General features: G+C 40.0%; 6 protein-coding genes and 1 long non-coding RNA gene across 8 annotated transcripts; 4 read left to right on the top strand and 3 right to left on the bottom strand.

Annotated features, from left to right (window-relative positions):
• The first annotated feature begins 360 nt into the window (after nt 1–360).
• On the top strand, nt 361–2,247 carry LOC113159778. Its single transcript, XR_003298641.1, has 3 exons — nt 361–553; nt 1,024–1,094; nt 2,105–2,247. It is a non-coding gene; the product is annotated as an uncharacterized LOC113159778 (long non-coding RNA).
• Nucleotides 2,248–3,944: 1,697 nt separating this feature from the next.
• Nucleotides 3,945–37,511, top strand: LOC113158347 (ras and Rab interactor 2-like). Its single transcript, XM_026354205.1, has 12 exons — nt 3,945–4,175; nt 12,402–12,481; nt 14,613–14,713; nt 15,821–16,031; nt 17,557–17,668; nt 21,455–21,527; nt 22,096–22,187; nt 27,729–29,351; nt 33,911–34,219; nt 34,336–34,467; nt 34,610–34,773; nt 34,883–37,511. The coding sequence occupies exons 2-12, from the start codon at nt 12,425–12,427 to the stop codon at nt 35,357–35,359; spliced, it is 3,351 nt and encodes a 1,116-aa protein (XP_026209990.1). The 5' UTR covers nt 3,945–4,175; nt 12,402–12,424; the 3' UTR covers nt 35,360–37,511.
• Nucleotides 37,512–44,910: 7,399 nt separating this feature from the next.
• Nucleotides 44,911–55,127, bottom strand: pcca (propionyl-CoA carboxylase subunit alpha). Its single transcript, XM_026356406.1, has 23 exons — nt 55,030–55,127; nt 54,068–54,145; nt 53,869–53,916; nt 53,621–53,689; nt 53,373–53,486; nt 53,226–53,279; nt 52,616–52,747; nt 52,279–52,315; nt 52,070–52,148; nt 51,711–51,813; nt 51,324–51,418; nt 50,978–51,128; nt 50,484–50,627; nt 50,109–50,183; nt 49,873–49,941; nt 49,638–49,713; nt 49,126–49,339; nt 47,971–48,073; nt 47,493–47,591; nt 47,305–47,358; nt 46,907–47,047; nt 46,170–46,247; nt 44,911–45,956 (listed from the first exon to the last, which is right to left on the bottom strand). Exons 1-23 carry the CDS (start codon nt 55,081–55,083, stop codon nt 45,888–45,890), a joined length of 2,136 nt encoding a protein of 711 aa, XP_026212191.1. The 5' UTR covers nt 55,084–55,127; the 3' UTR covers nt 44,911–45,887.
• Nucleotides 55,128–58,522: 3,395 nt separating this feature from the next.
• Nucleotides 58,523–63,501, bottom strand: LOC113159679 (zinc finger protein ZIC 4-like). Its single transcript, XM_026356509.1, has 2 exons — nt 62,743–63,501; nt 58,523–61,182 (listed from the first exon to the last, which is right to left on the bottom strand). Exons 1-2 carry the CDS (start codon nt 63,263–63,265, stop codon nt 60,551–60,553), a joined length of 1,155 nt encoding a protein of 384 aa, XP_026212294.1. The 5' UTR covers nt 63,266–63,501; the 3' UTR covers nt 58,523–60,550.
• A 2,251-nt stretch (nt 63,502–65,752) lies between these two features.
• On the top strand, nt 65,753–112,491 carry vps8 (VPS8 subunit of CORVET complex). Of its 2 annotated transcripts, none has more exons than XM_026355186.1 (45): nt 65,753–65,864; nt 69,919–69,987; nt 71,219–71,349; nt 73,387–73,483; nt 73,803–73,835; nt 77,738–77,792; nt 87,039–87,163; nt 88,842–88,928; nt 89,027–89,094; nt 89,659–89,812; nt 89,908–89,967; nt 90,193–90,300; nt 90,655–90,735; nt 91,030–91,131; nt 91,488–91,562; nt 91,735–91,770; nt 92,548–92,638; nt 93,352–93,398; nt 93,495–93,584; nt 94,641–94,687; nt 95,003–95,225; nt 95,381–95,470; nt 95,790–95,841; nt 95,941–95,983; nt 96,177–96,249; nt 96,917–97,036; nt 97,187–97,258; nt 97,685–97,804; nt 98,327–98,383; nt 98,593–98,675; nt 98,974–99,058; nt 99,167–99,265; nt 100,482–100,571; nt 102,106–102,152; nt 102,266–102,410; nt 103,002–103,091; nt 103,181–103,363; nt 103,739–103,820; nt 103,929–104,011; nt 104,175–104,255; nt 105,891–106,060; nt 107,438–107,606; nt 110,213–110,266; nt 110,467–110,547; nt 111,315–112,491. In XM_026355186.1, exons 1-45 carry the CDS (start codon nt 65,793–65,795, stop codon nt 111,438–111,440), a joined length of 4,146 nt encoding a protein of 1,381 aa, XP_026210971.1. In that variant the 5' UTR covers nt 65,753–65,792; the 3' UTR covers nt 111,441–112,491. The 2 variants fall into 2 exon arrangements, with proteins under 2 accessions (XP_026210971.1, XP_026210969.1); XM_026355184.1 differs by having other exon boundaries at nt 91,030–91,200.
• LOC113158883 (DELTA-sagatoxin-Srs1a-like) lies at nt 82,323–85,558 on the bottom strand. The gene is made up of 3 exons (XM_026355187.1): nt 85,375–85,558; nt 83,577–83,688; nt 82,323–82,942 (listed from the first exon to the last, which is right to left on the bottom strand). The coding sequence occupies exons 2-3, from the start codon at nt 83,642–83,644 to the stop codon at nt 82,516–82,518; spliced, it is 495 nt and encodes a 164-aa protein (XP_026210972.1). The 5' UTR covers nt 83,645–83,688; nt 85,375–85,558; the 3' UTR covers nt 82,323–82,515.
• A 3,283-nt stretch (nt 112,492–115,774) lies between the features above and the next one.
• Nucleotides 115,775–118,130, top strand: LOC113158106 (heme-binding protein 2-like). Its single transcript, XM_026353802.1, has 4 exons — nt 115,775–115,932; nt 116,009–116,135; nt 116,938–117,094; nt 117,443–118,130. The coding sequence occupies exons 1-4, from the start codon at nt 115,777–115,779 to the stop codon at nt 117,612–117,614; spliced, it is 612 nt and encodes a 203-aa protein (XP_026209587.1). The 5' UTR covers nt 115,775–115,776; the 3' UTR covers nt 117,615–118,130.
• Nucleotides 118,131–121,896: the final 3,766 nt, after the last annotated feature.

The raw sequence follows: 121,896 nt of genomic DNA, 5'->3' as shown, positions 1-121,896 counted from the left end.
ATGGAGCTCGCCATCTGGGCCGGGGGGGTGGTTGGGGGTCCAGGCAGTCGCAGCGAGCATGGAGGTCGTGGTCTAGAATGAAGGCGGTTTTGCACCCTGGGCACAGAGTCCGAGGCTCCTCACAAGACGGTAGGACCATGGAGCGAACCTGTGCAGAACCAGGAGGGGAGCCAACAATGGAGGGAGCCGAGTCAGGGGACTCTTGCCCTGCATGGAGCTCGCCCTCTGGGCCGGGCGGGTGGGTGGGGATCCAGGCAGTCGATAGCCTCTCCCATGTGGAAGCTAATTGGCTTAGCCCAGCTGTCGTCTTCGTCGTCCTCCCGGAGCACCACAAAGGCGTCCACTCGTCGCTGCTTCTCCTTCAGGGACAGACGTGCACAATATGGGCACGTGGCCCGAGGAGTGAGGGCTAGCTCGGCATGTTCGGGGCCGAGGCAGATTTCGCAGCGAGCATGGAGGTCGTGGTCTAGGATGAAGGCGGTTTTGCACCCTGGGCACAGCCGGACCCCGCCTGTGGAACGTAGAGTAGAACACATCTTCTTATCTACACAAGGTAACTGCATAGCACGCTGAAGTAAAAAGGGGAGCAGTCCTCAGGTTACACAGGGCTTTTATACGTTGTGGGCGGACCTGAGTGAGGTAGCCCTGTGCTGGCACAGGGCGCGAAAGAATTCTTCACGACTGCGCATGCGCGCAGGAATAAACCCAATAGCGACAGCTCTTAGAGGGCGAAGCCTATACGAAATAGAATGAAAGCTGAAATGTTGATCCTTTGTCTCATATTCATCTTTTGTTGTGAAACCCGAATGTTTGCAGTCTACAGCCTCACGTATTTAAGTATTAAGTAGTAAAGGGGGTAAATATGCCAGTCACACTGGTTTCTTACTGTTTTGACTGTGATGTTTTTTATTTTTTACAATAATCACATGACATTTTTCAGGCAACTTTCAAACAGATATGACATGCCTTCTTCACTTACCTAACATCAACTAACACTAGTTTTTTCTATCTCTTCTACTCCAGAGAGTGCTGCTCAGCAAAAAATGGACAGAAGAGGAGCTTCAGGAACACTTGCCTCCAAGGGGTCCTCTTCCGTAAGTAGTCATGCTACATGTAGTCAACTGTGTAATGTCCATATTATACAAAATTCCCTTTTTTGTAGTTCATTTTTGCACTGATCCATGTAGACACACACTAAGTATGTTAGAAGTGCACTCTGACTGTCTGTGACCTAAACCTGATGATGCATTCATGCAAATGAATGACAGGAAAGGATCCACCATCATTTTTCCTCTTTTGCTTAGCCAGGCAGAACATTGCAGCTTCAGATCTACAAAGGATCAGATCATGTTTCATTGCATTTTGCATTTCCTTTGGCAGTTCAGCTGAAAACTTTGTATTGCAGTAACAAATATTTTATAATTTGATAGCTTTTTGTTTCGGTGCACTGATTTTCTTTGTAGTGTTGTGAAATTTTAGTGAAATTACCTAGAGTATCAAACATGTTCTGTGTTAACATGCACTAGTGTAAATAGTCCACAACCAATGTTAAACCATGTGAAAACCGTTTCTAAGAAATTTTTAGAAGATTCTGTATAAATGGAAGCTGCGCACCACACACGATGTTGGGAAAGCAGAATTTACTGACACTGTTGGGTCTTGTGTTTGTATGGACTTCCTTAACAATGAGAAAAACTGGAATATTGCACTTTGTTCCAGATTCCAGAGTGTACGTCACTTATTGACAATAAGTACAATAGCATCTGAAAGTATTATAGTATAGTATAGTATAGTATAGTATAGTATAGTATAGTATAGTATAGTGTAGTATAGTATAGTAGTATAATAGTGAGGCCAATACATTTGTCTTTGCTGTTCACAAGAAATCGACATGGATGGACAATTTCAGCTCTAAGTTGTTGAAATGTGATGTGTGAATCTTTTGTCTTATATTCATATTTTGATGTCAAACCCAAATGTTTTCAGTCTACAGCAAAAATCAAAGAACTGGCCTCGTTTTTCCAATACTTTGTGAGAGGAGTGTATATTTTGATTTTGATTTGCTGTACAAATGATAAACTCAAGCCTTACTTATCACTCTTAGGTGCTCTGAAACAAACACCAGTGGGAAGGGAGGCCACGCATCACCAGTACCTTGACGTGGTGAAGAAATGGCTGCGATTTGCCCCATTCAGACAGGGAGGCACCGGCCGTCGCTGCTGCAAATCTCCTATAGAATTTCCAGATTCCAAAGAAACCAACAATTTTAACCAAAGCTGCTCCGACTGACTTTGACCTCAGTTATTAGTTACATAAAGCTACATAAACATGGGGGGTTTCATTCCAAGATCCCAGCATGCATGAAAATGTTGCTGTTATGGTAGCAATATTATTGTTTTTTTAATGCAACAGTATAATTTTTTAAATTTTAATTTCTCTAAAGTGATATATATTGCAAACATGTTCCTTCAAATGAGTAACATGAGGGTTTATCTTCTCTGTTTTAGTGAGATGTATTGGGAAAGGAGAACTGACAACAGAGTGCCTTTAGAATCCTAAAAAGCATTTCATTAGGAGAAAGTCTTTCCTTTTTAGTAAAGTGCACATTTGGCTCACTTGTTTGTTGTGTATATATAGTAACTGTTTTCAATTTTTGTAGGCTAAAGTTCTTATGGGCTGAAAGAACTAATTAGCTTAAAACAAGATAAAAATGTGTATTAGGGAAAATGGTTCTTTAGAACATCAATGACTTTAGAAAGTATCGAGACTCCTTCAGTCTTTTTGCACTTTGTTATAGATTTAATTTAAAATGGATGAAATTGCCACAATACTGTCCATTAGTCTACATGCAAACACATTCAATAAAGTGAAAAATATTACTTCATATATACAAAACTTGTGTTCAAGTGTATTCTGTTACTACGATTATACTGGAGATGAGCATAGAACATGACTTGAGTCCACATTTGCCAAATCGAATTGAGTGGACATACTTTAGAAAGGCACACACCCGTGTATACAATCCTGGTCCCATCAAGTTGTAGGAGTTCTGTAGAACTACACAATAACATTTTGTGGCAAGGTATAGATGAGGACAAGTGTCTAAAGCTTTAATTGTTGTCAGGAGCACAGTGGCCTCAATAGTTAAAACAATCAGGACCCTTTTTTTTTTTTTTAGTTGGTCATCCAGCCAATCAAGTGCTCTGCAGATATGGAAGAACCTGCCAGAAGGATGAGGATCTTAACAGCACTCCATCAGTAAGGCTTTATGGAAGGACACTGGGGGAGTATGACAATGACCTGGACGAGACAGGAGTGGCTTCAGGAGTTAGTATTAGTAGGGCAAGTTCTGCTCAGAAACTTTTAGAAGGGATGTCTCTGCACTCTGGATCACAGATGAATGATCATAGCTGTTGAATGTTTTTATATTAACATTCTTTGTACAAAATATTTTAACGCTTAGGTTTGTTAGTCATTATGATGGCCCTTAAATGTATTTCGTGATATTCTACGAGTAATAGCATGTCAATATTGTTACTAATCTGAGGTGGAGGTAAAGACATAAATGTTACAGGGGAACCCATAACATTCTGAGTGTCGGGACACGTGATCAGAAAGTTCATTTTGACTGGGTTTTTAGTTTTCTTGCTGTGGAGGAAGAATCGGCCTCTGTCCAACAGTTAGGAGGAAAGAAACATGCCGGAAGTAGTGCGGCTTGAGATGCGTTTAAATTAAAAGCATGATCTTTGCTGTCCGTCCAGCTCGCAACAGTGTGAAGACTAAAAATATAGCAATGCCTTCCGTGTTATTATAAATAGTGTGCTGTACGGTACAGATCTGCGAATCGATTATCCTACTAAAGAAGTTTTTCTATTTTATTTTGAAAAATAAACGAAAACGGAAATGTGTTGTTTTGCGGTGTGTTTTACAAACCACAGAAAACTAGAGTCCGAGGCTCCTCACAAGACGGTAGGACCATGGAGCGAACCGGCGCAGGATTTGTTCTACTCATTTGTTTTCCTCACACACAACTCTAAGAAACAACTGTTAATGAACGTTATGACAACCTAAACTGGGGTCGACATGGAGGTAGAAATATGTGAACTTTGTCAGCATTGCGTCGGAGCGGTGGAGTTGTCTGTTGCCTAACTGGACTCGAACTCATCCCGTTTTAGGTAAGTTTGTTCTCAAGTCAGTCTCGGTGAGCTTCGCTGTCCTTTGTGTTCACACGCTGCACTGGTGAAACAGTCGTTTGGGTTGTGTTGATAACTTTTAAAGTCAAAGGGAGCTCCGTGCTTGACAAAGCAGCCCCCTCCCCCTCCCGTCCCCCTCCCGTCCCCCGCCGCCACAGGCTCTGTGTTTCTTGTTGTGTCGAACTGTGGGAGGAATCCTGCGGGACGAGGGTTGGAGTGGTCGCCACCTGTCGCCCAGAATTATCATTCTAGTATTATACTGTAGTATTGTACTGTAGTATTATACTGTAGTATTATACTGTAGTATTATACTGTAGTATTGTGCTGTAGTATTGTGCTGTAGTATTATACTGTAGTATTGTGCTGTAGTATTGTACTGTAGTATTCCCGATGAAAGCGAACCCGCGTACATAAAATTTGTCATTTGCAGACGTGCGTTGTCTGTGAACCTCTTGGAGCAGATTTACTATTCGGCAACACAACAAGTACAGAATAGGTAGAAATGTGCACATGGAAATTTATCTCAACAGTCCAAAATATTACATTTAGTCTGGGTTGAGGCATTTGAGCACAGTCTCTGCATATTTATAGTATATTATGACATAATGTTTTTCCTGTAGCGCAAATGAGTTCTGCTACCAGAACTTAAACTTTGTTTAGCAGTCAGACTGTTTATTAACCACTGGAATGGTTGACGGTCTTTAAACATAACACCAGTTCACCCTTACAGTCCTACTACACAAACTGTTAAGTCCATGCTGAGTTTAGTTTAATGTCCAGAAGTAATCCTTTTGCTAGAGCCACTGCTGAAATGCACTGTAGATATGGACAGCCACCTCAATAAGAATAAACTACAGTTGACAAATGTATTATGATCAGAGTAAGATCTGTTCCCCAGAACTCTCATAGCCTGGAGCATGTGTTTATATACTGTATGTAGGGTATCATATTTCACCTCAGTCTGCCAATACACTTGTTTGCAGTGTTGTTTTTGCAGTTGCTGACTCAAATCTCAGCTTTTCCTCTGGCCCCTGAATGTTTTCACATCACAGGTTGGTGTGTCATCTATTGTTTGCATGGTAATTAGACTGCTGTTTAAAAACTGCTGCCTGCCATTTGCAGACTTCTCCTGCCAGAGCTTTACCTATCATTACCAGCTGCTCACATCATATCATCTCTAGTCAGACTATGTTTTGTGGTGGGGAAAGCATGAAAAGGAGCCAAAGTATTTCCTTTTACCGACCAAAATCCTAGTTTTCCAGTTTCCTGAAAAATCCATTAGTGCTCAGTACCTGGGCCAAAGCAGATGCCTGCTGTTGTCAATTCCCCTCTCCAGTGATCCCTGGAGAGCTAACATAGGCAATTTCAGTTATTATCACCAGCTACAAGCATAAGAACTAAACTCAAACCTAACATGCAGGATCAAGGCTGAAGTACAGCAAGATATTTGTTACAGCGTACAGATGTGCTTACTATCACAGTTTTATAGGGGCCAGCATGGCTTGGTTTTGGCATTACAGAGTGAACAGAGTTACTGTAACTCTAATAGATAGTAGTGGCAACTTTCTAGACTTTTGATACCTCTTTCATACTGACACAATGAACAAAGTTGCTGTGTCAATCAATTTGGGTAATATGCATGAACCACCCCTTCCTCCTGATCAGGGTCGAATGCAGGTCAGGTATTTTTATTATAGGAAAAACTGAAAAGATGATATTGGCATCACTCATTTCGTGACTAATTAAAATGTAGAGAGTAAGATGACATACAAGGTACAACAGATAATAGGTGAGGAATGAATCTTAAACTTTTATTTTATAGTTCTGTGGTGTAATCCAGTGGACTATCAGTGTATGGTACTTGATGAGAACAAAGTAAACATTGGTTAAGTCAAACAGCACTTGAGGATAAATCTGTATCCTCCAGCCAACTTTCCTGAGACTGGAAATGACATAGGCTGAACAAGGTGCTCGGAGTAGTAGTTAAAGATTTCAAACCAAAAAGAAAGAATCCCAGTTGGCATGACTCAACTGGATAACTGATAACCCTTACCAACATAAAAAATTCTGTGAGCAATGCTGCTTTCTGTCAAATCTTTCAGTAAATACTAGTGATCCATGAGTGTAATCAGTTGGACCTGTGCCTTTCCTGCTGTAACATAGCTAAAACACATGCTATTAAAAACATCTAATAGCCCTTCTTGTTATCTTATAACTAGTATTTTGCACTCCTTAGACCTTCTATTTTCCCATAATCTAGTAGTTAAATTTACCATTCCTTCATTCCCAATCCATCAATGAGGAATGTCGCTGTTACTGTCAGGGATGCTGTCTATAGAACCCACATGTTGAGTGTTACCATAAGTTTCAATGTTATTGTATCGTGGTTCCAGATTTTTAAAATAAAGTACATTTGAAGTGCTTGCAAAATTGCATGTAATTCTAAAGATGTAAATAGAATCAATTTCGGCTTCTCCCTTCTCCTATACTCTACTTTGAGTCAGTTAATACTGTTAACATTCAAACCTTTTTATATCTTGTCACAGAATACGGTATAATAGCAGCATTAGGCTGAGCCATAGCACTCGTCCATCTTAAATGCAAGTTCCAAGATTACCGTCTTAACCAAGATGGTAAACAATACCTTACCAAGGTATTGTTTTAAAAGCTAAAACTAAACAGACAAACAACAGTGTATGAAACATTCTACAAGGGTTGCAGAGCTTAACTGGTTATCCTACCAACTTAGAACCAGAGCTAAGTGTGACCAGCTATCCGAACTCATGCTAAAAAGCACTGGATGTTAATGAACAAAGGAGGGAAAACCACACAAGCAAAATCACTGTTCACTCACTGATGCAGTGGGAGTAGTTTCGTTGTGTGTATAAATACAGTGTGCACACGAGTGATGTTATCAGACACCTGAAAACCAATTATAGTTGTGAAATTCTGAATTCAAAGAAGTAAAGGTGAGTCATGGGTGAGTTTTGGAAAGACCAGTCACACCTATGAAACCAAGCCTGCTACAGTAGCCCCTAGAATGGGAAGTTAGTAGTGTATAGTGTAACACAGCTGCCTTGTTATTGGTTAATACACAACCAATATTTGACAATTACGTTTACAATTACAATTTAAAATTACAGGAATGGCAGAAGATTTATTTCTAAATTGCAAATCTTTGTATTTTTGAATGTTGGCCACATTAAATAAGTAATATAAATATACGGGAAAACTATAGCCAACATTTATCGATTAATCGAGAAAATAACTGGTAGTGTAAAAAAACGCTTAGGATTTCAGAATGTACCCCCTTCCTTGTTCCGTGTGTGTTGGGGTAGCAGTACTAGAACTGCTTAGAACTACTCACAATTATGTAAGACGTCATTTGGGAAGCCATCAGTTAAAATTTAGGTATTACAGTATGTAGCCTGTAGATTAATAGTAAGACTGACTAGAGAATGACAGTCTGGCTCTCACTCTGGTACCATTTGCCAAACAAAATATAATATAATGTATATAAAATGTAAAATAATATAATTTGGTATATAATGTAATACCATGCGATGTATTTCTTAAAAATTATTAATACAGTCCCTTAACAGTTCTGATATATTATTTAAAGCCAAATATATGTCTTGTGATACATTTATACATTTAATCTGTAGTTGGTTGGATTTTTTATTTATTTTCCTTGTTTTCTCTATAAAGTTCTGCAATGCACAATTTTAATAAAAATGTTCTAGTCCTTTAATTATTTGGATTCAAATACCCCCTTAACATACTTGTGCACAAAGATGTGCAGTTTCTACTGTGAGTATGAATTGTAAAGGGAATTAGGGCTATAAGTTAGAGGATATGAGTCACCTCAGAACCTCCTGTCATGCCACTCTCACCCTTGTAGACTCTGGCATGGTCTGGTGGGTGTTACTCAACACACTCACAAAAGTTCCAATGAAAGCACAGGTTTTTGTTAGGAAGAGGATTATTTGTTGACATCTCTCATGTGTTAGGTTTCTACAGAATTATGTTGTTAAAAACTGTAGAGCCACATGCAAGTCACCTGTACTGAACCTATAATCACTGTGAATTAGAATTAGTCAACAACTTAATCATTTGAAAAAAAAAAACCCTGACAAAATCATAAGACGTTGATATTGTTGCTTTCTGACTGGTAGCTGTTTCCCAATATTGTGTTCTGTTAGACCATCAAACAGAAATGCTGAAGAGCTGAAGTGAAACCGGATTTCTGGCTTCTGTTCCAGAAGTAAGGAGACCTTAAAATCCCAGTGACATTTAAAACTTTGCTTAATATCAAATCAATGTTAACTTTACTTTAAAGTTTTTCTCCTTTAGCTGTTACACTCTTAATTCAACCCAGAGATCAAGATTGTAATATAAACTGGTAGATAGGTAAATTAAGAGCACCTCCTTCGTCTTTGTCTCAACTCCTTCAACAATTCCATTTGGCACCCTTATTGCAGCTGATGCCTCAAAAACTGCCTGTTGATCCCATTCTCCTTCTAACCCTCTGTCATGAACAACACTCTGAGAAACTCAAACTCCTTTCACTGGTGAAGTGTGCTTTGGCCTTATCCCCTGTTTCCAGCAGAGTTCCATTCAGTAAAGGTGCTAATTCTCTTTTTAGCCACATTCTTAGTGGATATTGTACTGTGCCAATGTTGAGTCTTTTCTTCTGTGTTTGTAATTTGCCAGAGTCTCTGGAAGCAGGATTGCATCTTTGCTTATGCAGATGTTGTGAATGTGATGGCTTCATCAGACTGACCGCCAGCATGAACAAGGACAGTTTGTAGCTGAGTTTGAGGTTGCTCATAATTTGTAGGCAAATTGATATACTACAGGACCCAACCATACCATAAACCTTTGCATTTAATACCTGGTGTGACTTCTTTTTACATCTTCAACTGGATGTTTGATGAGATTTGGATGGATTTTAGCACATTCCTCCTGAAAGAACAGCTTCAACTCAGGGATGTTAGTTTGTTGGTTCCTTGCATGAGCTCCTTGCTTCAGGTCCTTCTACTGCTACTACTGACTGACTATTAAGGTCAGGATTTTGACTACACCTTTTCAGCATTTATTTCGCTTTAACCAATCCTTTGTAGAATGAGTTATGTGTTTAGGGTTGTTCAAATGGCCCTCTTGACGTTTTCTTCTAGAACGTTCTTGTACTACTCAGAATTTATAGTTCCATCAATGGTGGCCAGCTCTCCTGATCCAGAGGCAGCAAAGCAGATTCAAACCATGATACTGCCACCATCACGTTTGACAGATGGTGTATGCCACATGAAGATTTTGCTTGTTGCCAAACATAACACAACATAAGATTCCATAAAAACATTAAAAAAAAATCTATAGCACTTTAATGTTTTTTTTCCCTGACTTGACTCACTTAAGTTGTCTGCCAAATGACTAAATGTAAATGTAAATACTTGAGCTGCTTTCACACATGCACTGACAACCTAAACTTTTCCAGACTTAATTCTTGTGAGCTGCATGTGAGAAGTGAGAATGCAAATGTCCGAGCTGTTCACCTCAGAGATTACCTGGACTTTATGCTGCGAGCCACCCTGAGCCTGGTTCTGCTGGAGGTTTCTTCCTCTAAAGGGAGTTTTTCCTCCCCACTGTTGCCTAATGCTTGCTCAAATGGGATTGTTTTTTTTTTATATAATTATACTCTGTCCTTAAACCTTACACTGTAAAGTGCATTGAGATGACGTGTTGTGATTTAGAGCTATACAAATAAAATAATAATAATTGAATAAATTGAATTAAATTGAGTGAGGGGGGTGTTTCTTTTCAGCTAATCTACACAGTATAACACCAGAAAGTATAGGAGTTAAAAAACAGGCTTTCTGTTGTTGGATTGTGCTTCTTTCCTTCAGGAACTTGGTGTTATATACATAAAGCATAATCATGTGACTTCGAAATCAAACAGACTATTTCTCCAAATGAGAATTTATGTCACTTGGACTTTTTCCTGTTGTGTGCTGCGTGTTTGAACGCACAACTCTGCACAATTTGTGCTCCAGAGGTAGTCTGAAGTGCATATGTGAAAACAGCTTCTCTGCGTGAACTTTATTGGTCGACCACTCCTCGGGAGTGTAACAGTGGTATGAACGTGGTGGTGTATATGTTTTCCATTTTTAAATTGATTTTACTGTCACTTGACTGGTGGGTTTAAAAGTTAACCTCTTCCAGTCTGGTGAGCATCAACAACTCTTCAGCCTCTTCAAGCCTTCAGAAATCTCCTTGGGTCAAGCCATGACACTCTTCTACAAACCCGTGTGCAAAGATCAGACTTAAATTGTCTTTAGAGGTTCATCAGTGGTCACAAGATTCATGTTTTCACAACAATCTCGTGTCCAAGCTTTCTTTACGTGTGTTTTTCTTAAAAAGAGGGCAGGGATGTGTTTGCATGCCTCAAAACAGCTGGCTCATATCAGCTGTTGTAATAGGATCCACCATTTGCACTAATTGTGTATGTGTACATGCATTCTGCTCCTGTTCAGGCAAAATATGTTTATATTTTTTAGCTTTTAGTCAGAATAATTGGAATTTAGGAATTAGAAATAATATTAAAAGAAAAGCCAAAGATGATGGAAGAGGGAGACAGAGGCAGGCAAAATATAGAAATCCTAGTTGTAGCCATAGTTGTGTCCTCAGGGTGTGGTCAGTAACTCTGACATCACTGTCAAGTGTGATTACAGGTTGTGCACGTCTGACTAGACCCAAAAGTCATGCTGGTCTGTTTAAACCAAATGTTTAAGACTTAACTGGATTATTGATACCCTCTTCAACCACACTAACTAGTGGGAAATGACAGATGCACTGGTTAGTCAGGTTGAAATCACCAGAGCTGTATAAATCACTGGCAACTAAGTGCAGTAAAAACAACGATTGGAGATCCAGAAGTTTTCTGCTGGAGTGGATAATGTGTTTGGAACGAAGGGATGTCACATTGTTTGTGTAAATTACCAACCTATAGAGGGCTGAATTCAAAGATACCCTGAAAATCAAAGTGATAAAATTATACGGCAAGTTAGTCCATTTTGCTGAAATTTCATTGCAACAACTCAAAATTGTACTCACATGGTTGTATGCATGCCTGACTACATCAGTGGCTCCTAATGAGACAATGGATAGTGTCTCAAGATCTGGACCGGGGCATCACTGAACTCCTAGACAGTCTGAGGTGCAACCCGGCAGCACTGGGTGGATCAAAACACAATGTCCTAGGAGGTGTTCTATTGGATTTAAGTCAGGTGAGCGTGGGGGCCAGTCAATGGTATCAATTCCTTTATCCTCCAGGAACTGCCTGCAGGACCCACTGCACCAGTGTAGGGTCTGTCAAGGAGTCCAAAGATTTCATCCTGATACGTATTTGCACTCAAGGTGCTATTGTCTGGCCTGTAGAGGTCTGTGACTCTCTTCATTGATATGCCTCTACAGACCGTTACTGACCCACCACCAAACTGCTCATGTTGAACGATGTAACAGGCAGCATAATGTTTTCCCCTGCTTCTCCAGCCTCTTTCATGTCTGTCACATGTGTATAGGTGAACCCACTCTCATCTGTGAAAAGCACAGGGATCGCAGATATGCCAGTTCTAGTGTTCTATGACAAATGCAAATCGAATCCATGGTGCCAGGCAGTGAGCAAAGGGCCCACTAGAGGACATTCACACCAGTTGCCTGCTAGATGTCATGTAGGGCTCTACAGTGCTCATCTTATTGATCCATGCACAAAGGAGCAGATAAGGTCCTATTTATAGGTTAAGGATCTTCTATAGCTCTATCTATCTATTCTGTTAATTGCCTGTCTCCTGGAATCTTCTCTGTTCTCTTGAGACTGTGCTGGGAGACATAGCAAACCTTCTGACAAAGGTATGTATTGCTGTGCCATCCTGGAGCAGATGGACTGTGCAGGGTCCAGGTATCACCTCCTACTACCAGTAGTGACACTGACCCTAGCCAAATGCGAAACTAGTGAAAAAACTGTGGAGGGAAAAATGTGGCATCCACCTGTAAAACCATTCCTGTTTTGGGGGTTGTTTCAAAAAGAGGAAAAGGTTGAACATAAAAAAAGTAATTATTTAAAGTTGAACAGAACATAACATGGACGTCACTAGGGTGACCTGCTCTGTTTTGCGTGTCTTTCTTATGTGAAGCATGTTTTTTTCTTCACAGACAGAGAAAACCCTACAGACAACATGTCAACCAGTGTTAGTCATCCCTGCAAGCAGGAGCGGGAAGGCAGTTTTTTCAAGGTACGTGTAACTCAGAATAATTTTACAAACACATTCTTTGTGTTTGGCATCACCATCATTACATGGAACTGACAATATTTTGTAACCAGTTTAGTTTCCATAAAGACTTTGGTAAATGCTGACACTAGGTGGGGAATGCAACTTTCCTTCTAGCTACAGGTTAGATGCTGGTAAAGATCAAAGAAGAGGTTTGCTTTCCTGACAAGATTTCCCTTTCAGTTTGTTCTTGTAGAGATCAGTTTCTCCTGGATTACTTAACAGAGATTTTATAAGGAATTTGTAGCAATGAGCATCATATCCACTAGATAATGAGAAATTGGGCACTTACCAAACACAACAAATTAAAGAAATTAGGTGTAACAGATAACTTTACATAGGTTATGACTGTACCTGTAGTATGCTTTAAGGACAGCTGAGAAAATGTATCCATCTTTTTTTCTTATTAAAAAAATATTTTAATTGAAATGAAATTAAGATCCCAAATCACCAACCTATGATACAATCACTGGTTCCCCGCTGCTTAAATAGTGGTTCACTGATCACTCAGCTGGGGATCAGAATTTGCCTGTTTTAAGCAGCTTGATTGGCCAGTGCTAGGACAAAATCAGATTCAGCTCAGGTGAAGTGATCATGATATTGTATATTCAGTAATTGGAGCAGCACCTTGCAACTTCAGATTCAGATTGACATTTTGACTAGCTGAGAAGATACCTCTGCATTGCTTTTCCTGTTATTTCTGTACTAACACAACTGCTCTAGGACATATAAAACAATATTAATGGAAATTAATTGAACAAATACTACTATTATTATTTTTTTTATTATTATTATTATTTAATTTTATTAGGAACAAAGATATTACTAACATAATCACATGGTATAGTTCTGGCAAAAGACACATTTTGAATTGAATTTGGCAAATACTTTTACCACTGATTCCAATTAGTATCTTGCACTGGAGTTTCTTTTCTTCCTTTTAGTCTGTAATCAGAGTTTGTGAACTGTGCGATTCTGGCTAACCAAATTAGTCAGAATCCTTTGAAACAGCAGAGTTACTAGTTTCTTCACCCTGCTTAAGTGGTTATGTTACTCAACTGAAACATTTCCAAACTAGACAAATTAATGGGAAATGAAACAAATGACGCCAGTGCCAACCTGAAAATAAATGGGTCAATCTAAATTCCAGGAAAAAATTATTGCAAATAGTATTCCTATGAGAAAAAACTACCACAGGTTAGCACTGACCTGGGATAAATCCATTGTCAGTTCTTTTGTTAAATCATGTAGAAGTAAAACTAAACAAACAAACAAACAAAATCAATCATATGAGCTTAAATGTAACTTGTTGTGGTTAGTGTTGGATAAACCATTTATCCTGGTTTTACTACTATGTGTGAAGAACCATCTTTGTGTGTACACATTGTCTTATGAGTGATCATGTGAGTAGCTGGTTGGATCAAATGTTGAGTCAGGTTTGTAGTGTACAAAAGTATACAGCACCGGACTACAATATGTAGTCTTGACTTTTCAGTTTCTCAGTTTTCACAGTGGCCGTGCAGTTTTAATTTTGATGTTTTATATCATAACATTTGTGAAGCAGATTACAATCTTAAAAATAATCTAGAGATACAGAAGACAGACAGGAGAGAGGGAGAGATACAGACGACAGAGAGGAGAGAGGGAGAGATACAAACGACAGAGAGGAGAGAGGGAGAGATACAGACGACAGAGAGGAGAGAGGGAGAGATACAGACGACAGAGAGGAGCGAGGGAGAGATACAGACGATGATGTTATTTATGTGTCCTGGGAAAGACTTTTTTGTACATGTAGGTTCATTCACAGACAGACTTTTATGAATTGTTTCCTATCAGTGTTCCTCTTTTTAATCTGTGGCCAGTCAGCGGGAAGTGGTTTGGATGGGGGTAGAGTGTGTGTGTCTGTGTTATATATACTCTTTGTATATGCAGATACAACTTTAAGCTTGCAGAAAATACAGCCAGTTCACACCACTAGAGAAATAGTAGGAGCCCCCAAGCACAGTCTTTGAGGCTGATATGTGGTTAAACCAGAGTGATATCTCATCTATTTTTTCCTTAAAATCACTGAGCCATTCTGTTCATGTCTTTGCAGCTGATTAACTCATTTGCCTGGGAAATTGGCACATTGAAGAAAGAAATGAGGAGGAAGAATGAGCCCTCAGAAGGAAACCCAAAAACAGATACACTCATTGGGTGAGCGAGTCAGCATTGCTGTTTAAATCAATGGATTGTAATTCCCTGTGACAACCAGCAGAGAGCACTCTTGACAGGTCTTTGTTATTGTGTTGTGCAACACTTTGTGATGTGCAATAACCAGATATTCATATATACTGTAGCAAATCACATGACAAGCTTGCCAGGTTACCAGGAAGTAAATGGTCTGCATTTATATAGTGCTTTTCTACCTAATTGGTACTTTTACATTGCATCTCATTCACACACACTATGAAATGCATACACACACACACACACACTCACTCACACACCGATGCTATGCAGCTGATCTGACTCACCAGGGGCAACTTGGGGTTTGTTGCGAAGTGAGTGCAGACTCCTTCCCAAGTTTTTTTTTTGTTTAATTCTTTAACAAGGAAATGTATATCTTAAACTTGCAGATTCCAAACAAACCACTGACAATGACAATATTTGTGTCAGCATTGGAAAAAAAAAAGTCTTAATATACTCTAGTTTTACTATGTGTATAATTTCAAGTTGAGTTCACTTGATCACTTCCTCTTCTGAAGCACAGTTTCTGTAGAATTCAGAAAGTACCAGTAAAGTGTTGAGGAAGTATAAGGAAGGCTGGGTGGCTTCGTGAGATGCACTGAATTCCAGTTACTTATCTGTTTTGGAATTTTTGAAGTCACCAAATTAGTCACGTATCTGTTTTTTTTAGCTCATGTTAGCTATTCTTACTGTCTTAACAGTATCATACTCTACCTACACATTTTAAACTTTGTGCTTGTGTGTGTGTTGGAGGGGGAAAAGTGTGACTCTTACTAGTAGTAGTGCATTGGTAAAAACAGTGGTGAAAAGTAAGTGTAAACTATGAAATGCATACATGCCACTAGGTGTTTTTTAAATAAGGATTTTACAGTATATAAAACAAAAAATCACAGGTTGTCAACTGAAAGGATTCATTTAATTGTTAAGAAGTTAACATTTGTAAAAGCCAAAAAAGTCAGCTTTTCTTATAAAAACAAAAACATTTCTAAGTGACTCCAAACTTTTTAATGGAACTGTAGTTGCAGGTGTATTACCAGAAATATGTTATACCTGTTATACCTATACAATTTTCAGGCTAGGAGAAGAGGTAGGAGGTCTCTTCCTGCAGGCTTCACCCTGTGCTGGGATCAGAGCGGGATTACCTGGAGCAAGAGATTCGGGTTATGACTCTCTCCATCGACGGCTCAGTGTACTGGACAAACTGGTGCATACACATACCGTTTGGTTACAGCTGGGCCTCAGACACCAGGATGCCACACACATACTGATGGATCAACCAACTGGGGTGAGCCAACGCACAAAGCATAACACTAGTTTAAAAATGTACTAAACACTCAGGTGTGGAAAGCATAATGTGGAATCCCTACAGGTAGCAAAAGCTGCAGATAACTCTTCTGTCCTTATTCTATTAGACCTATCTGCAGCCTTTGACACTGTGAACCATCAGATTCTTATGACTGCACTCTCAGACTTGGGCATCTCTGGATCAGCTCTAACCTGGCTTCGGTCATACTTGTCCGAACGAACCTTCAAGGTATCCTGGCAGGGGCGTGATTCCGACTCTCATAACCTCTCCACCGGTGTACCGCAGGGCTCAGTCCTTGGTCCTTTTTTCCATCTATACTTCTTCTCTAGGCTCTATCATCACATCACACACAGCTCTTCCTGTCCTCTCTGCCGGATGACTCTACTGTCTCGTCTCGCATCTCTGCCTGTCTCTCTGACATCTCTGCCTGGATGAGAGAAAGACACCTTCAACTTAACATTCCCAAGACTGAAGTCCTATTTTTCCCTGCCAGACCTTCAACACAACACAACACAACATCAGCATTAACATTGGATCTGCGGTGATTGTCCCCGCTAAGACGGCCAGAAACCTGGGGGTCATCATTGATGATCAACTGACCTTCACGGAACACATTGCCACTGTCTCTAGGTCGTGTAGATATGCCCTCCACAACATCAGAAAGTTCAGACCCTACCTGGCGGAGTACACGACCCAGCTCATTTTACAGGTGTTGATCATATCTCGTCTCGACTACTGCAATGAACTGCTGATGGGGTTACCGGCATCCACAACCAAACCCTTACAGGTGATCCAAAATGCAGCAGCACGCCTCATCTTCAATCAACCAAAAAGGTCTCATGTCACACCGCTCTTCAGATCTTTGCATTGGCTTCCTGTGGCTGCAAGGATCAAGTTCAGAGCCCTGTCTCTTGCCTACAGAGTGGTCAACTCCACAGCTCCATCTTATCTCAGTTCAATCATTCTGGTCTACACCCCTTGTTCCTCAACTTGTAAGTCGCTTTGGATAAAAGCGTCTGCTAAATGACGAATGAAGTTGGTTAGGATGCCGATGTACGTTTTCTCTTTAGCTCACAGTAAACCCAAACAAATGTCTTCCACTGTCTTTTTTGTTTCCAATTATACATATGAAGCACATACATTCAGGGGAAAAACAATTTGAACCCCAGATTTTGATGAGTGATTTTGTAAGTTTGTCCACTAACAAAGAAATGATCAGTCAATAATTTCGTTTTGCAAAAGAATCAAATGCTTATTTCATTCATGAAAATGCAAATTCAATTCAACTTTTTGAAATGCATTTTTCTGGATTTTTTTTGTTATTGTTGTGTCTCTCACTGTTCAATAAACCTACCATTGAAATTATAGACTTATAGACTGATCATTTCTTTGTTAGTGGGTAAACTTACAAAATCAGCTGGGGTTCAAATAATTCTTCCCTGACTGTAAATAAAATAATGCGTAAATTGTGTTGTGATTGGTTGTTTTCTTCCCTGGCCTGCAGACATTCTTGGTGAGGAAATCAGCCGCCTTGCAGAGGAAAGTCATATCTCTCCGTATGGACAAAGACTCTGCAGTACCTGTCAAAGACTTCTCTGTGAAAGAGAGCCAGTACAGTAAGCATCTGAGGACACTTTATATGTTTGTTTTTGAATTGCTTTCCACTTAGCAATGCCTGAGCCTGGTCATCAGGTTTCCCCCTCCAGCAATTTCATAAAGAAGCTCTTAGAAAGTGGAATTGCATGAGAGAGTTATTAGGCGAATTACGACATTTGCAGTGGTGAAAGTCTCTCCGCCCCTCATAGGCAGCAGGAAAAAAAATACGCACACTACAAAAACTAGAGCTGTAATTATGTGGCATAGTTTTTAGTATTCATAGTTGTTATGTTGACTGTGCACAGAAGACTACAATCATCATACAAGCCTGATCATACATACAGTGTAGTATACAGGATATACATATGTACCGGAGCCTCATGACCATATGTAAGGAGGAGATGTGACTAAATAAACTAACTAATACTACAACTAAATATGGTGGCTCACAGCAATAGAGCCATGGATCAGGTCACTAGCAGTGACAGATTTTCTTCCAAACTGGAAATGCTCGAAATTGAAAGAACTCAAAATACCTTGTACATGAAGAACATGACTTGTTTTCACTCAAGATTTTATTGGAATGATGAAAAATATTACGTATTGTCTGTCTGGAGAGATAGAGGGGGACAAAGAGAACACTGTGGGGTTCTTCAAATTAATACAAGAAAACAAAGTAATAACAATATAAATGGCATTCATTTCAGATTTGACTGGCTTAATTATGTTGTCTTGTTCAGATTAGTTCAAATGTTCTACATTGGAAACTTTGCTATTAGGACGCACAGTGGTTTCATGCAATCCTCGCTGTAATAGCAACTCAGTTGCCTGCATTTTGCTGTAACTGAAGCAAAAGCAGCATCAGGAGTAACACCATATCTCCTGATGCCATAAGATGGGGTTTATATCTGACAATACAAACATGATGCTGGAACAAAGCTAAACTTCAAACCACAGAGATTTATTTTAAGTTGTAGAAATATACCTACACTGTGTTGTGAGAACAAAGTGATGCTGCTTGATACAGCTTAAAGCTGACCGACTCAGTCCTGTGAAAACTGTAGCAGGCTTCTTCCTATAGACACCAAAATATGTGTGCCTGAGTGAGACCACCAGAAAAAAATGTACCCTCTGTTGCTAGTACACTGTGATCCTTGTGCACCACATTTAATGTATCACAGATTTCAGTATATTGTATTTTTATATCTGTGTCTTCTTAGAGGATTCGTTGTTTAATCTTTTTCATCATCTTTTATCTAAATAAGTAAAGAACAAAGTGCACTGTTTTTATCCTCTTTGATTGATTTTATTTTTAGTTACCTGAAAAACATGGATTTTCCCAAAGGTCATTGAACATCGCACTAATCTATGTGTCCTCTTCTCAGCACTCGTGTGCTGTTATTTGTCTGCCTGTCCCAGACTGGAATTTCCAAATGCTTACCTAATGGAAGTATGTTCTGCCAGAAAATTACCACCCACTGGAGCCGGTGTTGCATTCTAGAGTTTTTTGCTGATTACTAGAATAAGGTGTATACTGAAAAGCCGGTAACTTCTCTCTTTTAACCTGAGGAGAAACAATAACAATGAATACAAATGGACCGTTTTGGTCCAAAAAAGATTGTAACTGCAATTTTTGCCTGCAATTTCTTTTTTGTCTCTTTAACACAGAAAGACTTTTCAAGAACCTGACTTATATGTCCACTTTAGCCTTAAGGTTTGTGAGCATGTGCATAGAGAAACTGTGAAATGTTACTTAATGTAACACTATGTTACATTTGAAATGTAACATTGTACATACACACCTGATCTAATACATATTTTTGAGACTGTGTTTAACCCAACAGCTGCATTGTGTGAAAAAACTGAGACCTCATTCATTTGCTGTGTTGACACACCAGAGGTGCCAATGGAGAGGTGATCCAGGAAAAAGTTGAACCCAACTCAACCAAATGCCATATCATCTTGTAGGGCGCTGTGCTGGCTGATCATATACATATAAACACACCAACTCCTTTTTTTACTGAAGCAAAATTTGCATTTATACAGGGCTGGGTTTTATTCAGAACAACCAGTATAACTAATGTAGCTCATGTGAACTTATTCCAGAACTGAGAATAATGTGAGGGCAATTAGATTACCTTGAATAATGTAGATAGTGCAGCAAGTTCAAAGAAAACTAGAAAACCTGTTCCCATCAATCAAGTTCAGCAATGCATTCTTGTAGCAGTGCCAGCAAGTACAGAAGTAAACTTTGCTAGTGTAGACATACTCCGCAAGCCTTGTATTAACATTTAGTGCCTTGTTTTAATTGTGCATGTACAACATCAAGTGCAAAAAGTTGGTCTTAGGCTCACCAGCTGTTTAGGTTTGTGGGGGTGAGAACTGGCTAAATGAAAATATATATTGGACAGTGGTGAATAAATACATGCTCAGCCAGTCACATCACTGAATTGAGAGAGCTGTGCCAAGCACAATACATGACGGCAACACCTTAACAAATGAATAGAATCTTGGACAGGAAATCATACTTTTTCCTGGATGGTGTATAGAGCTCAACAGAAACACACCTCAAATCTACTGTAAGAGAAGAAACAAAAGATAACAATGACCCATAAACCCTATGCTGTTTGAAGGAAAGGACCGCCTTTAGCTTTGAGCATGCATTCATCATGGCTTTGTTTCGATCTGCACTGTCACAACATTTTTTCCCATCCAGAGCTGTATTAATTTTTTGCCAAGATCTTGTATCGATGATGGGAGAGTCGGACTGCTGAGAAAAGTCTTCTCCAGCACATCCCAAAAGTTCTCAATGGTGTTGAGGTCTGGACTCTGTGGTGGCCAACCCATGTTAGAAAATGATGTGTCATGCTCCCTGATCCATTCTTTCACAATTTGAGCCCAATTAATTCTGACATTGTCATCTTGGAATATGCCTGTGCCATCAGGGAAGAAAATCCGTTGATGGAATAACACATCACATGACCTTCTTCCATTGGACAGTTCTTAACCCAGTTTTAGTAGTTACATCAATCTCCTAGATGTTTATTTGCTTGATGCATGCCAATAATTTGAGCTGTCTGAAACAGATTAACATCTTTTCCACGACCACAGGATTTGTTTCCCGACATGATTGTTTAAGAAATGAGAAGCTACTCACTGCATTAGTTAAATAAAATGTTGCCAGCTGCAAATCCATGCAGAAATTATCTAAAAGGAGGCTCTTATTTATTTGCTTGTTTAAATCCAGGTGGTGACTTCTTTTTTGGACGAGCAGTGTACCTTCCAACCCGTGTGCTGTACTTTTGACATGATATGACAGACAGTAAAGCAACTCGGAGGGTTAGGAATATTACAATAAAATGAGCAATGTGAAGGGGTCCAAACACATTTTGAAGGCTCTGTCTTGGTCATGATCTTGATCATGTTTGTTTTAGTGGCAGAAGCCTTGGGTGGTATTACTCTGTGCCAGGTTCAGAATAAACAAGTTCTTCTTCTGCTGTGTATTACAGGTTTCAGCCTAGTGAACACATTACAATAATGAATTTAAACACTCATTTGTATGCATTATTTTAAAGCTTTGCCCTGGTTTGTGTGCTAGTGCCTGTCCTCTTTGCCAGTACAAGAAATTCAGGCATGATGCAGTACATAAAGTAGTTGAGTCAGTACAGTATTGTATTTTAAGCATTCACATTTCTCTGATTCATGTGAGTGAAAAGACCAAAATGAGCAACTTTTTCCAGTTCTTCTCCTCTAACAGGTTTCTGTAGTTTGCTGTGTCATTATCATGTTGTCCGATATCCCCACAGCTTTCTCTTTGGAAGGATCCAGCCTGAGCTTTGCAGACCTCTTTCGTCTAGTGGCTTTCTGCTGCATCAGTAGGTGAGTTCATTTTTCACAAGTAGTCATGATTGCACAAAGAAATGCAAACCACACTCGTGTGATCTCTGTTGGCTGTATGGACATTATAAACAAAGCCACAGGGGCATTTGGTAGATTGGTTGCCCCCTGACTTTTCTTGGCCCTATGTCAGAGTGACCCTGGACAAAACACTGAAGTCAACAGTTGCTTTAGATTCAGATTATTTTTAATACAATATCGTATAGTACAGTAATTATTTATTCCAATAAATACTTTTACAATACAACTCAAATCCAATTTCAGATCTTTGTCTACACAATTTGTAGGCCACTTTTTGAGTGCCTAGTATTTCCAGTGAGATCCAAGAACTGCAGGGTATCCATGAGTGAAACTATGTAAAAGCTTTTGAAGGTCTTGTAAAAAAAGCTACAGCAAAAAGATCAGCAAGCACCCTCTAGCTAGCCACTCATGCCAAGCCACGCTCCTCTTAGTGCAGTGACTCACATCTTTTAGGGGTAGGCTTTCAATCCCACCCTTGTTCACTCGCCTAGTTTTTCAAAATTTTCTCAACCTTTTCTCTTTTACTTAGAGATGTGTTGCCTTTCACTCTGAAGCTTCCAGAGGCTATCGCTTCAGCCAGAACATCTGCAGATCTTGAGGAGGTTGCTAAACTTGGAGCAGGTTGGTTGTCTCACTTGTGTATTTTGGGGTCCACTGGGCAGGATTGGGGGCTGATGCCAAGCTGCAAGTGAAATATGGAGAAATTAGTTGTATATATTAACAGGAGAAAAGTACTGCTGATCACATTATTAATATAGTAAATATGTAGCACATAAGGGAGACATGCTGAGAACATTGAAGAACTGTCTCTGGACCGACAAGAGCTGGGCACCTCTCCAACTCTGTTCTTTGCTCCAGCTGCACAGGGGCCTTGGCTTGTTTATACCACTGAAAACTGAATTTAAAACATTTTTATATTAATGTCTGTCTTCACACAATCATAACTTACAATTTATTATGTATTTTCTCTCTAATTTAGTGCAGTAGGAGATGGTGGACTAAATATCCCTTTTCATAAACCACACAGTGAACTTCAATTTAATTCAATTCAGTTTTATTTGTATAGCACCAATTCACAACAGAAGTCATCTCAAGGCAATTTACACTGTAAAGTTTAAGACCTTACAGAGTATAATTATGCTAACAATGATATAGAAACCCCAACAATCCCATTTGAGCAAGCTTTAGGCAACAGTGGAGAGGAAAAACTCCCTTTAGAGGAAGAAAACTCCAGCAGAACCAGACTCATAGTGGGCGGCCATCTGCCTCGACCAGTTGGGGTGAGTGGAAAGAGGAGAGAGAAAAGAACAGCAGGCAACAAAAACAACAACAAGCAGCAAAAACATTGAGCAGGTCAACTGGATTCTGGAGATATACAGCTCCAGACCTGAACTGGGAGCTGGTTCCACAGGAGAGGAGCTTGATGGCTAAAGGCTCTGACTCCCATTCTACATTTAGAAACTCTAGGAACCACAAGTAAACCTGCAGTCTGAGAACGTAAAGTTCTGCTTGGAAGATATGGAACAATGAGGTCTGTTCATTCAGGCTCTGCTGCAGTGATTCAGCTGAGAGCTATCCCGTGCACCCTGGCCTGACTCTGTTCGACTTCCCATTTAATTAATTAATTAATTTTTAACCATGCCCTGTCCAGCAGCATAGCATGCAATATAGATTGCATGTCAACAAAACAGTCAGAGTGTCAGGAATTAGTAGGACCAATAATAAGGCTGAAGCAATCTACTCAGTTCAGTGCCTTTATTGCGGCACACAAACAAAACTACAGCGCAAGCATCAGCTGAGCTATCTTTTCTTTAGAAAAAACACAAAAGGAGTCAATATTAATACCTGGTGAAATCAAAGTCCTTGAAACATAGATAATCCAAACCAGTAGCTCCAATAGGAAATCCAAAATAATCCAAAAGATAATCCAACGGAAAACACCGGCATTCAACAAAACACAAACCGGGAAAAAGTATCACAGTCCATACAACAAAGCAATAATCCATGTAGCAGAATCCTCAGCCATCGAGTACTTTAAGTCCTCCACACTAGTTTGTCATGAGTTTGTCTGGTGCACAACAGGTGCAATCAATCGGCTTAACGAATGTCAAGCTGCTCCATGAACACCATTCCGCCCGGAAACGGGACCTTCAAAATAAGAGGTCAGCCTGAAAGGTATTCGGCGGATCCTCACACAGAGAGGTCGGTCAAACTTTCTTAATAGGTTGCCATCATGCCTTTCAGTTCAAGTGATAAATGAATAACAATAAGTTGTGACAAAGGCAGCTAAAAAGTATTATAGTATTGTTCTTAAAAATTTATCAGAGTGAGAGTTGTGTATTTTAGTTGATCTTTGTTAAGATAATTAGTTGCAGAGTGAGTGCTCTTTCCACTCTCTGTTCAATAGTACAGCTTTGACGTATTTTCTCCGTTGGTAAATTAAGCTAGTTTCCACAGTAAAAGGAACTGGTTCATGTCTATGCTGAGTGTGCTTTATACGTTTGTGCCTTGGAAAGCATTTGTCTTTGTAAATATTAACATGTTTATTGTCATTAGAAGTTTGTTAGTTGTTACCTGTTACATGTGATAAATGACGTGTGCCTGTTATTGTAATTAGCTTCATTCAAGTCAAGCTAGCGAGTGCGAGTGTAACATACGAAATGTGTAACGATGTGTATTATTTGTTAATTTAGTTTCTTTCAGTTACATAAAGAAAAGATAGGAGTTTGTCCTCCAACAGTAGCCATCTCGCTCTGTTCTCTCGGAAACTCTGTTTAGTCTTCTTTACTTAGCCATCTTGTTGCTGCCTCCACTTCAGCACCATTGATTCGTTAATGTTAAACGTCTATTCCCGTGTTCTACTGCGTGACTGACTCAATATTGATCCTTATATAAGGCGCACCGGATTATAAGGCGCACTGTCGGCTTTTGAGAAAATTGAAGACTTTTAGGTGTGCCTTATAGTGCGGAAAATACGGTAATAATAACATAATGATAGTAATGATATTAAGAGTATCAACAACGATAACATTAACAATAACAGTATTAATGCTGATATTAAGCAAAGCACAGTGTAAACTTACGAGGAATACCAACCAAACATGACCGCACATCCCACTATCACGTTATTGGTGCAGCAACTCTGCTGGACTTCTAGCATTCCTCAGCCGGAAAGGCTCTTAAAAAGTTCAGGGTGACACAAAATGATTTGATGAAATTCTCCCTTTAATGTGGTCTTGAATGCCGGCAGACATACAGTGCATTCCATGTGAGTTATTTCTCAGTGTCTCCTTCTTTCATTCTAAAAGGACTGTTTAGTAAGGTGAGACAGTGGTGGGTTTTGTGTCTGTAAAGGTAATTGAGTGACAGTGAATAGCTGATCTCAAAGGCAGTGCTGACGTAGATATGAATAACAACATTGTGTGTGTGTCTGTGTTTTGCCTAAACCATTGAGTGCAATATGGCTGAAAAGCTGAGAAAAGAATACTGTTAGTTCATCAGGTGTCATATTACTTGAAAGACAGTTTGTCATCTTTTGTGTTGCTTCACTGAACTGACTGGCCTAATTTAGGTCTGCCTAAATGCAGGTGTGAAAGTATTGGAGCATGGTAGAAGTTACGTAGCATGACAATCAAAGCCTTAAATACAAAAAAAATTACTTCAGTCCAGTTGGCAATTGGCAGTTGGCTTTGGGAGAGGTGTTTGACTTGTTGACTTGATGTTTCTCTGCATAGTGTCTTAGTTTTGTCTATTTCTGGCTGCATTTCAGCTGCTTATCTCTCTCTGTTCTTACATCAACCTCACCAGTCCACATTCCACTGGGCTTGCAGTTCCAGGTGTTGTACTACAGTGCTGTTCTTTGCTTGTACTTGTGTGAACATGTTGGCATCTTAACTGATTAATTATTAGTTCTGTGAAATTGGAAGAAAAACTGTGAAGTTATGAAAACTATCTAAAGATATTTCTATAACAAGTGTAAAAAGTATTGCCAGTAAAGCATGTAAGAAAAAAGACATTAATCACAGTAAGAGTAGAGCTGGGTGGGTAAGAAAAAAAAAAATGTGTGTCAGAGAGAGAGAGCAACTAAGAGACTTTGCCTGAGAGAGGCGGGAATCTAGTGTGAATAGTCCGCCCACACTCACGCACACTCATGAGTGAGTCATACCAGAACGAGCCAGAGAAGCCAATTGAGCGTCAGCTTGTGCAGACACAGCAGTGAGTTTTTCCTGCTGCTTCAGAGCAGTTCAGTGAATTTAGAGCAAGTGTGAGTTCAGCAGCTCGTCAACGGGATCACAGTAGGTAATGTTGCTCTCCCTTTTCTGCTCCGTAGTTGTGTGAAGGAGTTGCTCTATGTCTGGCACCTGTGTAAAATTGTTTCCACTTTCTGCTAGTGTATGTGCTGTTCATGATTGTTATACAAGATTATAATATATTTTGCTAGAGCTTGGAGTGTAATGATGCAACAAACTGTTGTTAAATTCAAGTTTGTTCAGCTCTTTTTCTGTTGCTGGTAAAAAAAAAAAGAAAAGCCTGGTTTATCACTAAGCAGCATTTAGAGATTTGATAAGAAAGGATGTCGTTAGCTATAGTTATTATTGGGAGTCGATGAGTGGATACATTTTATTAGGCATAGTTTAACTGTTAACTATTGTTCACAGCGAAGAGAAATAGCTGCTTGTTTTATAGCTGCTAAAAGTGTATTAATGTTCAAGTGGAAAATTCTTCTCTCTGTAGATTTGGAGATCTCAGACACAGACGGTCTCATATTCTTCATGCTGCCTTTTCATCCATTCCCAGGGAGGTTATGGAAAGGCACAACTAACAGTCCCTGTCTAGGGGTACGAGGGGTTGTTAGCAGACTTGTTTCTCCCACTATCACCTTCTCTATGTCCACCTAACAAACCTGTTCAGGTCAGATGGGAAACAAAGACCTTCCCTCGAGGATTATGGTGTGTTGCGTTTCAACTGGGAACTCAGAAATTCTAGATTCTAATTTTGGATTGTAGTGGGATGTCAACCTTGGAAAGTTGGAGTGTGTCACCAACCACTGCCTCAACATCCAATATGGATGCTCTACATATAAAAAAGGAAAATACCACATAGTGCATTGTGATAAGCTGGTATTGCTAACAGTGACGAATCTGGCTAAAACTGGTGTTGTTAATAGTAGCCTAGCTGTGTACTGGAACACATCCCGTTGGGCATAATTTCCAACTCTGACTTGCAGCTTACAAGCTAAATCAAAAGCACAATTAATCTAGTTCAACTTGCCAATTTTTCTCAGAGAAAGCTACTTGGATGAGTAGTGACATGACAGAATTCCAGTTAACATGACTCAACTTCTGCATAACCTTGATTAAGTGATTGACACCTTCAACATATTGCAAAACAGTCACTTTTAGTCTTTAATTCTGCAGAACTGTAGTCTTTTAAACACATAAAAATACAAATAAAAATATTTAAATACATTTGAAGGAAAAATATATAAAAATATATGTAGCACTTGTGATTGTTTTAACCAGCATGATTCTGCAGTGAGAGGCTGCGTTAGCATAGTGTGTAGACAGGTTGATGCCTGTCTACACACTGCCTGTTTTAGAGAACCTCCAGTAATTTACATGCTGTGGTGATGCCAGAACAGGTGACTTGGTGTATTCAGTGGAGCTATTTTCAGACCAATCTTAATCAACAATAAAGTATTTTGGACCATTATTTTTCTCTTTGTTTGTGTTGGCTTATCAAACTAAATAAATCGTTTTGTAATAAACTTAATATGTATTTAGTTAATCAATCATTATTGTATTAATCAAATTAAATTAACTGGAATAGTTTGTTGTTGTTTTTTTTATTTCATTATTTTGTCTTCAAGCTTGTGAAAGGAAGTTCACACCTACAAAGACTCAGTGAAATACTGAACATGTGGTCCGGTCTTGAGATTATCGTGTACCTCTCTTGTAAGTTGCTTTGGATAAAAGCGTCTGCCAAGTAACTAAATGTAAATCTCTGTGAGGTTCTCCTGGTTAAATAAAGTTTAAATAAGTAGATGTGATTTGGACCATGTGACTGCTAACCCCTGGGGTTGAAACAGGAACTAGATATATGAAATGTGCCTCTAATGTGTTGTATCACATAAAACTGACATTCTCTCATTGTCACCATCAGGCTTCTGGGATGCTCAGTTGTGCCACAGGAAGGAGGACTCATTGTCAGGATCAACAGCTCCCGACAGACCACCTACCTCTGCCCAGAGACTAGTCTCCTTGTCAACTGCACCAGCGCACCCATGGCTTCAAACTCGTACCCCATCTGAGCTTGAGTGCTGCCAGTCCAACGGAGCATTGTGCTTCATTAACCCCCTCTTCATTAAGGTCCACCAGTCGGATGGAAAGAGCACCAACACCAACCCCTGTGGCACAGCAAAGCAGGATCTGAGGGAAGAACCCGTTACTAATAACCTAGTTCACACCTACAAGGACTCTTGTAGCCCCAGTCTACAGATCTGCAGCTCAGATCACAGTGTCTGCAGCCAGTCACATCGAAGCAACCCCAAGAGCCTTGGCACAAACACAGAGCTACAAGACAATAGCAGTCAAACAAGCTGCAGTCAGAAGCCTAGTGCTACGCGCATTGTGTCTCAGCTCCCACCCCCTCGTCCACCACCACCACGCTTTGTGACCCAACGCTCAGCCCTACCTGACAGACAGCACAGCATGCCAGAGAAGATTCCCTGGATCAATATCCCCAAGGAGAAGGTGGAGGAGCGGGAGAGGAGCACCAGCCTCCTTTCACGTCTGGGCTCCTCAATAAGCATTAGTCCATCGTCCTCCCCTCCCAAGAGACTTAACATCAGCTCCCCTATATATATCCCCTGGCCCTCCCTTCCCAGCTCTCTGTCATCTCTCTCCTCCTCTCCACATCAGGCCAGGACCTCGCTTTCATCCAGCCAGGAGGATGCCCAGTGCCACCTGGCGATGGAGGATGGGATTATTGAGAAGGCTATCATGAGGGCCAAGCAGTTTCAGCGTAAAACTGCCAGCACCACTATGCAGGACTCCAGCAGTCCTCCGCAACAGTTACTTACGACAACCAGCGAACTGGCACATATGCAAGAAGGAGAGGAAGAAGTAGGTGAAGAATGCAGTGGTGGTGGCCAGCGGCTGAGTGACATGAGCCTTTCCACAGACTCCTCAGACTCTCTGGATTTCTCCCAGTCCTCTGCTTTCTTCCTTCCTCATCTGCATGACCCCAGCCCTCCAACTGTGGCAGACTTTAACAACCACCTCCCACTCTCAATTCCACCATCCCACCTACCTTACTCCAGCATGGATCAAGAAGAGGATGATGAGGATGATGAGAACGAGGAGGAGCCTGACTATGGTGTCAGCCTAGAGAGTGACCAGGACCAAGACCAGGACGTGACCATGGTGCCACCAGGTCGTCACACAAAACGCCGCCCTAGTGCTAGTGCTTTGGTTTTTCAGAGAGCCCTGCGAGGGCACCTGCACAAGATGAGCGGCGTTTTCAACTCGCTGCTGACTCCTGAGAAGAGGGCGATTAGAAAGGTGGTGGAGCTGTCCAGGGATAAAGGCTCATACTTTGGCTGCCTGGTGCAGGACTACCTGAGCTACATGTGCGAGGGTGCCACTCAGACTTTGCAAGGTTACGCCTCCGGACTAGAGCTGCTGCAGACTGTCCGTCAGTTTATCACTCAGATGAAGAGCTACCTGAGACAGAGCTCCGAGTTGGAGCCACCAATTGAGAGCCTCATCCCTGAAGACCAAATTGGTGAGTTCCACCTTTTTTTTTTTTAGGTCTGTTTTGTCATCCAGTAGTTCACCAGTGTTTTAAGAAATGGCTTGTGCACTTGAAATATCACTGCCAACCTATTTACATTTACATTTAGTCATTTTCCAGACACTTTTATCCAGAGCAACTTACAGTGAGGTACAAGGGACAAAGAAAGGCAAGCGTTAGGAGATCTTAGCTTAGGACCCCTACTGGAGGTAGGCCACAGCTGGGATTCAAACCCCGGTCACCCGCATGGAAAGCGGCAACAACTTGCAACTTATGCTTACAATAATGCTTTAGTTAGAGTAACTAAGTGTTTGGTTGCTGTGTTTTGCCAGGTTCACCTCTGCTGTTTGCAACTGGCATGCCTGGCCTGCTCAATTACACCATTTTACCTTTAAAGCATTATAGCCTTGTCCTTAACTCCACATGGAGGGTAGTGGGAGTCATTTTTGTCTGTGCCTTTGCAGATAATTTAGTGATTATTTTTAGTATTTATGAAGTAATCGTAATTTTGCAGAAACACTATGTCATAAAAAGTGTGTTTAATGCAGATGCAGCAGTTTCACTTCAATGTTTTTGCAGTGAGGACACAGAAAAATTTGTCCTCACGTGTTTGCAGCTGGATGTGTTTTCACTTGTACATGTGCATTATATTCCTGGTGAAGCCATTCACTCTAGCCAATTGTATGTTGGCATGCAACATGCACTAAAAAACACGCTAAGAAGAGGTGAGTTGAGTCAGAGGGCAAACATCCATTATTTCAATACTAATATTTACAGTTCCCTAATTCTTAATCCATTCTTTATTGCGTCTGACAATACCATGACAGCGAGATGAAGGGAGGAAATCAACAACGCTATACATGCACAAAAACACACACACCTGCCGGAATAGCGGACTAAATTATTGGGACCAAGACTCAGTCGCAGCTTTAGACCTTGGACAGCGTAACATGTAAACAGAGAGCACAAAGACGGCTTTATGTCAGGAAAAAGGGAGCTGTTGAACCAACCTGTTTCCACTGGCCCTGTTCAGTGTAGTAATTATGAAGTCATGAACTGGGTTAGAAGTTGCTCTATTTATCAGCACTGACCACGAAACAGGAACACTCACCACATGATGACAGCTTACATTTTAATGGTAATTGTTAGAAATATATTTCAGTGATAATTTTACTAATCTTTACTAAAATAATTTTTAGTCCCTTCTGCTGTGGTTCTGACCACATTCATGCATTCTTCTAAAAGTGACTGCATGCAGGTTTAACATGTTCAGCTCTGAATGTCTGGAGGGTATTCACCAGTAAAAAGTCCCCTAATGAACAGCAAGTGCAGTTTAGACAACTGGAATTATTCAGACAGATACCTTTGTTGGTTTTTATTCTGCCCCCTAGTTTTCTTTTATTTTCTCTGCTCAGCTATCTAATAAAGTTGTAAAGTGTCAAATGCTTATTTTATACCTACTGAACTCTGAAGAGATGTTTTAAGACTAAAACTCTAAATCACAGAATGAAGCAGAACATTTTTCTGTTTTGATGTCACGTGTAATGGTTGCCTCCTCGTATGTCTGTTTAGTGAATGGCCTGTTTTTCAAAGTGATGGCACACTGGGAACAGCTGTGTTTTTTTCTTGGAACAGTTGCACAATATTTTGTTGTGGTAGCTTCAGAGAGTGTTTTCTGCTCTGCTCAAACGCCTGCCAGCCCAGATGGATTACGTGGCTGACTGCCATGTCATACAATCTCTGCCTTACTCCACCTCCAGTCCATTTACACCAACTGTCCAATCAGTGGGAGAGGATTTGAGGCAAGCCCCCTACACTTTGTGTCTCACTCTGTCTATCTCTGACACTCTAGCTTAGCATTCTTTGTAGGTTGCTGTGTTTCCTTTCCAGTGACAGGGTTTTAAATATCCAGGGTGCTGTTGTTGTTCCTGTGTAGCACTCTGCAATCCAACCATGTGAGTTCCTTGTATTCCTCTCCTCTGGCAGATAGCTCAAGCCAGCTCGGTCATGAAGCCGTGTTTGTTTTCATGCATTAAAACAGCATCAGCTGATTTACCAAGCTGTTTCTCCCTGGTTCCTTTATTTATGCTATGCTAAGATAACAAGGTGCTGGTTGTATAAATTTCTATTCACTGTACACATCTGAAAGTATTATTGACCTTTCCATACAACTCTCAGCAACATAAGTGATAAAGTGCACAAGACAAAGCAGTCTCTGTCGATTATTTAGAACGTTGCCAATCAATGGAGAGAAGTCCCTCTTTGCTACTGAATCAGTACAGGTCATGGTGAATACTAGTTCCTCAAACTGCCTGTTTGTGTGACCTGAAGAATATTTCAAAGGTTATTTTTAGGAAGCAGGAAATAAGCAATCTGTGCATCAGGAGAGCGTCTTGGTTCAGTGTCAGAACAGATAGACTATTTATAAAACAACATGCAGTATCTCTGTCTGCACTTGTCTATATGTGTAGGTTTGATTCCATTTCACTGTGATTCTGTTATCTGCAGAAAGTTTATTATCCACCTGGTGGATAATAAACATAAAGCCCATTGTGGCAATGCAGCGCATCCTTGAATTAGATCCATAGTTTGTGTTTGTGTAAACCTAGACACATATCCCTGTTAGAGGTCTTAACTGTCCAGAGCATGTGGAATGTAGGCACCACATTTCTTATCTGTAGAACTAGGGCAACAAATGCTTCGCAACAGCCTGAACATCAGTTTGGTCTGTCACAGCCCTTAAGCATTACACTGTTGTCACATACTAGTTTTGTATGTGATCTTAAACCTTTGATAAAACTCTAATAATGTAATTTGGATGTTTATTTTGATACTGAAACCTATACAAATAATCTTTTGAAAATCCTCCTCCAAAATGTTCATACAAACAGGTAAGAAATAATGAAGAATTTTCAGGTGGTAATGTTGAATTAAAATAAATGTAGTTTTCCTTGCATCTGTTGCCAATGTTTTCTGTGAATAAAGTGTAAATGGTAAAATGGTTGCCAGGGGCAATTTGGGGTTCAGTATCTTGCCCAAGGACACTTTGGCATGTGACGTGGCAGCCGGGAATTGAACCACTGATCCTATGATTAGCAGACAACTGCTCTACCTATTGAGCCACAGGCACCCCTATGGCTATGGAAAAAGAATGTAGAAATTCTTTTTCCATACCATATCTACATAGCTATGTTTTTCCTGTAAAAGTACCTACAAGTAGTTTCTGTAAAACTATGAGCATATCAGTGGAAAGATAAAATAAATGGATTATTTTGTACATCACAACTCTAAACCTGTTTTAAAATAAACAGCACTTGTCTCGCTTATCCCGACATATCACGCCGGGCGCACTTACTGGCAAATCTCATTCATTATGTAGTTGTGGAATGTGCTGTATGTGAGAACCTGGCACAACGCCATCCCCCTGCACATCACTTCGTCCTTAGCTTTCTGCTTTAGGTCCAGCAGAGGTGTGAGGAAGTAGCTGTGATGTGGGTGTGGAGAAATCTTCCATGAAGACCAGGGAGGGAGGGGGTGGATTTGAAAGATTCATAATGACATTAACAGATTAATGTGAATTTTGGCTGGCATGGAAAATAAACTGCCTATACAGATGTTCTCAGCAGAAATAAACTGCTGACTTCACTTTATTCTGGAGAACAGTCAGCAACACTCGCACATGGTTCTTATTCAGCAGTGCTGTGGCTTGGCCTCTCTCTCTGCATCCATCCTGTCTGTATGATAATGTCATGGGTTGTGTTAGTCAGACAAGCACAAGCTGAGCTTGTAAATGCTAATACACACTCCGCTCTACACTGTGGTCTGTTGTGCACTCACTCAACTTATTTTGACTTTGGTTTATACAGTACTGCATCACATGATAAGAACAACAGCTCATTTTAAGTGACCAAAAGTAGCAAACTGACCTTGGCAGAGTCCAGGAAGCTTGTTGTGTCTGATACAGCTGTGGCTCACACTGCACAACAACAGTGACAATGAGAGATATGTTAACCTTGGTCACACAATAATAACAGGATGTTATTTTGCGTTAGAATTATTGTCAGTAAACACAGCTTTGAATGCTTAATTACATTAATTGCATGGTCATATGTTCCTCAATTACTGTTAACACACACACACACACACAAACACTAGTTTATTTTCACTTAGCCTCACACTGCCTTACTGCCCCAAATACTCACTAAACAATGCACATATAATTAATTAAATGTAGATAAATCCTCCACTGAATAAATATGCTGCTTCATGCTGTCTGAGTAACATTTGTTAAAAATAGTGAGCCGATTTTAGTCCAGGAAATTACAAAGCTTTTATAAAAAAAATCAAGCTATATATTTGCAACCCTCGCCTTGTAGCAAAAGACAGGGTTGAGAAAGACATAGACTCAATCAACTTAAAGAAAAGAAGAAAGAATGACTCCAAGAATCAGCAGATGCACTTCTAAATGCTGTCTCTCTGTGTTCTGATGCCCTGAAAAGTTCAGTGGGTATTAAATTATTTGAAAAAAACCTGTTTCCTCCTCTCTGCAGACCAGGTCCTTGAGAAGGCTATGCACAAATGTGTCCTGAAGCCGCTCAAACCAGTACTAAGTGTTGCCCTGGAGGAGTTCCAGGTGCGCAGTGGCGCATGGCAGGAGCTGAATGAGAACCTGTCATTGGCCAAAGTCCGGCAGCCACAGGAAATGGGCGTGGCTGACATGCTGCCCCCGGACCCCGTGGTCATAGAGAAGATCAAGCGCAAGTTCCACACCATGTGCAAACTGTACTCCCCAGAAAAGAAGGTCACCATGCTGCTCAGGGTCTGCAAACTCATCTACACCATCATGGAGGACAATTCAGGTAGAGACCAGAGACACACACACAAACACACAACTAAACCACTGCATTTTGAAATTTGAAACTATCCCTCATTTCTCCTAATGTACATAACCAATAAGATTCTGTCTGCGTCTCAGGTCGACTCTACGGCGCTGACGACTTCCTGCCCATGTTGACCTACGTATTGTCTCAGTGTGCCCTGCCCCAGCTGGACAATGAGATACTTTACATGATGGAGCTGCTGGACCCTTCACAGCTTAGTGGAGAAGGTGTGTTTGATAAAAGTAGATCCACACTCTGCTCAATACATTAGATTCTTTTACAACTATACAAATAATGGAAGAATATTTGCTTTCCCCTACTCTCACTGTGCTTCTTGTGAACACTCTGACTCTCTGTGTCCACATCCAGGTGGCTACTACCTAACTAGTGCCTATGGAGCGATGTCTCTCATCAGAAACTTCCAAGAGCAGCAGGCAGCCAGAGTGCTGAGCTCCGAAACCAGAGATACACTCCATCAGTGGCACCGGCGCCGCACCGCCCAGCGCTCTGCGCCATCCATTGATGACTTCCAGGTAAAAAACACACACACAAACAACGACAAAGCCAGTGTGCAAGAGAACAAGAGTGTACAGTATACACTCTATATTGTGTCTTACCTTGTGTCTACTGGCTGCTCTTCAGAACTACCTGCGGGTGGCGCTGCAGGAGCTGGACAGCGGCTGCACGGCCAAGACTCTACTGGTCCGACCTTATGCCACTGTGGAGGAAGTGTGCAAGCTATGTGCCCAGAAGTTTAAAGTGTCAGACCCTGAGAACTACGGCCTCTTCCTGCTGATTGAGGGCAGCAGCCAACAGTTGGCGCCAGACACACACCCTCAGAAGATCAAGGCCGAGCTGCACAGCCGCCCACAGGCTGCTCCCTTCCACTTCGTCTTTCGCCGTGTGGGTAACAGAAACACCCTGGCATCATCTCACTTGAGCCATACACCCAACCTCAATGACCTCAGTGTGACCTCTGACACCCAAGCCAATCTAAATGACCTCAGCAAGGACTTGTCAGGCCCCTGTCCCCAAGTCAGTCTCAGCTTAGAACTCAACCCATCTCTGAGGCTCAGCCTGCCCTCCAGCCAACTCAATAGCAACTCCATATCAGTGTGACTGTAGCCAGAGGCCAGCTGTTATCTCTGTGTTCACCTAGGACAAACTGCAGTGCCAGTCTCTACTAAGCCTGACTTCTCCATTTTTTTGGTCATATCCATCTGTCTCAGTCAACATCCCCTCACTGTAACGTTCTGTTCAGTAGACAAGGGCAAAAGAGGAAAAGAAGAAAACAGGGAAGGAAATGAGAGGACTCAATTTATTTTATTTTTTTTTTTTTTTTTTTACTTAAGATTTGGAAACAGAGCAACATGTTCCTGACGAGTCACAGGAAACACGTCAGTGATGATGGACATGAAAGTGTTGAAAAACAAGTAGCCAACCAGTTGTGTTCACAGTCCATGCTGGCTCAGGGTCGGCTCCTAATGTTGCTACTTTTAAAATATACTGAGGGAAATGTGTTCTCACATGACATGAGACTAAACTTTGATAAAGTTTATGTAGGTTGTAAGTATGCTATGTAACTATGATTTATTTGCTACAGTTGCTGGTAAACTGTTATATTTTTGCTTTTTGATGGATTTTGGCGACACCCAGTGGTGTCTGGTACACCCAAGCCAAGGTTTTCAGGCGTTCCATTTGAAACAGAGGATGCGGTGCTGTTTTAGGAGAAAAACTACACAGCTTACAGCAACACGAGTCAAATTCAGCTGTACAGCCGCAACCTGCCTGTCGCATTGCACGCACACACGCACACACACACACACACACACACACAGAGTGCGTAAGGGATGACTTTTTTGTTAAAGCCCAACCAGGAAGTTCCCATCACCCTGGTTCGCTTGATAAAGAGCAAATAGGACATTTCCATTGACCACAGACCTTATTTGAGGTATTTACAGAAAAACACAGGGACAAGGGAACCATTAGTGCTGTAATACTAACTTCAGCTTCCAGGTTTTTGGACTCGTTGCTGCAGCTTTTTGTAGACTGTCAGTAAAAGACAATGCTTTCTTCCCCTGGTCTTTCAATGTATAGAGTGTATAAAGTTGCATAATTTCTCACAGATTCCTGCATTATTATTGACAGGTATGTCTGTGTCAGTCTGAACCAGAGTTACATACATTAAAGGTCAAATAATGTCTTGAAAATGCTCTCAGATCTGACCAATTGGTTATCACCTTTGATGGGAACTTCTTTTTATTAGAGGTCTGAGATCTGAGTTTACTCTTCAAACACGGTTTGCAGGTCCCAGAATTATCAGTGAAATGAAAACTAAACACTGATGCTTACTACAAAAACAGCATCAAATATGACAGATTTTAATAATCTCAAGAGTTACCATGTCAAGATTTGTAAAACATTGTTTCTGTTTGTAGTTTGTGTTTAAAGATCATTTTAGAGACAGGTGTGCCAGTCTTTTTCAAACTAACATTCATTTCTGTATTTACTGATTTATCCAGGTGATATAAAGGTAATTGTATCATACTTGTTAGATTGTTCTTATTACATTTGTTTTTAAATTTTCCATTCAGATTGACAACACATGGCAGAAGAGCGAATGTGGCTGCCATGTTATAATTTCAATAAGATATCTAGGATACTGACGAAGGTTAGAGGTTTTTATCCTGGTGAAAAATAGCTTGTGTGTGGACATCTTAGCTGGTCTGAGGACACACTTGCCAACACAATAGTAATGTACGTGCAGATATAAGGGACAGGAGCTTGGTACTGTCAGAAAGAAATACTTGAAATTTCCTAGTCAATCTGAACAATTCCAGTAGTTGGACAAACCAAATAGAAATCTTGGTGACTGAACTGAAACACTTATTTCCTGTTTGGCATTATCATGAGATGTGTGTGGTGCTGTTAGTAGAAAGGGAACTGAAAAGTAAATCAGCTAAAGGAACCTTGAGCATAGAGAACTTTAATGTCCTGTTTCATCCTGGATATAACCTGCACGTAAGCGCACCAGGTTTACCTTTGAATGGCCACATATTCAAAGTTGGAGTTAGCTCATCCTGCCATGTTATTGTAATCTAACTTTCTTTTATTAAGCAGAGTGAATATTTCCATGTATCTGTGCGGGGATTTTTCACAGAAGTTTTTTTATGTTTAAAATATTCTTTATGGTGTCATTTGCTTCCAGGAGACAACTTCCTCCATGTTAAACATTGTTTTGCACTTAATAAATGCTGGAAGTGAAATTACACGTCTGACTTTGTGTTTGTATTCTACCAAAGCTCTGTTTTACCATTACTTCACCACTAGATGGTGGTCATATCTCACTGTAACATATATCATCAAGGATGGATGGATGGATAGATAGCCAGAAGTTTTATCCTTTTATTGACATTATAAATCATGTTGTCATGGACAAAATGACAGACAAAAAATATTTTAGAAAAAAACTCATTGTCAAAGTGAAAACAAAATTTTGAGTTCCGCTGCAAGAAATTTTGAGCCATCCAACCTTTCATCTCATTTATACACTGATGTAAGGAACTCAGTCCTCCATGGACAGAGATCTTAAAGGGACAGTACAGCTGAGTGTCATCAGCATAGCATTGGAAAGAAACACTGGGTTTACGAATAATGTCCTAAAGGGTGTTTTCCCCCAAATGACCCACAAATGTTTAATTTGGAAAATAACCATACAAACAGTGCAACTAAAATCCAAAACAATTTTCTATATACAGTTCTGAGTCATAGCCTAGATCTATCTATCGATCTTTGTACACTTAAATGTACAAAGAGAACAAGATTGGCCCCAGCACTGAACCTTGAAGGACTCCGTACTTTACAGGAGGAAAAGATAACTTGCAGTTATTAACGGAAACATATATTGACCATGATTGATTTATGTCAATAAAAGGAGGAAATATCCAAGGGGGTGAATACTTTTTATAGGCACTGTGTATAGTATATATCGAGGCTTTTTCTGATTTCTTATTTGTAGTGTCAACACTGTCACGTCTACATGAGAAACATATTGTAACTGTGCGGCAGTTCGCAAACATGGTCTGCTAGCCAGGAGGTAGCTTGTCACATGTATTCAGTTTTAGATAGATATCGAATGGATCTAATACTTGATACTGTTGCTCCTCTGAAAAAGAAGCTAGTTCATCAGAGGAAGTTAGCTCCATGGTATAATTCACAAATCCGTAGTTTAAAGCAGAATCACATAAGCTGGAAAGGAGGTGGCGTTCCACCAATTTAGATGAATATTGCCTAGCCTGGAAAGATTGAGATTAAGATTTAATAATGTATAAAAAAGCCCCCCGTAAAGCTAGAACCTCATATTACTCCTCATTAATAGAGGTAAATAAGAACAATCCTAGGTTTCTTTTCAGCACTGTAGCCAGGCTGACAAAGAGTCATAGCTCAGTTGAGCCTAGTACCCCCTCAACTCTCAGCAGCAATGATTTTATGACTTTCTTTACAAATAAAATCATAACTATTAGAGAAAAAATTGATCAGATCCTCCCTGCATACAGCATGGACTGTACAACAACTCTAGATTCATCTGTAAGACCACGCTCGTACTTAGACTGCTTCCTCCCCGTAGATCATTCTGAATTAATATCAGTGTCACGGGTTTAATAGGACCACTAATAAGGCCGACGCAGTCCACTCAGTTCAGTAAGTTTATTGTCACACACAAACAAAAACAACAGCGAAACCTTCAGCTGAGCCGTGAACACAGTCTCTTCTTAGAGTGAACACAAAAAGGAGTCCATAGAAATACCTGGAGTAATCAACGTCCTTAAAACAGAGACCAGACGTGAAGCTCCAAAAGGAAAACCACACATAATCCAGAAGATAATCCAAACGAAAAACTCCGGTTTAGAACAAAAACACACACTGGGAAAAAATGTCTCAGTCCATAATCCAAAGCAATAATCCATAACACAAAGTCCTCAGCCGTGAGCACCATAAATCCTGTACACAAGGTTGCAACGAAAGGGAAAAGCAGAGTTTGTTTCTTGCCTCAATCCAACTAACGATCTGGCAACAGGTCTGTGGAACACTGCAGGTAAAAAACCCTCCGGTGCACAAGAGGTACAATCAATCAGCTTAATGAATGACAAGCTGCAGCACGAACACCACACCGCCCGGAAATGGGACCTTCAGAATAAGAGTCCAGACTGAAAGGTAAGCGGTGGATCCTCACAATCAGAAGGTCACTAATGATCTTCTATTAGCATCAGACAATGGACTACTGTCTATACTCGTCGTGTTCTATCTTAGTGCTGCATTTGACACTATAGATCACAACATTTTATTACACAGACCGGAACATGTCATTGGGATCAAAGGAACAGCACTAGAGTGGTTTAAATCGTATCTATCAGATAAATTTCAGTTTGTACACGTTAATGATGAGTCTTCCATGCACAGCAAAGTTAGCTATGGAGTTCCACAGGGTTCTGTGCTTGGACCGATTCTTTTCTCTCTATATATGTCCCCCTTAGGCAATATTATTAGGAAACACTCTATAAATTTCCATTGTTATGCAGATGATACCTATACTTATCTATGAAATCAGAAGAAACTAATAAATTAGTCAAACTTCAAGCATCCTTAAAAGACATAAAGGCCTGGATGTCATTCAATTTCCTTCTCTCCACATTTAAGACTAGACTTAAAACTTTCCTTTTTTATAAAGCTTATAGTTAGAGACGGATCAGGTGACTCTGAACCATCTCTTAGTTATGCTGATATAGGTTAGTCTGCTGGGTGAACTCTATTGATACAATGAGCTCCTCTCCTTTCTCCTTTCTCCTGTATCAATGCAAATACCACCATTTCATGTCATTAACCTTATGTCTTCTCTCTCCTTTAGTTGTGTTTCCTCCTTTCTGTCTCCCTCTCTCTGTACTTTTCTGCAGGTATCCTCGGCCTGGAGCTGTTATCTCCAGAATCTTGCTGCTTGTTGTTGTTTTTGTTGCCTGCTGTTCTTTTCTCTCTTCTCTTTCCACTCACCCCAACCGGTCGAGGCAGATGGCCACCCACTTTGAGCCTGGTTCTGCTGGAGGTTTCTTCCTCTAAAGGGAGTTTTTCCTTTCCACTGCTGACGAAAGCTTGCTCAGATGGGATTGTTGGGTTTTCTATATCATTTTTGCATAATTATAACTCTGTAAGGTCTTAAACCTTAAACACTGTAAAGTGCCTTGAGATAACTTCTGTTGTGAATTGGCGCCATACAAATAAAACTGAATAAAATTAAAAGACTTTAACTGTTATACTGGACTGCTGCCTACACAGCATGTAATCACCCATATGAGGATGGGTTCCCTGTTGAGTCTGGTTCCTCTCAAGGTTTCTTCCTGTTGCCTTCTCAGGGAGTTTTTCCTTGCCACTGTCGCCCTCGGCTTGCTCATCAGGGACAATCACATTATTATGACTCATACACATACACTGTTCATGTACTGTTCTTTGGTTGTGTAAAGCTGCTTTGTGACAATGTCAATTGTAAAAAGCGCTCTACAAATAAAATTGAATTGAATTGAATTGAATTGAATTGAATTGAATTGAATGGCGGAGGAAGATCTGAGTGAGCAAGAGAAGGTGGCAGTGTGGAGGAGATCAGACAGATATGGGGTGGTGAGGTTGTCAATGGCCTTAAAGGCATACAGGAGAATTTTAAAGTCTATTTTGTATTTAACCGGGAGCCAATGAAGTTGTTGTAGGATAGGGGTGATGTGTTCGGAAGTGAAGGTTTTGGTGATGATGTGAGCAGCTGATGTTTTGGACCAGTTGGAGTATGAAGCGATTTTTTTGGGGAGGCCGAAGAGAAGAGAGTTGCAATAATAAATTCGAGAGGTGACAAGGCTATGAACAAGGATGGAAGTCTTATGGGAGGTGAGGGAGGGACAGAGACGATGAATGTTTCATAAATGAAAGTAAGCAGACCTGGTGATGTTATTGATGTAGCATTGGAATGATGGCATTTGCATTGATACAGGGGAAAGGAGAGAGGAGAGGAGCTCAGTTTATTATTAGAGGTCCCCCAGCAGACTAACCTATATCAGCATAACTAAGAGATGGTTCAGAGTCACCTGATCCATCTCTAACTATAAGCTTTATAAAAAAGGAAAGTTTTAAGTCTAGACTTAAATGTGGAGAGGGTGTCTGTCTTACTACGACTGACCTTCATGCCTCTTCTTTCCAGAGCAAACCTCCACCTCTCTAGCTGTTCCCTTACCTGCTCTCTACTCTCACTGCAAATCACAATGTCAGGAGCAATTAAGGGTAACTGATTGTTGGTAATAATACTGCATTTTATAGCATTTTATTTTAAAACATATTTCCTGAATTGTTGTGGTTTGAATGCCAAGTGCCATTTGTTATTCACATGGTTGATTTTCCTGGTTTAGCAGACTTGCATTTGCTTTAAATGGTAAATGGTCTGCACTTATATAGCACTTTTCTACCTAGTTGGTACTCAAAGCATTTTACACTGCTTCTCATTCACACACCGATGACAGAGCTGCTATGTAGCTGACCTGACTCACCGGGGGCAACTAGGGGTTCAGTATCTTGCCCAAGGACACTTTGGCATGTGACATGGCAGCTGGGAATCAAACCATCAATCCTGTGATTGGCAGTCAACTGCTCTACCTATTGAGCCACAGCCACCAGCCAGAATGATTGTGGTGTAAGGGTGCCATCTTGTGGCAGTGATATGTATAAGCATGTAAACATCTTAAAATCGTAAAAGTCTTTGACAAGTGCATTCCCCAACTCTGTCTTTGTTACAGCTGAGATAACACTCTTAATGGGAAAGAGGATTTGGGATTTAAGGTTTGCAATGTCTATCACCTCGGCTTCTGGGCTAGATGGTGCCACAGCATAGTCCAGGACTGGAACAAGTCTGCCTGCAATAACTAACTGGACTCCATATTAACTTAAACATTAACTGTTATACTGAACTGCCTGCTGCCTAACACATAGCATGTGATCACACATATGAGGATGGGTTCCCTGTTGAGTCTGGTTCCTCTCAAGGTTTCTTCCTGTTGCCTTCTCAGGGAGTTTTTCCTTGCCACCGTCGCCCTCGGCTTGCTCATCAGGGACAATCTGATTATTATAATTCATACACATTCACTGTTCATGTACTGTTCTTTGGTTGTGTAAAGCTGCTTTGTGACAATGTCTCTACAAATAAAATTGAATTGAATTGAATTGAATTGAATTGAATAACCTGATGAATTTCAACACCGTTGAGTCTCACCGTTCTCTTTATTACTACTTCGTTAAACAAGACAACAACGTTACGACTGACACTGCCACCTACTGGTGAAATTACAGTATTTCATCAGATGACCCACTGTACTTGTATTTTTTTAAGCTCGCCACCATTGCCATTGACATGCAACTTCCAACTGTTACTGTGCTGGCAGTCACTGTTTTCACAGGCGAATTACCATAATAAATGCAAAGAAAACTTTTTTAAAGTTAGAAATTAAGATGAAGAAGACCAGCCGTGCACATCCTACTCTATCTCTGGCTCACTAGCGCCGCCACATGAGCTGGTTTAGCATTTTGAAATAACAGCACATTAGCTGAGCGATTTAGCACAGTGTAGAAATGAACATTGAACTCAAAGTTTAGTGTTGCTTGTACTCAGTGTTCAGTTCCTGTTCCTTTAAAGAACTAATTTGGAACTATTCAGAATCATATTACCTGCTACCAATTCTTAACTCTTCTATCCCTAGGGCTCTAGTTAACACTGGTTCAAATAAGAATTTAATTTAAGTGTTTTCAATTTAATTCAATTCAGTTTTATTTGTATAGCGCCAATTCACAACAAAAGTTATCTCAAGGCACTTTACAGTAAGAAACCTCCAGCAGAACAAGGCTCATAGTGGCCTCGACCAGTTGGGGTGAGTGGAAAGAGAAGAGAGAAAAGATCAGCAGGCAACAAAAACAACAACAAGCAGCAATAACATTGTGCAGGTCAACTGGATTCTGGAGATGTACAGCTCCAGGCCGAGGATACCTGCAGAAAAGTACAGAGAGAGGGAGACAGAGAGGAGGAAACACAACTAAAGGAGAGAGAAGACACAAAGTTAATGGACATGCAATGGTGGCATTTGCATTGATACAGGAGAAAGGAGAGAGGAGAGGAGCTCAGTTTATCAGTAGAGGTCCCCCAGCAGACTAACCTATAACAGCATAACTAAGAGATGGTTGAGAGTCACCTGATCCATCTCTAACTATAAGCTTTATAAAAAATGAAAGTTTTAAGTCTAGTCTTAAATGTAGAGAGGGTGTCTGCCTCCCGAACCTGAACTGGGAGCTGGTTCCACAGGAGAGGGGCTTGATAGCTAAAGACTCTGCCTCCCATTCTACATTTGGAAACTCTAGGAACCACAAGTAAACCTGCAGTCTGAGAACTGAGAGTTCTGCTTGGAAGATATGGAACTATGAGGTCTTTAAGATAAGATGGAGCCTGATTATTAAGGGATTTATAAGTGAGAAGAAGAATTTTAAATTCTATTCTGGATTTTACAGGGAGCCAATGGAGAGAAGCTAACGTAGGAGAAATATGATCTCTCTTGCTAATTCCAGTCAGAACTCTGGCTGCAGCATTTTGGATTAGATTGGATTTTTAGAGTTATTGGGACATCCCATTAATAATGAATTACAATAGTCCAATCTGGAAGTAACAAATGCATGGACTAGTTTTTCAGCATCACTTTGAGACAGGATGCTCCTAATTTTAACAATGTTTCTCTGGTGAAAAAAGGCAGTTCTAGAGATTTCTTTGATGTATGAAGTGAAGGAGATATCCTGGTCAAAGATAACTCCGAGGTTTCTTACAGTATTACTTGAGGCCAATACTAAATCATCAAGGGGGAGAATGTGATTAGACATAGTGTCTCTGAGATTTTTAGGCCCAAACAAAATAACCTCTGTCTTGTCTGGATTTAGGAGAAGGAAATTGGAGGACATCCAGGCCTTTATGTCTTTTAAGGATGCTTGAAGTTTGACTAATTGATTAGTTTCTTCCGGTTTCATAGATAGGTATAGCTGGGTATCATCTGCATAACAATGGAAATTTATGTGTGTTTTTAATGAGTGTTTCCTAATAACATAAGGGGGACATATATAGAGTGAAAAGAATCGGTCCAAGCACACATCCCTGTGGAACTCCATAGCTAACTTTGCTGTGCTGTGTTTCTTGTTTCAAATTTACAGTACATTTTTAATTTTGGTTCACAAAATTAAGAACACTCTTATTAACAAGAACAATTAAATGCAAAATGAAAAACTATGTGCTTAAGATGTATGGAGGGGAGAAGCCAGATATGAATCAGAATCTGAATCACTGGCATTGGAAGACACCATCACGGTCATCCTGTATTGCTACTTCAGGTGACTTACAAGGTTAGTTGTACTGTCTATTTGCTTTACAGCAGCACAACACATTTTGCAAATTGAACCTGACATGTCAAACTTCCCATCTCGCTTGTAAAACCTTAAGTGATGCCAGATATTTGAGTTGTTGTTCACAGGTAAGTAAATACCCAAAAGCGTGAATACAACCAAGACCAGTTAGCCGGGCAAAACATGACAGCAGCAGTTCAGTCAGACTTATTGAATATGGAAAACAAAGAACACTTTATTACAATGTTAGTGTCAGTACAGTCAATTACAACATTTTTCTTGCTTTCCTTGAATGATCTCTGGCTACAAACAAGGGGCCTGGTGCAGACAGATTTGTTGGCATGAACAAGATTTAAGAGACTTTGTGGCATTCACCTGTTTTCTGGAATTTTCTTTTAGAATTAAACAAAATTCACGAGTTGTTCAAGAACAGAGACGCCCCTTGACTGCAAGACGTGTTTGTCTGAGGTATGAAATATAGTGACTTCTTACTTGTGCATGTTAAACAGAACCATAAATAAAGCAATATCTTGGTGGTGTTCATCAGTGTGAAACCAGCAAGATACAACGTGTGCAGTTGAGACAGTTTGGTGAAACTGTCTTTGAATATTCCTAAAAACTTGCAAAGAAAAGTGGGAGAAATTCAGGATTAAAATACAAAAATGTTCCTGCGTGAGGTCCACTGTCTTGGTTTTCCTCAAAGAGGTTATGAGAAATCTGAGAGTGATGCCTACAGCAACAGGTGAACAAAAATGTGGTTCTCAAATATTTGAGAAACTCCACAGCAGCAGGTGCTTTTTTATACTGGAGTAGCAGCAGACATCCCCTATGTAGATATCTCACAACCTTGGTACATAAATCAAAACTATTATCAAGGCAAGATAGCAAGAGGGTACAGATGTTTCTGTTTTTGATGTGGGTGAACTGACCTTTTAGGCCTAGAAAAACCCACATGAAAGACCGACAAGTGGAGCAACAAGAAAAAGTCGAACATGTGGAAAAAACAGTTTAGCGCAGCTGATTCAGCTAAACTCTGACTGAGGAAACTAAACTCTGCTGTGGCCACTGTGGTGGTAATCTAATATCTGTTATTGTCCTGTCTGTTTGACAATGTGGTGTTGTCTGCGGACAAAGGAAGGAGTACGGCTCATCCTGGTGCTGATGTTGCACATGAAAGGTGGAAAGCTCTGCTTTATTCGAGCTCTATCAGCAGGTCTCCCTCTCCCACCGTCTCTCCTGGCTTACAGTGGACGCTCTTAACCTGGGAGGCAGAAGAAACCGCACACACAGTTTGAACAATAAAACATGAAAATGAAATCTATGTGTTTAGCTCCATAAAGACCATAAACTAAAATGACAAAATGACATATTTTACTTGTTTCAGTCCAGTATGTGTCTAATCGAATTGCATCATTACTTATCAGTGTTGCACCAACCAGTAGCTCCACTGACAGCGTTTCTTTGTGTGGTTTACCTTTGCTTGCTTGACAGCAGTTAAACTGTTCTGCATCTTCATAGCTTCGATCACGCATATCTCCTGACCCTCTGCAACCTACAACCACATACACACAAATACAGTGAAGGGTGTGTAAAATGTGGTCATGTGCATGAGGGCACTGTCATGTTAAATACATCAAACACAATGTTGGAAGCAGCTTTTTTTCCTCAGCTGAACTAAAAAACATCAATCTAACTAAGGTAGACAGAGCCACACTAAAGGGGCTGATCATTTTCATTTACCACAGAAACTAAAACCAACACTAAATTGCGCCTACTCAAATGTTCAACTGTTTTCAGGTAAGAAGAGAGCTCTACGGTAAAATTACAGGCAATTCATTGGATTTTGTGTCTGTTTAGAAAATGATCAGGTTCATCCTTTACAGTAAGTATGTGGATGGAGGTTACATAGGATGGCCATTTACTGTAGTAATCTACCTTTTGTTGCCAGTTTTTAAAATGTTAAAGAGCAGGCTTCACCTACAGTAGACATGTCTGTTTGTAGAGCCTCTCCTGTAACTGAGTTAAGTGGGTAGAAGCCTATTAAATTATGGAATCCACCGACTCCTGCAAATGTTGTTCAGGTTATTTCTCCCTTAATGTAATGGACAATGTGTTAGTAATGGCTATGGTGTAATTCACCCTGTGTTTAGCCAGCCCTGTTCTCACATTCTGCACTGTAGTTAGAGAATGGTGAAGGCCTCTAGATGTTACCGTATCTCCAGGTTTAACAGACACAGCCACCACTGTGCCTGGCATTGGTGAGCGCAGGATGCTGCTGGTGTCCTCTGCGACTTTCTCTGGCATGTAGGAGTTCAGCTCTGCAGCCAGCTTGGACAGAACACGAAGCTTAAACTGAAACACAGCAAAGGGTTGGCCTGCATTCAATTCAAATCTTTATTTTTCAGTAACAAGATGTCATTCGTGGTTTTTATACATTGTTTATGCAAATCAGCTTTCTGAATTCTGAATATGGAATAAACCTGTCAGATATTTTTTAAGTTAGACAGTTATGAACTCTGGAGGCCTTGAAAGATTTGTTTAATATTAGACTACATACTGTAATCTGTGTAGTGATGATAGTATAGTTTTGCACAGACATGCAGCCTTACCGATGTGCCCAGGTACTGAAGTACTATTTTTCCTGAAATATCTCTGGACAGACACTGAAACACAGGACAAAATATCATCTGCACATGTCAACAACAAGCCTTGGTGCAAAACACTGGTGATTTGCTGGTTTTAAAATACTTGGTGCTCAGTGTGAGTGGAAAAAAAACAAGATGTGTGTGCACATTACCTGTAGCATCCTGTGTTTGCCATTGATACGGAGTGGCAACAGTGGGGAGGCCAGGTTCCACTCTCCACTGATTTCCACCTTATTTCCATCCACCTCCACCTACACAGACAATTGCAGATGATCCTGTGAGCTTTTACTGCACTTTCTGTTGTAAGTCTACACATAGCTGTCTATCTATGAATGCTCACTAATCTGCTGCATTCCAAACTGTTAATATCCATTGGCAATAAAAGAAAGTGGAAGTATCGGTATATAATATATTGTCATACCTCATCTAAGTTACAATTATACAATGTGTTGTTCTTATTAAATCTACATTCACAGTGTAGACTGGAAAAAGTATGTGCACTTTTCATATACCTTGTTTCACTTTCAAACACAAACACAAACACACATACTGTCCATGAGTTAACATCACATCTTTATAGTAATTATTCTGTTCATTATATTTGTGCATGGATGCACATCAAATACTCACAGTATAAATGTTTCCTGATTTGGTTACGTCTGCAACATGGCGTCTCTCCCCCAGCTCCACACACAGCTCCCAGTGGTTACATTCCACAGGGGTGGAGGAAACCCTGCAGCACACATGGTTCATTTTATGTTATTAGGGGCCAAAGCATAAGACCTTTTTCTTCGGAAAAATAGGTCAAAGAGCACTGATGAGATATTTGTAAAGATGACCAGTTAGGCAGACGTCTCACTCTCAACAGCTGCATTTGCTGCCAACTTAATGGGTTCATCTGACAGATTAACACCAATAAGGTTCAACTACTGGCAACAAAAGGCAGCTCTGCAGTGCAGCATTTCATTCACACTAGACAGTGAAATGTGGGTGCTCAGTTCCAGACTGTTGCTTTCATCACTTATGTCAGCTGCGGCCAAGTAACTTTAAATTGGGTGGTTGCTGGGTTTGGACGCCCTGGTCTCCCAGTGATGTCTTTCATTTCAGAATTCTTCCAGTTAAACAGATTCAGCTGATCAATAATTTAGGATTTACCACTTCATAGTTCTCAATCAGGACTCTGCCAGTGTTTGCCTTGTGAAAATAAGGTTTGCAGGTCTAGATGCTGCTATTTCAATGTGCCTGATACATTTTTAATTCACTTTAAAGACCACCTGCTAGTATCAACAGAATCAACATTTACTTTACTCTGGCTACTAAGCTTCTTTGGCACAAACATTTTTTTCTTGATTAACTGAATTTTCTTCTTGAGTCTTAAATTCTACATCTTCTTTGAAATTGTTTCAAGTTGTTTTAGGCTTACATTAAAAACTGTTGTTGTGCTTTTAAACTACTGATTTTAACGGACTTCTTTGAGTTGTAGTTATTTACCTATGTCTATACAGGGCTAGTCCCTTGTTATGTCCCAAATAGAAAAGCCTATTTTTTTTTTTTTTAAATCAACTTGCTCCTGCATCTCGAGCAGACTCTATGTGTAATGTTTAAAACAGGTCATATGAATGATTGCCATATTGCCATATATGTTTGGCTTCATTTTACTGATGAGAATCACAAAAGGTTGCCTGCCTGTGGCAGCTCGATGAATGCGCTGGTGGAAAAAACTCATGGGTAATTGATGTGCAATAAACTCTGCAGCTTTGGCAAAAAGAGAAAAAGAGTCTTCACCTCAAGTTACCCAAGACCTTCTGTGAACGGAGCTGAGCAGTGATGTGTAGAGCTACTGCTGAGGCCACCAGCTCCCTACGCTTGTCCTCCTCCAGCTGGTGGCCCTTGAAACCCTCGGGGTAAACCTCCGGCAGGAAGTTGGTGTTGATGTCGCCAGAGATAAAGCGAGGGTGGGTGATGATCTCTCGCAGGAGTGGGATGTTGTGGGTCACACCTGAAGAGAAGATTAATTCAATTCAATTCAGTTTTATTTGTATAGCGCCAATTTACAACAGAAGTTATCTCAAGGCACTTTACAGTGTAAGGTTTAATTTAAAAATTATAGAGAAAACCCAACAATCCCATTTGAGCAAGCTTTGGGCAACAGTGGAGAGGAAAAACTCCCTTTAGAGGAAGAAACCTCAAGCAGAACCAGGCTCATAGATTATCATTACAAAAATAAGACAAAAAGCGAATGACTAAAAAGTGACTGTGTTTTAGCTAGTCGTCACCACAAGGTTCCATCTGTGTACCTCTGATGACGTAGTTATCCAGAGCTTCCTCCATCCTGGCAAGAGCCTCACCTCGAGTAGCTCCATAGGTAACCAGCTACAAGGATAGCACAGGAAATGATAGAAGCACAGACACATTCTGTAATCTACCTTGTTGGGGGGTTGTCCTAACATACAACACACATCACTTCCTAAAACCATCCTCAACACATCACTTCCTAAAACCATCCAGTCACATATTTAATATGTGACTGACCTTAGAGATCATAGGATCATAGTAGATGCTGATGTCACTGCCCTCCTGGATGCCACTGTCTACCCGGACCTGAGAGTGAGGAGTGGAGAAAGAAATGTTTACACTAGCAGGTCACTGAGCAGGAACATTATTACAGTACTGTCTGCATTCCAGCTCTACTTTTTACATAGACTTCTGATGTTACAGTTACTTTCTCTAATGAAGCTTTGCTAGTCATGTTACATACATAAACTTACATTGCTGAGGTTGAGTGGCTCTTGGTACTGTGATAGCCACCCAATGGAGGGAAGACCAAAAGACTTGTAAGGATCCTAATAGAACAAGCAGCAGAGAAACAGATGGACAGATGGGAGGCGTGTGAGGAAAACCACCAACTCCACTAACAAGCTAGGACTCCTGCTTGGTTTAATTCTTGTGTTCAGTAGATGGATTAGTGGCATTTTGCCTGCCTGCTGCTATACTGAACAAACCTCATCCATTTCACTCCATACAGTCCTTACCTTCAGAGTCTTTCAATTAATACAATCGCACACACTGAATATTATCCAGCATGCCAAATCAAGAGTTCTGTTATAAATCCATCAATAAATTGTGATGAGCAGCACACGCACCTCAGCATAGACCCGAGTCTCAATGGCCCAGCCATTTATTGGGATATCTTGCTGTTTGTGTTGGAGTTGGTAACCCTTGGCAACCCTGATCATCTGCTCCACCAGGTCTAGGCCAGTAATACACTCTGTGATTGGATGTTCGACCTGAGGTCAAAGGTCAAAGAGAAGACAAAGTTTTCAGTAAGTACACTAGCGGTTAAGCATGAAACTCAAAGAACCATCAACAGATGAAATCTGCCCAGTTGTCATGGGAATGGTTGAAGCTACATCTTGCTGAATATACTGTATTTACCCAATTTCTTTTTTCTCTTTGTGTCATTTGTGGTAGTTCTTATTTCTTTTTGTAGATTACTCATATTTTACACTTTACGTGTAAAAAAGGTTTTACAGTAGTGAAACTAAAGGTAACAGGAATAAGCAAAAGACAGAAAGGAAACCAAGCTGTCAGAATAGCTTCTATGCAGACAAAATTACACACTCAGCCCTGCAATGACCTGTAGTCGTGTGTTCATCTCCAGAAAGTAGAAGTTCTTCTTAGAGTCTACCAGGAACTCGACAGTGCCAGCAGAAGAGTACTGCACAGCCCTGGCCAGCTGCACTGCCTGCTCACCCATCGCCTGTCTGGTCACTGGATCGAGGAAAGTACTGGAGAGGACACAACACCAGAGACTCAGAGTCACCTCACATTGGGGCTGGTATAGTATTTCACTTGAAACTTTCACAATACATTTTATTCAAAAGTATGATATTTGACATAAAAAAGTTCAACTAAACTTTTAATTGAAAGTGTAATATTTGGTTACATTTTAAAGTGCAAACAGTGTTCAGTGTTTCACTAACCTAGGAGCCTCTTCCACCACCTTCTGGTTCCTCCTCTGGATGGAGCACTCCCTCTCATTCAGCCACAGAGCATTACCATGTTTATCAGCCAGCACCTACAACAAGCACATAGTATTGTTGTAGGAATTGTGTATTGTTGTATTCTGTGGTTTGTTACTGAACGAGGGGAAGCAAGAAGGCTCTGTTTTATAATTCTGACTCTATAGTTTGTTACAATAGAAAAACACCTGAACTTTATGACGATCCATTATTTTATTGGCATCCACATATCACTGTAACATGTAAAATCACATTCAGCATTCAACACAGTAAGTCTCTTGGCATACCATGTATGGATGCAGTCATTAATTATCTGACATCAGATCACTGTGTGCAGGTGTCTTATACCTGTATCTCTATGTGTCTGGGGTTATCTATGTATTTCTCAATGAGCAGCCTGTCGTCTCCAAAGCTTGATGCTGCCTCCTGGGACGAGAATCGAAAACCTTCCCTGTTACAGTACACACACACACACACGTACACACACACACACACGTACGCACGAAGGCACATGCACACACAGTGAAGATAGAAAGAACATCTAATAATCTGTTGTTGCACTTGAGGTCCTAAAGTTATTTAGGTAGTATGCATCAAGAAGAAGAAGCATTTGGGTTCTGATTGTACAGTTTCATTCATAAAAAAGCTAAAATAGAATAAATGAGATAATAGATATTGAGGGTGCGACAAAAAGAGGAATACAAAACCTTGTCTCCTCATCATTCCAAGCTATCCTCATTCCCTTCCCTCCTCCTCCTGCAGATGCTTTGATCATCACTGGGTAGCCTAGCAGCAACACAAAGATCAAGCAACACTACAATTATATAGGTGCTTTTGCAAAAAACCATGATTTACCTAAACAAATGAATGAGACTTAAACTGTACACTTTTAGTGTGTAGAGAAGTGATGACTTACCAATGTCCTGTGCAATCTTCACAGCTTCCTCAGCAGTCTGACACACAGACAGGGTATGATTACTGATGATAAACCAGAGCTATTTCTTTACTGTCTTAACTTTAGCTTATTAAATCCACTGTGGGTTGCTCTTTATTGACAGTTGAAACATTAACCAGATGGTCATTTGCCACAACTACCAGTCAGTATAAATGTTGTCTCTCTTGTCAAATTAAAATCTTCCAGTGAGACTAGAGATCCCCCCCAATTCATTCCTATGTGATGACTGGGTTTTTGTGAATATGTATCTAGTAAACATCATGGAGTTGTGTGTGGGTTCAATAAGAGGTGCCTTTACCTTGACTACACCATCAAATCCAGGAATTGTGTTGACCTTAGCAGCTTTAGCGATTAGCTTGCTCTCAATTTTATCCCCCATTGCCTGAATAGCTTGGGTGTCCGGGCCAATGAATGTCACACCTTCTGCTGCCTAGCAACAAAACAACAATAATACCATTTAGATTTACCATATTAGACTTACCACAAGAACAAAGGGTGAAAGTGACACCCAAAAGTCATACTAGTTCCACTAGCCCCACAAAGCAGTGGCTGTATTCAGCAGTTCTACCATCCATTTTTCTAAAAAGAGATAACAGTAGAGTCTCTGCTGATGTGAACTGCTAGGAGACATCACCAACTATGCCCTTCTTTGTTGCCACTGAATGTATATGTAAAACCAAACAACTTTCCAAACCATAAGTCTATCAATAGGCTAAAATTCTAAAGGTCATAGCAGGTATTTGAGTGTTATTTTTTACATTTACATTAAACAGTTTATGATTCATTAACACATTTACATTTGCATGAGGATAAACTATATAACACCTAAGCCAAAGACAGTTTCAACAAACAATTTAACAAATAAAAGGTCCAAATTAAAACGTGTGTGCAGCTGACTCTTTGCTCACCAGTCGCTTTGCAAACTCCTTATTTTCAGACAGGAAACCATAGCCAGGGTGAACCTTAGCAAAAACAAACAAAAAAAAGGTTGATTCCATTTGAAGTATTATGCATGCCCTCTATCACAGTCACAGCTACAGTACACAAGTGCTTACAGCTTGTGCTCCAGTTGCTCTGATAGCATCCATGATAGCGTCCATGTTCAGGTAGCTCTTATTGGTGGGGGCAGGGCCGACACACACAGCCTCATCAGCCATCTTTACATGAACCTAGATACACACATACATGCTAAGTTAATATCAGACCGCCGCCACTCAGCCGGACACTCAGCAAACACTCTGCGTCCCTCCTGGAATTCAACCCTAATTTCGACTGGACTGGATGAACACAGATGGTCACTCACAGCACTGGAGTCAACCTCACTGTGAACAGCTACAGTCTGGATGCCCATCTTCTTACATGTCTTCATCACCTGATTAAAAAAAAAAAAAAAAACACAGTGGTAACACAGATGCTTCATTCTACATTCAATTTTAATCACAACACTGTAAATTATTTTGATAGGTGGTGTTTGCTGTGTATTAGGCCTGAAACGTTTAAGAATAATTCCATAATCATTTTAGGTTCTGTTTCTGTGGTAATCAGTCTTACCCTGCAAGCGATTTCTCCTCTGTTGGCAATAAGGATCTTGTCAAAGGTCTGTTGAAGGAACAAGCAGACTCGTCAGAACTGTTTATCACCGTCTTTACCCCATTTGTTTCTTAATGAGCAAACAGAAATCCTTTCTCCCAGTGCTTACAGACAGTAAGAGGAGAAGAATGAAAACACAGCCACATACTGTATGCATTACCTTTTCACTGGGATTGTAAACTGTGGAATACTGGACCCTGCTGTGCACTGCACAGCATCGGGAGTGGAGTGAAGCATACTGCAAAACACAAAAAGAAACACTATATCAGGTTACATCCACAACTTTTATTTTCCAAAGTTTGGTCATTCTATCAATATAACCACCATCATCACTTGGCAGCAATCTTCTTAAACTGTTGTGTGTAACAATCCACAACACATCCACTCATTAAGTGACTAAAGACTAGTGCTTGCTGCATGGTGTACTGTACAAGCAGGTGTGGTGATTCTACTGGTAAAAGTTATCTTTTGAAACTTTATTAACTTTAACTTAACTTTATTCCGTAAAGAAATATAAAATAAAGCTGCACTTAAACAATGACAATCCTTCACAGAACTGTCCAGTTCAGGAGCCTTATAGTGACTGTAAATAACCACAACAACAGATCAGCTGCTGCCACTCTCATTTTACAGTCTTAGCAGAAATTCTACAGGACTTCCACTGCTGGAGCCGTGGATGCTAGAAATACGTGCCGTTTGCTATCTTTCTTGCTTTCTTTCTTCTACTACAGGTGCTGCTGTGCCAAATATTACTTCTATGAAATCAAATAGCTGTGCAGGTGTTGAATCCCCGTCCACCCACTGCTGATCACCTGGATCAAGTTATCTTCTAAAGAACTAACGTAAGAAATATGCAGCCACGAGTTAGAATACATAGGTTTTAGGTTATGGAGGATTTAATTAGCGTAATGACCTGCATTATAACTCTTTTTGCCAGAAAACTGACAAGTTATACTAAACAGCACACACCTTTAACCTCGTCTGGAGGACACCCTGTCTGCCTACAACATCTGCTATATGTGGTTAGCACAAAGGTGCTAACAGCTGTCTAATGAGAAGGACAGCCGCGTCGTTCGTGTGCTCTGGAGGTCGCGCTGAGCAGGTGCCGCGGGGTCAGCTCACCTTTCCTGCGAACAGCAGCCTGTTCAGTGATGGACTGAGACTGTGCGCCGCCATCTTGCCCGACTGTGACACTCGCGGTGACGTGAAGCGACGTGATGACGTTGTAGCTCTAACCTGAGTGGTGGAGAGAGAGGGGCGTCACGTCCCACCCACGTTTTTTTTATCGTCTCAACTTTATTGCAAAGCGGAAGCTGATGGATTGTACAGCCTGTTCTCTTAATGACTGAAACAGTTTAGGAAACGCCGCGTTAAAAAGGAATCGGAAAAAGACTTGAAATTAACCTTAATCGTTTCCTTTGTTTGCTTTTTATTGCATGTCATGGGGATGTGAAAATAAAAAAACAGTTAAGCAGCACAAATCAGTGGACATATAACTGTAAAATGCAACTAAAGCATTTTTTATTCTACATATGAAGGATCCTACTCAAAACCTTTCATTAAGCTTTCTAAAATGTGCTCATTTCCTTTCCTAACCTTTTTTATTTATTTATTTATTTATTTATTTATTTTTGATGCCTCTTAACTGATTAAAGACTAGGACCAAACTGTACAATCCCCAAAAAGAGACAAAAACCAACCAAGAGATGTAAAAAAAAAAAAAAAAGAACATACAGTATGTCTCTAAAATGTAACACACGTTTGCAAAGAACCATCATACATACGCAGCACGTGCGTACATAAGGTAGATCAGCCATGCATAACCTCTGGCCCCAAATCCTCCAAAACTATAAACCACTGGCCTCTATAGACTACTGGCTCTGTGTAGGCTACTCTTAGTTGTCCTTTCTCCTTTAAGAAGTATAACTATGCAATAACTATCGAAATAAAGCTAAGCACAGCGGAGGCTACTGAGAACATAATGTTTTCCGGGTGTGATGCTCCTAGTAAATCAATGCTAACACCCTCTTTACTGACACAATAAAGTCAGAAAATCAAGTGTGACGTGAAGCATGTACCAGTCAGTTGCTGAGGACAGTCTACCAGGGGAACATGTGTGACTAAAGTGTTTTGTGTTGTTTGATTCTGTGGAGGGTGCTGTAGCTGTGTAGTGTTTGAAAGGAAACGGTCACACGCATCACATTCCATTAACAAAATAAAAGCTCAGATTAACAGTGAATGCTCCAGCATTTTACTAGTTTTAAAGTGGTTGCCTTCTTTGCTTCTGCAAGTGTTTTTAATACTAAAATTCTAAAAAAAAACATAAGACAAAAACCTTTCACAAAAGCCTTATTTTTTAAAATCTCAGCTTCTCGACAGGGATAGGTACAGCATACTGTAGATGCTGCCTCTTTCTTATTAATTTGTGTTTAACAAAGGACAAATGATTAATTATAACTAAATGGTTTGTTCAACAATTCTATTATAGTTATGAGAAATCACTCATAACCATGCACTCTGATCAGCAGTCTGTCACAGGTGGTGTAAAATAATCTCAGATAAGAAATGCAGATTAAAGATGAGTCCCTGGTGAAACAGATCAGTCAGCCTACAGCGGTATGAGATCACACGTAGAGTAGATGAGGGGGACATTGCAGAAAAGTATGGATTGAGATGTTGTTGTTGTTGTTGTTGTTTTGGGGTTTTTTTTTTGGTCATACTAACTAAAGACCTTCATGCTCAGGTGGTAGTTCCTACGATAGGATATGGACATGACCAGTGTCATACTGGTTATTGCTGCAGCTGCTCATGCTCAGACCTGTGTCAAACTTCTTGACCTTCACCTTATTAATAATCGCCCAATATTTAAGTCTTGTGTTCTTTAAGCCTGATGTTCTGCCGAATGGTCATGATCCAAGTGCAAACATGTTTCCAAAAACTACCTAGAAAATTCACGATACTACATGAAGATGACAAAAATGATGTGAACATTGGTATTTAAATTCAGCAGCATGACACTTAGTTATACAGTTAGTTGAATGTTAAGACATGTCTGAACTGGTCTGGAAGCCTGGAGTGACTTGACATCTGGTTCATACTGCAGTTAACATTTCTCAATGAAGCCATACAGAATGTGGTTCCTAACTTTACCACAAACAAGTGCTACTCTGTGCTCATGCATAGGACACAAATATAAGCTGTAAAAATGTGATTTCAGCATGGTGAGTTTAAAATAAGTTGTTTAGTCTTAGAGCTTGTCAGCACCTGATATCACGAGGGGGCTGTTGACATGCTTCAGATTCCTACGCAGGGCTGTCAAAGCGTGGAGTTTTGACAGTTAATGTGTCTGGATAAAAAGTTAGTTGGATCACACTGAGAAGTGGTTCAGATGTGATTTAGGAAGACGTTTGTCAGAGCAGTGAAGTGTCTTACTGTCCGACACTTCTTTCTAAATCACATCTGAATCACGTCCAGGTGTGCTTTGGTTTGTGGCTGCGAGGGAAGTCCAAGCAGCTTCTCACCTTGAGCCACAGAGGGAGCAGGTGTGTGGCAGACCAGGAGGCGCAGAGAGGGAATATACAGTGGTGCTTGGAAGTTTGAGAGAATTGTCTCTATTTCTGCGTAAACCTACCGACTACAATTTTGATGACGTCCTAAAACTGGATAAAGGTAACTCAATTAAACAAATCAGACAAAAGGTTATACTTACATACCAATTTATTTTTGTGGAGAACATAAAAGAACTTGCAGTGGCTAGTGTCAGTGTTCATGAGTCCACCATTAGGAGAACATTGAACAACAGCTGTGAGCGGGGCAGTCACATTTCAGGTCATATTTATTACAAAGCAGAGACAATTCCAAAGGCTTCACAAATTTTCAAGCACCACTGGGTATAGGCAAACAGCCATTCACACTCACACTGACAGCCAGAAGAACCACACAGCAGGAGGCCTCAAACCCGGGAGCTGGTATCAGTGCCAAAACTGGCACCGTCATATTAATAACTGCATTAATTAGCTGCAAAAGCTTGCTTGCTCATCTAGGGATTATTCATCCAAACTGCAACAACGCAATTCTGTCACTGCTTTTAAATCTCGATGGGCTTCCAGATGAATTATATACTCATACAGTTTTGTCATTAGTGAGCCAGCATACAAGTCAGTCTAATTGTCATTACATTGCTTTTTAAACACTATTTAGAAAGAAATACCTGTTTTTAGTCACCAACGTAACATCCTGGGATCACTGCAATCAAAAAGGATCACTAGCTTTCCTTTGCAGTGAGCTATTATTACTTTTCAGGTGTGCCAACTTTCAGTCGCACCAGGGTTACGACCTAGATGGTCAAGCCTAGTTTATACCTGGAGAATGTCTGCTTAGGGTAGGTTTCTTTATGTTCCAGTATCAAATTAAGTTCAACATGATTTCAATAGTGGATGGATATGCACCAGTCACTTATTAACCTTTTGAAATATTTTCTTCAAACATGGATTAAACTGCTTTTCTAAGCTCTAGCACACACACTGATGCTTACACTGAATATACTTAATATCTGAATCCAAGACGCCGTTTTTTTATGGCAGCACCATTTGATGAAAGGGAAAACTACCACACGTCTTGTGCATCATTTAATACACACTTTCATGTTAAAGGAATACGTGTATGACATATAGGGACATTTTGAACGTTTTGGAAACTTTTGGGGGCTTGACTAAATTGCAAATGAAGTGTAAACAGATGCAGGTGATGTACCCACTGACAGGTCCATTGAGTTGAAGAGGTTAAGGAGACACTTCCAACTGCAGCGACGGACTGTGATCACGTAAAACACTTGTGAACAAGTTACTAGCAAGGGTTTGTTAGTAAGACCTCAGTTTGCTTCAAACTAAGTCAAATCACCTCACTGCATCAAAAATCTGCTTTGTGGCAGCAGTTTACTAGTTTGCTTAAAACATACTGAGACCTTAAAGGACTGGTTCAGAAATTTTCAAGTTGGTCTTAATACAATATTGAGGTGTCTACATGTGTATGAAAAGAGGTCCTGGTTGCTATTATTCATGCTCTGCACAATGAGCATTAGGGGGATTCTCCGAAAGGCATTTGTATTACTAGTAAACATTATTGTATTACAGATGATCTACGTTCTGTACTGCCCTGTGACACCTCAGATGAAGCACATGAGAACTGCAGGTGATGAACAGCTCACACAAGATCTTTTACATATTTTTAGATACAGAGTTTCTTAGCATAAAGGCAAGTGATAGATTTTTTTCTGGGACATTGTATCAAATTTGTGGCAGTGATTTGCAATACCAAGTAACCAGGCTGCTATCGCCAGTCCTTGTACCTGATACACATACTTTAGATTAAAAATGGCAGAGGAAAAGAGCTGTGTCAACAGAGACAAATGGAGAAGAGCGGGTGTACCTACAGTACTCCTGATCTTTATATGGCTATATATTCTGGCATTTATTTATCTCATTACTTACATTATATTTATTTATTTCACTGGCATATCCACTGAGTTTAAATTAAACTGCAGTATATAGATCTGAGGATGTCAAAGGACTCACTGATGAAAGTCTGTCTCACTTCACAGCACCTTTCTTCTCCTTGACCTCTCCAGACTGTTGCTTTACATTAAACATTATCACTGGTTGTATTGTTACGAAGTTGTAACTCACACATGGCTGTGACAGGTGGAAATAGTTCCTGTCAGTTGGGTATTACTTAGACTATCCAGTGTAATTACTTTCTACTATAACACTTGTTGCTGATAAAATGCATATTTACCCCAAATTACGGGGTTAAAGATCCATCTTTGAGAATCAATCCCAGAGCAGCAAATGTTGGGATCAGAAATATTAAGCGCTGAGGATCAATCTGTGGGCATTAGTGTTGTGGTTTTGGTCTCAGTTTCAGAACTTTAGACCTCTATGCATTTTGAAAATGCTCTCCAAAGTTTGGTCAAAACTCATACGTACAGGTGCTTCCATTTTGTTTTGATGAAAAATAAGGCCAGCTTGAAAAATAGTGAACCATTCCTTCAACAGGCACACACTCACCTGCTGTGTTACCACGTGTACAGTGCTACCATGAACTCGAGTTAACACTCACCACTTTACATCAGTGTCAATTTAGCCCTTAATACTGCTGCCTCTACTGTAGCTGGAGCTCTCAGATGAACATCATGTACACACATCATCTTGCCATTCTCTAACAGCAAGCAGAGCAGTCGGGAACATTCACTGGTCCATTTGTACAAAGTTATCCCCCCTGTTAGTTAGGTTTGCTAACGCACACTGATTAGATAACTTGCATAACAGTTTTAGTCAAATATTTTGCTCTTGTCCCTTCTGGCATCATTTGAGCCGTAGCTTGTGGTCCACAAATAGTGACAATCTCCGGGCAAGTTTTGTATGAGACAAAGTACAAAAAAAAAAAAAAAAAAAAGAAAAGAAACAGTAAAAGAAAGAAAAGAAAGCCTCCTCCATCTTAGAGCGGCCACTGATGTTGAACCACACAACTGCTGGTTCTGGAACATGACAGCAGCTATGATTCCACAGAGCATCCTCTGGCCTGATCTAGGTCTAACAGTGTCTGAGGTCTGTTCTTCACATCCAGTTTCACCGGTCCCTCCATCCTATGTAACATACTCCTCATCGTCACTAGGTTCTGATTTGATGTGGTCTGGGTGAAGCAGAGGAAAATGTGGCGCTGTAGTCCTGGTACAGACATACCACTCTTTAATGTTAGACAACTGAGGTAAGGCTGGATTGACTGAGCGCTGGCTCCTGCGCGGGGTCCTGCCACTCTGCTGCTTCTGGGTCAGCTGACTCTTCAGACCCGACAGAGAGAGATCAAGAGGCATTGCCAGCGGAGATGAACTCCGCAGCAGCAGCTTATGGTCCACTTCGCTGGCTGAGCTGATGTCCAACTCATGACTGGACAAAAGGGGAAAGTGAGTGTTACTGTTGGCAAGTGACGGGGAGAGGTGGTTCATTTTAAGGTCTAGGGGCTCAAGTAGAGCCTGATGTGGTTGTTGGAGCTGATGAGGGATGGAGTCGTACAGGTCCTGGGGTTCAGAGGTAGGCGACGACTTGACATGAACTTTCATGTGCTTGCGCAGGGAGCTGGGGTGGGTGTAGGACTTGGTGCAGCCAAGGGCCTTACAGTCATAGGGCTTTGAGGCTGTGTGGACCTGCGAATGCTTCTTTCGGTCACTGCTGTTGGCAAAGCGGCGCTCACAAAACTCACACTGGAATGGCTTCTCACCTGCAACACAATAGAAAATAATCATAGTGATAATAATAACAACAACAGCAAAGTCTCAGTTAAGAGAAATAAATGTGTGTTTTCAAGTCTCAGATTGATGTGATCCAGGTAAACGGCAGTAGGCAGGGATAGAAAACAATTAGGGCTGTGGCCTCTGAGGACTGGGACTGGCCACCACGGATACAGAAACAAGACATCCTGACAACATTAACTCATAGTTCACATTTGGAACTAATGCAAGGTCAAAAATCTAATGGAAGTAGTAGTAGCATTAAGCATGTTGCGACTAAAGCACATATTCAGATGACACCGGTGTATTTCATTGGTCACTGCAATAGACCTGCAGCGGTTGAACACATGTTAGAAATATGGTTGTGCCTCAGGTTTTATATCACAACATTGCTAATTTCCAGTGTGAGGGTGGGAAACATGGCATCACTAATCAGATTCTTACACTTCCCTATTTCCAGATTTACATTATAATAACATGACACAGATTGTGATATCACACTTTGGGCCTTGTAAATACATGATGATAGTGCTGCACACTAAACAGAAACTGGACTAGCTCTTAGAGGCTATTTGGGGTATTGTGGAGGCTGCTTTGTGTGTGAAGTCGTCACAATTCATCATCACTCACTCTTTATTCAGTTATATCAATAAATAAATGTATTGGAATTTTCACCTGCTTAACACTAGTGCAGGTAATCACAGTATCCTTTACAAAGCGTTTATATGCTCTAACTACCAGCTGTATTAATGATATATTTTACGTTAGCTTTTTGTATCTATGTGAACAACTTGCAGAATAACACGTCCATTCTTCTCCAACATTACACTTGCACTAACATTTTAATGAGTTTCTCACGCACCTAATAAACCAACAGCTCAAGAGAGCGCGTCATCTGCAGCTGGGTTCTTACTAAATGTTCAGCATTATTCATTTGTTAAGATTCTACTACATTACGGAGGTGAAATGACCTTGGATCTTTTATCATTTTCAGGGACAATTTGGCAACAGGAGATTTACTCTTGTTGCTGAATTCTACTGTTATAACTGCAGTGTCACTTTTTCATTTCGTTTTCTTAAGGCTGCACCACCTGTTATAACACTGACCATTCCTGCTCTCACATTCTGAGTAACTGGGAGAAAAACAACACAATTCCTGCAAACTATAGTGTTTGGCAGCACCGGAGTTCAAATAACAAATACAGCCGTGTGCATGTCTACGTCGTGCACATGTAATCCGTCCTCTTCCCTCGATCCCAATCCCAGCTGCTGGGGCTGCTTCCTGTCACCTTGCACGACTTAGCTGCGCTTTACAGCCATGGCTCCTCTAGGAAACGAGGGGGCCAACGAAGGAGAGGTGGGATCGGTTGTGAACTCAGCCTACATAAACATGGAGGGGATTCCTAGCAGACTGGGAACAATCTGAGCTCCCCTCGACACGGAGCGTGTGTGTCAGCAGGCAGCTGTCTGAACGCATGACACGGCTTTAAAGACACTAACGAGAGGATCACGCAGGCTCGTGGTCCAGTCGCACAATCATGAAACCCTACCCGTGTGCGTGCGCGTGTGAATCTTGAGGTTCTCGGAGCGTGCGAACATCTTGCCGCAGTTGGGGAACGCGCAGGAGAAGGGCTTCTCCCCGGTGTGCACGCGGATGTGGTTGATGAGTTTATATTTGGCTTTGAACGCCTTCCCGCCGCGCGCACACTCGTGCCACATGCAGACGTGACTGAGGGTCTCGAGCCCCGCCGCTACATGCTCCGTGGTGACGTGGTCAACCAGCTCGTGCATGGAGGTGAAAGTTTGCTGGCAGACGGACGCCGCCGTCCGCCCGAGCCGCTGTCTGCTGCAAGTTCGCTCGACCCATTTGCACACCAGCTCGGTTTTGACAGCGGGGCCTTTGGAGAAATCCAACAGGCCCTCCACCCCGCCGCCGGCGCCGCTGTCGGCACAAGCGGAGATGCTAGTGGCTCTCGTCTGCGGTGGCGAGACGATGCTCGAAGCCCCGGAGTTGTTGTTCCCCAGCGGAGAGACGAGGCCATTGTGCCTGGCCACTACAGCCGCCCGCTTCATGCTCGGCGCGGCGGGCTGCCCCGCTCCCGTCGCCAACTTCAGTCCTCACTTCCACGTAAAATGAGTTAAATCCAAGTGGCAAAGCGTTCGCCGCTGTCCCGCTTCCTTCCTGCGTGTTTTGGTGAAAGGGAGAGCGCATGCGGCAGTGTCTTTACCCCCCGCTGCTCGGTGTTAGATCCCGAGAGTCCGAGCCTCCATGCTTTTATTTACTGTGTGAATGGAGGTGAACGGAGTCGAATAAATACTGCAGGCCGCGGCCCAACACTACCTAGCGGCGTCCTTGTCTCCTTTCCTTCACCCCTCTTTTCTTGTCTCCTTGTCTTATTTTTCAACTAACACGCTCCAGTGTTAGTTGAGTAAGTCCAGTGGTAAAACACGCAAGTAAACCAATTCACACTCGGGGATTAGACTTAGGTTCGTCAAGCATTATACATTTCTGTTGAAATTATGAAATCTAGAAATAAAGTGCATGTTACTCTTTGTGTATATAGAATAAGGTTATTATTATTATTTTTTGCCGTTTTATCTGTTTATTATTATTAATGTAAATTCAATTAAACAATTAAGTATAAATAGATAGATTTTCTGTTTATTAACTAATCAGCTGTTTTACACAAACACCACAGCTTAGAACCTTTCAAACCAAATGAGTTGGCTAGACTAAGGTTAGGACAGGACTATCTCAGTCTATGTGCAAAATTCAGTATTTTTGTTTGGCTAGCAACTAAAGTTTCATCACAAATCATAGCAGGTGAAAGAATGACTGGACTATAATGATTGTTAAGAGTTCAGGGTAATATTTACATTTTCACAGCATGTGTTGCATTATATATCCAGTATAACTACAATTATGAATATTACCTACTAGGTTGCCTTATGTTTCTCTTTAAACAGACAGCCTTTCACACCTATGAATTAATTCCAGTCACTTGTACTTTGCTGCTCCTTCTTTCACTGACAATTACCCATGTCACTCTACGTACATTTGCCTGTGTTTATAGTATTCCTTTTGATCACAACTTTGATGAAAGTTTGCAGCTGCGTTCTAAATAAGCAAATTCAGGAATGATTTAATGCCAATTTTTAAACCACTAACTTAACTTACTGTGTGAAAATATGCTGATGTGAACACTGTGGTCTCCAGAATGATGTGGTGTGTAAAGATACACAGCATGTTACTTGGTATTTGCTAAACCAAGGGGTGTACCACTTTAAATATCACTAAAGAGATTTCTAGATTTCTAAGGTGGCTCTGAGGGGCAAACACATTTTAGAAAGCACAACAACTAAAAATAAATCAGCATAACTTCAGAAAACATAAAAACATTTCAGAAAGCACAATACCTACAGTATGATTTTTATGTAACTTTGAAATATCAGTGACAGAAGGGTGGATGACGATTAACAATGATTTTAGCCCAAAAATATCACTCCTTGCTTATCTACCCATCTGTCACCTAAATCACTTCTCTTGTTAAAGGTTGTGGATGTTTTGTGTTCATATTTAATGTTTATGTTGCATTATCATTTTGCTGTGTTTTCTAAAATGTGTTTTTAGTAAAAGGTTTTATGAGATGTATTTAGCAAAGTTTTACGATGTGGTTTGGATGCTGTGATGGTTTTACCACTGTCGCCTCGCAGCCAAGAGGACCTGCATTGAATCTACTGGAAAGCCGTGTGTGTTTCTGTGTGGAGTTTGCTGATGATGACATACATACGTAGACATGTCTGCAGTCCAAAGACATGCAGTCAGGTTAGGGGTTAACGTTATTGGTGACTCTAACTTGTCCAAATTGTGACTTGTAATCTCTCTCTTTATATCAGTCCAGTCAGCCAGTGAGAGACTGGCGACCTGTCCAGTGTACCATACCTTTTGTCCTATGACAGCTTCAGCATCTCTTTAAAAGAAAAAGTGGTTAGGATAATGAATGGATGTGTTTTGAATTGAGTAGTACAGAAGCACCTTAGGGCCACTATAAAAACAGATGTCCAACTTGCTGTCAATGCAAAGCATCCAACTCATCTAATTTTTGTTGACTTATGTTATGCACCTTACCATAAGCGTCTATTACACACCTACATATCTCTGCTCACTGATGGTTTAAAAAGGATTTTTACCCAGCCACTACAATATGCCTCTCTGTTTATTTCACTTGCTTCCTCACCTGGGTGTTGCAAACTGACTTTTCCTGAGCTGCTCCACAGAGTATTGCTTGGGAAGGTCTTGCCCAGCTCTACTTAAGTCTCTCACTATTTGCAATGTCATTAAACAGAAACAGCTAAATTCAGTAGTGTGGAGCCCTACTGAAACTCTGTCATTAGATTTATATTGCTATTATGATTGTAAAATATTTGTACAATATATTAGAATTCTTTAGTAAAAAAAAAAAAAAAAAGAAGTCCTGTAGGGTCTGCGTAAGAGATCTTATTCTGAAATTTCAACCGGAAGGAGTAGTTAATGTAGTTCCTGTCAGAGGCTGGCAGAGGCAGACCAGAGCAGAGCTTCTCAGTCCATGTAAACCCAGAGATGTCGGAGTCACCGGACGCTGGCAGCCTCGTCTCTGCCTCCTCCCAGCTCAACCTGATGGAGGTGGACGCGGTGAGAGACTATTTATTCCAGTGCTGAAGTCGGTTTCACAACATAGTTTTCTTTGTGGCAGAAATTAAAGCATGATCCATAACTAGCACAACATTAGCTCATGTCAGGTCCCAGTGAGCCCAGCTGCGCATGTCTGACACTCGAAGCTGGCTGCTGGAAGACTGCAGGGATTTTAAAGTGACATTTCTGTGCTCATATATTATGGATACTATCTATTGCTAGCTTTACTGATTGAAACTGTCTTCAGTTAAAACCACTGTTTCTATTCGGACTTGTATCAGTACCATAGTGGACAAACTAGCCGGTTACTCTGTATCACTGTCACGTGATAAAGTGTTTACCATGTAGCTAGCTCACCGCTGTAAATGTTAGCTCTACAGCTTTGCCTCAAACAGTAAAATATTCATATAAGGTTTGCTTTCCATAAATTTAATAAAATTTAATGTCAGTGTAGCAAACGTACAAATGAATGGTGCTACTTTCCATGCGTGGTGTGTTCAGGTACCGTTACTTTCCGCTGTGTCTCATCTCTCAAATGCACAGGAGGGCACTGCTCAACATAATTGTAGTTTACAGTCATTGATTTGTCACATTATTTTATGTTAAATTGAGATACATAGAGCACCTTTAAAAACAATCAGAGGTGACCAAAGCTCTATCAGTAAGACCAATAAGCACAATCAAAGGCCATACAATCAAGACAAGTATGTGTTGAGATATTTCCTAAAGGTGTCAGTAGAGGGAGAACATCACACTGAAAAGGAACAGCGCTCCTAAGTTTTGGTGCAGCCACTGCAAATGTAAGATCTCTCTTCCATACTAGCCTTGATTATAAAACAACTAGGAACAGCTGTTGTAAGGATCTAAGAGGCCCAGATGTAGAGTGGGCTCAGAGAAGTTCTTTTAATGTATCCAGGTGCCAACCCATGCATGGAAAATAAATAAAGTAACCTTAAAATCAATACTGTATTTAACAAGTCCAGAGATGCTAGTACAGGGGTAATGCTTTTTCTTTTACTCGTACCAGTTAGGAGTCTTTCAGTGGCATTATGTACCAATTAAAGATGAGACAATGAGGAGAGGCCAATTCCTACCTATAGTAAGTTGCAGGAAGAGGCATTTAATGCAATGGTGACAGTCTTCAGCTTACAGACATACAGTGGACTCAGTGTTCCTCATTTCACTGCAGTTCATATGTTAGTCTAATTTCAATGCTGAATCACAAATGACACCATTATTCTTGGCATGAGCATTAAGAATAGATGTTAGTGGCCCTAAGTAGCTGGTTACACTGATTGAGCATTATGGTGACTGAAGACAATCACTTATATACTGTATTATTGTCTTGATAAATAATTTATTTGCCATCCAGCATTTTACCTCTTGTGGGCAATTCAAGATAGAATCTTCTTCAAAAGGAGGTGTATTGGCATGTCACAAGTGTAACGGTGACTTAAGATGTTATGTTTGCAAAAAATATAGCCAAGAGAAAGTTTATATATAGCAAATAAAATTGGCATTATAATTGAACCCTGAGGTATTCCACAAGTAAAGGGGGCAATAGAAGAGGAAAACTCACAATTTTAACACAAAAGGCAGTGTCTGTTAATTACAGTATAATACCAGTCAAGGACACTACCCTGGATGCCAGCCTGATCTTTAAGACGACTTAAAACAATTTCTTTATTTGTTCTTATTTATTTGTTTATTAAAGTTGGGCTTTTTAAGAAGAAGCTTTAATATACCATATTTGAGACTCAAAGGCTCAGTTTCATTAGTAAGACTACTATTTATAATCAAAGAGATTGAAGGTAGTACTTCATTTGAAAGCTGTGTGGGAACAATATTCAGGAGGCAAGTGGTGAAATGCATTTTTCTGGGTTTTTTGTTATTGTTGTGTCTCTCACTGTTCAAATAAACCTACCATTGAAATTATAGACTGATCATTTCTTTGTTAGTGGGCAAACTTACAAAATCAGCTGGGGTTCAGAAATATTTTTCCCTGACTGTATGTGGCAGCCAATACACTGTTGTTTTAACAAGGCTGCTTAAGTGCTAATAAAATGTGGTGTAATCAGTCAATTAACAAAAACTATATCAGATATATATATATGGAAAAAAACTCTGCAGCATTGTCTGACACACTCTCAAAAATGATAGCAGATTTATATTATATAAAAATCTACAAAAACAAAGAGCTTCGTAAGTACTGTAGCCCTAAAACTGCCAGTGACCATTGACATCTCCAAACTTTTGCATTTTTCTTTTGTGATGCTTTTCCAGGCTTTCTTTGCAGCCCCTTTCTTGTTGTTTGCTGTTGGGGGTTGCATTATTGGGCAGCTCAAGCTATGACATTACCTCCATTGTGTTTCACTGATGAGATTGTATGTTTGGGGTCATGAGCAGATCCTGCCTTTCTCCTTTAGCCTTTCCATCAAGATGAATCTCATCAGTCCATAAAGCTATGTCCCAGACCTTTTAGGCTAATTTCTGTGTTTTTTTTTGCAAATTCCAGCCTTGTCTTCTTATTCTTCTTGCTAATGAGTGATTTGCATCTTCTTGTGTAGCCTCTGTACTTTTGTTCATGAAGTTTTCTGCGAACAGTAGATTGTGATACCTTCACTCCTGCCCTCTGGAGGTTGTTGTTGATGTCACTAACTTTAGAGTTGTTCTTTACAATGTTTCTGTTGTCAAGTGCTGTTGTCTTCTGTACTCTACCCATTCAACAGCTGTTAGTACACCAGTGGTTTCTTTCTTCTTCAGGACAATTCAGATGGTTGTACTGGATGTGGCCAGTGTTTGTGTAAAGGCTCTAACTGATGTTCCAGCTTTCTCAGCACAATTGCTTGTTTTTTTACCCATAGACAGTTCTCTGGTTTTATGTTGGTACTATGAATTCCATCTGAACAGGCAAAACTCAAATCTGAGTGTAGACATTCAGTTATTTAATGTTTGAATAATCAGTGTATCTGATATTATCCCAAGTTGAGCTGATTTTATCTTCTGTAGAGCAGTTTGTTATCAGGCCTTGTAGATTTCACATTTGGGGCCCTGCTTGGAACTGCTTGAAAAGCAGTGTCTTCTTATCAAGCAGCACTTTCAGTTCTTTGCTCACCTATGGTTTACTGTTAAGGATACACATTAATCACCTTTTCAGAAATTGTGGTTTCCTCAAAGTAAGATATCCAAATTTCTCCTGAGACAGTGCCAGTGGGCTGTATGTCCTGAAAATGAGTGTGTTGAATGTAGGAAGTCAGAAATAGGCCAAGATGATTGACTCGTTACATTTTAGGAGCACCACCTGCTGGACCATAAAGCAAACTTCTGTTTGCTCCGATATTTCAATCTGAATGGACGGACAGATTGTTGGGTTGCTTTTAAGCCAGTCTGAAATACTGGCCCATAAGCTACTTTTAGCAGAGGCAGTAATATTGCCATCTATGATTCTAATACTTGCAAGACGGGAAAGACACATCTGAAATAGTTTTTACGATTCTGAGCCACTGAGAGTTAACAGTTCTTTCCAAGCCCTGATGGAAGAGGGACAAGCTTAAAGGCAATTAATATTAAAAGGTCAAAGACTTTGAAATAAACAGAATAACACACAAGAATCTATTTAACTTGTCTGGCACATGTGCAGTCAGTGCACTGATGCTGTGGACAGTCCAAGTAGCCCTGGATTTGAAGCACATGAACATTCATCTGTGTTTTGACTTGATTAGACCAGCTCCAACACTCTTGTGTCTCACAGTTTTCTAAACCATTCCAACTGGATAAGCCTATGCACAGTTAGAAGAACAGAAGCATGGATGAATCTGAATCTGAATCACAGCTCAGAGGAAGCTCACAGGCTAGAATATGAATCAGTGTGTATTGGGTGGACGGTGAGCTAAGTGGCACTTGCACAGTCCTGAGTCTTGCATTAATTCAGGATAAAACACATGGAGGACAGTGGGACAGATGTAGGAGATTTAAATATGTATCCACTAAAGGACACACAAAGAAACTGATCCTGCTTTCTAACCCTCTGTTTATGTTCAACTTCTGTTCTCAGATCGATGATAAGGAGTTTGACATTCCCCAAGTGGACACACCTCCCACACTGGAGAGTATCCTCAATGAGGTCAAGTATATGTTTATGCACACTTTTCCAACCACACCATAGCAACAACATTAACACCCCTGTGATGGTGGACAGGCATAGAGGACGTGCCTCTGTTCAGCTATTAATACACAAATATATGTTACTTACGGGTACTTCAAAATCAAAGAGCCTTCACTTTTGCTCATCATCAGGTAAAACATCTTGATTAATGTAGACATTATATAGTATAGTGAGGGGCCCTTATTTTTCTCAGCTGCAGACTTTATGTAAACCTCTGCTCATTTTTTAGTTTGCTAGTAGGCAAACTCATCACTTCCTGTTAGCTTAAGGAAATTCTGTAGAACAGCTCACCAGATCTACTGCTCTCCTTTTAGCTTATAGAAGCCATCAGCTTCAGTTTCTTCTCATCTACTTACAGCATCTCATGTCCTTAAAGAGCAACAGCCCTGAAGGAAAGCGCTACAGGCCCTGAACATCAGGACTTAATGTGTTACAATGTAGAGTGGCAGGAAAAATTGTGAACCTTTTGGATTTGATTTCATGTTCTGCATTAATTTGTCATGAAGCATTATCTGATCGTCATCTAAGTCAAGAGTATTAACAAATATGATAAAGTAATAAAGTATTAACACAAAAGAAATTCTGATCTTTCTTGTTTTTATTGAGAACAACTTTAAATACCTCACAGCTACGAGTGGAAAAAGTAAGTAAACCCTGGAAAGGGATACACAGTGATTTCAAAGACTTTAGAAATTCTCCAGTCTACAGTTGGCAAACAATCTACAAATAGAGACCCTTTGGGACTGTGGCTACTCTACAAAGAAGTGGGTGGCCAGTCAAAATAACCCCAAGAGCACCACAAGCACTCATCATTGAGGTAAAGAAACAAAGCTCAGTGACAGCCAAAGATTTGAAGGCATCATTGGAACTGGCTAAGACCTTAACCCAATTAACACCAATAACAACCAGTTATTAATTCCAAGGGTTGACATACTTTTATCACTCGCACTATGAGGTTTTTATACTTGTTTTTGAATAAAGAAATTAACTTTTGTAGTATTATTTTCCTACAGCTGTAGAAGGCTTTCCTGATGATGTGGCGACTCTCATAAGTACCCCATCCCCTTTTCGCCAGAATCAGTTTGTGTTTCTTCATTGTGAAAACAAGCAAAACTGCTGAATTTAGTTAGCTGACATTATCCTTGTAGTTCCTCATAGCTGATTCATTTGTTGTCCTGTTTGTGTGCAGCTGGAGGATGAAGAGGAGCCGTTTGTGCTGGAGGACACCTGCATGCTAAACACAGACAACATGGATGCTCACTCCTGCGACACATCCTCTCTGGCCAGCTCTGATAGCGGAGACCCAGCACACCTCAAACGGCATGGGCACACATGCACACACACATGCACTCCTTGTGCCCTTCAAATCATACAGGAGCTTGACACTGTAGATCACAGGCTCTCACAGGCTCTCACAGGCTCTTTTTAAAGCAATTTAAATATAATTACTACATAAAACTAATACATGTCACACATTAAATGAGTAGGATTGAAATTGCTGACTTGTCTAAACACAAGTCAGCACATGGCATATTGAAAATATTAAATTCTGTTATTGAGTTATTAATAATTTTCATGCCATCTCAGTGTTAAAATACAGCAAACTTCAGTTGATGATATATCTGACCATGTGTAAACAAGGTTCACATCTATATAGGTGTTGCTGCTCCAGAACAAGAATTGGCCAACACAAATACAATGGCAATTACGTGGCGTTTTGCATGAATTGGTCATGAAATGTGCTCCGGTCTTCATCAAACTCACAACAATACACAAACACAGTCTGCTGAAAATAATAGTACACAAACATTTTATGTTTTCATGTTTTTATTGAACATAACATGTAAACATTCACAGTGCAGTTCTCCAAGAGCTAATTGGAGCCAGGAGTGAGCCAACCTTGAGTCCAATCAGTGTGATGATATTGGATGTGTTGCTGAAAGCTGTTCTGCCCTTTAAAAACACACACCAGTTTTGGGTTTACTGGTTTCAAGAAGCACTGCCTGATGTGAACCATGCCTCGCAGAAAAAAGTTCTCAGAAGACCTACAATCAAGAATTGTTGACTTTCATGAAGCTGGAAAGGGTTACAAAGGTATCTCCAAAAGCCTTGATGTCGATGTGTCCACGGTAAGACAGACTGTCTACAAATGGAGAAAGTTCAGCACTGTTGCCACTCTCCCTAGGCGTGGTCGTCCTGTAAAGATGACTGCAAGAGCACAGCGCAGAATGCTTAATGAGGGAAAGAAGCATCCTAGAGTGTCACCTAAAGACTTACAGAAATCTCTGGCACATGCTAACATTTTTGTTGACACATCTAAAATAAGAAAAACATCAAACAAGAATGGAGTACATGGGAGGACACCACGGAGGAAGCCATTGCTGTCCAAAAGAAATATTGCAGCATGTTTGAAGTTTGCAAAAGAGCACCTGGATGTTCCACAGCACTACTGGCAAAATATTCTGTGGACAGATGAAACCAAAATTGAGTGCTGTGTGTGGAGAAAAAAAGGCACAGCACACCTCATCCCCACTGTAAAACATGGCGGAGGGAGCATCATGGTTTGGGGCTGCTTTGCTGCCTCAGGGCCTGGACGGATTGTTGTCATTGATGGAGAAATGAATTCCAGAGTTTATCAAGCCATTTTGCAAGAAAATGTAAGACAATCTGTCCGCCAACTGAAGCTCCACAGAGGATGGGTGATGCAACAGGACAATGATCTGAAGCATACAAGTAATTCAACAAAAGAATGGCTTCAACAGAACAAAATACACCTTCTGGAGTGGCCCAGTCAGAGTCCTGACCTCAACCAGATTGAAATGCTGTGACATGACCTTAAGAGAGCCATTCACACCAGACATCCCAAGAATATTGCTACACTGAAACAGTTTTGTGAAGAGGAGTGGTCCAAAATTATTCCAGATCGTTGTGCAGGTCTGACTTGCAACTACAGGAAACGTTTGGTTGAGGTTATTGCTGCCAAAGAAGGGTCAACCAGTTATTAAGTCCAAAGGTTCACATACTTTTTCCACCCTGCACTGTTAATGTTTACATGTTATGTTCAATAAAAACATGAAAACATATAATGTTTGTGTACTATTATTTTAAGCAGACTGTGTTTTTCTATTGTTGTGACTTAGATGAAGACCAGATCACATTTTATGACCAATTCATGCAAAACTCCACGTAATACCAAAGGGTGCACATACTTTTTTTTCTAACTAGTTCTGAAGAAATGTGAAACAAGCAACACAAACACACACAGCAACTTGTTTTGGATTTATCTCTTGACTTTGCATGTATAAGGTAATAAAATGGAAATTGTCTCCTTTCTTTGTGTGTTTGATCTGTGTGAAGAAAGAGGAGGACAGTGGATCTGAATGCAACAGTTCATGGGTCTGTTCTTCGACATAGCCTGCTGAAAGGCATCTCTGCACAGATAGTCTCTGCTGCTGTAAGACACACACACACACACACACACAGAGAGAAAGGACTGCATTAGTTTTTAAGATGAAAGGATAAACCATTTTAAAACTAATGAGCGCTAATGTGTAATTGTTGTTAGGGATGTTGTAGGCATGCTGTTGAAGTTACCTCAAGATATAGATGCAATTAGTGTTATTTTGTCCTTCATTATACCAGAAGACATATTTCTTAGTTATCTTATAGATATCTTCACTTTAGTAGTAGCTTGAGAATTGTCCATTTGTTCCAGCAGAATAATGCATTTAAGGCGATTTTGAAGCATAACAAAACGTGTGTCTTTCACTCAGGACAAAGTGGATGCTGGACTGCCAACTGCTATAGTAAGTGTTAGTTTGTTTAACTGCAATTTAGCTGAACGCAGAGAGATGATCAGTTTATAGGCATTTGCTAACACCACATTTGGCAATGTCACTTAACATGGCCACATGATGTAGAATGTGTAATGGTTTGTGTTTATCATCAGAAGATAGTAAATGGTCTGCACTTATATAGCGCTTTTCTACCTAGCTGGTATTCAAAGCACTTTACACTGTGTCTCATTCACACATTCACACAGACACACACACTCACACACCGATGGCAGAGCTGCTATGCAGCTGACCTGACTCACCGGGGGATATTTGGGGTTCAGTATCTTGCCCAAGGACACTTTGGCATGTGACATGGCAGCCGGAAATCAAACCACCAATCCTGAGAGAAAAATAACTCTCCACTAAAAGAATCATGGCTGCCACCTACTTGACTGCAAGCTGCTTGTGTGGCACTAACAAGCTAAAGTTTTCTGGCTTCTGGGTTTGCTTTTGTATTATGCCGCCCACTGCAAATGTTTGGTCCCAGTCTTTGCACTCCCACTTACTCCATAGACTTTCGTGGTGTCATCATAAAGATCAAAGTGACTTTTTAGAGCTTTGGAAAGGTCTTACCCACATAAAACTTCCATAGATTGTAAAAAGAGTAAAACCCAACCTTGACTCTAGCTGGAGGTATCCTGTCAACCATTAGGTTGACCATAGGTCCCTTCTTATCATTGTAATGTTGAATGGCTGAAAGGCAGAGCTGTATCCAGCTCTTTTTATACATTTATGATAGCTCTGGTGTCCATTTCTCCTATCACGCAGAGATTTGCAAAGCTGAACAGCCAATCAGTTGTCTTGAGAGGCCGACCATCAGCTTAGTCTGTCACAGCCCTTAATAGGATGCAGTAGAAAACGTTAACATTAGTTGTCAGTTGAATCAAAATCAGTACAAGACAACATCTGGTACAGCTGCTCCCACTTTAACTGTATTAAGTACCTGGGGGTGGGCACAGAAAGCTTCTATAATGTGTCAAAACTGCAAAAAGTCTCAAACCCTGCATGCTCCTAATTAACTAGTTCTTTTTCTTTAAAAATTTTTATATTTTATTGAGTGAACTGTCAGAATTCCATTAATTTAATTTATCATTTCAAGTTTAAATACTTCATTTTAGAACAACCAATGTTACGTTCTGACATTAAAAACTAGTCCTTTTGGTAACCTAGTAATTACTAAATAATTATGTAGTAATTCTTAAACACAGTTTAAATGAAATACCAGTAACTGCATTTAGCTGTGGCTAAAGTAGTCAGAGGTGCCACAGGGCTATCCGGCCACAGCTGATGTTCACGCTGCACTGCTGTGTGGTTCTTCAAAAAGTTGTTTGGGCATTTGTATGTCTGATATGATTGCATCCACATTTCCTGCAGCACTTGCCTATTGTAATGTAGTTACCACAATATTAGGAAGTCGGTACTAGTTGTGTACACTGTTAGAAAATTAGTAGTTGTGATGTACAGTGAGGGAAAAAATTATTTGAACCCCAGCTGATTTTGTAAGTTTGCCCACTAACAAAGAAATGATCAGTCTATAATTTCAATGGTAGGTTTATTTGAACAGTGAGACACAACAATGACAAAAAAAATCCAGAAAAATGCGTTTCAAAAAGAGTTATAAATTAATTTGCATTTCCATGAAGGAAATAAGTATTTGATCCCCTATCCGTCAGCAAGATCTCTAGCTCCCAGGTGGATCTTATACAGGTAACGAGCTGACATTGGCAGCCCTCTCAGCTCGTTACCTGTATAAAAGAGACCTGTCCACAGAAGCAATCAATCAATCCAGATTCCAAACTCTTCACCATGGCCAAGACCAAAGAGCTTTCCAAGGATGTCAGGGACAAGATTGTGGACCTACACAAGGCTGGAATGGGCTACAAGACCATCGCCAAGCAGCTGGGTGAGAAGGTGACAACAGTTGGTGCAATTATTCGCAAATGGAAGAAACATAAATTAACTGCCAATCTCCCTTGGTCTGGAGCTCCATGCAAGATCTCACCTCGTGGAGTTTCAATGATAATGAGAACGGTGAGGAATCAGCCAAGAACCACTCGGGAGGAACTTGTCAATGATCTCAAGGCAGCTGGGACCATAGTCACCAAAAAAACAGTTGGTAACACACTACGCCGTGAAGGACTGAAATCCTGCTGTGCCCGCAAGGTCCCCCTGCTCAAGAAAGCCCATCTACAGGCCCGTTTGAAGTTTGCCACTGAACATCTGACTGATTCAGAGGAAGACTGGGTGAAAGTGTTGTGGTCAGATAAGACCAAAATCGAGCTCTTTGGCATCAACTCAACTCGCTGTGTTTGGAGGAGGAGGAAGGCTGCCTATGACTCCAAAAACACCATCCCCACTGTCAAATATGGAGGTGGAAACATTATGCTTTGGGGGTGTTTTTCTGCCAAGGGGACAGGACAATTGCACCGCATCAAAGGGAGGATGGATGGGGCCATGTACCGTCAAATGTTGGGTGAGAACCTCCTTCCCTCAGTCAGGGCATTGAAAAGGGTCGTGGTTGGGTACTCCAGCATGACAATGATCCAAAACACACGGCCAAGGCAACAAATGACTGGCTCAAGAAGAAGCATATTAAGGTCATGGAGTGGCCTAGTCAGTCTCCAGACCTTAATCCCATAGAAAATCTGTGGAGGGAGCTGAAGGTTCGAGTTGCCAAACATTGGAGAGGATCTGCAAAGAGGAGTGGGCCAAAATCCCCCCTGAGATGTGTGCAAACCTTGTGGCCAACTACAAGAAACGGCTGACCTCTGTGATTGCCAACAAAGGTTTTGCCACCAAGTACTAAAGCACGTTTTTCGAAGGGATCAAATACTTCTTTCCTTCGTGGAAATGCAAATTAATTTATAACTCTTTTTGAAACGCATTTTTCTGGACTTTTTTTGTCATTGTTGTGTCTCACTGTTCAAATACACCTACCATTGAAATTATAGACTGATCATTTCTTTGTTAGTGGGCAAACTTACAAAATCAGCTGGGGTTCAAATAATTTTTTCCCTCACTGTATCTATATGCTAAAATAATGCTGTGCATCATGTCATGGGCCTTCAGTTTTTTGATTTCACAGTACTACACACTTTTGTATTTATTGAGCAACACAAATGTCTGCAGGACTCAGTTTGAAATATAAATGTTTATCTACCATATACTTTGGAATATTGCTAATATTACTAATATTATAGTATTTCAGGTAAATTTCTGAGTCTCACTTGGTTGCTAATTATTGGGTAATTACTAGTAAAAGTGATTGTTTTTGTCATTTTGGATATTTTGGAAGTAAATAAGTTTAAATAATGTTATAATACTATGCACATTTCTAGGTAATTACATAATTCAAACTTTTATATACAATTGTTTAGTATTGTAATTTAGCCTCAATTTTGGACAGACTACCTGATAATTATATTTAAATTTCAAACTAGTAATATTGCAGTTATTTCATTTAAACTGTGAAACAATTACTAAGTAATTATTTAGTAATTAAAGAGCTGTAATTTACTAGGTTATAATTCTTTTTGGAAATGCCAAAGATGTTAGATAGTAAATGTTAATAAAAATATTAGTTGATTCTATACAGTTTTAATTAAGAAGGATATGATTATGTTATCAACTGCCGGTAATAAAAAAAGATTTTACATTTCACACATTAGAACAGAAAGTAAAGTTGGGAGATTTTTTTTAAAGCAAGCACAGCATTTCTACAGAATTCTGTACTCAACAGTGAAAACAGTAAGAAAGGGGCAGGAGAGAAAGAGAGCTGACAATAATAAAATTTTTTGATGTTGTTTTCTGGTCTTGTGTTTCTGGCTTTTCATAACTTCCTCTAATCAATAACCTTTATTTTTTATGTTCAGACAGTGTCGGGTCTGATTGCTGTGGGAACATCTCATGGTCTGGCTCTGATCTTTGGTGAGTCCCCTTTATGCTGAGAAGGATATTTGAGTGTTAGTAGTAGTATTTATGACATGCCTTACTTACTTACTTACTTACTTACTTCAAAATGGAAAATGTTTTTTTTTTTTTTTTTTTGCAATTTTTGTAATTTTATAAAAAAAAAAAACACATGTGCATAAGTATTACCCAATCTGAGCATTAGGGAGAAAAAGGCCTTAGTTAGGGAGGTGACCAAGAACCCAATGGTCACTCTCCAGCGTTTCTCTGTGGAGAAAGGAGAATGTTCCAGAAGAAGAACATTCTCTACAGCACTCCACCAATCAGGCCGGTATGGTAGAGTGGCCAGACGGAAACCAATTCTCAGTAGAAGTTTGCCAAAATGTACCTGAAGGACTCTCATGAGACCATGAGAAACTCTGAATGTCAGGCGTCACTTCTGTAGGAACCCAGGCACTGCTCAACACCTGCCCAATACTAACCCTACAGTGAAGCATTGTGGTGGCAGCATCATGTTGTGGGTATGTTTTTAGCGGCAGGATTAGGGAGACTAGTCAGGATCAGAGGAAAGATTGAAGCAACAATGTACAGAGACATCCTTGATAAAAACCAGTTCCAGAGCGCTCTGGACCTCAGATGGGGGCGATGGTTCATCTTTCAACAGGACAACGACCCTAAGCACTCAACTAAAAATAAGGGAGTGGCTGCGGGACAATTCTGTGAATGTCCTTGAGTGGCCCAGCCAGAGCCCAGACTTGAACTCTATTAAACATCTCTGGAGAGATCTGAAAATGGCTGTGCACCAGCGCTCCTCATCCAACCTCAATTCAATTCAGTTCAATTCAATTCAATTCAATTCAATTCAATTCAATTCAATTTTCAATTAAATTTTATTTGTATAGCGCCAATTTAAAACAGAAGTTATCTCAAGGCACTTTACAGTGTAAGGTTTAAGACCTTAAAGAAAATATTTATACAAAAAATTATAGAGAAAACCCAACAATCCCATTTGAGCAAGCTTTAGGCTTGAGGAGGAAAAACTCCCTTTAGAGGAAGAAACCTCCAGCAGAACCAGGCTCATAGTGGGCGGCCATCTGCCTCGACCGGTTGGGGTGAGTGGAAAGAGAAGAGAGAAAAGAACAGCAGGCAATAAAGACAACAACAAGCAGCAAGAACATTGGGCAGATGAACTGGATTCTGGAGATGTACAGCTCCAGGCCGAGGATACCTGCAGAAAAGTACAGAGAGAGGGAGACAGAGAGGAGGAAACACAACTAAAAGAGAGAGAAGACACAAAGTTAATGACATGCAATGGTGGCATTTGCATTGATACAGGAGAAAGGAGAGAGGAGAGGAGCTCAGTTTATCAGTAGAGGTCCCCCAGCAGAATAACCTATATCAGCATAACTAAGAGATGGTTCAGAGTCACCTGATCCATCTCTAACTATAAGCTTAACAAAAAAGGAAAGTTTTAAGTCTAGTCTTAAATGTAGAGACGGTGTCTGCCTCCCGAACCTGAACTGGGAGCTGGTTCCACAGGAGAGGGGCTTGGTAGCTAAAGGCTCTGCCTCCCATTCTACATTTGGAAACTCTAGGAACCACAAGTAAACCTGCAGTCTGAGAACGGAGAGTTCTGCTTGGAAGATAAGGAACTATGAGGTCTTTAAGATAAGATGGAGCCTGATTATTAAGGGATTTATAAGTTTGGAGAAGAATTTTAAATTCAATTCTGGATTTAACAGGGAGCCAATGGAGAGAAGCTAACGTTGGAGAAATATGATCTCTCTTGCTAATTCCAGTCAGAACTCTGGCTGCAGCATTTTGGATTAACTGGAGGCTCTTTAATGAGTTATTGGGACATCCCATTAATAAGGAATTACAATAGTCCAGTCTGGAAGTAACAAATGCATGGACTAGTTTTTCAGCATCACTTTGGGACAGGATGCTCCTAATTTTAGCAATGTTTATTAGGTGAAAAAAGGCAGTTCTAGAGATTTCTTTGATGTATGAAGTGAAGGAGATATCCTGATCAAAGATAACTCCGAGGTTTCTTACAGTATTACTTGAGGCCAGAACTAAGTCATCAATGGTGAGAATGTGTTTAGACATAGTGTCTCTGAGATTTTTAGGCCCAAACAGTATAACCTCTGTCTTGTCCGGATTTAGGAGAAGGAAATTGGAGGACATCCAGGTCTTTATGTCTTTTAAGCATTCCTGAAGTTTGACTAATTGATTAGTTTCTCCTGGTTTCATAGATAAATATAGCTGGGTATCATCTGCATAACAATGGAAATTTATAGAGTGTTTCCTAATAATATTGCCTAAAGGGGACATATATAACGTGAAAAGAATCGGTCCAAGCACAGATCCCTGTGGAACTCCATAGCACCTGATGGACCTTAAGAGGTACTGCAAAGAAGAATAGGAGAAACCAAAAATAGGTGTGCCAAGCTTGTAGCATCATACTCAAAAAGACTTGAGGCTGTATTTGGTTCAACAAAGTATTGAGCAAAGGTTGTGAATACTTACGTACATGTGATTTTTTGTTTTTAATAAAATTTGCCAAACTATCACTTTGACATTATCTAGTATTTTTTTGTAGAATTTTGAGGAAAATAATTTAATACATTTTGGAATAAGGCTGTAACATAACAAAATGTGGAAAAAGTTAGGTGCTGTGAAAACTTTCTGGATGCACTGTATACAAACACGTACACTTCAGCCAGTGAGGAACATACATGAATAGTTTAGTGTATGGTCATATGGGTTTTGGCCAGTCATTCTCAAATAGACAAAGCGTGTACCTGGTAACTGGCACAGGTGAAACCATATTTGTTCAACAGGTAGGAGATATGCCTATATCTAGCAGAGTTTAAGTTAACATGGTGTTTGGTGAGGGCAATGCACTTTAAAATCAACTGAACACTACAAACCTCTCTAAAAGGCAGGACCTAAATTGTAATAAATTCTTTATTTTAGCCTTTCAATTTCTGGCTGTTATATCCACAGTATTTAAAAAAACATGATATGAGGAGCAGAGCACTGTGGCAGTGGCTCCCAGAGGGGTGTTACACCCAGACACAGACACATCTACAGGATGAGAAATGTAACAAGAGTACATGCTCAGCAACACAGTCATTTATAACTTTCTGATGTCTGTAAGGCCACAGTTATTGAATCTTAAAGTGCTGCACAGATTTCAGAGACTAAGATGGTACCAAGCCTTTAGTCCAAAAAACCATGTAAGAGAAAAACCCTTAAAACTGTCAACTTTCCCTTTTCAGGACTAATGTGGTTATAAAGCCAGAAGCCTTTTTTTATTGTGTTCTTTATAGGCATGTAATAAAATTTTGGTGTCTGCCTGGACATATCCCTTTTTTTGACATATTTTGGAAGGATTTTGATCTACACTTCGCCACACCAAACCTCCTCCGATAATTTTTCAATCAAATGCAAAAAAAAAATTATATATAATCAGCTTCGGTGTTTCCTTTGCAATGACACCAAGCTAATTTCTGTAACCTTTACAACTAAAAAATTGACAACCATTTATTTTGGATATACATGCATTTTGTGCACAAAAAGGGGGTTAATGCTAGCTGACAAAAGAATGTGTATTTTGTTGGACAAATCATGGGTGGATATCATATAGCAAAACTGTGTAATTATGTGTAGAATACAAAAAATAATCTAGCCTATTTACTAAAACTCTTGGCTGGTGCTTATTTTGTGACTCAATGCTTTAGCTGCTTATCACCTTGCATTAAAAATACATTTGTGACGTTTAATGTAAATGGTAAATGGTCTGCACCTATGTAGCGCTTTTCTACCTAGCTGGTACTCAAAGCGCTTTACACTGCATCTCATTCACCCATTCACACACACAAGCACACACACATTCACACACCGATGGCAGAGCTGCTATGCAGCTGACCTGACTCACCAGGGGCAACTAGGGGTTCAGTATCTTGCCCAAGGACACTTTGGCATGTGACGTGGCAGCCGGGAATCAAACCACCAATCCTGCGATTGGCAGTCAACTGCTCTACCTATTGAGCCACAGCCACCCCAGTAGTATCTTGAAGATGAGGAGCCTAAATTCTACTTAGGCCTTCCTTCCACAACGGATTTACACTGACACTAACATTATAGTAATTTTTATACAGTAAATAAAGCTGTAAGCCAGACTATGTTTTCTTGATGCAGAGCTACATATTTTGTAAGCTGCTTTACTATTATTTATGTTTTTTGTAGATAAGTGTATAATGGAAAAACACAATACTGTGTTTTGAAAACTGTGACACATTTAGAGGAGTCAAAGACAACAGGGATAATATCAGAATAATTCAGTTATACACATTTATATATGTGTGTGTGTGTGTGTGTTTAATAAAATTTATATAGTAACAATATGATGATAACACAAATTCCCTCTAAATATCTAGGAACAGTCCCATATCAACCAGATCTCTTTAAGTTACTATTAGTTTAGTAATTACAGCAGATTAGACCTGCATTAGCACTGTTTGTAAGAAAACTGTAATGTATCTGTTGATGGACAAATACAAAGAGGACGTGATTAGATGGACACACAACGATCCTGTTTTTTATTATTCATTAGTGTATCAATTAACGAGCCACACTTTACCTAGTTATCACGTTTATGTTACAATATTTTATTAAAAGAGCTGTGGTCATCTCTCATGGCTTATAGCAGAAATATGAAACTGCTTCCTTTGATTTAATACATTCCAGTATCATTGACATCCACTCTCAGGACTGCTTCGCCTGATTCTGACATGGAGGCACTGATGATAGCAAAATCACCCTCATATGAAATGCAGGAGCCGTCTCCTTTTGCTCTTGCAAAATTATTTTCAGCCCCATTATACATAATGTCGTACAGATCGTAGTCACAGTTGTTTCCTCTGGCAAAGATCCCCACGGCGTACCAGTTGGAGTATAGGCTTCGGTCGTAGGGCACGGAGTACATGACAGCTATGATGTGGCTGTAGTCGTTCAGGGAGGCATTGAACAGATCATAGGTAAAGACACCAACAGCTCCGGTCGCAGCTCCGGTGGTCTTGTTGAAGAGTGCGCTGGCAGTGGAACAAGGAGCCACCAGGGGTGGCAGAGGGACCTCACAGTGGCCGCTCTCAGTGAACACCCTGGACAAAGAGACAAAACATGATAAAGACGGGTCTTACAGAATTTTTTGTCTCAATCATATCACAGATTTTACATCTATGTTAGTCTCCTTAAAAACACAAGGAGTAAAAAAACGGCCAGTTTTCTGAACCAAACAATAGTAATGACAAATTAACAAATTAAAACGCACTACAGCTGAATCTTTCCCCTGACCTTCTTGTGAATTGATAAAGGGTCATACCATTCAGCTACAAGAATCTTAGTTAGCTCGCATTCCATTTTTTTCTAAAGGTTGTGGAGGAGGTTAGAGATCTGTGCAGCCCATTAAGACATTTCAGTATGGAACTGGCTTTGTGCACGGTGGCCACAGAGGCACAGTGCTTTTGCAGTATGAGATATGGGAACAGTTGGGAGTCCATGCTTCAATTCACATTTGATTGTTTATTAATTAATACTATTCTCTGAGGTAAATCTTTGACTAGAAGTCATAAAAATACAATTCTTTCAGCTTTGCAGCAACTCTACAGCATGTTCCTGTCCTTCCACATTTGCATTATTGTCTTTGTAGTAACAAAATACTACTTGCCTAAGCCAGGTTAAATACAATATTTACCCTCGCTACCTTCAGTGAAAAGACAAGTACACAAGTATAACCTTGGGTTGACCAGAGTGAGGCTGCCAGAGTTGTTGTTAATCTCAACACAGCACTTGCGGTGAACCATTGTGGATGAGGTGTAGAGAGCCGGAGGAAGAGACTGGCTGTGAACTGGAGACAAGACAGAATCATTAACTGAATTCAGCATCTCTGAAGCAAAGCAGCTAGTAGTAGATCACTAGTCAGGCCCAGTGATCCATGCTTTGCTGATTAATATACAATGTTGCATTTCTGGTTTGGTGACCATAACTAAAGTCTGATCTCCCGAGTTGCTCTGCATAGGAAGTAGGTCATTGAGGAAGGACCATAGAGAAAAAATATAAATAGCAAGTTTCAGTGGGCTCTTATTTAGACAGAAAGGCTGCCTATTAAACCAGTGTTTCTTATAAATCTGCAACAACATTAATGATGGTGGTGATTATTTTACACATCACTTATTCAGAGCATCACCAGTTCTCACTACTTTCCTGCTCTCTCCTTTTCTCTTTTTAACACAAACATTCTCTGATCACACTAGGTGTTCTCTACTCATGTAACCACCACTATAGCTGAGGTTTGTGTTACTAGCTCACACTTTTCTCAAGAGTTCCATGTCTGGTTGTGAATAGATAAAGCCATCGCTCCTTTATCTGCATGTGGTTTGTCAACATCTTAAAATTCCTAATTCAGGTGTCACTTGGAAATGTCAGTGCTGATGATGTGTGTAAATGTAGCTTTATTGATGTATTTATTGTATTATATGTATGTATATGTATGTATATGCGTATATGAGGATTAACACATATAATGTGCCTAATATAATAACACAAAAAATGTTTGGATCATATATGTCTTTACTGAGACATTTTGACTGGCTGCCCACTTCTTGGTAGTGTAGCCACAGTCCCAAAATGCTTCCATTTGTAGATTGTTTGCATAACTGTAGATCAGTGAATTGCTCACATCACTTTGTAATCCTTTCCAGCTTTATGTAAATCAACAATTCTTGACCGTAGATCCTCTGAAAGCTACTTTTGATTAGGCGTGGCTCACATAGGCGTCTCCTTGTGTGAAGTAAACTCAAAAAGTTTAAGTGTGTTTGTCAGTTTAAGTAGCTCTAGCCCACACCTCCAAACTATTTTTTTTTTGTATTTATGGTTTTTATGCTAACACTTGACTCCAATTGGCTTTTGAGTTCATTATCCAAAGGGCACTTTATATTTGTTAATACTCTCAACTTAGATGGATATCAGATCACATTTTATGAAAAATTAATGCAGAAAATCATGAAATTCCATAAAAATGTCTTGCCACTGTATATATTTGGGTGCACTTTTTAACCTTAATTGTGATTATATAATGCACTACATGGTGATGTATTGATCTTATTAATAGTTTTGTTCATTTGGTCGTGTTGTTTTGAGCTCAATTGCTTCCTTTTCAGTTTTTTTCAGTAGAATCTTAAATATATTAATGTATTATTTGGGAGCGGAGGGGGTTCAGGAACTACTTATGGCAGAAGTTAAATGAAGATCCACAAAAATAGCAAATAAACTAACTAAATCAGAAACTAAAATAACATTCGATGACTGACTCTTTGACCACACTTGCATGACTTTGGCTAAATCGAGAAATAGAAGACAAAATGACCAATAAACTGCCAAATACAGTCGAAAGGTTCCATACAACTAATATAAAACCAAACATGAAACTTGAAACATCAGCTACATCAGCTCTCATTAGTAAACATGGTAGGACCTTGAATGCCTACTTTACAAAAGTGAAATTATGTGAATATAGCAGCTTAGTAGCTCTTACCTTTTGCTGATCTACAGAGTTAAAGAACCAAATCAATGTGAGCTGGTTTGGCAGGATGTGGTTTTATTGACTCAGGTGATCGAGACCTGTAGGCACCAGTTACCACCCTCTTTATCTCCTGTCCGGTATCAGCGCCCTGCTCGCCCCCGTATCTGGACCTCGCTGCCACCTTATCACAGTGACACTACTGGGTTACACTGATTACGTCAGTGTATGCTTTTGTTTGGGCCTTTTTTGTGTTTGAACTTCTCTAATTGGGTATGTATTATTTGTCTAGGGCGGGACATCAGGTTTGCCATGTTCAACAGGTTATGATACAAAGCGGTGCAGTGTTACATTAGTTTATTACTTTACTGAGTCACAAAAAAATGCAGTCAGGTTCTGAATATATCAGCAGCACTGTTCACAAATTCAAATCCATTATAAATATATTATCACAGCAGCACAAACAGTGGTGTATCATATAGTATATCTATAAATTATCTGCAGCATTTGCAAGGTTGTTTTAAATTTAGTCATCTACAAAATAATAAATCTAGTTTTCAATCACCAAACAAAGAGAAAAAGTTAAATTGTATTTATTATAGGTGTTAGTAGCAGTGAGTAGTAGTTACAGAGGCAGTATAGTAACCGTTAAGGTAGAAAGAGTAAAAGCAAAAGGAGCAACAGCAGAAATACCTGTGGTAGGACATAGCCAGCAAAAAAATCACACTGGCATTCGTAGGTAGAGTTTTAGCAACAGTTGTAATGATATTAAGGCCAATGTATGCTTCTGCGTCAAATATAAGCTGTAGGTATGGAAGGGTCAGTGTCTACACAGTGCCAGATGTTCACTTCCCCAGAGATGTAACTACTATGACAGTCCAATTTAACATCAAATAGGTGGACAGGACTCCATCATTCAAGATTCCATTTTGGATATCCAATAAGACATTAGTGATGTCAGTCTAAAATCACTTGACTATAATGCCATTTTAGCAAAATTCACACATCTGCAATTCAAAGTCGTCAGAATGCAAATGTAGGCATCTGATACAGTTGAAAACAGCCTGTTCAATGTCTTTGTAAGAGAGGAACTAGCAGCCATCATATCAGTAGCACGTCCAGTATCAATAATAGGTGTTTGATCTGAAGCCAAGAGTGAATCAGAGCCTAAATCTTCTAAATCTAAAAATGTATATATATTTTTTTGTAGATAAGCTGCTACAACATTTAAAGTAAGATTCAGAAGTTGTCAGTACCAGCTCAGTGACTGCAGTTAATGGTTCTCTCAATACTTAAGCAGATATACAATCACTGTTTTCATGTGTGAGGGGGGTGAGCTATAAGCAAAGCTGACCCATGTCTCTTTATAATGCTGACATAATGATGCCTGTGCAGGAAAAGGTATGAACACTTCTGTGGGATGGGTCCTTCATTATTAATGTTGTTCATCTTGTGTCCAACGTGACTGGCTCATGTCTGTTTGTTTGGCTGGGCTACTTTGGAGCATGCTCAGTTGTATGATTTGCTCTTGCACTCATCTTTTTTTCTGCCTTTGTGTTGTGCTTAGCTACTGATGTGCTTTTTGATTTTTTTTTTGTTACCCTTTTGAGTTAAGAACTACGGATACAATTGTTGCTGTACACCTGTTTAATGCATTACATGTTCCTTTTCTTCTTAAGATACCAATCAGGCTCTGCGACTGTGTTTGGGAACCAAGACGACTGGGGCAGAGTTTGGAGCCGTCTCTGCCCTCAGCATCAACCACGATTGCTCACGACTTCTCTGTGGGTTTGCCAAAGGACAGGTACCATCTATACTTATGCACAGTTACATACAACCACTGACTTACTGACTAGGTGCTGAATTGAGATGTAAAAAGTTCATTAGCATTTCTACAGATGGTTTGAATACACAGATTTTGGATTCTGCTCTAAAACATACAGTACTGTGCAAAAGTCTTAGGCACCATTCATTTTTTCTGTGGTTTGCCAGTGCTATTATAACTATATACCTATTTATATTGTAGTCACTTGATTAGAATACAGCTAGTGTACATAGGAAATATGTTCACAGTGATAAAAAACACAAAAATATCAGAATAAACAGCATATGTTGGCTAAAGTGACAAATATTAAATATTAAATTTACAGATTCCTGTAAAGGAATCTGGAGAGGTCAAGGACAAAAACAGAAGTGGAAGATCTGATGAGATGTTTCCCAGAGAATCTTCTATGAGAGATCAGAAGTCCAACAAGGACATGGTTCAGCATCTGGCAGCTTCATGTGGATGGTTGGTCCTTCTGCAGCCTGAAAAAGGTTGACCAAAAATATTTATTTTTTATGGAAGGAGAGAAGCCAAGAAACTACTTTTCGTATTTCTAAGCTTAAAAAAAGAAAGAAATTGTGGTCATCGTTCATAAAAGCAACAAAGCAACAAAGCAAATGGTGCCTAAGACTTTTACACAGTACTGTATGTGGTGAGAGCGGTGCAGCTGAGGAAGTTTATTCACATAAATAATGCCTCCAGTGTGAAGACAATTTCTCATGAATGAGAATTGAAGGGAGAACTTTTTTAAATTTGGCACAAACGTTCAAGAGTTGGTGGTCAAACGTTCAGAAACACCTGGAGGGAATGTATATGTATATATGTATATATATATGTATATATATGTGTATATATATATATATATATATTAATGGAGACTAGTTCATCAGGAAGATGGCCCCAACTGATGGTGTGCTTAGTCAATACCTCAGGCACCAGGCTTGTGCAAGCTGTTCAAAGATACCCCTGAAACAATCCAGCACATAACAGCGGGATGCCAGATGCTAGCAGGCAGGGCATACATGACCAAGTGGTTACACATAGTGTACAGGAACATCTGTGCCGAGTACAGGCTGGAAGTCCCAAAGTCAAAATGGGACGCACCTCCAAAGGTGGTTGAGAATGACAGAGCTAAGATCCTGTGGGACTTTCAGATACAGACCGAGAAACTGTTGAAGGCCAACCAACACGACATAGTAGTGGTGGACAAACAGGAAAACAAGGCTGTAGTGATAGATGTAGCAATCCCAAGTAATAGCAACATCAGGAAGAAGGAGCACGAGAACATCGAGAAGTACCAAGGGCTGAAAGAAGAGATAGAAAAGATGTGGAAGGTGAAAGCGCAAGTGGTACCCGTGGTGATAGGAACACTGGGGGCTGTAACTCCCAAACTGGGAGAGTGGCTCCAGCAGATCCCAGGAACAACATCTGAGATCTCTGTCCAGAAGAGTGCAATCCTAGGAACAGCTAAGATACTGCGCAGGACCCTCAATCTCCCAGGCCTCTGGTAGAGGACCCGAGCTTGAAGGAATAAGAGTGCTCGAAGGAAGGAGCGAGTGGGGAATTTTATATATCTATTAGTAAAGATAGTAAAGATTCAGCTTCAAATCCTGAACAGCCTTACTCATGCCATATGTGTTTCTATCTGCTTGATTAGATTACGATGTGGGATTTAGCCAATGGGAAACTTCTGAGAACCATCACTGATGCCCACCCTCCAGGAACAGCTATACTGCATGTAAAGGTACATGCACAGTCATCCTCTGAGTTACCTGTCTTTAGGACAGCAAAGAAACTTCTTTAAAAAAATAAAGCAGTTATAAAGGATTTTTGTGTCTCTAGTTCACAGATGACCCAACCCTTGCAGTGTGCAATGACAGTGGAGGATCCGTTTTTGAGCTGGCTTTCAGGTAGCTAAAATTAGTTTGTTTTTAATAAGTCGTTTAAACTCTTGGTCCATCACCCATTAAGCAGTTGATGTGAAATGTCACCACAAGGAACTGTTCAACATAGGTTTACCTCAGTCCATCTTTAATGAACTCGGACCCCGAAGAGGGCAGCAGCGCTTGTGAATCTTATATGTCATATGCCACCTGCAAAGTGTGTGCTGGCCAGTGTAATTCTCGATGAAAATGATTCAACTATTTAACCTTCAAAATGAAAGAAGAAAAACTGTAATGTTTCATTTTGGCAGCTATTGTAAATGTTAAACTGCAGTTTAAATTTTACTCATTTGTGGATTTTTGTTGGATTTAGTTATCAATTTTAGTTTTTCCTACAATTGAATTTTCTGAGCATTCTTATGATGACAGCTGTCATGTGAAAGTCAAACTCACTAGTTAGTGAGTTTGACTTTCATAACCCTGGGAAGGGGTATGATCCTGGTGTGCATCAGTTTTTCCTCCGCCAGCTTTTCATTTGCATGGGTTACCCTCAGTATCTCTGTCAGTGTTGTGTTTTTCTCTGTTTTCCAGGAGGGTGATGGGTATGCGATCCTGTGACTCCCGGTGTCTCTTCAGTGGTTCTAAAGGGGAGGTGTGCTGTATTGAACCGCTGCGTGCTCCTCCAGACTTGAGAGACCATCCCATCACACACTACTCCCTGCTGGCTATGGCCTCTCTCACTAAGGTACACAAACACAGTTCAGTTCATTGTGTTTTTCCTCCATTCTCTGCTTATTTACCCAATTGTGCGTATTTAACTTTTTGGGTTTCTTTCACCAGATTCTGGTCATTGGACTAAAGCCCTCCCTGAAAGTCTGGATGACTTTCCCTTACAGCAAGGTCTGTATTTCTTTATGCTGATCCTTTGGGCCCAAACTGAGTCCAACTACACAATTACAGTATTACCATGTAAAAGCACAACAGCAACAACTTAAAACAAGTCCAGTTCATATCGAACATCAATTGACCTGGATGACTTCTACTGAATCTTCACAGTCACGACAATGAGCAATTAAAACAGTGCTTTAAGACGAATTACTAATGTCATGTGTTATCTTTCACTAGTCTGATCCCTCTAGTGTTCCTCAGCTGGCCTGGCAGTTTGTTCCTGTTCAGAAGACAGTCAACCCAATCCTGGCTTTTTGCAAAGGAGATACAGTTCACTTCCTGCTGGTATGTGGGAAACCATGTTATGGTAATGGGGGGTTGAAGGCTAGGAATTAGATAGATTTCTTTTAATGAACAATGATAGCCATTGATATGTGTTTCTAATAAGATTTTTACAAGTGTGCATGTTCATGACAAAAGACTGAGGATAGGGAAAGTAGAATGATGGCCATCATTGCGAATATGCATATTACATTTTTCTCTTCCTTCAGCTACATGCAATCCTTTAGTGTTGTGACTATACATATGCCCGTGTCAGTGTAGCAGTATAGCTTTGTAATGTAATATTTCATTTAAGTGTTTAGTGGAAACAGTAGTGTTTAATGTTTTAAGTTTTCTCCTGTATTACTCATTGTTCAGGTAAAGAAGGAGGAGACAGGCACCATCCATGTCATTAAACAAAGACAACTCCACCTCAGCTGTGACATCATCAGCCTGAGCGTAAGTACCTAACTCAAGACAGTGATTCTTCCAGCTGAGAATTGGAAGAGTTGTCTTAATATTGAGGCAGATTTTATGTGTGAAGCAGAGGTTGTGCCCATGTACATATGAACTGGCTGAATTTGCAGCAGCATGGACAGTTAGGTACATGTTATGTGTCTGGTCCAACATTTAATTGAGTTTGCCAGGTAAAGTTTTGTGTAATTAAAACCCTCAACCCTTATGTTTGCGTCAAACATGTATCTTTTAGTGCAAAGTATGTTGTAACCTGCTCGCATCTCTTTGTCTAAGCAGTGGATCAACAGTCGTACGCTGGTCCTGGTAGACAGCCATGAAAAACTGCAGGTTGTGGACCGGCCCAGTCAAGAGATTTTGGAGACTCTGGAGTTGGAGCAGGTGCAACTGGTCTATAACAGTCGACATTTTAAATCGCTGGCCACAGGAGGGAATGTCTCCCAGGCTCTGGTGAGGGATTAGCTGATGGGGGACAGGATCAGAGGACAAACTTCACATTTGTTAGTTCAAAAATAGAGCTTAATTAAGCAATTTAGACACTTATACATAAATAACTAACGTTGCGATCTGAGTAATTAGTAGCAGTGTAGGGCTGCAGCTTAGGATGACACCTTAGAGATAGTATCCAAGTTCTTGGCTTACATTCTGTTTTTTGAAGCTTCATTAGTGATGGCCTTTAAATGCAGTAAACTTTGACTGGTCATTTGCATGTGTCTAATAGCATGTCTATGTTCCAGGCTTTAGTGGGAGAAAAGGCCTGCTACCAGTCAGTGTCAAGCTACGCAGGACAGATTGTCTATTTGGGCACCAAGGTACTGTGTTGTACTACATGTTCCATTTGTTGTCTGTATACACTGCTGCATATCCATAATTAATCCCTCTTCAGAGAAGACCACAGGTTGAAATTCAATGTGAAAGTCAAGTTTCTTGTGCGAGCGTGGTGGTGGGTTTTATTTAACAGTGAGATGTTGTCTTGTCTTGCAGTCAGCTCACATTATGACTTTGAGGAACTGGAGGGAGGTATGTATGACTTGGATACTGTACACACAGTATGAGTAAAGACTTGGGTCAGCAGCACAGATCACTCATTAGGAAGAATGGTTTACAGTTAGTGTCATACCTTATCAGTGTTACATTATGCTTACATAATGATTACAGGATGCTCGTCAGAGCATGGCTGTACCTTTGTTTAAGAAACACTTATAAACCAGATGTACACCAATGGAATTCAACAAATCTGTACATCAACACAGAATAGTACGAGGGATATACAGTAAGTAATCTGAGTGTGATGACAGTCAGATAGTCTGTGGCCATTTTTTGTAAAAACACTTGTATAAACATGACAGAAGGTCAGATCATGTGTGCCATTCAAAAATCTTAAAAAAAAAACACTGCTTTGTGTTCTCTGTCTTAAATAAACCTACTCCAGAAACGTGCCTAATTATTAACTGGACAAACTGAGCTGCCATATAAAGATGTTGAAGTAAAAGTACAATGTTTATTGATGTTGATATTTAACTGCTTTTCTTCTTAACCATGTGTTAATAGCTCAAGGTTTAAATGTTGTTATAAATCTTTAATGCCTGTATATGTGACATGTTGATTGCAATAAATTCAACTGGTTTTTAACTACAATCAATAATCAAAATCAATAATGAATAGATGGATTTTTTGAGTTTCTTTGTACTTCATGTAGTTCGCATAAGTAGATAAGTAGTTGCTCTCTTTGCCCCTGATGTTACTATCTATATTATCTATCTATATAATCTTTACTCTTCACTTTTGTGTGTACAGCGTATAGACTACCTGCTGAAGCAGGAGCATTTTGTGGAGGCCTTAGCTTTGGCCTGGTCCTTCCATGAGGGAACTGCTAAGGCTGTGGTTGGTGGGTAAAATGCACATCGCACATCGAGCAGCCTGTTACTAAATGCAGCCTGTTCATCACAGTCATATTGTAGCTGTTGTAATAATGAGTTTGTGGTCAAGTCAAAATTTATTAAAGGCCAGTCTCACAGCAAGTGTCTCAACACTTGACAACAAATACTCTTGTAAAAATCAAAGAAAATAAATAAAAACAGTAAGTTAAAAGAAAGCCTATGAAAAGTAGAATCTCTATTTACTAGAATGTATAACTATCATTAGCATAGCAAAAAATACTGACTCCATAATCATGGGTGATTTGGCCAATTGGGAAATATGAAAGGAAAATAGAAGCAGGACTAAAACAGCCCATAGCACTTCAGGTGTTATGTGTGAAAAGGTAGATAGGTAGATTTTTTTTAAAGGATAAAAGCATAAAAGAAATTACATTGCATTGTAAAATGACTAAATGTAAATTAGAAAAAATATTCAAAAAAATTGTATTTATCTGATGATTTGAACTTGTACTTAGAAAGTCAGTTTTACACAACATGCAGTTTGATTAGTCACTTAATATTTTTTACATGCTTTATTAATGCTCATATAAAAATCACTAGGACTTTGAATACAGTATTAGTTCGTGTCAGTTTTATGAAATGTATAATATATGAATCAGAATATGATTAATTGTTGCTAATGGACAGCGTGACACTAATGTGTGACTTGTGTTTATTTCAGGTCTGTTTGGAGATCCAGTCAAAAGGAAGGGAGTGGTAGCTGACAAGGTAGGAACAGAAAACCACCTCTTGCTGTATTAAATCTACCTACCCTGGACAGTGTAGTACTTCATTGTGTTGACTGGTACAACTCTGTGTGTTCAGATGGTGGAGATCCTTTTCCAGTTTGCAGAGCATGCTTTAAAGAAATGTCCAGAACAAGGCAGGATCCAAGTGATGGAGCAGCACTTCCATGTAAGACAGCCCACTGTACAGTGTCAAGCCTGCCTCAGCTTACTGTAAGCACGATCACAGAATATTAGCAGCTGAGCTCAGACAGCAGAAATCGAGTGATCATAATCAACATTTTTTTATTAAATAGCTCAATATTTGGGATTTTCTGACTCTGTGAGGGTGAGCTGAAAAAACAGATATCAATCTCATATCTGACATATCATAAAAAACTGGAAGCAGTTATTGCAAACTAGTAAGCACAACTCTGTCCAAAGTCCAAAAAACCAAGTACCAACACCCCTAAATTAAATATCAGTAATTAATACTTTATATCTCATAAAAGTGCTATAATGCCAAGTTGCTATTTTTACATGTTTTGGTGACCAGTGCTTAACATAACCTGTCCATCTTTATAATGTCTTAAGTGCAGATGTGAGTGTAAAACTTGATATGACATTCAGTAGTGTAATAACTGTTTTTATTACATTTTATTTGTCATCTGTCAGAGGGCCCCATAGACTTCTGAGTTGTCTGACTTCCTGTAAAGAGCCTAATGATAGATCTTTAAACAACACTGTACTGTACTGACAGGAATGGTCACACAGCATGTGGCACATTTCACTTAAAAAGACTGCACCCGATGTTTACCAAAGACCAGCTTGACTCTTCACAATGCTTGGAAAACCCTATGTGAACTTATGAAACTAAGGTTGAATTGTTTGCAGCACCAAGTATGGTGTAAAAAGGGAACCATGAACCAACATGAAAACATCATCACAGGTGAAGTATGGTGGAGGAAGCATTATGACTGAGAGCTGCGTCAAACCCAGTCAGAGCTCAGACCTCAACCCAATAGAGAAGCTGTGGATAGACACAAAGAGAGCCGTAGTACCAGTACAGTACTTCAGTAAATCTGCTTAGTTACTTCCTCTGATAACAGGCCGACAGTACATTTGGATTGTACCTGTAGTTGTGAGTATGTATGTATGAATGCTGCGTGTTTTTTGTAGTCAGTTGACATGGTTCATTCAAGAATTTTAGAAATCTGTCTCTATTTTTCTCTGTGTCGATGTTCAGGATGTGGTTCCAGTGCTGGTGGATTACTGCCTGCTGCTACAGAGGGCGTAAGTATGTCTAAATACCGTAGTGTACTTAATGGGCTTTTTTAACAAGTCAATGGTTTCACACACACCAGGATGAATAAATGGTTGTGTTTGTTTCTGGTGTGACAAAGAGTTTATCAAGATAGTAACAGAATAGTCCAGTTTCCCAGTTCACACACTTATTGTCAGTGACCTGCTCCACACAGTGCTTTTTTAACTTATTTCCCCTTTCTGATCATTCCGTACATTCATAGCTTAATGTTAGCACACCCACACAGATTAAATGCTTCATGTGTGTGTTCTTCTTTTTTTCTCTGTGTGTATCTGTGTGGGCAGCGACGTGCTGTTCAACCAGCTGTATGCTCGGCTGGTGGAGAACATGGTTGCTAAGGGTGTCTTCCTCGAGTCCTTGGAGTCGTACATTGTTGTGGACCGCCTTGGTCACCTTACCACACCTATCATGAGAGACCTTCTGGCCCATTACCATGGCAATGGTATGATGGACAGCCTGGAAAGATGCATAGTCCACCTGGATGTGACCAGCCTGGACATACAGCAGGTGTGTGTGTGGGTGTGGTTGAAGTAAGGAGTGTAATAATATCATCCACACTGTTCAGCAGCATCAAAAAAAGCTATTGTGGACTTGCTAGAAAACAGACATGTTTGGGTTTATCATATCTATTTACGGTCCTCTGTGTCTTTGTGTGTTTATAGGTAGTTCAAGTGTGTTGGGAGAATCAACTCTATGATGCAATGATCTATGTTTTCAACAGCGGCATGAATGATTACATCACACCTATGGAGGTGAGTTTTCTAACTTAACAGAAATCCATAGATCCTATTTCTAAATTAAAATAAATATATTTTTAAATTAATACACATACATACGATATATTATATTTCTAATTTTGTTTAAATTAATACACATACTTCAAAATGAATCATAGTCAGTAAAATTATTTTTATATTAATGGAAATTAATAAATTGTATTTCTTAATTCATGTCGGTTAATATATTTCTAAATATTTCTATATACATCCTTTTGATCAGCTATCACATGCCGAGCAGTACCTGACTAATTGACTACCCACCCCTCTGTTTTGTCTTATTTGTATTTTTCAGAAACTCTTTGCAGTGATTGGACCACCACTTAGGGAGGGGAGGAACCTTACAGGTAAGGCTGGCATTCCCTTCATGCAGTACAGAAACTTGGAAAAACGTTTTAACATTTAAAACACATTTTTTTCAAATTTATAACTCTTCTGGTTTTTAGATAAGGAAGTGGTGATGGGAAACAAACTTCTTGTGTACATCAGGTAAGGTTCACTGACTGATTCTTTTGATCATTAGTGCACTCAGCTGGTAGAGGTCACAGTATAATTATTATGACATAAACATTATACACAAAGAATGTAACCTGAATTTTAAACTTTGTTAATGCAATATATAAATGATAATTTGTGTGTGTGCATGTGTGTGTGTGTTTGTGCATGTTGTGTGTGTATATAGCTGTTGCCTTGCAGGAAGGGCATATCCACTAGGAGATATTCCAGAAGACCTTGTAGTTCAAGTCAAGAACCAGGTATGTAGATATTGTTTATTTGAACATCATGCTCCACTGTCAGACTATGTTCTCTTACAAATATATATAGTGCCAGTGCCCCCATAAAGTCTGGAACACTGACTTATTATCAGCCACTAATACTCATATTTTTAGTCTTGTCATTAAAACATCACATACATTCTCGTGGACAGCGGTGTTTATACTGTATGCACACGTTCATCCCAAAGCTGTATGTCAGGAACAGGTTATAAATGCTAAATAGTCTGCACTTATATAGCGCTTTTCTACCTAGCTGGTATTCAACACTGCATCTCATTCACCCATTCACACACACAAGCACACACACACCGATGGCAGAGCTGCTTTCAGCTGACCTGACTCACCGGGGGGTATCATCCCAAGGACACTTTGGGATGTGACGTGGCAGCCGGGAATCGAACCACCAATCCTATGATTGGGAGATAACTGCTACTGCGCTACCTATTGAGCCACAGCTACCCCTTAGCCAAGTTAGCAGAGGCATACAAGTCTAGTCTTTAAGGATTCTGATTACGGGAAACACTGATCCAACAGAGCAGATCAATATTTATGCCAGTAGTTCATTATTAAACAGCATGTAAAAGTGTACCTTGTTCATGCTTCTTTTCTTGACTTGTGTGTGTATGTTTGTGTGTGTGCATATCAGGTGTTTGAGTTCCTGATCCATCTCCATTCAGCCGAGTCATCAGTGGAGGAGGAGGTTTTCCCGTTCATTCGTACTCTCCTCCACTTTGACACCAGGGAGTTTCTCAATGTCCTTGCCATGGTGAGATGTCTTCATATCATTAGAACTGTTGACACGCTAGGAAATATATGTTTAGCATCTTGAACGACTGTATGTGTCTCCAGTTCTTGCATGTAACATTCATTCATGGCTTTATCTGTCATCTATTAATTGATTCTCACTTCATTGTAGACATTTGAAGATTTTAAGAATGACAAGCAGGCCCTTGAGTACCAGCAGAGGATAGTGGACATCTTACTTCAGGTAAGATCACAACAATCAATAACATGTTTCGCTCACACAGAAGTATTGATTGCTGAAGACCATCATGAAGAGAGGATCAGTAATCTTATATGCTTTTTATCTTCAAATCCATTTCCAGCAGAGAGTATATCTAAACAAAAACAGCAGCATCACATTATTTGTCTTTTTTTTTTAACTCCCTGATATCATAGTATTACTCAACACACTGAGACTGCGTTTTATCCACCATTCACCTCAAGGGTTACATGTCAAAACAGGGTGACCTTGTCATCTGGTTATGTTGGACAGAAACAACTTTGGGGATGCACCGATTTATTGGCAATCTTTGTACACTGGCATCAGTCCATTGGCAAATAAGATGGCATTCACTGTTGTTAGATGTTTTTCTACAGCTCTGATCATTAATGTGTCTTTCTGGTTACCTAGGTGATGGTGGACAATCCAGACTTTACTCCTTCCCAGGTGGGAGGACTCTTCACCTTTTTAGCGCGACAGTTGGCCAAGCCAGATAACACGCTCTTTGTGAACAGAAAGCTCTTTGATCAGGTAATCAGATCCCCCAAATATGTTATTAACAGTCAGATAATTCATTAGAATAGCTGACTTCTGGCTGCTGTTATAGAGAGGCATCATATTTGTATGGGCTCACAAAAGCTAAATCTGCTGATTTTTAATTAAATACAGCAACACATTTCATTAAAGTTGGGACAGGAGGACAGGAAAAGCCGTTTAAAGCTACAAAAACACCTTATAAAATATAAATTAGAATAAAGAGCAGCCTCACTCACAAAAATCTGCTGAAAACAGAACCATTCCACAACTTTTTCTGCACTTAAATCTTAAAAAAAGAATCTTGCACATACACCGCATGAAACAGAAACAGCTCTTCCCAGAGCACTTTACTTGTTTTTCTCCTCTGCTTAGATTTTTTGTTCGTCTTGTACCTTACTGCTGCTGGATTACTAACTTACCCAAACTAATATAACCATCAGTTAAAATTCCTGTAGACAACATACTTATGCACTGCTCAGTTTCATCAGTATATCCTTCACCTCATTATCTTTACAGGTTCTGGAGTTCCTGTGTTGTCCAGATGATGACTCCCGTCACACTGAGAGGCAGCAGGTTGGTGAAGTGTACACATAGCAGTACAACCTCAGCAGAAATCAGTGTCTCCAAAAGGATCATACAGTTGAATCAGCACCTCACCAAAGCTAACTAAACAACATCACCTTCATGAAGGAGGATTGAATTCAGGACTGTACCATTATCTTCTTGGTGCAGTCTGTCATTCGCTAGATGATGTCATTGTCTGTGCTGTGACTGGTTTGTAGGTTCTGCTGGAGCTGCTGCAGGTCGGGGGCGTGGTCGAGTTTAATGAAGAAAAGTTGCTGGCTTTGGCAGAGAAGGCAAAGTTGTGAGTAGCTGATCAAAGACCAGAACCAAATACATTTTCTTTGAATTATTGTGTTGAGTAATTGTAAAATCTATCATATAATAGATCTATTTATTATTAAGTAATTTAATATTATTATTTAATATCATATCATTATTTTTATATATTTCTTAGTACTTTTAGGGTGTATGAGTTCACATCTTTGCTCTATGTTGTGGACATTGGTTAGTTGAACCCCCTGTGAGAAGTTCTAACTGTAACTTATGGTATATAAGTTAGTAAATGACTACATTTAACTACATTTCGTTTCACCCTCCAGCTACCAAATCTGTGAATTTTTATATGAGAAGAAACACCTGTATCACAGGATCATTGACTGCTACCTGAGGGACCCCCTCAGAGAGGTAACAGACACCTTAGGTTTATCGAACCAAGAAACCATTATACTCGTGGATAATATTAATATATTGGCTGTGTGTGTGTGTTTGTGTGTGCATGTGTGTGTGTGACAGGTGGAGGTCTTCAGCTATATCCACAATCTGCTCTCCATGCCTGGCTATAGCCCTGAAGAGAAACAGTCGATCAAGAACAAAGCACTACAACACATACAGGTCACTACATACAGTCAGGAAAAAAATATATGAACCCCATCTGATTTTATAAGTTTATCCACTAACCAAGAAATGATCAGTCTATAATTTCAATGGTAGGTTTATTTGAACAGTGAGAGACACAACAAAACAAAAGAATCCAGAAAGATGCATTTTAAAAAAAGTTAGAAATTAATTTGCATTTTCATGAATGAAGTATTTGATCCCCTATCAGTCAGCAAGATCTCTGGATCCCAGGTGTATCTTATACAGGTACCGAGCTGACACTGGGAGCCCTCTCAGCTCGTTACCTCTATAAAAGAGACCTGTCCACAGAAGCAATCAATCAATCCAGATTCCAAACTCTTCACCATGGCTTTCCAAGGATGTCAGGGACAAGGTTGTAGACCTACACAAGACTGGAATAGAATACAAGACCATCACCAAGCAGCTGGGTAAGAAGGTAGCAACGGTTGATGCGATTATTCGCAAATGGAAGAAACATAAATAAAACTGCCAATTTCCCTCGGTCTGGAGCTCCATGCAAGGTCTCACATCCTGGAGTTTCAATGATTAAAAACACCGTCCCCACCGTCAAATATGGAGGTGGAAACATTATGCTTTGGGGGTGTTTTTCTGCCAAGTGGACAGGACAATTGGGCCATGTACCGGGAGATGTTGGGTGAGAACCTCCTTCCCTCAGTCAGGGCATTAAAAATGGGTCGTGGTTGGGTATTCCAGTATGACAATGATCCAAAACACACTGCCAAGGCAACAAAGGATCGTTTTTCTGGATTTGTTTTTTTATTATTATTGTTTTTGTTGTGTCTCTCACTGTTCAAATAAACATACCATTGAAATTATAGATCATTTCTTTGTTAGTGGATAAACTTACAAAATCAGCTGGGGTTCAATTAATTTTTTTCCCTGACTGTGTATATATATATATATATATATATATATATATATATATATATATATACACAGTCAGGGAAAAAAATTAATTGACACACATGGCACATGGATATCCAGTAATTTCTGGTGCTGACCGAATCAAAGTGGTTGCAAAATAAATGAGGTAGGAAAGAGGACATTGTCCCTAGCCATGTCTTTGAGCTACTCCTTGAGGATCTTGAGGGGATACTGTATGTAATTGATAAGCCTGTACAGGATCCAGGAGGAATTTGAGTCAGAATCTACTGGGGTAGCATACAAGTTCTCCAACATATGTTCACAGGAGCTGGTGACTCTTGACCCCAGCAAGTCAGCTGACCTAGTGGTGTTTCACTTCACTGAAGAGGTGCAGCAGATCATCTCGGAGCTTCAGGTAAGATCTAAATAACTTCTGTAGTTATTTTTAGTACATGCTCATACCACCAGCTACCAACTGTTCCATTTACATTAAATTTACATTTAGTCATTTGACAGAAACTTTTATCCAAAGCGACGTAAAAGTGAGGTACAAGGCAAGAAGAATATCTAAGTCAAGGAAACCAAAACTCCAGAAACTTACAGTAAACCAGTATTAGTGAATACTTACTTGAACTAGAACTAAAATCCTGATTAAGGCACCTGAATTAGGTGATGTGTGGCATCACATGTCACGGTTTTACTTCTTATTAGGTGGATCAGGTGGGTTCAGCCTATCCAAAAACCAAGTTTGGAAGATAATAATTTGCTTCCCCTTTACCCACTCCACCTTCCCTGAGATGGTATCTTCCAGCTTCTGATTGACTGAACACACCTGATCCAGGTAATCAACAGTGGATAGGGCAGGGATAACTGGAAAACAAGCAGGGCAGTAGATTGGGCGTTGGGAATCTCTGTTCTATAGGGAGATTGAAAAGTGTGGTGGTGGTGGTTTAAAGGCTTCTTTTTCTATTAAGCAGGGAATTAGGCAGGGATGTGCACTACCTGGAATGGATTTTTCTCTAAATGTTGAGCCCATTGTGTGAAATCAAAAAAGACTTGCTAGTGCAGGTGAGGATGTTCAGAATATTATACACATATCAAAGGTCAACTGGAATGAAGGTGCAGCCTTGTTAATAGGCAAGGCTATAAAAAATATTATGAATATCATTAATATGATATGACTGTTCTTAGATTAATAGCAGTGGGTATTGCCATAAATACCATATAATCAGGTCAGACTATCATTACCAGTACATACTCATTGGTGAAGCTGTTTTATTAAGTGACATTTATTACAGTTAATGAAAAATGTTTTATCATAGAGGCAACTAGCATGTCTGATTTTAGGGCAGATTGAATTGTGGTACTACTTATAAGCATAAGTATTTTGAATATATGCAGTAATATGGACAGTATTGCGTATGGTACTTAGTACAAGCATGCATAATACTGGAGTACAAGTACGAATCTAATATCCGCAACTTGGACTGATATGTACAGTGCATCCAGAAAGTATTTACAGCACTTAACTTTTTCCACATTTTGTAATGTTACTGCCTTATTCCAAAATTGTTCAAATTAATTTTTTTCCTCAACATTCTACAAACAATACCCCCTAATGACAACATAAAATAATTTGTTTGAAATATTTCTAAATTAAAAAAAAACAAAAAACAAAAAAAACAAAATCACATGTATATAAGTATTTACAGCCTTAGCTCAATACTTTGTTGAAGCACCATTAGCACCAATTACAGCCTCAAGTCTTTTTGAGAATGATGCTACAAGCTTGACACAGCTTTTTTTGGGCAGTTTCTCCCGTTGTTCTTTGCAGAACCTCTGATGGTTAGATGGGGAGCGTCGGTGCTGTGCTGTAAATACTTTCTGGATGCACTCTATATTGGAAGTGCTCTCTGAAAACTCTAACTCTCTCCTCTTTCTCTCTATAGGATGACCAGCTACTCTTCCAGTTCCTCAGCTTCCTTCTGGAGCCACGGTATGCAGCACATCCTGCTGTGACCCTGCTATACCTATGAAGCACACTCAATCCTGTGTTTCTTCTAAATGTGTTCTCTCTGCTCCATGTTTATGTCCTGCTCTGTTATTCAGGGATAGTCATCATTCAGGGACAATGCTCCTACTGGAACGTGACCTCTACGAGCTTCTGCTGGACCTACTGTGCCGGTTTGCTCCTGAGCAGCTTCTGAGCTTCCTCCAGACCTCTCAACACTACAGACTGGAGGAGGCCATACAAGTACTTTATCTAATGTACTTTGATTATGGTCATTGAATGTGTTTTTTTCTACAGTAGGTACAACATGTGGTTATTAGATGTGAAACAAATAGAAGCTGGTAAAGGTGGAGTTGATATGAACCATTTTATTTTCTGAAAACTGACGTGTTTTCTAACACATCACCACTGATTAGATCTTCTTAAAAAAAACTACATCTGCAAAACTAGTAAATAAGTCTGTCTGCCTAAATATTTGCATTATTTTCCTCTCAAATGCAGTGAAGTAAAAGTAACATAAAAGGAAATATTCAAGTAAAGTACCTCAAAATTGTACCTAAATGCAGCATTTCAGGAAATATTTTTTATGGTCTCTGCAGCTTTATCAATAAAAATAAAATGATTAATTAGTACTTTAGAGAAAGTAAAGAAAACTAACCAACAAAATGTCTGAAAGATGCAAAGGAAACAAGTGCTGTATCACAATAGTGTCATAATATTTCTGCTTATATTAATGACAGTGTATTTAAGGGGAGATGGTAAGATGTGGGAGTCTTCCTTTTCACTGCAGCACAAGCCTGATGTACTTCTTTCTCTCCACATCTGTCTCTGTAGATAACACAGAAGTACCACCACAATGAGGCCACAGCCTATTTGCTGGAGAAGAAGGGAGATGTTCATGGAGCGTTTATGGTCTTGTTAGAGGTAACAAGTACACATGGATGAAAACTGAAGTACTCAAATGTAGTAAGAGTAACATAAATCTGTTATTAAGGATTTTCTATTCTGTGCAGACGCTGAAGGAAAACCTGTCCGTCCTTGCTACTGAGAGTGAGACAGGACCTAAAGCAGTAGACAGAAGAGAGGATGAAGAGAGAGGCCACAGGTCGACACTGACCCGAGTGCAGGATTCACTGAATAACATCATTGCCCTGTGTCACCGAAGCTCTCAGAACCTCGATTTGCAGCAAAGAGAGGTAGTGTGCATTTGTATGTGTGTTTGTATCATCATGAGGACCAGTATTTTTGAAAGTTAGGACATTTTAGTCAGTTGAGAAGAGTGCTAAAAGAGCGATAAGTGTTAAGGATAGGCTTTAGGGTTAGGGTTAGAATTAGGTTTTGGTTAAAAGGGTTAGAGTAATGTTTAGGGTCAGTTGTGATGCTTAGGGTTAGCGTAAGGCAGTACATGTAATAAATTAAAAATCAATTAACATGGCCTTCGCGAGTAGGGGACTAGGGAATGCTTCATGTCAATGTGTGTCCTCACACATTGACATAACCATGGACACTGGTATGTCCACGGTTACGGGACAAAGGTCTTTCCATTCATTGTGATTTTATTTTACTCACAGGTTCTGTGGTTTCCACTTCTGGAGACCATGATGGATTCTCAGAAACAAGTGAAGGGGCCCAATCCCAAACACACCTCTGACAGTAAACACACACACTTACTTACTGCACAGATCATCATCTAATGGTGTCTGGTGTTACTGGCAATTCTCTTGATGAAGAGCATAATAATAATCTTTGTGTTTGTCTCAGTGCTGAAGGAGCTGACGATGAAAATTCTCAACTGTATGAGCAGCTTTATTTCGCTGCCTGCTATCATCCAACGAATATTGCAGGTGTGGGGCTTTTGTGCAGTCTTTCTGAATGTATTTATTTATACTATTAAAGACTCACAGTATGTGTCAGACAGGTCTCTAATGTGTGTTTGACAAATGGATGTTATTTCTGTACTTTTTATTTGTGACGTGTGTTGCTTTCTGGATGTTTTCTGTGTCCCAGGACCCAGTATATGGGAAAGGAAAGCTGGCTGAGATCCAAAGCCTCATTCTGGGGATGCTGGACACTTTTAACTATGAACAGGTAAAACTGTGTGTGTGCATCTAATCTAAACACTGAGTGTATACTACATTATGAGACTGTCAACAGTGGACAAAGTTGGCTCAGGAGATATATATAATAAGAGATAAATAGCTGTTAGATGATCCACCCTGTTACATTGTTGTCTTGAAGATTTGAAGTTAATAATAATATATATATATATATATATATATATATATATATATATATATATATATATATATATATATATATATATACAGTGGCAAGAAAAAGTATGTTTTGTTTGGTTTTCTTCATTAATTTGTCATAAAATGTGATCGGATCTTTATCAAAGTCAAGAATTTTAACAAGTATGATGTGTCTAAAATAATAACACCAAAATAATTCTGATCATTCATGTCTCATTGACAACAATTATAAAAATGTCATAGTGCGAGTGAAAAAAGTATGTAAACTCTTGGAATTAATAACCCTGGAAAAGGAAAAACTCTGTTATGCAGGGATTGCGGCTGCCCAGAGGCCTCTGAGCATGCAATGTCCTGTGATGCACAAGTACCTAAATATGAAAATGTTCTTGTTTAATAACTTCTGCCGCAAAATAATATGGACACAGTGAATAATTCACACATATTTGGTCAAAAACAGCATGAATACCCAATGTTGGTGGAGTTTTACATTTACAAATCTTATTTGAGGTTGATTTCTTTCTTTTCTTTCACATAATGCATGTATTTAAAACATTTATTATCAGTCCAATCCTACACTGGATACCAATTACAATGGCACTAAATTAAGAGGTGTCCTATCTAGTGTTTCAAAACAAGTAAACTGGTTAAAAAAAACTGAATCATAGAGACATCTTGTTACACTATTGAGTGAGTGATATTAGCTTTTACTATAAACTACTTTTACTATAAAACATAATGACTTACTTTGCAAGGAGGAAGCCAAACATCAAGTCTGTGCAGAAATACTGCCGAGATGTCAGATGGACTGAAACTAGGAAGCTTTCAAAACAAGCTTTTTCATCATATTTTTGGGGTAAACAGATGCCAGGTGATCCATGCCAAAGACAAAAAAAGACCATCTGGACTGTTTTAGTGAGATGTGTAAAAGCCAGCAAATGTCACAGCATTTTGGGATAAGTCTTTTTCCAGGAAGTTCACAAACAATTAGACACTGTAATTAACAGGAGAAGTGATGTAACACAGTGGTAGATAGGTCTCTGTCCCAACTTTATTTGAGTGCTTTGCAGGCAGTTGGTTATTACATGTAAACCTGTATTAAATGGACATCAAATGGGACAATGCTGCATCTGTCACTCTCTGATTGAGTCTTGTCTTGTGAGAACTAATTATTCTGTCAGTACGCAAAGTTGTTTAGTTTTGTTTGTGAATAGATTTGTAATTACGAATACTCCTCAGTGTTTAGTACTGCTGTCTGAGGCGGCCTGGTGGCTCAATGAGTAAATCATTGACCTGAAATACAGAAGGTGTGTCCTTGAGCGAGACACTCTATGCTAGCTCCCCGGGCACTGTATGTAGCTGCCCACTGCTCCCCCCAGGGGGATGGGTTAAATGCAGAGGACCAATTTCATCTGTAACATGTAACAAATGACAAATAAAGGCGTTTCTTCTTCTTCGTTTAATGTTCTAGACTTTACTTGAAACCACCACCTGTCTGTTAAACCATGATCTCCACTGGTCCCTGGCACACCTGCGTTCTGCTGTCACAAGAGGACTGCACCCACGACAAGACTACTGTAATATCTGTCTCCAGCAGTACAAGAGGAGGCAGAGTACAGCTGAGGAGATCATTGTGTTCAGGTAACTGGAGGCGTTTCACTCAGTACATGAGTGTCTCTCAGGTATTACATATGTCCAAGATACTGTGGAAAGCAGTGCAGTACATAGATACTGTTTAAAACTCCATAATTGTGTTTACAGCATGCACACAAAATTTGGGTGAATGTTATCAAACGACTCCCAAAGATTTACTAGTTTGGTTTATGATGTATCCAGAAAGTTAACATCGTGATTTGAATCTATATAGTACAGGAGAAGCACAAATTAATTTCTTTATGATGATTTACACTCCTCTCTAAAAGCATTGGAACACTGTGGCAAGTTCCTTCTATTTTTGCTGTAGACTGACAACATTTGGGTTTGACATCAAAAGATGAATATGACTTTAAATAGATTAAATACAACAAAATGATACGAAAACTGGTATTTTTTTATAAATATATAGGGGTTTTCAAACTAAATGAGATTTTTGCCGATAAAAATGAAGTGGTGAAGCGGTTTGAAGGCTTTGTTGCCTCATTAGTGAGCTGGTCGCTGCATATTCTGCAGTGCGGGCTTGGTCCGTGGGAACAACCTGTCGCAATAAATCCTGTAGGACGCCTGGTACTGTCTGTGAAATGCAGCTTTCTTTTTTTTTAAGTCATAGACTCTTCTTATGTCTCCTCACTGGCTCTTTTACCCTGCGCAAAGAAACTTTCCAAAGACGTAGTTTTCAATTTAGCGGTAATGTATGATGTGTTAGCGGGTGAATGTCATGCTGAAAAGCTGTGTAGATTATAGTGAGCAGCACAGTCTAAAAATGTGCAAGAACAGAGCATTTCCAAAGTGACCAGTTTTGTTTTGGTTTAAAAAGTTTCACACAATATCTCTAGGGCATCGTGGGCATGGATGGATCCTGAGCAGAGATTTGGTCCCTAGTGCAAACTTTAAATGGACCATTTAGGGAGTGGTTTCTACAAAACCAGAAAATATGGAAAAAAAAGGACGGAGTGCACTTTTAACATCCTTGATGTGTGTCTACATGCACCATAGAGTCAAAGAAATGTACCAAAATGACCAGTAAGTGGATTTTGCATAGTGTGGGCTCTATAAAATCACATTACATTATATATACACTTGGCCAAGTTTCAAAATCTAAATGCACATTGTAAGAAACCTGTATTGCCAGTTGTTGGTAGAATGGAGAAATGTTGTCAGTGTAGCTGCTGGAACTTTATCATAGTACGCAGTGCTTGAATGAAAAAATGCAGGCAGGTCCACTCACACACAGCACAGTTGTTCAGTGTGTAGTGTTTTATAACTCCAGTTTCTGTAAATATCTCAGGCTCCTTCATCCATGTATTTGACAGGAAGACATGGGAAGAAGACATTAACTAAAGTGTGTACACGTCTTTACAGCTGTGGCCACCTGTACCACTTCCAGTGCCTGCAGCAGAAGGACTGCGGGTGGGGCTGTGCTTCAGAGAGGCAGCGGCGGTGGACCTGTTACAAGTGTTCGTCCAGCCAGGGAGGAAGGAGTGGGCCTGTCACAGATGCAAAAAGAGGCCGCAGCACGTCTCTGGCACAGGTGTGTGTGTTTGTACTACCCAAAAGAAAGGAGATGGTCATTTAGTTTTCTTCCTGAAACGATTAGTGATGTGTATGAATCTCCTCGCCTAGTATGAGTAGTTGTGATCAGTATGAGATATGGCACGCTATGATCGAAGCATATTTATTTTATATAAATACCTTTAACAAACTTTTATCTCGTTTGATCTGTGCTCCACCCCCACTTCTTCAGCTCCTCTGCACATAGCACTGCTGCTCCTGCAGCTCCATGACCGACAATAGCAGCTTGAAATTCTGTTTAGTTTGGTTTAAACTGACTTAGTGTTTCGTTCTGGTCATTGTGACATTGTGAACAACATTCTAGATTCAAGATTCAAAAAACGTTATCAATCCCAGAGGGAAATTGTTTTGCTTTATTACCATTGTTCTCAACACAGACAGAAAGTAAAGGAACCACAACCAGGAAAGATCCAACACCAACATAAATACACATAACCAATAACATCAATACAGAATATTGTAAAATAGACAAACAAAATCGGGTCAGTATATATACTCTATGTGGATTGACAGCAAGTGTATGACACAACTATTATTTCCCCCACCGCTTACAGAGGGGGGAGGAATTGTACAGTTTGATGGCCACAGGTAGAAAGGATCTCCTGTGGCGCTCTGTGGAGCATTTAATGTTAATAAGTCTTTGGCTGAACGTGCTCCTCTGTCCAGTCAACAAACTGTGCAGTGGGTGGGAGGGATTGTCCAGGATTGAGAGGAGTTTGGACAGCATCCTCCTCTCAACTACAACATGTAGAGGGTCCAGCTCCACCCCCAGAACAGAGCCAGCCCTCCTAATCGTTTTTTTAGTCTGTTAATGTCTGCCAGCTTCATGTTGCGGCCCCAGCAGACCACAGCATAGAAGATGACACTGGAACCACAGACTCATAAAACATCCGCAGCATGGTGCTGCAGACATTGAAGGACCTGAGTCTCCTCAGAAAGTACATCCGGCTCTGAGCCTTTTTGTACAGTGCTGCTGAGTTCTTAGTCCAGTCCAGTTTTTTGTCCAAGTACACTCCCAGGTATTTTTACTCGAACACGACCTCCACCTACTCCCCCTGTATAGAGAGAGGGATGACAGGACTCCCAGATTTTCTGAAGTCCATCACCAGCTCCTTTGTTTTATTAATGTTCAGTTGAAGATGGTTGAGTCCACACCAGTCAACAAAACTGTCCACCACTCCCCCATACTCTGTGACGTCTTCACCTCTAATACATCCTACGGATGGTGTTGAATGCACTGGAGAAATCAAAAAACATTATCCTCACTAAGCCCCCAGGATTGTCCAACTGGGTTTAGGTGCGATGGAGCAGATGTATGATGGCATCATCCACTCCAATATGGGGTTGATAGGCAAACTGGAGGGGGTCAAGTGAGGGTTTGACCAGAGGTCGGAGGGACTCCAGGATCAGCCTCTCGAAAGCCTTCATAATGTGCCCGGTCCACTGTCCCCACAGTGTCCTGGCTGCTGGACTTGTAGCCAGTGATGGTCCTCATGCCCCTCCACACCTCCCTGGTGTTATTATGTTTTGTTCCAGATTTCTCCTGTAAGCCTCCTTCCCCTCCCTGATCCTAACAGACAGCAGTCTCTGGACCCTCCATGCTGCCTCCCTGTCTCCTGATCTGAATGCCTTCTTTTTGATGTCCTGAGTGACTCAGGGCTTATTGTTAGGGAAGCAGCAAATGGTTTTAGTGGGTACGTGGGTGTCCACACAGAAATTGATGTAGTCAGAGATGCAGTCTGTCAGTCCATCAATGTCCTCACCATGAGGGTCACAGAGAGTCTTCCAGTCTGTCTCTTCAAAGCAACCCTGCAGGGCAAGGTGTGCCCCCTCTGTCTACCTCTTTACAGTTTTAATGGTGGGAGGCTGCCTCTGAACCAAAGGTGTGTATTGTGGTAGGAGATGTACCAGGTTGTGATCCGACTTTTCCAGGGGGGGGGGGGAAGTTCAATATCAGGGCTGTGTACACGCTCTTTCACAGTTACATGACCAGGATGGCACCACCTGTTGTTAATGAGAACGGAGAGCCCCCCCCCTCTCCTCTTACCACTCTCCTCTCGCCTCCTGTCCCAGTGCACGGTGCTGAAACCGTCTATATTAACATTGGAGTCAGGAATACCATTATGTAGCCATGTCTCTGTGAAACACATTAAACTACACTCTGCAAAGATTTTGTCCATCCTCACCAGAGCTGTCAGTGCGTCCATCTTACTGTCTTATTGTCACATTACCCATAATCACAGAGGGGAGATGCGGCTTGAATCTTCTCACCTTCTCTCTGCGCATCACTCTTCTCCGTTCTTTATTTCCTCCTTGCTGTTTTTTGCCTCCCCTACATCCCCTCGTTGTCCTCTTTCTGATCTCTTCTGGGATGTTTAAAGTCCCGGACAACAGTGCTTAGTCTCATAGTTATTCTGAATTTTACAAATAAGGTGGTATGGAGTGTGGTTTCACGAAGAGACCTCAGGCCACAGAGCAGTTTCATTTTACTACTGTTAGCATTTGTTACTATTAAAATGCAACTTTCAATCCACAAACAATACTGTGCTCCTCTCTGTGTCTCAGACTCATCTGACATCAGTCCATCATGATGCAGGAGCAGAGACTGGAAGGAAAAAGGTAAGAGTTATGACATCAGACTAAAGACAGCTGCTGTCCCTCCATCTTTAGCTCTGCTGAAGATTATTATGTCAGATGTTTACGCTTAACTCCAGTTTGGTACAACTCAGGTCATTATGTCTTTTGTGCTGCTGTCATAGAATTGTGCTTTAAGATTTATGCATTAACGGCTGTTGCTCTTTTTCATTGTTGCGGTCCAGATGTTTGTTGAGGCAACGTTGGACCTTCAGCAGGAACAGTCCTGGGATCAGCTGCGCTGTTTATACAAAGGACCATCCAGGGTATGGACACTGTGTATATGCATTAGATTTTCTTTTACAGAAAGGCAGCAGATTTCATCACACATCATTTAATAACTATTTTTAATATAATGGTGCAAGAGTAAAAGTCACATTAGTAATAAATTCATTACGATCTCAGATTCTTGAGGAGTGAAGTGAAGTCTATAAAATGCTAGATGCCCCAAGAACATCCTTTTATTAACAGTAATAGAAATATGCTGCTTGAGAAAAAGGTAGTTTGTAGTTTTCTGCATTAATTAGTCATCACAAACCATCTTCACAAAGATCAACAAACACAATATTTCTAAGATGATAAGTCGTTTATTGACCACACCCATTAAACATACAAAGTGCTAGTGGAAAAGGTCAGTGAAACCCTCAAACTCTTCCTGTAGCTGTGGACTAGATCTAAACAAGAAGACATCTGTTGTGAAGGACTCATGTCATTCCACAGCTGCTCAATTAGGCCACTTAGAAATGTATCTCTAAAGTCGGTAGATTTACTTTGATGTTTCACTGACTTGTTGCATCGCTCGGCTTCTTCCGAGCTTCAGTCAGACAGACACCCTGACATTATCCCACATGCTTCCACTGTGGTGTCCTTCCATGGAAACCATGACTGTGGCCTATGCTGAACTCATGAACAGAGATGTTTCCAGCTCTAATGAATCCTTCAAGCCTGTAGATCTATGGAGAGTAGTCATAGTACTAAATCATCTCCATTCCTACTTGTTGGGTTTATTTTCCTCTCTCTCTCTCTCTCCTAGTTGTCCGTCCTTTCAGAACTGTCACATGGACACAGCGGTGAGAAGATGGGGCTTCTTATCTCCAGTCAACCAGCAGCAGAGAACTTCCAACTAAAACTGTCTCCTCCACCTGTGCTAGAAGAGTAGCACCATGATTGGTCTCTTCATTTGTTCTGAATGTAATCATCAAATTTGGATTTCTTTCATTCCACTAACTGTTATTTTTGTGATACATTTGATATTGTAGAACTTTTTTTTCAAAATGTTTAAATATTCATAATATGGACTCTAATGTTTACTAAATGTGATTATATGTTGTTCCTAGATGAACTACCATGTTTTGGTTGGCATAGTCCTTACAACTGCAGAGAATGTTGCAGAGGAACGTATGTTTACAAGATATATGAGTGGTGTGAGATATCAGCTCTCCTGTCAAACAGTGATCAGTCACTAGTTTAATATGCAAGGTTGACAGAGATCAGTTACCCTTGTTGAATTCATTCAACATCTCAAGAGTTTTTCCTGTGAGAAGTCTCTCATCTTCTTGGATGTCAAAAGCTAAACTTTAAATTCGTGTTGGATGTTTCTTTCTGAAATGCACTTGGGCAGTTCAGTCTGGAGGATTGTAGCTGTTCAACAAACCAGCTGTTTTCTTACACAGATGTTTATTATGTACTGTCCATGCCTGGACCTTAACTACATCTAAAGGCACTTTGCACAGTAAGGCTAAGACCTTACAGTATTCTATACAAAACCTAATAAATTCCTCCTGAGCAGCACTAGGTGATAGTGGAGAGAAAAAACTAATTTAACAGAAAAAAAACGCCAGCAGAACCAGGCTCAGTGTGTGAGTGGAAGGAGTGCAGCAACTAGCAACAGACAAAACACTGGCCTGATTGGTCAGACGAGTAACTGCACACTGGAAACTTGCAGCTCTGAGGCTGGGGATACAGTTAGGTTCAGAAGTATTTGGACAATATTTGAACAATGACATAGTTTGTTATGATTTTGCCTTTATAAACCATCACAGTCCACTTGAAATGATGTGATTAAAGTGCAGATGTTCAGCTTTTACAAATATATGGCTTGTTAAAAAATGTATTCAAAACAAAATTCTGTACACTTCAGAAATTAAGCAACACAACAACAAGTACAAGACAAAAATACCTTTGTGACCAATAAACAGTGTATGTTTGTATCTGGTTAGTAGGTGCCAGAGAATTTGAGGGTGGGGGTCGGGGGTTTAGGAAGAAAATAGGTAAATACATAAATATAATAAAACAAAATAAATGTATGTGGTTTAATGTTTATTAGGGTGAGAGGTATAGTGGTCTTAGGTCTTTGGTCACCCGCCCTGAAACCACTTCTGCTGATAACTTGTGGTCCCTCAGATTAGTACTCATCAGGACAACAATGCCAGCTCCCTTGTAATTAAAATTAAAGGAGAAGTGAGGCGTAATTGTAGTACTATTATACTATAATTAATAACTGTTCAATACTAGTAATATTAATGAATGTGTATGAATGTGTTAATAAGTAGTAGAAGAAGACAAAGAAAGAAAATATACATACAGATAGAGGCTATAAATAAGTTATGTAAATCTACATATTGATAGTATAATATTTGTATTATCATAGCAAGACAATTCAATTAAACAATATTATTGTTATAGCTACCAATATAAAGTCCATGATGCTGATGCAAGTGAAGGAGGCCATGAGTAGACTGAAAAAACAACAGCATTAATATACAAAAGAGCAAAAACCTACAAGTAGGTAGGGTAGCTGTGACCAAATCAACAGTTGGGTAGAATCTTAAAAAGAAAGAAAGCACTTCTGAGCTCAACAAGCTTAAAAGTCCTGGAAGACCACGGAAGACAAAGTGGATGATGGCAGAATCCTTTCCTTGGTGAAGAAAAACCCCTTTAGAACATCAAGAGAAGTCAAGAATACTCTGGAAAAGGTAGGTGGATCCCTGTCACAATCTAACCCCAACAGATAAATATAAATTCAAAGGTGCAAAACACTGGTAACATTCAAGAAGATGAAGGCCAGTTTAGATTAATAAAATGCCTAAAATATATTCAGGATTCAGACTCTTTGGACTGATGAAACCTATACCAGAATGATGGGAAGAGAAAAGTATGGTGAAGGAAAGAAACCACTCATGATTCAAAGCCACCACATCCGGTATCATGGTGGAGGCAGTACTATGGTATGGGCACTTATGGTTGCCAATGCAATGGCACTCAATTGGCTCACTGACATTTATTATTGATTTACTGCTGACAGAATTAACAAAATGATTTCTGAGGTGTACAGAGCTACACTGTCTGCTCACATTCACCCACTTGTAACAAATGTGGACACAACTTCACAGTGCAGACAGATAATGACCCTAAACAAAGCAGCTCAAGACTTTTTGGAGACAAACAAATTCACTATTCTTCACAGGCTAAGTCAATCACTTGATCTCAACCCAACAGAACATTTTTTAAGTTACTGATGACAAAAACTAACAGCAGAAAGACTGTTAAAAAATGTGTACAAAGAGTTACCCTTTTACATTTGATTCCCTCATGAAATGCCATTTACTATAACTTATGCACTTAATAATCAAACTCCATCTTATCTTAAAGACCTCATATCTTCCAAGCAGAACTCTCCGTTCTCAGACTGCAGGTTTACTTGTGGTTCCTAGAGTTTCTAAATGTAGAATGGGAGCCAGAGCCTTTAGCTACCAAGCCCCTCTCCTGTGGAACCAGCTCCCAGTTCAGGTTCGGGAGGCAGACACCCTCTCCACATTTAAGACTAGACTTAAAACTTTCCTTTTTTATAAAGCTTATATTTAGATATAAGATTATATTGGAGGTTTCTTCCTCTAAAGGGAGTTTTTCCTCTTCACTGTTGCCTAAAGCTTGCTCAAATTGGATTGTTGGTTGGTTGATTAAAGTGACTCTTGCCTTTGCCCTAGTGAGTTAGTTAGTCCTTTTATCTTAGGGAGGTGGATAGGATGCTCCGGCATCGAATTCACTTCGAGATGAGAATCAACTGCAGTGTCACAACTTCCATTATGTCTATACTAAAAAACAGAAAAACATCTCCCTCCCATCTGCATCTATAAAAAGAGTTTGTGTTTGAGTTTTGCCTCTGTCAGCTGCTGTGCTGAGGATTGCATGTTCCCTTGCGCAAGTGAAAATAAACTACTGCCTTATTAATCTAATCAGTGGTCCTAAGAAGTTTGTTACAGAAATGTTCCTATCAAAGACCCACAAACAAGCAAAAATGGAGACAACAGTGAAGGTCTCACAAAGCATCTCTCTGAAAGTCTACACTTTAATCACATCTTGATGGTTTTATGTCAGATTCACCGTGGTAGTGCATAAAGGCAAAAATCATAAAACTCTGCTGTTGCCCAGAGGTAGGCAGCTGCTGGGATTCAAACCCTTCTCTGATCTTACCACTAAACTATCCAGCCACATTTAATCCAGTTGTTTTTTCTTTACATTTTCTCCTTTGTCTGTCCAGAAGTTGAAGTTCAGAAGAAGCTAAGTGATGCAGCATAAACATCAAAGTAAATCTACTACAGAATGACTTCAGAGACATGGTATCCACCTTTTAGAGTAACCCAGTCAGAGCTCACCTCGACCCAATAGAGAAGCTGTGCAATGACATGAAGAGAGCCGTTCACACCAGATGTCCTAAGAATATGTCTGAGCTGAAGCAGATCTGTGAGAGCTGTATGTTTTTGGTAATGTTTCAAAAATACCATTTAAATGTTGTGAACCAAATAAATGAGTTCAACTTTACTTTTTGTTACATCTCAAACTTTTTTAAAGACCAGACCATATATTTTAGTCCTTTTCTGGCAGAACTTCACCATGGAAGAAACCCAGCATGTGGTTGCTTACACTGACATCAGGAGACAAGCAGTTGGTGGAACAAGGGATTCATCGGTTCTAGGACTTGCAGTTTATGGCCTGACTCCTCCTGGCCATATGTCGAAGTGTCCCTGACAACTGCCTGCTGTCCAAGGTTGAGTCAGGAATGGCCTCCAGCGTGAAAACATCTGCCAAATATGTGTGGGTCATGATCTACTGAGGTGAACAGGATTGACCGAAATTGTGACATTTTTACTGTTTTTCATTTGCTTCTCAAATCGGGGGCTATGAGTTCATAATGTTCAAAAACAGAATGTAAATGTAAGTTTGATTAACCACGTTTTAGAATGAATATTCATGTTTTAATGCAGCCATCATTTACGGTAAACTGTGAGAGCAACACAGACAACTGCTAATCTGACATTCCCTCTTTATACCAGCGTTTTCCTTCTACCATAAATGTTTTGCACTAATTTATTACTGACTCGGTCTGCTGTCAGGGAGAAGAATAATGTGGCAGTGCCTGTGTGACCTGATCAACTGGTATCTCGAGATATGACGTTATTGTTCAGGTTAAAGCAGCAGAACTGAGGCTGTATCTGATGAGTTGCTTTGCAGAGTCTGTAAAGATGAAGCAGCTGCTGTCTGTGCTTGTAGCTCTCGTCCTGGTGTTGTTGTGTAAAGGTCAAGACTGGACACCTCCGAGCTTTTGCAACGGTCAAATATGCCCTCAGTTCAAAGTGGTTGAACAAAACCAGGTAGGTGTCGGAGAAATTCACACACTCGCACAATCACTGGTCGGCACTTTTAGGAAATCAGTTGTGTTGTGTACAGGATTTTGAGGTGCGTTCGTATGTTGCCACTGAGTGGATCACCACCAAGATCCAGAGCTCTGCGAACAATGATCTTATGGCTGCACACAAAAAGCTGAAGGAATACTGCCAGACACAGAAAGACGCAGGTATGTCGGCATCTGAGACACTCAGAAATGACCAATGTACTTATAACTGAAGCGTGTAACTCATTTTTGTGGAGGCTCTGCTGTAAAGTCAGACTCACTGAACAGATGTGGCAGCAGTGCTGAGATATTCACTTCTTAAAGACTTAGTGAACCTCTTACTAAGTTTAGTAACATTTGTATTTCCTGACATTTGAAGTCTGGCCACAGCAGTCAGCTGCTCACATGTATCAAAACAGCAGGAAAATGTAATAATAAAGATGTTCTGGTAAAGAAAGTTCTTTTTGCCTTTAATATGACACTGTTGTGGTTTCTGTTGTGGTTTCTCATGACCGTACCTGCCTTTCCGCAGTGCTGCCAGTTTTATCCAGCTTCCAGAGGCAGTTCTAGAAATTGAATTGAAAGCCCCAGTATGTAATGTTTTTACATTAAAATGACCCGAATCATGAATGAAAAGCTCAGCTCATCTGTTACATTGCTATGTAACTTTGTCTAGTTCTCTCATCATGGCAGAGGAAGGAGATCTGAACAAAGCACCAGTAAAGAAAGTGTGAGTTCTGTCTGAGGCTATACGCCATTAACCACAAACAGAACGTGGCAGCATTATGACAGTGTTTTATCTTAGGTTATGCAAACTTTGACTGACACGCAGGAAGAAAACTGAGCAGTGTATTTACTGCTGCTCACACTCTCCTTCAATCAGCCTCTACCTTAAACCTTCTCACTCCGGTGGGAGTCTGCGCCACTCCTCTGTCTCTACCCCTGCCAGCTTCTCATCGTTTTGGTTCTTGTTTGCCTCTTTCAGGTTATGAGATAAATGTTAACACTTGGCCTGCACTGATCACCAAAAAAGAAGGTTCTGGTTTGTCCATGTCCTGGTTCCTTTCTCCTGGCACAAAAAAGCCTGCAGACTCTGATTCAGTGAGAGTACAAAGCATACCTGAAATCACTTACTATGTCAGGTGAGCAGTGGCTTCACTCGTCTTCCTTTAAGTCCCTCTGATGTATTTCTGCTCATTCTTGTACATTTTTACAGTGCATAACTGACCACACAGTGATAAATGAAAAATGCTTCTTGCTATATCCATAACCAGATGTGACCACACTAACTGAATCAGAAAGTCCTGTTACAACTCCCACTCTTCACATTGCTATTGGAGCCAGTTACAACCCATAGCTCTTTTTTACTGTTAGGTGGCCTCTAGCAACTGTAGTAAGTAAGAGGCCAACAGAGCCACAGACACAGAAAACAGAGCGAAATCTGAAAATGTGATTCTAACTTTCTTCTGTTGTTTTTTCTCATATAAAAGGGTCTTCAATGGTCTTCCTTCCATGAAAAGTGCTGAGGAGAACGCAGCTGCCCTTCGTAAGGCCTTGGTTGACGCTGGGAAAACCTTTGATCCTCAGAATTATACCGGAGCTGCCTATGACTCCATTATGTCTGTAACTCATCACAATGAGATCTGGATTGTTCCTGCTTGATGTTAGCACACATTACCAATAAACTCCATCATATATTGCCAGTGCTTTCCACTCAGCCTTAGCCTTGTGGTATATACCAGCAGGCCCTTCTCATGTACTACTGATGTTTTTTGTTGTTGTCTGATCTTATATTCGTTGTCAATTCTTTACTCCCTCCTCTTTGTACTCACCCCAACTGGTCAAGGCAGATGGCCTCCCACTCGTTAAAGGGAGTTTTTCCACTACTGTCACCAAGTGCTCAAGTAGGATTGTTGGCTTTTCTATCAAATTTCTTGTGATTTGGTGCAGTATTTATAATCTGGACCGGAGTGAATTGAATAATCTGTGCTCTACATGTACGTGCTAACATGCCACACACATCTGAGCTCAAACATCAAACTGCTGGCATTTTTATGGAATCCTTTGTGTACAAATACATTATGCTGTGTTCTAGTTTTTGTTGTATAGCCTGTTCACCAGTTTAACTCTGTGCCAAAGGTACAGCTGAATAAAGGCACATCTGTCATTACAAAACTATGCTGTGATCTACCTCCACCTCCTCGTTCAGCTTGTTTCAGCAAAGCATGAATCATAGATTCACTGATTGATATGAAGTCAGATCTTCACTGCAAGAAGGAGGTTATTATGATCTGAAATAGTTTTTTTATGAATTGAAGTATTTTTCAGATCCTCTTACACTGAGTGGATCTTAAACAGTACATTTAAAGCTACATTTTTGTGTTGATCTGATAATAAATTAATCTTTATGCCAAAATCAGAGACAAGATGAAATGAGCTGAAATGAAATGGTGAACAGATGTGCTGACTGCTCATCCACTCGGTAAATAAAGTGAGGTCAAATTAAACTGGGCAGGTCGAGTGAAGTGTGATGCCTGACACTTAACACTAGATGGCACTGTAGGTTGAAATTGAATGGATCCAAATAATACAGAGTGTTCTATGGGTCATACTGGAATATTATGGTTATATAAGTAACTAAGAATATATTTTAATGTGTTAAAGTATCAATCTGTAAAATAACAACTTAAATAAATGTATTGGAGGAATAAGTACAGTCATTTTGGCAAGTTTGAGAAAATGATGAATGTCAAGTTGAAACATCACTAAATTTAATATTTCTTGTGACTCTTTTTTCTGCAAGTCCCATAACCTCAAGGCAAGTTGTCAAATTGTTGAAATATCTCATATCTCCAAGCCAGCGTCATGACAATGACATGACATGACATCATTAGTAGTGCTTTCTCCAGAGCCACAGAAGCCATCCTCTTAACACCCATGACTAATACCACATGCCTATTAAACTGAAGCTAACGTGGTAAACTGGAGGAATGCCCCTTTAACAGCCATACTATCCTGAATGGAATAGGAGTCGGTGACAAAACATCTCCTGTACCTTCACCTAAACATTATGTATTTAACTCATTTTTGTGTGCATCTTCCATAACATGCAATGTGTAATTTTAAAGTCTAGATACTGAGGCTGCATGTGTGGCACTGAGACCCCAGTCATTCATAAGTTGATAAGGTGTGTGATTGCTGTCTGGGGCTGCCTTCTTCTATTATGTACTGTATGAGTCACTGAGACAGACCCTGGAGCGTCTCCTAAACACCTTGTAAACTCTGTTCTCTGTTCAGCTGCTGCTGCATAGCAGGTGTCTCTAAAGGAACAGAAAGTAACCTTGAACCAGGTCAGCACATCACTGTTCCTCACCACAGGACACACTCAGTCACCACAGCAACTGTTACTATAGTAGGAAGCTGGGCCCAGTGCGTCAGGTTTGTAATCACAGTTTTATGGGAAGCTGGCATAAAGGCCGAAGAGAGTGGCTGCATGATTCATGCTGTACTTAATAAGAATGGATTCAGTCAGCCATCTCCTCTTTCACTGCAAAGGCATCTGACAGAGTTGAACCCAAATTGACATCCCTGTTTTGTGAAGTGTAATGCACACAAAAAAACAACCTGTGCATCCAGACTTTCACTTGCTTTTTGTTAGGAAACACACAGATCAGTTCTGGGTGGCTCTCACTAACCTGGACCCTGAGAACATATATACAAGGGCAGAGGGAAGGGAGAACACTCTAAACCTGTAGCTATCCAAACTAGGCTCTGATCAAATCCACTAAAAGAACCAACAAGAGCAGATACAGTGGCAAGAATAAGTACAGTATGTGAACCCTTTGAGGTTACGTGGAGTTTTGCATGAATTGGTCATAAAATGTGCTCCGATCTTTATCTAACTAACAACGATACAAAAACACAGTCTGCTGAAAATAATAGTACACAAACATTATATGTTTTCATGTTTTTAGTGAGCATAACATGTAAACATTCACAGTAGTATGTAAACCCCTAGCCTAATGACTTCTCCAAGAGCTAATTGGAGCCAGGAGTGAGCCAACCTTGAGTCCAATCAGTGTGATGATATTGGATGTGTTGCTGAAAGCTGTCCTGCCCTTTAAAAACACACGCTAGTTTTGGGTTTACTGTTGCAGCACTGTTGCCACTCTCCCTAGGCGTGGTCGTCCTGTATAGATGACTGCAAGAGCACAGGGCAGAATGCTGAATGAGGTAAAGAAGCATCCTAGAGTGTCAGCTAAAGACTTACAGAAATCTCTGGCACATGCTAACATTCACATACTTTTTCTTGCCACTGTACACCACAGATTTACGTTTTAGTTTTCTTGGGGTTGAAGCCTTTTAAAACATGGCTGACCCACACTCTGTACTGTCCCTGAACACCTCACAGCACAGATTGCACTCTGTACTGTCCATAAATGTGGTGCTGCAAGTTGGTTGGGGAGGGCCATGTCATAGTTCTGTCCACTGGAATAATGACAGACAGAGGAAACAACTATGATCACTGCATGCTGTTTGCATCACTGCAAGAACAAAGCACCCAGACATAAGAGGAACTGTGTTGTATAGTTCAACAGATAAATTCACAAAGCATGACACAGCATTAGAAAGGGAGTTCCTCAGGACAAGACTCATTAGACTCCACGTCTGGACAGAGTCAGAGTCACCCGATCCATCTCTAAATATAAGCTTTATAAAAAAGGAAGGTTTTAAGTCTAGTCTTAAATGTAGAGAGGGTGTCTGCCTCCAGAACCTGCACTTGGAGCTGGTTCCACAGGAGAGGGGCTTGATAGCTAAAGGCTCTGCCTCCCATTCTACATCTGGAGACTCTAGGAACCACAAGTAAACCTGCAGTCTGAGAACTGAGAGTTCTGCTGGAAAAAATATGGAACTATGAGGTCTTTGAAATAAGATGGAGCCTGATTATTAAGGGATTTATAAGTGAGGAGAAGAATTTTAAATTCAATTGTGGATTAACTGGAGGCTTTTTAAGGAGTTATTGGGACATCCAATTAATAATGAATGGTACAAGTCACCACTTATTAGCCACTAATAATGCTGTCCTGACATCTCTCCACAGGTAGTTTACCAGTCAGTCACACTTTGACACATTTGGAAACTCATATTGTACTAACTGCACAAAATGTATTAAAAGCTGATTATGTAATAATCATGCCATTGATGTAATGAAAATGTTGGATGTAAAACAAAGTCTTCAAAGAGATTGAATTCTGAATTTAGTGGTACTATTTTTATAAATAACTTGTCACATATATTCATAGCACAAGTTCTATTAGAGCCACAGTGTGGTAAAGTCACTCAAAAACTTCTACAACTGCTCCTCTGAACAGGTCACACAGTTGCCCATCGTAGCTCTACATGATGGACGTATGTTTCTCTGCATCATATTATTGCTGACACATTCTATGAAGTACATTTTGCTCCCAGCCTCCCACCGTTGGAGGCATCTTTGATATTATATGTGGGATTGTAAGCAGCTTTTAAAGATCAATATATCAGACTCGCTCCTCACTGACGTTGAGATGTTGCTTTAATTATGATAAATAAACACTATTGCCAAGAGGATTAAAAGCCTTCATGCTGTATGCTTACATAATGTGCCCTCAGGCTAGATTTGGCAGGAAATCTGAACAATTGTTTTAAAGGATGCTGTTCTTATGGCAAAAAAGGAGCAACAATGAAAAGTGGCAGCATTTGTGGAGGATATGGAGATAGTTTTAAGAAACTGTAGCACCGGAAAAACCAAGAATTACAGTTGTTGTGATAAGGAGCTCTGACTTTTACCTAGTAAAACATCAAGATACTGAGACATTTGCAGAGTTAGTTAAACTAGATGTGGCTAAAATAAAAATGAATCAGTAGTGTAAAATCAAATAGACGTCACTCACTGTCTCTCATTCAC

Source organism: Anabas testudineus, chromosome 15, assembly GCF_900324465.2.
Source record: "Anabas testudineus chromosome 15, fAnaTes1.2, whole genome shotgun sequence".
Lineage (NCBI taxonomy): Eukaryota > Metazoa > Chordata > Actinopteri > Anabantiformes > Anabantidae > Anabas > Anabas testudineus.
This window is presented reverse-complemented; position numbering and strand designations above follow the sequence as displayed.

Excerpts from the sequence above, each read along its gene's own strand:
- LOC113158106 (XM_026353802.1), top strand. The coding sequence starts at position 115,777 with ATGAGTTGCTTTGCAGAGTCTGTAAAGATGAAGCAGCTGCTGTCTGTG. Across the intron at positions 116,136-116,937 it reads CCAGACACAGAAAGACGCAG|GTTATGAGATAAATGTTAAC; the intron begins GTATGTCGGCAT and ends TGCCTCTTTCAG. Across the intron at positions 117,095-117,442 it reads GAAATCACTTACTATGTCAG|GGTCTTCAATGGTCTTCCTT; the intron begins GTGAGCAGTGGC and ends CTCATATAAAAG.
- LOC113159679 (XM_026356509.1), bottom strand. The coding sequence starts at position 63,265 with ATGAAGCGGGCGGCTGTAGTGGCCAGGCACAATGGCCTCGTCTCTCCG. Across the intron at positions 61,183-62,742 it reads TCACACGCGCACGCACACGG|GTGAGAAGCCATTCCAGTGT; the intron begins GTAGGGTTTCAT and ends ATTGTGTTGCAG.
- pcca (XM_026356406.1), bottom strand. The coding sequence starts at position 55,083 with ATGGCGGCGCACAGTCTCAGTCCATCACTGAACAGGCTGCTGTTCGCA. Across the intron at positions 49,340-49,637 it reads GGATAACTACGTCATCAGAG|GTGTGACCCACAACATCCCA; the intron begins GTACACAGATGG and ends TCTTCTCTTCAG. Across the intron at positions 47,048-47,304 it reads TTCAGTACCTGGGCACATCG|TTTAAGCTTCGTGTTCTGTC; the intron begins GTAAGGCTGCAT and ends GCTGTGTTTCAG.
- LOC113158883 (XM_026355187.1), bottom strand. The coding sequence starts at position 83,644 with ATGGTTCACCGCAAGTGCTGTGTTGAGATTAACAACAACTCTGGCAGC. Across the intron at positions 82,943-83,576 it reads CTCACTCTGGTCAACCCAAG|GGTGTTCACTGAGAGCGGCC; the intron begins GTTATACTTGTG and ends CTCTTTGTCCAG.
- vps8 (XM_026355184.1), top strand. The coding sequence starts at position 65,793 with ATGTCGGAGTCACCGGACGCTGGCAGCCTCGTCTCTGCCTCCTCCCAG. Across the intron at positions 89,813-89,907 it reads CTATGGCCTCTCTCACTAAG|ATTCTGGTCATTGGACTAAA; the intron begins GTACACAAACAC and ends TTCTTTCACCAG. Across the intron at positions 95,471-95,789 it reads ATTACATCACACCTATGGAG|AAACTCTTTGCAGTGATTGG; the intron begins GTGAGTTTTCTA and ends TGTATTTTTCAG.
- LOC113158347 (XM_026354205.1), top strand. The coding sequence starts at position 12,425 with ATGTCAACCAGTGTTAGTCATCCCTGCAAGCAGGAGCGGGAAGGCAGT. Across the intron at positions 21,528-22,095 it reads GCTTTCTGCTGCATCAGTAG|AGATGTGTTGCCTTTCACTC; the intron begins GTGAGTTCATTT and ends TCTTTTACTTAG. Across the intron at positions 22,188-27,728 it reads GGTTGCTAAACTTGGAGCAG|GCTTCTGGGATGCTCAGTTG; the intron begins GTTGGTTGTCTC and ends TGTCACCATCAG.